Below are 144,179 nucleotides of genomic sequence, written 5' to 3'. Positions count from 1 at the left end.
GACCTGTTTTCGCACAAGCAGTCCCAGCATGACTATCCCCCAAGAATTCCATTTGGTGGTATAACATGTTAGTTCTCATTCCCAACATGGATTTCCCTTATATGCATTTTTTTGCTTGATATTTTATTGGATAGTATATCACCGCATCACACATATGCTGCCTGACATTGGACTTCTCTTTTTCCTCATTTCCCCAACAGCCTCCTGTCTCTGAGCTTACAGGAACCTTTTAGTCAATTAGTGTAAAGGACAGTACAGAGTTCTTAAAAGAGCAGATATTACATGCCATCTTTCACCAATCCAAAAACATAGAGGAGTTTATTCCTTGTTTTAAGATTATGGGTGGAACTAACTTATTTTTGCCCCTAGACTGTGCACCCAGAATGGTTGGTTTATAAACAGATGCAGGCTTATATCATACAGCCATTAATTCCAAACTAAGACAGACAGAGGCGCCTCTAAAGCCCCGTACACACGTACCGATTGTCGGCCGTAAATATTCGGCCGCCGAACGATCGGTCGATTGTAGGCTTGTTAGTATGATGCTTCCGACAACCAACAGCGACTTTTCGGCCGAGCAGAATCGGGTGTGCAGGCTATAAAATTTTTGTTGGCCGTCACCAGAACGGCCGATTGTTCGCCAGTCAGTACAGAATTCGGCCGACAAACAGCAGATTAGCAAGACTGGGCATGCTCAGAAAAGAAAAAACACACGGAAAGTTAACCATCACATGACATCACTTCTGCAGTCGGCTGTTGTTGGCCGACAAAATTCGTGTGCAGTCTTTAGCACTTTTCAACCGACAGGACAGCACCGGACAAAAGACAGCCGATCGTTCGGTCAACATTCGGTACGTGTGTACGGGGCTTATGTGTAGACTTTATGCAACAGGTTTAATGAATAAAATGATGCACTCACGTTGGTAAGCATATATTCATGCCCATAAAACAAGGTTCCAGTGTGGAGAAGTGTACATCATCCGGTCATGGACATCTGTCCTGCTGGAGCCGAAATCTTTTCGCCGTGGCCGGCTTGTACGGCAAGGTTAAAACCAGGAAGTAGGCTCGGTGTATTTGCTTGACAGCGAGGCTTGGTGGATAGTCGAACCTGGATGATGTCATCTGCATGTGACGCGTTTCTGAGCGTGCTTGCTGCCTGGGGGAGGGCAGCCGCGCTCCTTCTTCACGGGAAGTATAATAGCAAGTGACACGGTGTACATTTAAATAATGAAATGGGAGGAGAGATGCAAATGAACCAACAAGGGGGAATATATCTAATCAGTGGTCTATACAAATGGGCTAATAATGAAATGGGAGGAGAGATGCAAACGAAGGGGAATATGTCTAATCAGTAATCTATACAAATGGGCTAATAATCATTATGTCAATTATATCAAAAGTCACAATATAATATTGCTAGATTAAAATTCAACTTTAAAAGAGTAATTCACCAATATTTATATATATATAAAATATGTTTTGGTAGTATTAAATAATAAAAAAATATAAAAATGGGTGTATCACAATAACTATATTAAGATATACCTACTGGCTGTGTGTGGCTGACCACCGCTATCAATCGGTGGGTATTACAAGTAAACTATTTCTCAGCCTTAGGCCTAAACTGTGAAATAATCTCCGCGCTCCAGGATGCACCAGCACACAGCTGGTAAAAGGTTTAATAAAGCAGCTACTTAAACAAATATAGGATATATTTGATGGCAAGGTGAACAGAGAATGATAGTAGCGCTTGAAACAATATTTAAAAGTCTCTTAAAATAAACCATAGAGATTCCCCAAAATGCCAGTCTGGTTAGTGACAAACTCCTCACAGCATTTGGAAAATAGTCCCACAAGCTTATTAAATGATGGTAAATATGAACATCAGTCCCTTTAGATTCCAAAGCTTCAACAATTCACAAAACGCAAATCATTCGTGTAGTCCAACAGGGTCACCGCTATTCCACCACCAAGTGCAGGGGGATAGTAGGAAATGGCCACTCACCAGATCACGATGCTCACTTACTCTCATAAATGAGCACACCTCGCATGTGTATAATAGATCGGGTAGTCCCGGAAGTCCTCCGCTGCCGTGATCCACGATTGGGATGTGCCTACATATGTGGCACATTTATGTGGACCAATACAGCATGTAATCTCATAAGCATAATAAAATGTAACAGAAAACACATTGCTGAGAAATTAAAAATCAGATATTGAATCCAATAAAAAAATTTTTAAAACCAAATATCACAATCAGATATTAAAATGCCTCACTATATATTAGATATATCCTGAAGTGGTATGGTGTTATTCTAGATGATCTTGGATACAGAATGGGGAAGATGGTATATATCTCCTGAAGGTTACAGTCAAAGAATAGTCAAAAAATAATAAACTAAGAGTCACCGATGAAACAATTAATGTCCAGTTCAATGTTCAGTCCCACCGGCGCGAGGGATTGGGTCAGGTAAAACTAATATGTAGGTTGCATCTCTGTTATATTGGGGTTCATTGCAATCTACAGGATTGTGTGCTAATGATGTTGAATGACCTTCGGCGGTGCTCGATGGGACGAAAGCAACAGGTCACTGGATCAGACTGCACGCCTCTATGGGACGGCCCGGGGTGGGATTACCAATAGGATCAGTTTCAACTGTTTTGGTGTCTGCAGAGGCGGTGTAAGAGCAGCTTCCGACAGGAAGTTCCCAGTCTGTGTTTACCTTCCGGGATAATGAGGTGAGATGTCCTTCCTGGTGACCTGGCTGCTTCACCATTGGTTGCGACGCCGTGCGGCGAAGCATAAATAGATCGGGAGCGCTTGTCTGGCCGTGCCCCCAGTTGAAGTCAGGAAGTGACGAAACGCGTCGGGGCGTGGCCAGACGACGCACCCAATCGTGGATCACGGCAGCGGAGGACTTCCGGGACTACCCGATCTGGCGTGGAGCCACATCAGAGTAGGTGTGGAGGACCCGAACCTGCCATATATACGAGATAAGCTTTTACTATTTTTATCACAAGTGAGTGCGATGTATGCTGTGCTTTTATTTCAATAAATTTGTATCAGACGTATTGCACTAGTGGAGAATGTTTTTTGTGTTTTCCACATACATGGGAGTTTGAGAGGAAGAGAGTCACTGAACCGATCTTGGAATTTACCCTTGCTGATATCTACTTTACGTGGGCATCTATTATACACATGCGAGGTGTGCTCATTTATGAGAGTAAGTGAGCATTGTGATCTGGTGAGTGGCCATTTCCTACTATCCCCCTGCACTTGGTGGTGGAATAGCGTTGACCCTGTTGGACTACACGAATGATTTGCGTTTTGTGAATTGTTGAAGCTTTGGAGTCTAAAGGGACTGATGTTCATATTTACCATCATTTAATAAGCTTGTGGGACTATTTTCCAAATGCTGTGAGGAGTTTGTCACTAACCAGACTGGCATTTTGGGGGATCTCTATGGTTTATTTTAACAGACTTTTAAATATTGTTTCAAGCGCTACTATCAATCGGTGGGTATTGTTTATAAAATTATTAAACAAAGACAAAGAGAAAAATAAATAAAAAAATATACAAAAATTAATAAAATAAATATAAGTAAATGTGAAAATAAGAAATAGAAATAATATGAGAAAAAAAGGATTCAAAAATATATAAAAATATATATATATTTTTATATACAAATATATAAAAAATTAGAAGATATATAGAAGAAATATATACATACAGTATATGTGTATGTATTTTAAATGAGAGATCTTGCTAATGGATGTCAGAAATTCATAAATAAAAATAATAATGGTAAACATCAGAGATTTTATGAAAAAAATTAATAGATTCATTATAAATAGGATTAAGATAATGTGGCAATCCACTCCTGTATATCAATATGCATCCATATAGGCATGTGAATCTATATACAGTCATGTATGTCTGAAACAAATATAGCCTGTAGGTATTCATAATATGGTGGCAATCTCGATACCCTCATTGAGGCCACCAGGTGAAAGAGAATCCAAGGAGTAAATCCAATATGTCTCTCTGGCACATAGTTTCTTATAACGTTCAGCTGCTGTAAGGGTTTTTGTTATCTGTTCAATAACCCATACAGTTAGACCTATAGTAGATCCCTGGTGAGCCTCAGCAAAGTGTCGAGGAACACTCTGCTTGTCTTTGCCAAGTTCTATAGAACGTCTATGTTCTCCAAAACGTTGGCGAATTGGACGAATGGTGCGGCCCACATAGACCAGCCCACACGGACAGGACAGGCCATATATAACAAAATCTGATGAGCAGTTAAAAAATTCACCCAGATTTAACTTTTTGGTTCGATATGTGATCAAGCGCCTGTTAACATTGTGTATTAATTCCAAACTGCTTACCTGTTTTAGACTTGTTGTCCATCATCAGTTTAGTGTATGAAAACCATGGCTTCTATGGAGTAGTGCTTAGAGCCACCAAGAAAGTAACTCAACAGGTTGTAGAAAGATGGATAAAAGAAAATGTGAAGCACAGTTGAGCCTTCTTAAGATACATCAAAGCACATGATGAAATATGTAGTATGTTTTTAATGTACCAGTTCTTTGACGTAGTGACTCGTTTTTCAGGTTGTTTCCCCCTTTTTTTCACCTAATGACCCTGCCAGCATGGCATGTCCTACACTAGAGTGACAATGCTCACTGTAGCTATGGACGAGCTGTATTTCGACTCTAGGACAGGGCTACATAACTCTTCCTCCTCTACTTTTTATCAAAACATGGGAAGAAGGTGTTCTGTAGTAAACTGGGCAGAGCTAATAATACTGTTTGAGATGACACTGAAAATTGCATAGGACACAGGACATCATTGGATTTCCCCCAGAATCAACAGGTAGTTTTTGGTACTTATCAAACAGATATACCAAAACTCTTTCAGTGAAATATTTAACAGACCCAAAAGTGAGCAAATAAGAGAAGGTTTTTCTTTTTTTTTTTTAGAATTTACAAACACTTTAATTCCAAAGGTATTTACGTGTCATCACTTCTGCACCAATAACAGAATGGAAGGGTACAGCCAAGTTTGTATCCTGTGTGCATATGTAGAGATTGAGACAGGAGGACCAGTATGTTTTTAACACAAATATGATCATTTCAAGCAAAAAAATCAATAAAACCATAAAGGCTTCCTGTAATGCAGAAGAATGGAGGATGTCATTGCTGACCTCTGCTTCTTAGGATGTGTCAGGATCTGGATCACCTGCTGGTGGCACTGTGGTTCTCTGGGTGGAGGGTTGTAGTTCTAGTGTTCACCAATGGGTGGCTCTCAGATGGGAGGCTAGTTAGGTTCTCCCTTTAAGTGTTTTTTTGCTCAAGTATTCTGCTTTACTGCTGCCAGATCCTGTTACCATATATCCTGATTGTGCTCCTGCCCTGTACCTTGCTGCCTTGTACCTGCTACCCCTTGTTCTTGATTTCAGTTTTGCTTCCCCTTCTCATCTGCTCCCTGTACCTCCTCTGCTCTTTGATACTCCCCAATGTGTATAGATTGTATATATTGAATTATTATTTAGGCTTCTGTTTGTTAGTTATTAGCAGGGCTGCGGATAAGGGGGTACCACTGGGCCTCCTGTATGGGGCCCAGGCAGCTGGGTGAATTGGATGTGAGCATGGTGGGGGACAATTAAGGAAACCAATCCCTCTGACTCTCTGCATCAGCTGAAAGCTGGCTTTTTTCCCTCTCCCTTCCATCAGGCTTTCAGCCACTGCAGGGAGAGCCATACAAGTGATTGGTTCTAGTAATTGCCCCCCTACTATACCAATCACCCTCCCTGAGTACCTGAGTACCATATGTTTCCTCATGCTGCTTAGACCCCTGTATGCATCCCCCCCCCTTCCGCCTTGCTGCTGGCTTCCCTCCTCTCCTTCCCATTGGCAGCTGAAAGGACACAATAGGATCCAGAGTGGGTGAAGGGTTCAATAAATATGTCACATTTACCAGCCCCTTTCCTTTCCTGAATAAACACAATGCGTGAACAGCACCGGTCACTCACTGAGTTCATTCATAACTGAAGCATAGTAAATTGTGTTTATTTTTGGGGGGGGGGTCTGGAAGGTTGGCTAGATGGGGCCCCCGTGGTTTCTAACCCTGATTATTAGTCAGGTATTCTTTCACTGAGTTTTTGGTTCACTTTTATTTTTCATGTTTGGTGTGTGCTGGTATTTGGATGAATTTTATTGCACTGTAAATAAATCTCACTCAGTGCCGGTTCACACTATTGTGATGTCAGACATTGCATGTGATTCCCACCGCACTGCTTTGCAAAGCACATGCAATGTCTGTGCGATGCGAATTCAGCCATAAAGATTGTATGCCTGAATTTGCATTGCATTCCGACCAAAGTCATGCAGGACCCTTTTTTTGGTCCGCATCAGAATCGGATCGCATGAGTGTTCACACCAATGCGATCCGATTCCTGTCCAAATTGACAGTTCTCACTGCGATATGCAAACTAATCTGGGGGTGTCATTAACTTTGTATTGACACTCCCAGCAGTTCGCATATGGCAGTGTGAGCTGCCTGCGAATCGGGTGCGGTGCAGGAACCCACAGTGGATTCGAAGGGTTCCCACATCGCACCAGTGTGCACCGACAGTTTCTACAGTTTCTACTGTAAGTGTAGCCATTCAGATCTGGCCATCCCTGCTGCAGATTCCTGACAGGATGTTTGTTCTCTGCCTGTCCTGCTAAAAGAAATGTATTCACTCACTCGCCTCGGACAGGTATGCAGATTAGGATTTCTGATTTTCCTGATCTGTATGCTTGTTTCAGGCCACTGGCTCAAAGTATTGAAACTAGAGACAGCCAAGTAATTAGCATTTTTAGTAGACAGTTAGCAATAGCGAGCTCCGTATGTTTCTCAGCACAGCTTCCTTTTAGTATCTTCTTCCTCGAAAATTGGCAAAATTGTAAGAGTTACACAGCAATGCTGGAAAAATAATCAAAATCATAACAAAACCGGTATATATTTTACAAAATGTTTATTGCACATGTCCTATATGCAAAATTGCAAGCAATGTACCCTGCCAGGTCCTTACTGGACACTCTTTTTGGATATTATATAATTTTTATCATTTCCTGATCTTATAAAACAGATGCTACAAAAATCAGATGTTTTTCTATTAAAAAAAAAAAGAAACTGACTTATTTACTGCAAAACTCACAAGGATGACCTTTGCTTGGCTCTGCAACTGTAATGAATAGATTATTTCAGTGGGATATGAGAACAATCTTGGATTAATCAAGACAAAATTCTTGGGGAAGGCTCCTTGTAAGGAGACTTGGGGTCAGATAAGGGTTTTTTTTGCTGGCAGACACTTGTAATTCTAATGGCATACCCTTCACATGTTCAGTTTTTTTTTTTACAGGTATATATTTTTCAGAGACCATTGTGGGGACGGAGTTTCTGTTGCCTAGAGATCTACAGTATGTGTAAAACTACTATCTACTGTGACCAGTGGAAAACATGAATTGGTATTCACATCAGTTACTGCCTTTAATAAAATCTACTCTGCATTGTCCTGTAGCAATCACACATAACCAGGATCAATTTTTAGTAGAAGCTGACTACCTGCCAGTATTTTTATGTCCCCTTTATGCCTCTTCAGTGCATTGTGTTATTACATCTGAAATTTCATGTGTTAACCACTTCTGGACCGGAAGATTTTCCCCCTTAATGACCAGGCCATATTTTGCGATTCGGCACTGCGTTACTTTAACCACTTTACCACCGGAGGATTTTGCTGTCTTTCGTCTAGGCCACTTTTTGCGATTCGGCGCTGTGCGACTTCAACTGACAATTGCGCGGTCGTGCGACGCCGTACCCAAACGAAATTTACGTCCTTTTTTTCCCACAAACAGAGCTTTCTTTTGGTGGTATTTGATCACCTGTGCGATTTTTACTTTTTGCGCTATAAACAAAAAAAGAGCGTTTATTTTGAAAAAATATTTTTAACATTTTTTTATAAGAAATTCCCCCCAAAAAAGATGTAAAAACCAATTTTTTAAAAAATTTTTGGCCAATTTGTTTTATGCTACATATGTTTGGTAAAAAAAATCACAATAAGCGTATTTTGATTGGTTTGCGCAAAAGTTATTGCGTTTACTAACAAAGGGAAAGATTTCTGTCATTTTTGGTGTTTTTTTTTTTAACGCGTAATGGCGGCGATCTGCGATTTTTTTTGCGGGACTGCGACATTGCGGCGGACAAATCGGACCCTTGACTGACATTTTTGACACTTTTGGGGGTACCAGTGACATTACTGCAGTAATCAGTGCTATATATATGCACTGTTACTGTAAAAATGACACTGGCAGGGAAGGGGTTAATTTTATTGGAGAGGGAGGGGTTAATGTATGCCTGGTGCTTACTGACGTGTAGGGGGGGAGGTGACTGAGTGAGTCATGGACAGATCGGATGTCCAGCTATGCTGAACAGTCCGATCTGTCACTCCCTGTCACTATGGAGATCCACATGGTAAGAGGCTCATCTAGCTGGTGATGGTTCTACACCTATCTCTCATTATTGTTTTTTTCACTTTGGCACATTTATCATTGTCGTCTGGTAAGAGGCAACTTCAGCTGGAATTTATTAATTGATTTATATATATCTACCCTTATTTATATTTGGTAAGGGGTATTTAACACATACCAATTTCTTTAATTTACACTTGTTCACTGATAACAGTGATCTTTGGTGGTGGTTTAATTTATACACATGATATCCTCAAGTCACATTGGTGATATTTACCTAGTTGTTGGGTTTTACGCTATTGCGTATTTTACATTTCTTTCATAATCCAATGACCATTGAGTCTATCGCTCACGTGGGCCTGGATCTTCTATCAAGGTGACAAGATTTATAGAGCATCTGCTTTTCTCTTACCTGAATCTGGTAAGCCTATACCCTTAAGGGAGTCTGGTCCAGGATTACATCTAGGATTTTGTCATCATCATTTATTATTGGGACTTTATGGACTTTACATCTCCATTTATCATACTTAGCGCAACTTAATTTACAAATATTCTACAGGGTGTGGTCACACTTGAAGTTGCTGCTGTTCAAAATTATTTTCTTTAAGCGTGGTTAATCCCCCTCTATATATTACACTATGGAGATCCGCCCGCTGTGTTTACACACAGCGGGCGGATCTCCAGACTCGATCCCCGACGATCGGGTAAGAGCAGCGGCGATCGCCGCTGCTCCTCCCCTGGCCCGACTCCCGCTGTGAATGAAAACAGCGGGAGCGAGCCTCCGGGGGCGCGCAAGCGCCGCCCAGAAGGGGGAGTGTCTGACGACGTAGTACTACGTCGTCAGACGATAACGAGCCACTCTGCCGCAGTAATATTACTGTGAGCAGAGGTAAAGTGGTTAACGGACAATTGCACGGTCGTGCGACGTTGTACCCAAATAAAATTGATGTCCTTTTTTCCCCACAAATAGTGCTTTCTTTTGGTGGTATTTGATCACCTGTGCGATTTTTATTTTTTTGCGCTATAAACAAAAAAGAGTGACAATTCTGAAAAAAAAACTGTATTTTTCACATTTTGCTGTATGACAATCCCAAAAAAAAAAATTAAAAAGTCAAAATTTCTTAACATTTTAGGTCAATTTGTTTTCTGCTACATATTTTTGCAGTAAGCGTATTTTGATTGGTTTGCGCAAAAGTTATCGCGTCTACTAGCTACGGGAAAGATTTATGTCATTTTTATTGGGTTTTTTTTATTTTTTGCGTGACTGCGGCATTGCGGCAGACAGATTGGACCCCTGACTGACATTTTTGACCATTTTGGGGGGACCAGTGACATTACTATAGTAATCAGTCCTAAAAATATGCACTGTTACTGTAATAATGACACTGGCAGGGAAGGGGTTAACACAGTAAGTGATCATGGGGTTAAATGTGTACCTAGGGGCGTGTTTCTAACTGTGGGGGGACGTGGCTTGTGAAATGATTACAGAGACCTGTGTTCCTACTTAGAAGGATCACAGTCGATCTGTGATCATTGAAGAGAGAAGAACGGCCAGCTGTGTTTATAATATATATAAGTGGGGAGCGATTGCGGGTGTCAGGACACAATCAGAGCCACCTGCCCCGTGCATCGGCATCCCAGCTGCCGAGTGGGGGCGGGAGCTCACCTCCTAGCTGCCAGCGCAACCAGCGTATATCTGCGTCGGTTCGCACAGGAGGGCTGCAGTATAGTTGCGGCGGGTGGTCGGGAAGTGGTTAAAGTCCCACTCAATTAAAATATTTAAAAAAAAAGTGCTGACTATGCCTAGTAGAGCTTTCCTGTCATCACGTATAATACAGGGCAGTGGCGTAGCGTGGGGGGTGCAGGGGGGGCCGGCCGCACCGGGCGCAACATCTGGGGGGGGGCGCGCTCGCACTCGCAGCTCTGCCCTGCCTGGCTCACTCATTCTCTCACTGCAGTGCTGGCTGTGGCGGCGGCGCTGTGCGAATCCGATCCGAGCCGCCGGGTCGCCGCCCACTGTGGGGGGGGGGGGGTGGTGCCAGGCGTGCGGAGAGCGAGGGACCATCTGGGGGAGGGACAATGCACTGCAGCGGCCGCCCAGCGCAGCGCTGAGCGCGGGAGCCACACCAGACCAGCCCAGGCACGCAGCAGCAAGAAATAGCTGGCAGCGGCGGCAGGTGACACAGGCCAGAGAGGAGAGAGCCAGTGGTGACAGACGCAGGAGGAAAACCTAGGAGCCGGAGGACCTGGAGGAGAAGACATAGCCTGCTGTGATCGGGTACACCTGCAAAAAAAAGGTAGGAGTCATGAGTGACACAGGACAGGAGTCAGGACTGACTGGACTGTGACTGGAGTTGTACTGGGCTAAGTGGGCTGGCTGTGTACAGTGCTAGTAGTAGTGACTAGACTGAGTCTGACTGACTGAGTGTCTGTGTCTGTGAGAACTGAAGAAGAACACTGAATAACTGTATGCATATGGGGGGGGGGGGTCAGTGTAGAGGAGGGTGTGTCAGTGTAGGGGGGTCAGCATAGGTGTCAGTGTAGGTGTCAGTGTATGGGGGGATCAGTGTAGGGGGGTCAGTGTATGTGGAAATGTAGGGGGGTCAGTATAGGTGTCAGTGTATGTGGCGGGAAGTGTAGGGGGTCAGTATAGGTGTCAGTGTATAGGGGGGTCAGTATAGCTATTAGTGTAGGGGTCAGTGTAGTGGGAGTCAGTGTATGTGGAAATGTAGGGGGGAGTCAGTGTAGGGGTCAGTGTATGGGGGGGGGTCAGTGTATGTGGGAATGTAAGGGGGTCAGTATAGGTGTCAGTGTAGCTGTCAGTGTACGGGGGGGTTCAGTGTAGGTGTCAGTGTATGGGGGGGGTCAGTGTAGAGGAGGGTGTGTCAGTGTAGGGGGGTCAGCATAGGTGTCAGTGTAGGGGTCAGAGTAGGTGTCAGTGTATGTAGGGGGATCAGTGTAGGGGGGTCAGTGTATGTGGAAATGTAGGGGTGTCAATGTATGTGGCGGTCAGTGTAGGGGGGTCAGTATAGGTGTCAGTGTATGGGGGAGGTCAGTATAGGTGTCAGTGTATGGGGGGGTCAGTATAGCTATTAGCGTATGGGTCAATGTAGTGGGGGTCAGTGTATGTGGAAATGTAGGGGGGAGTCAGTGTAGGGGTCAGTGTATGGGGGGGGTCAGTGTATGTGGGAATGTAAGGGGGTCAGTATAGGTGTCAGTGTAGCTGTGAGTGTACGGGGGGGTCAGTGTAGGTGTCAGTGTATGGGGGGGTTCAGTGTAGAGGAGGGTGTGTCAGTGTAGGGGGGTCAGCATAGGTGTCAGTGTAGGTGTCAGTGTATGGGGGGGGATCAGTGTAGGGGGGGTCAGTGTATGTAGAAATGTAGGGGGGTCAGTATAGGTGTCAGTGTATGTGGCGGTCAGTGTAGGGGGTCAGTATAGGTGTCAGTGTATGGGGGAGGTTAGTGTAGGGGGGGTCAGTATAGCTATTAGTGTAGGGGTCAGTGTAGGGGGTCAGTGTATGTGGAAATGTAGGGGGGAGTCAGTGTAGGGGTCAGTGTATTGGGGGTCAGTGTGTGTGGGAATGTAAGGGGGTCAGTATAGGTGTCAGTGTAGCTGTCAGTGTATGGGGGGGGGGTCAGTGTAGGGGGTGTCAGTATAGGTGTTAGTGTAGGGGTCAGTGTATGGGGGGGTCAGTGTAGGGGGGTCTGTATAGGTGTCAGTGTAGGGGGTGTTAGTGTATGGGGGGGGGGGTCAGTGTATAGAAATGTAAGGGGGAGTCAGTGTAGGGGTCAGTGTATGGGGGGTCAGTGTATGTGTCAGTGTAGTGGGGGTAAGTGAAGGGGGGGGTCAGTGTAGGTGTCAGTGTATGGGGGGGTAGGTCTGTGTAGTGGTCTAGTAGGTTTGTGTAGGGGGCGCAAATTACTTGCCTTGCCCCGGGTGCTGACAACCCACGCTACGCCACTGATACAGGGACAATAAAGAAGTATATATTCCAAAACCAAAAGTGTAATATATTGCAGCCTACCAATCTTTAGCTGTAGTGGATGCATTATTTTTTTCTTTGGCTTTTTTGCCTGTTTTCACCTGGTGATCTGGCCAGTAACATACCTCCTGTATTACTAAGGCACAACTTTGGATGAATGAGCTCAGGAGGCACAGCAGACAGCAGAGGTTGGCCAATCTGGGGAGGAGGGCTGTAGTGTTAAATGTATTAATAGATTTATATACACTAACAAATTGAAGCCAAACTCCAGCTCCCACTTTCTAATCAGTTACAGCAAAAGTTTTTTTTTTCTTTTGGGATAAAAGTTTTGCACAAATAAATATAAGCTGATCATTTTAATCACCCCTTGCCAGTGTTAAAGTGATACTAAAGTCTTGTTTTAAAAATAATAAACCTATTATACTTACCTCCTCTGTACAGTGGTTTTTCACAGAGCAGCCCCGATCCTCCTTTTCTCGGGTCCCTGGCCGACGCTCCTGGCTCCTCCCTCCTGCCAAATGCCCCCACAGCAAGCAGCTTGCTATGGGCGCACCAGAGCTGAGCCGCTGCTCTGTGTGTCCATTCAGCCCTGCCCCCTCTCTCCTCTAATTGGCTCACTGACTTTGATTGACAGAAGCGGGAGCCAATGGCACCCGCTGTGTGTCTCAGCCAATCAGGAGAGAGAGTCCCAGACAGCCAAGTCTCCCATGCAACATTGCTGGATCCGGAAGGAGCTCAGGTAAGTATTAGGGGGGCTGCTGCACACAGAAGTTTTTTTTTATCTTAATGCATAGAATGCATTAAGATGAAAAAAACAAAAACAAAACTTCTGCCTTTACAACCACTTTAACCACTTGCCGACCAGTCACGTTGACCGTACTGCGGCAAAGTGGCTCGATTCCGTAGAACTACGTCGCTGGACTCCTCCCCCTGTAGGCGGCGCTCACGCGCCGCCGGAGGTGCGCTCCCGCTTTTTTCAGTCACAGCGGGAGTCGGGCCAGGGGAGGAGCCGCTGCTCTTCCCCGATTGCCGGGGTATCGAGTTTGGAGATCCGCCCGCTTGTGTAAACAGAGCGGGCGGATCTCCTAAGTGACAAGGAGTGACAGATTGCAGGATTCAGCATAGCTGAACCTGCGATCTGTCCCTGTGTCACACAGTCACCTCCCCCCACACACGTTAGTAAGCACCAGGCATACATTAACCCCTCCCTCTCCAATAAAATTAACCCCTTCCCTGCCAGGGTCATTTTTACAGTAACAGTGCATATTTATAGCACTGATTACTATAGAAATGTCACTGGTACCTCCAAAAGTGTCAAAAATGTCAGTCAAGGGTCCGATCTGTCTGCCGCAATGTCGCAGTCCCGCAAACAAATTCGCAGATCGCCGCCATTACGTGTTAAAAAAAAACCCACCAAAAATGACAGAAATCTTTCCCTTAGTTAGTAAACGCAATAACTTTTGCGCAAACCAATCAAAATACGCTTATTGTGATTTTTTTTTACCAAACATAGGTAGCAGAAAACAAATTGGCCAAAAATTTAAAAAAATTTAGATTTTTACATTTTTTGGGGGAATTTCATATAAAAAAGTTAAAAATATTGTTATTTTTTCAAAATAAACGCTCTTTTTTTGTTTATAGCGCAAAAAATTTAAAAATTGCACAGGTGATCAAATACCACCAAAAGAAAGTTCTGTTTGGGTACAGCGTCGCACGACCGCGCAATTGTCAGTTAAAGTCGCACAGCGCCGAATCGCAAAAAGTGGCATGGACGTAAGACAGCAAAATCCTCCGGTGGTAAAGTGGTTAAGTGCTTTATCTCATCCATGTAAACTGAAACATTCTGCTGGATAGCTTGTGTTTTTGAAAAACAACAGATTTACAGGCTGGATCACCAGATGAAAATGATGAAGAAAGAAGAAAAAAAAAGAATAAAAAAAGGAAACTAATACAGGCAACACATCTAAGAATTGGTAATCTGCAATATAATACAGGATTGCTTTTGGGTTTGATATTGTATTCGGTTTAACCCTGTATTGTACATTTTGTAAACAGAGTGCAGTGTGGAGTTGGGTTGTAAAATAATAAAACAAAAATTGTAGTACATCTCTGCAATACATGCACATTTATCCCTTTAAAGACACTGCATATACAGTAAAATACTAGTTGATTACCCTTAAATGCACTCAGCTCCTAATAACTGTTCTGGGCTAACAATACACAGCAATTTTGTGGGCTGAATGTTGTCAGCTCTGCCCAGTGTCTTTTGTTAACTACTGAACAACTCCCTCTCTCAGATCTCCCATGGTACTGTGTGAGCTATTTGCTCTTGCAGTGTATGTTTACTTGCATATCTACCACACAAACCTGCATTGCTGACTGATCAGTTGTGAATGAACAGTCAGTGCTGGCGAGGCACCGTGATAGATCTACTGGCTGCTAATAAACATACTTGGAACCAGCAGATATATCACACAGCCCAGACAGTGTGTACCGTTCATTCACAATGCTAAACCATCAGTCAGCACTTTAGGGCTGTATGATAGATCTGCTGGCTGATAGAAAACTATCACTCCAACAGAAAAAATAGCATAGAGCCTTGCAGCACTGACTGATCCCTTACTATTGCAATTCAACAGTCAGCACTATCATGACTGTGTGATGTATTTTCCAGTGTCATGAATGTTTTTTAGGAACAAAAATAACCCCTGAGGATTGGGACTTTCAACGGCAAGAACCAGGACTTGAGTATGTAAATATATAAATTTTATTACACGTATTACAAAGATGAAACATACATAATCACACATAAAGTATATGATAAAAACAAGGTCATAGATACGTCTTGGAACCAAGAGGGTCTGAGGTGTCTGGATCGGACTAGACGCGTTTCGGTCCAATTGCCTTTTTCGATAGTCCAGAAAACACCAGAGCTCAGACTAGGAGCATAAAAGGTAACAATGAGTATGATACAAATGGTAAGTATAGAATTAGATTTCACATGTATTAAACAATGTTAGAAACAATATATCACATAGTTCATTATACACAGTGTTTGTCGTATTTAGATGTGAAAAGGGGGGGCAAAAATGCCTCTATGATTACATACCAGATATGTAAGACCTCTGTGGAATCCAGGACGTGAGACCAAAGGGATGGGCCTTGGTGGATGAGAAAAAGGCCTTCGATTGTCTATAGCCGCAAGGAGTATACGCTAGTTGGACTGGGTCTATGCAAGATAGGCTCAGAACAAATTGTTAATATTGTATGGGCTTCCAAGGGAGATTTAAATGATTATAAGCCAAGTACGCAGTGGTTTGGCAAATGACAGTGAGAAGAGAGCTCCATGAACAGAAAATCCCACGAGGATCTCCAAAGTGAGGTCAAAAACACACAGGTCATCTAGATGGTTGTGAAAAGAAAAAATAGAGGGAAAATTAAATAGAGTATGTCCATAATGAAAATTAAAAGGGGAAATAAGGAGAGATATTATTGGTAGTGACTACCTGTAAATTAGTAGTAGAATGAACGTGTCCCCCGATGGATTTATAGTGCTGGGACGTATCCAGCACTGCATCCCTGTTGACATAAAATATGTCAAACATGAAATTGTATGGAGTATCAGAGGGTAAGTAGGTAAAAAGTAAAAGTAAGGATAGAAAAGGCCTCATTTCCCAACGTGAGTCCTACAGTTCATAAGGAAAAAGGAAGAAAAAGAAAAGAAAAACTAGGTGGTGGGGAGGAATGTAGAAGCAGTATATATCCAGGGATAAGAGTCACCAAGTGAGGGGAAGATGGTATTAGTAAACGTCTCAAAAGGTGCCCAGGTGCCAGAATAAATGTTAGCAAGAGTTCTATGGCAAGTGCAGGTATCATAGAGGTAGTTCGAGATGTCCAAAGGGAGAAAAACTTACCTGTACGGGTCTGTATGTGTGAGTAATGGCGGCGCGCTCTGAATAGAGCGCGGTCCGTCATTAAGTACGCCGGCGCATGCGCCGGAGCCTGCGTCTAACACTCCTCCCAGGGCGTGTGTGGACCAATGGAGGTCCCCCGTGTCCGGAACGCACAGACGCCGCCCACACATGGTTGGCCGCGGCGTGCGTTCCGGGCACGCCGACGCACAATATCCGGGTCTGAATCTCCGCCCACGGCGGGATCAGGTGACCGGTGATGGGGCGAAAGAACGCCCCTGTGTGCGCCGGGGGGAGGATCTGTCCGGTGAGCATCACTGTCACTAACATAGAGCTGCGGCTGAGGGGACAGGACCAAAAATAAAGACATAAAAACAAGGCAAACTCTGTGTTTACACAAGGAGGCAAATGCAGAAAATAGGATATAAATTGATATTGGATGTTTTGAAGTGGCATTCAATTAAAACAGGAGCAAAGACCACCGCAAACAGGGTGTATTAGATAGCCACACAGTGGTACTTATATGCTGTGGTATGTGATATAAGATAAAGGATAATAATGGTTAGAAAAAAGGGGGCAGCTAATCCCGAAGGACTGAAGGAAAAATGTATGTAAACAATGAAGTTCACAGATATTGGGACTGAAATAGAATAAGGACGTGCAGACTGAATACATCCATTAACGAAACCGATCTATGTTTTATTGTCAGGCAAGATCTATGTAGAAATGGATCTATATAATGTAGAGAAATTTTTTGTTCTATATATATGGAAGAGAGGGAAGGAAGAGATCATGTCCCATATATTATGGGTATATAGATATATTTAGTGATTTTGAAGTGAAACAAAGATTGCATTTAAAGACATTACCCCATGGTGTTGTCATTGGATCATGTCCTCAAGGGAGGGAAGGAAGAGATCATGTCCAATATGTGAATGTTTTTTAGCAGCTGGCACCTTTATTATACAGATTGACAGTGCCAATTGTTCATTATTAATAGTAGGAAAACAGTAAGCTTTGATAGGGAGGGCAGTGACACAGTTCCGACTGAAACTAAATAAATTGGGCTTCAGTCTGGGGTGGAGTTCAGTGCTGTATTTTGGCCTAGGCCAACAAGGCCCAGGCCTAGGGCGGCACTATGCAGGGGGGCAGCAGAAAAGCCACCCCCCCTCCACCTGAGACTCTATTGGCCACTGGTTGCTCTCTCACCCCCCCTCTCTCTCTCTCTCTCTCTCTCTCACTCACCACCTCTCACCCACCCCCTCTCTCTCTCCCTCTCTCACCTCTCTATTTCTCTCTCACCCCCCCTCTCTCTCTCACCCCCTCTCTCTCATCCCCCCTCTCTCTCTCATCCCCCACTCTCTCACTCTCTCTCTCACCCCCCTCTCTCTCTCATCCCCTTCTCACCCCCTCTCTCTCTCACCCCTCCTCTATCTCTCTCCCCCTCTCTCCCCCCCTCTCTCCCCCCCTCTCTCTCTCTCTCTCTCATCCCCCTCTGTCACCCCCACTCCTCTCTCTCTCATTCCCCCTCTCTCTCTCTCGCTCTCTATCTCACCCCCCTCTCTCATCCCCCCTCTCTTTCTCTCTCATCCCCCCTCTCTCTCTTACCCCCCTCTCTCTCTCTCACCGTCTCTCTCTTTTATCCCCCTCTCTCTCTCTCCCCCCTCTCTCTCTCATCCTCTCTCTCTCTCTCTCTCTCTCATCCCTCCCTCTCTCTCTCACCCCCTCTCTCTTTCATCCCCCCTCTCTCCCTCCCTCACCCACCCCCTCTCTCTTTCTCTCTCTCTCTCCCACCCCCTCTCACATCCCCCCCTCTCGTGAGATCTCAGGGGTTCATGCTGGGACTTGTAGTCCTTCAATTTTGAAGGGAGTCCAATCCGTTAAAAAGGAGTGGGGCAAATTTACATAGGAGGGGGTGCCCAATTTTAGTCTTGCCTAGGGCAGCATAAAAACAAAATACACCACTGGTGGAGTTACAGCACAAAAAGAAGACTAATTTTATTTTTCAACCACTGCATGAATCTTAAAAGGACAAAGTACTATGAGCACTGGGTCTTCTACAAAGTTTTTTACCTTCTGTTATGATTATTATTTAAGGCTAAGTATTCTGTAGTCCATAATAAGAACTAAGAGGGTTCTCTGAGATAACATAGGAAATCTGCAAAGGACATAGGAAAGCTCTGAATTTCTGGCAATATTAACATGTATTTTTGAACTTATCAAACAGAGATAACAAAATGATTATGGTATATTTACAGATTCAAAGAGAGCAAGTAAGAGAAGTTCATTCTTGGGTTTTACATACACTTTGAGTTAAGGCTTTGGAAGGAGTAAACTCATATGAACAGTGGATCTATCATACAGGACCATGGAGCTATTTCATTGAAATAGATATTTTGTCAGTTCACTTTCTGGCTAAGGATGCAGCAAAGGTTTGTGCACATTTTCCATTACATTAACCTTCTATACTACTTGTATTTGGGACCTCATCACACTCACCTTTGATCAGAAATGGAGTTCTATTTTACTTTCAATCACCTATAATCAATGATGTTTGTGATTGCAGTTCTTGTGAGTTACATTTCAAGAAATACATTACATGTCCATTTTTTAAAAGGTACCAGTGTCTGGAATGATATCACTGTGACATGTATGCATACATTTTTAGAAAATGTACATCGTTGTATTTAATTTCTACTACCAGCCATGCAATTTTGTAAACAAATGAGATGGAGCACTATAATTTAATATCTAATTATATAGCGAGCATGTTTGGAACCATTAAAATGTAATGGACTGTGAAGGCGAGGTGAATTTACAGAGCGTTAATGGATTTAATGACACGCAACATTAGGTAATGAAATGTTTCTGATTATTGGGAAAAAAAGGAACTTTCAAAATAATCTGCTTTCATATCGCCAAATATGGATTCATTTTAAAGTTTTTTTTGTTTGAAAAAAAAGTTGGAAAATTTATGTTTTTATAAACTGAGCAATATTGGAGACTCCACCTAGAGACAGGTGAAGAACAGTTATAGGTGGAGGCAGTGACTACTTTTTGCATTATCGTTGATATCTACATTGAGCCAGGCAACGCACTGACACCTTTGCCGCCATTGTGCGATGTGCTGGGTGTTCAGTGTGACCCTGTCCCTCTAGTCACCTGTCCTCCATCTATCCCATTAAATGCATGTGCTCTCATTGTAGAGACTCTTTAAATTGTAGAGTTAGGGACTGCAGATATCAGGGTGCATTGCCGTGGCCTGCAGCTTACGCATGTATTTGCAAATGTGTGCAACCAAACCCCTGTTTTTAACGCATACTGTTAGACAGTTCAATTCGGTTGGTCGCTGACTGGTTGGTAAGTTGTGACTGGAAATCTCTTCGTTTTTTTTTATCTGCGTCTGCCCTTCCAGTGCTCCTTACCATTAAGACCAGTTATAGGTGGAGGCAGTGACTACTTTTTGCATTATCGTTGATATCTACATTAAGCCAGGCAACGCACTGACACCTTTGCCGCCATTGTGCGATGTGCTGGGTGTTCAGTGTGACCCTGTGCCTTTAAGGAGGGGTGGGCTCCCTCTAGTCACCTGTCCTCCATCTATCCCATTAAATGCATGTGCTCTCATTGCAGAGACTCTTTAAATTGTAGAGTTAGGGACTGCAGATATCAGGGTGCCTTGCCGTGGCCTGCAGCTTACGCATGTATTTGCAAATGCGTGCAACCAAACCCCTGTTTTTAACGCATACTGTTAGACAGGTCAATTCGGTTGGTCGCTGGCTGGTTGGTAAGTTGTGACTGGAAATCTCTTCGTTTTTTTTTTTTTGAAGAACAAATGGGACCCTAACGAGGTAAATACAATATATGGCTAGAATTACGGGGGCACTCCTTCAATTTATTGAGCTCAGGTGTTTCCAGTGAAGGGCACTGTTGACGCTACAGCATAGAAAGCCATTTAGGAAAGTCTTGTCTTTCCAACATTGTGAAAACCGACATAACAACATGGTTTAACTAACTGCATTGTCTCCCAGTTTTCCTGCTGGTGCATGAAGATTGACACTGTGCTGCACTAAGCTGCTTTGTGGACAATCAATCACTGGGTCACCCCATGAGTTTAGTTCAAGCATGAAAAAGGTCAATATACACAGTCACACAGTAAGTATGGGCTGTGCTTCTAACTAGGGATGAGTTTTCATTTGTTCAGAAGCTGCGTTCAGGTCATCTAGCTGTCATTTTTGGTCCAATGAATTATAGGTGGGAGATTGCCTGCCCCGCAGCTGATTTTACAAAGAGTAGGTTAATGACATCATTGATCTAATATGACCACATGGACATATAAAGTCAGTTTTCATTGATCCACAGCTCATTGGACCAAGAATGACAGCTAGCATCTGGATTTGGATCTGAACAAATGCAAGCACATACCTTCTTCTAACATGTGAAACATTTCTCCAGGATTTAGAACTCAGTGTTGGATTTTTAATTTAATCTTATGCAGTAAACTACTCACATAATGGTAACAGCTATTGAAATGTCAAAACTTAGCTTCAAAGTACGTATTGTTTAATAATCTTAAATGAAACCTCAACTGAGAGAAATACATCAGCTGCTATTGCTAATCCCCTTCTGAAAAAAAAAAAAAAAGAACTGAAAAGCTGAATTTGACTTAATGTTTACCAATGGTTGTCCACAACTGGTGACTGAAGTAAGCATTTTTGTTGATTGACTATTAGTTTTAGTCCTTAGTATTGTGCCTCTCTTCCTATGGTAATGCATAGACTGATATGGGAAAGGTGGTCTGCACAGTCAAAGGCCCAAATATACCCAAAAACTAAGGCTTGCTTGAGCCCAAATTCCTTTTTTAGAAACAGTCGTGCTGAGCATTGATTAGCTGAAGTGAATGGCTGAATGTGTTGCAGAGCTTCCATGCCAGTTTTCTTTATCTTATTCAAGTCTAAAAAGCCTTAAACTTTTCCCATTAAGCAAACCAATTTTGCAATTCAAGACATAGCAAAGAGAACATTTGATATTTTTGAGGCTTAAAGAAATGCCAGTGACTGAATAAATGTGCTTAAAGCTTCTTTATTTCATCAAGGATTTGTAATGTCAGTGTAGCTTTTGCTCTTTGGCTTCTGGAAAACTAAGCTTGTCATGAATAGAAAAATTGTTATTACTCTCAACTGTAAGGCAGTAAAATAAACAATGTCCTATATTCAATAACTTTTTTTATAGACTTTGGAAGGGTCAGAAACTGTGGCAGGTATTCACTGCTGTTTTCTCTCCACCAAGGAGGTTTTTGTTAACTTAGAATATTTTAAATGTGGATGTACACAAAAACAATTTTATTTTTTGTGTCGTCCACTTCCCTGGCTAGCCATGAGGAAACCATTATGAAGACATAGTCACCAAAAAAATATCTGAGGTTCAACTTCTAACCACCTAAAGTTATGAAATCTAAAGGACACAATGCCAGAGTGGAAGAGATTATCCCAATAACTCATACAGGAATTCACTTGTTTACTTTGCATTGTGCATTATTGAAAAGGTCAGAAACAACTGGTAAAGGGTGCTCCGGACTTCATTACCCAGTATTTTGCACATCAGAGGAGATAATTGGATTTTTGACTTACCGTAAAATCCTTTTCTCTTAAGCTCATTGACAGACGCAGACTTCTTGATTAATATCAGTAGGGATATACTGCCTCCTACAGGAGTAGGACACTAGGCAGGAAAAAAGTTCTGGCCACACCTTATGGGCAGTCCCAGGGGGTATATCCTCTCTCTCCCTGCTACAGGATGTCAGTTATGTAACAAAGCAGTGTCAGAGACTCATACCAACCCAACTCAAAATAGAGGGGCGGGTACTGCGTCTGTCAATGAGCTTAAGAGAAAAGGATTTTACGGTAAGTCAAAAATCCAATTTTCTCTGTCGCTCATTGACAGACGCAGACTTCTTGATTAATATCAGTAGGTACGTCCCAAAGCAGTGCCACAAAGGGGTGGGATAATAGAAATAAAAATCCAATTCAGAAGGCCCAACCGGAGCCAACCAGAAGCATCAAGGACTCATCGAACAAAAGGATGAGACCCAACTGAAAAAAACAAAAAACCCTGAGGTAGACCAACGGTCCCCTCAAACAGCGGCCTGCAGAACCTTGCGGCCAAAAGAGGCATCCGCCGATGCCAGCACATCAACTTTATAACATTTTGTAAAGGTATGAACCGACGACCAGGTAGCCGCCTTGCAAACCTGAAGCACCGACGCCTGATGGCAGAAGGCCCAGGAAGCACTAAGAGCCCGAGTGGAGTGCGCCTTAACAGGGAACGGAGGAACCCAACCCTTAATAGAATAAGCCTGCACCACCGTCTGTCTGATCCATCTGGAGATAGTCGCGGCAGACGCAGGCAACCCCTTTCTTGGGCCATCCGTGATCACAAAAAGTGAATCAGCCTTACGAAAAGAGTCAGTAGTAGCCAAGTACACCCTAATCGCCCGAACCACATCCAAGGAGTGTAACGCAAACTCCCGAGGATGACTGGGCTTAGGACACAGGGAAGGCAATACAATATCTTCATTCAAATGAAACTCTGAAACCACCTTAGGAAGGAAGGATGGATTCGGATGAAGAACCACCTTATCCCTATGAACCACCAGATATGGGGAACGACAGGACAATGCGGCCAGTTCCGACACCCTGCGTGCAGAAGTGATAGCCACCAAAAAAGCCACCTTCTGGGATAAGGTAAGCAAGGGAATCTCCCTAATATTTTCAAAGGGAGGTTTCTGGAGAACCGACAACACCAAATTAAGATCCCAGGGCGGCAAGGGCGTGCGCACCTAAAGAGCCAGGTGCCGCACCCCCTGGATGAAATTCCGCACCAAAGAATGAGTAGCCAGTGGCCTCTGGAAGAAGATCGCCAATGCTGAAACCTGACCCTTGATAGTGCTCAAGGCCAGCTTCAGCTCAACTCCCCGTTGCAGGAAGGCCAAAATCCGAGCCACCGAGTAAGAACGTGGAGGAACCCCGAGGGACTCACACCACGCGATATAAGACTTCCATGTGCGATAATAGATCTTTCTGGAAGTCGCTTTCCTTGCTTTAATCAGAGTAGGAATAACTGAAACAGACAAACCCCTGTCATTCAGCACCTGGCCCTCAACAGCCAAGCCGTCAAAGCCAGCGATCGTAAAGCAGGATGGAAGATCGGTCCCTGAAACAGCAGATCCTCCCTGAGAGGAAGTCGCCAAGGAGCGTCTGCGACCAGCCTGACCACGACGGCATATCAGGCCCGATGAGGCCAATCCGGAGTCACAAGGATGACTGGAATTCCCTCCGCCTCTATCTTGTGAAGAAGTTTCGGTGACAACTTGAGAGGAGGAAAGGCATACAGCAGCTGGTACTGCCCCCACAGAGTATTCAGTGCGTCTGCGGCATCCGCCAGAGGATCGCGGGCACGGGCTACAACCCTCTGCACCTTTCTGTTGCGCCGAGATGCCAACAGATCCACGTCCAGGGTGCCCCAATGAAGGCACAACTGGTGAAACACCTCTGTCTGAAGAGGCCATTCCCCTTGATCCAGGGTCTGACGGCTGAGAAAGTCCGCCTGTCAATTTTCCACACCCAGAACGTAAACTGCAGAAAGAGCCGGAACAAACTGTTCCACCCAAAACCTGCCGGCCACTTCCACGGCCGCTGGAACACTTTTGGTGTCCCCTTGATGATTGACATAGGCCACGGCCGTGGCATTGTCCGACTGAATCCGAACCGAGCACCCCTGAAGATGCTCGGTCCGGTGAACCAGGCAAAACCTGATCGCTTTCAGTTCCAACACATTTATCGATAACCTGAATACTTTCGGGAAAAAGGGCTTCCCCTGACTGAGCATCGGAGACCGAGGCCCCCAAACCAGAAACTACCTGGTCCGCTCGCTCAGCCGGATCCGATTGTCCAGGGAATCGGAATTTCAGTTCCATTTGAGAAGAATCTCCTTTTGGAGAGTCCACGTATGACACTGAGCCTGCGGAGACTCCGCACAGAAGAGGAGGTCGTCCAGGTAGCCCAGGACCGATATGCCCCGCTGCCGCAACAACGCCAGGACTAGGGCCCAAACTTTTGTGAAGACCCGGAAAGCAGAGGCGAGACCAAAGGGTAACGCCACAAACTGATAATGGCCCGCTCCCACCGCAAAGCGCAGATACCGCTGGTGTCCTGCGTAAATGGGAACGTGAAGATAGGTACCCTCTATGGGCGCCCTTTGCATCCAGTGCTGCACTGCCCCCAACAGAGCCATTAGGCGATTCGGGGACAGTCGCATATTGGAAGGGAAGAACCGCACCAGTAGAAGCGATCGCAACTCGATCTTGTGTTCCGACCATATGACCTCGTGAACCCATTTGTCTTGAATACTGTAGAGCCACGGGTCTGGGAACCGGCGAAGACATCCCCCCACCCTTGATCTGGGTGGGGGCGCACCTTCAGGCTGAAGCGGTCTTATCCTCAGGTCTGGAAGGACTGGATTTTTTCTTACCATACCAGGGTCTCTTGAAACCCCCCGGGGGGGCTTTGGAGGACTTTGCCTTATCGCCCGCCCCGGAGGAGCGAAAAAATTTCTTGTGAGCTGTAAAGGAAGGTCCCTGTCTGCGACGAGGTTCCTTACCTTTATTAGCCTGTGGTAGAAAGGTGCTCTTGCCCCCAGTGAGATCCTTAATAATCTCATCCAAGGTAGCACCAAACAGGCGATCCCCCTGAAAGGGGAGATCAGTCAAGGCTTTTTTGGAAGCCTGATCCGCCGAGATCGACACACGCCCCAGCAATGGGGCAGCGTCTAGTGCGGCGTCACAAACAAACTGTAGCCCCTGCACTATTTGCTCCAACAACTCCGGCACGGCAGGAGGGAGACTTCTCCCCTCCAGGTCATGGCGTAATAGCTTGGCCCATTCCGTCAATGTCTGTGAAACCAGAGCAATGGTAAACACTGGCCTTAGGGCCGATCCTGCCAGGGAGAATATGGAACAGGACACAGATTCCGCCCTACGGTCAACTGGATCCCGAAAGGACGGGGAATCCTCCACCGGGATAACTGTGGCTTTATTTAGTCTGGAAACCGGTGGATCCACCACAGGTGGCAGCGTCAATTTTTTAAGGAGGGACTCTTCAAACGGGTAGCGCCTAGCAATCCGTTTAGGCATCCCAGGGGGTCGTTTTGGATGAGCCCACTCGTCTTTAATATTATCATCAAAGCATTTGGGAAAGGGAAACACCTTTTCCACCTTAGAGGGCTTCCGAGTGCCAAAGGCAACCGTCTGAACTGCCTCCACTGGTGCAACCTCCAGTTTTAGGGTCTCCCGGACTGACATAATCAGTGCGTCCACCAGTGCTTTGTCCTGCGCTATGGCAGAGGCAGGAAGATCATCCTCACTGTCAGAGGGACGCCGGGCATCAGCCCTAAAGGAGGAACCCGCGGCAGCAGCGACCGGCTCAGGATCAAAGTCTGAGGTATCGGACGAGACAGGGGTGGGCGGGGGTCGTTTTTTAGCCCCCTGTCCCTGACAGGCCACCTCCACCCGGGACACAAATGACTCCAGGACCGCTGAAAGTGAATCAATGGTGAGTGGAGAATCGGAGGGCCCTGCGGCCACCTCGAGGGGATCAGATGGGGACTCATGTGCAGCAGGGTCCATGGCAATGCCAGGGAAACCTGTCAGCAAAAAATGACAAAATGAAAAAAAAAAAAAAAACTTTTTTTTTTTAAAAGAATCCCCCAGTGCTAAAGCGCCCCCAGTGGTCACGTGCTCGAGACCCCCGCAGAGAGAGAGAAGAGAGACCCCCAAAAGGCTCACCACTTGATGCACCAGAGTTCAAACCAGGACTGCTCTCAGCCCTGTCTATCTGACAGGAAGTCTTTTGTGGAGTGATTTTCCCGGGTCTAGGGAGGGGCCACGCCCTTGGTGATTACTACAGCTGCTCAGCTCTCAAGCAGGATGAGCTGGGTGTACCAAGATGGCTGCCTCCATGCAGAGCACATGTATGCTACAACAAAATGGCGGCCCCGCGCGGTCTGCGGAAAAATGGCGGCCCCGTGCGGTCTGCAGTGCCAAAAAGGGGACCCCCGCGTGCCTACCCACGGATCGATCGGTGGATGGACCTGAAGGCACAGGTAGTAACCCCCCGCACGATCATTTAGGGCAACACCGGCGGCGCACCCCACCACCCCCATATGCGGTCTGTAACCCAGATTGAAGGAGGGGGCAGATAGGTGGGGGGTGCATAACAGGACAGAGGGGAACCCGGGATCATGAGGGTCCGACCATCCCAGGGAGGGGCCCGCGTCCACCCCAAAACCCGTCAGGGGGAGAGGGGGAACATTCTACTCACCATACCGGAACAGGCGGGCGCCAACTCCTGACAGAACCCCTCTCCACCGAGGTGGGGGGGCTGTCGGCCAACACGGACGCCGCGACTCAGATTCAGACTGGTCGTAGGCGACCTGGCGAGACGTTTAACTCGCGGGGCCAGTCCCCGCCAGCGGGACTATGTCGTGGCCGACCCAGCGCGGAGCTAGGGCCTGCACGTGCTCGTAGGCCGGCTGGGGTGACCACCGGATCTCAACATCCAGGCCGTCGCCCAGATCCAGCATAATTGCTTGAAGATCTCACAGGAACAAACTGGAGAAAAGAAGCTAACTAAAAAAGATTTATCTAAAAAAAGCTTGCCAGGACCAGAGATCCCAGCAAGGAACTTAGGTCCTTACTCCTGACTAGGCAGAAAAAAACTGACATCCTGTAGCAGGGAGAGAGAGGATATACCCCCTGGGACTGCCCATAAGGTGTGGCCAGAACTTTTTTCCTGCCTAGTGTCCTACTCCTGTAGGGGGCAGTATATCCCTACTGATATTAATCAAGAAGTCTGCGTCTGTCAATGAGCGACAGAGAAAAGACATTTCCCGGGCAATTCTGGAGTGATGGGGGTCTTTTTGTGGAAGGAAGCCAAGCTGTACAGATGTGTGGCCTTGGCTGGTGGGACAGTGCAGGGACCTGGGTGCCATCTCAGAGACTGGCGCAGGGGCCTGTGCATAGATCAGGTGTTCTTGCTGTGTCCATAACAGCCTGAAAACTGAGGATTGAGCCACAGAGGAATTGCTTGCTGTGCCTTGGGACCAGAGTTAGGAGACCCGTTGATGTGTGTGCCTACATCATAGAGGACTATGCCTGTGAGGACCAGAGTTGAGAGACTGAGCATTGTTAAGGAGGTCTGAGTCACTGGGTCCTAGGTACCTGAGGATGGAGCTTTATAGCCACCTCTAGGGGAACCCCTTTGTTAGGTACCCATACACCCACCTGCTATTGGGGCTTACGTGTAGTGTGCACAGGACCTTTATTTTTGGGTTTATTATTACCGATACTCTTAGCGTCGTTTGATTCCGTTTTAGTTTGGTTTAGCATCACAACAGTTTAGTTGATTGCCATCCTATGGGTCAATGTTCACATACATTATCTAGTACAGTATCTTTAAACATGTTCAAATTGCCTGTTAATGGTTTAATTCATAGTTTAACTGCACTGCCATAAAGCATCTTTTTTGTCTACCATCCAGTTGCTTGTGGATCACTGAACTTACCATTTATATGATACAGCTAAGGCAGATTTTTACTGCTGCTCTTGTGAGTGCCATGCCACTTGAGTGTTTATCATGTCTTCATTTAACTACTTGACCTCCGGAAGATTTACCCCCTTCATGACCAGGATATTTTCTGCTAAACTGCACTGCGTTACTTTAGCTGACATTTCTGCAGCTGTGCAAAGCTGTACCCAAATAAAATTGATGTCCTTTTTTCCCACAAATAGAGCTTTCTTTGGTGGTATTTGATCACCACTGCATTTTTTATTTGATTGTGCTATAAACAAACAAAGACTAACAATTTAGAAAAAAAAAAAAAAAAATACTTACTTTAATAAAATATATCCAATAAAATGTAAAAAAATCAAATTTCTTGATAAATTCAGGCTAAAATGTATTCTGCTACATGTTTTTGGTAAAAAAAAAAAAAAAATCCAAATAGGCGTATATTGATTGGTTTGCACAAACGTTATAGCATATACAAGCAATAGGATATTTACTGGAAATTTTATTTATTTATTTAATTGTTTTACTAGTAATAGCGGCAATCAGCGACTTATAGTGGGACTGCAATATTGCCGTGGACATTTGGACACTAACTGATACTTTTGACTCTTTTTGGGAACCAGTGATCAGTGCTAAACATATGAACTGTCACTGTACTAATGACACTGGCTGGGAAGGGGTTAAACATCTAGGGCAATCAAAGGGTTAAATGTGTGCCTAGCCAGTGTTTATGTGTACTTTGTGTGGTGCTTTCACTAAGAGAAGTAATAGATTTTATTCCATGCCTTGCAGTAAAAGAGAATCTATTTCTTCCCCGCTGGCAGGACAGGGCGCTGCCTGGTTTACATAGGCAGAGCTGTGTCCTGTGTAAATTCAGGATGATCGCTGAGTGCCAATGGTAATCCACTGGCCAACACCCGTGATCGACATCTGCTGTGTTTAATCACAGCACTGTTGGGTCACCAGTGGTGCACGCACACTCCCCCTACCGGAAGTGTCAGATCACGTACTAGGTACTGGTGCAGCCGAGCCGCCTTACTGCTGTATATCTAAATTATACAGTCGGCAATCGGGTTACATAGTTACACAGTTACATAGTAACTATGTAACTATGTAACTATGTAACCTGATTGCCGACTGTATAATCCAAATAGGCGTATATTGATTGGTTTGCACAAACGCTATAGCATATACATGCAATAGAATATTTACTGGAAATTTTATTTATTTATTTAATTTTTTTACTAGTAATGACGGCAATCAGCGACTTATAGTGGGACTGCAATATTGCGGTGGACAATTGGACACTAACTGGTACTTTTGACACTTTTTGGGAACCAGTGATCAGTGCTAAACATATGAACTGTCACTGTACTAATGACACTGGCTGGGAAGGGGTTAAACATCGGGTTAATACATTTTTTTTAAATAAATTACACTACGAGAGTCTCTTTACTCCACTGCTTTGCTAATATTTATAAATGTTCCCTATAACATAGCAAATCTTTACTTTTTGACTGTGCAATATAAATATACGGAAAATACTAACATTTTCACAATTAGAATCTTTATTTTGCTGCTTTTATTGTCTTTGATAGTTTTCCCTACGGTTCCTCATTTAAAGTCTGCCATTTTTTTATATAAACCTCTAACAAGTTTTTTTTTATTGAAGGCTTTCCTGTGTGGTCAGTAAACCATCTGGTGACATATCTCTGACATCTCTCCATCGTCTAGAAAGGCAAGAGTTTTCTCCTAAGTGCCACTGAGCACTCTGCACTTGAGCTACTGAAGCATATCATGTGTGGTTCGATAGCAGATTTAAACACTTGCAATGAGGCATAGGGAACATTTGTGAATAACCAGAACTGTACAGTAAAATGATTATGGTAAATATAGGATGGATAATATTAAAAAATAGATTTAAAAGGGGAGTTTATCCACTGCAGGGGATTTATTTTTTTATTAATTCACAAGAATCTGGTTGCAGTGGCTTTTTAATAGGAAAAATATCAACATGCTGACTTGACAGTACGCTGACAGATGCAATTCTTTACTGTGTCAGAGAACTTTGGACTTTGCCTCTCAATTGCATTAGTTTTGAGTGCACATCCTCTGCCATAGTTCAGAAGTAATGAATCTCAATAATGAAAACAGAATAAAAGTACACTAGTGTGTTCAACTTCTGATAAATGATCCCAGTTGCTGTTTATCCTAATCAGGTGCCTTTAACGTAAACCTCACAGAGGAACAAACAGGACGCTGGATTCAGATCTCCTAAAGGGTCACAGAAATTGTCACTGGACACACTGACTCCATTTTGACAGCACTCCACAAAATAGAGATGCCTCTGAGGAACAGGGAAAAGAGCTGAGAATCCCCATATATACAACCGAATGACAGTGCCGAACAAACATCAAAGATTTCAAGGTTTTTAATGATAAAATTGATTTATAGCTGCTATGGATCAATTTTATCATTAAAAACCTTGTACTCTTGGATTTTTGTTTGGTGCCTTCATTGGATTGTAACACTGTATAATTATTAAAACTCACCCTGGATTTTAAAGGGGGCACCAAACAGTATTAAAAGACAGCACTTGGCTTTACTACTTACAGTAAAACTGCCCATCACAGTGATCAGCAATTGTGAAGGTCTCAGAGACAGTCTGCTATAAACACTGCTAGGAATCACCTAAATTTGCATATTGGAGCTCTACAAAGCTATGTGCAAATTACCTGAAGGGCCTAATTAGGATCTCTGGTGCCAGTTTAGGTAATTGTATCTTATGCACTTCACCCTTGAGTGAAGGAAACAGGAAGTGAGGTAACATTTCTCTAACCACGTTACAGACGGCAGTAAAAACCAAAATAATTTTTACCCTTCTCCACACTATCCAAGTGACTGGTTGATAAAATGGACTTATACTGAAATGTTAACATTTTGCTGGTACAGTATGCATTGATTAAATGTTATAGAAAGGTTAACTAATGTATCTGGGAAAAATACTGCTCTGGGCCACATCCATTGCTGCTTGAAAACTTAAGAATCTGGTTGCATGATCTCTACTGAAGGTTAGTATGGGAGTTTGGATAGGCCTCACCCTCAGTAGAGATCATGTGACTAAATGCCTAGGCTTTCTGATCATTGAAACAGAGTACTGTTATTCTGGCAAGATTATTAACATAGATTTTTGTTATTATTTGAGTATAGGTCTGCTTTGTTTTTTCCTCTTTCCTCTCTTTCTCTATTAAATAACAAAATGTGGCGCTATTCTTAAAACTGTCTGCACAGAATGTCCTTATAAAATCCGGGGGAGATACAACAGTTCTTATATCATCCACATAAATGAGTATGGGGAACTCCGGATAGATGGAAGTGAAGATCCTCAGCAGAAAAGACCACCACCAGACACCCGCACACACTGATCCTTACCAAATACAGGTGACCCTCGTCACAAAGGTCATAAACGCATATGTAGTGCATAAGTCCTGGAGAGCCGGGATCCATTACTCCTCACTCCTTAGTTATACCAGTATAACAAGCGATCATCCACTCCTCATGGGGTCCCAAAAGAGGAAAACAGAACACCACCTCATAGTGTATTGGGAAAGAAAAGGGTGCGCTGATTTGGTGAAAGGCTGCAACCAGATTGGGTGAAATGTAAATGTTTAAAAGTGATGGTGTGCTTTTCAAAATGAAGAAATATATTAAACAATATATTATATATAACACATAATTTGAGTATAATGACAGTGTATACCACAGTGCTATTCAAATCTGGTGAATTATCAAACGAAAGTCCCAAACAATTCAACCTTAATATTAGTGAAACAAATAATCCATATGAACTAAAGTCCAATAATTCTGAAGTGTTCAAAAAAAATAAAAAAGGTGAAGGATCCAAATAATAAATCTTATGGGTGATTGTGATGTTCCCTCCACCTGGTGAAATGCCTCCTTACCTGGCGGAAAGAAGGTAAGTGCCTGATTGTAGCTATTCCTTATGAAAGTGAAGCCGGGATCCTGTTTCCACCTCCCACACGTGCACGCTCACACAGGTGACATAATTAATGCAAGCCTCTTACCAGATTAAAGAGACAAAACAGCCTCCAAAATGATAGATGGCACTGGGGCATTAAGATCCCTTAATGTTAAAGATGGATGGATGGCTCACGCTTTCTTCCCTCTGCACAAACCACGGTAGCCTCTTAAATCCTTAGATGATAGTATATGCTTCCCACGATGTTCCAATGCACATGTAAAGCATAAACGGGACTAATAGTGCATTACCTTAAAAAACGGTTTTATTGGTAGACAATATTGCACTTACAGTTGGTTGAGCATAAACGAGCAGAAATTCTTTGGGTTAACAGGCTGAGGATCTCTATTTGCCTCGGGTTCGGCTGCAGCACGGACCTCGAGTGACGTAATGACGGCACGCCTCCCTTCTGACGCGTTTCCTCCAATAGGGCTTCAACTGAGATGGGAGATAGTGTATACTGCTGTAACTTTATTAGCCCCAAAAGATAAAAAGCAACTTACACGATCGCCGCTAATAGAGAGCGTTGCATAGATACTCCTCCTCTGGTTAGATGCTGCCGCATCCCACCGACAAAATGGCCGCCGTGTCTCTTCCACGTGTGGCGTGCGTCGCTGTAAGCTCTAACTGACGCGTTTCGTCAGAGACTTGACGACGTCAGTCTCTGGCGAAACGCATCGGGTGGAGCTTACGGCGACGCACGCCACACGTGGAAGAGACACGGCGGCCATTTTGTTGGTGGGATGCGGCAGCATCTAACCAGAGGAGGAGTATCTATGCAACGCTCTCTATTAGCGGCGATCGTGTAAGTTGCTTTTTATCTTTTGGGGCTAATAAAGTTACAGCAGTATACACTATGAGGTGGTGTTCTGTTTTCCTCTTTTGGGACCCCATGAGGAGTGGATGATCGCTTGCTATACTGGTATAACTAAGGAGTGAGGAGTGAAGGATCCCGGCTCTCCAGGACTTATGCACTACATATGCGTTTATGACCTTTGTGACGAGGGTCACCTGTATCTGGTAAGGATCAGTGTGTGCGGGTGTCTGTTGGTGGTCTTTTCTGCTGAGGATCTTCACTTCCATCTATCCGAAGTTCCCCATACTCATTTATGTGGATGATATAAGAACTGTTGTATCTCCCCCGAATTTTATAAGGACATTCTGTGCAGACAGTTTTAAGAATAGCGCCACATTTTGTTATTTATTGTAATTTGATCTTTTTATTTCAAAGATTTGTGTTGGCTGTTTTTCGCCTTTTGTGTTACTATTTATATTTTAGCGCAGCAATATTGTGTTATATCTCTTTCTCTATTGTATACTTCACTATGTATTCTCAGTCACATCAGGTCACACTTCAGTCTGTGCACACTGGTTTTGCTATGAAGAGCTGGGTCTGAGCTGGTCTAACTCCATGATTGGTGGGCACAGAGCTCTATTTGGCTCCACTTATTCTTCATTGAGTCTTTTTATTACTTCTGTAAGTATCCACTTGTAGCACTTACCCTTGAAGGGGCCACTGGAAATTAATGGATCCCCTTTACCTGTTTAGAGGCTGCCAGCCAAAGTACCTATTCCAAAGCAGACTGACAAAAACAAGCTCAGTCGAGGGATGTCTTTTTGCAGTTTTATTGTAATACTGGAACACAAGTAGGTAGAGGCATGAGGGTGCTGAATACTCCAAAAACTCACGCAGACAGTGGAGGACAGTTTCCCAAGAAAAGTTATGTTCCATAGCAGTCTAAATTATTGCTGGAAGTAGAGGGGACAACCAGCTAATCTGAAACTCTGTATGATCAGTACTTGACACAGCCTCTGGTGTGTAACCTTCAAGGTTTTGGTACACCTCGAGTTCTGGGCAAAATTTTCTACCTACAAGGTCCAGAGGCATTCTTCAGTGAAAGGGTTCCTTCTCCAGCCCACCTTTACAGTTAGTATCCTCCAGCAAGTTTATTAAGTCTAGATTCCTCCATGCCCTCAGCTAAGCACATTCTGAGACCTGACAACAACAGCTCTAAAGTAACACAGGCAGCCTCCCAGGGGAAGAGGATCAATGAGAAAAAGAGCCCTGATCAGACCCTCCCAAGCTTTTATCTTCTCCTAGCCACACCTCCTGAGCTAGCCTCCCAGTGATTGGCTAGGGTCAGATAAATATGCATTACCTAGTGGTTAACAATAAACCATCAGGCTTAAGGATATACATTACCAGACCCGAAAATAAATTACTGCTCAACTGAGTACAGCATAGCCAAAAACAAAATGTACCAAGCCTAGGGCAGGGCGCTACACAATCAATTCACGGAGCTGCTTCTTCCAGACTTCCTGTTGCCCTGAACATCAGTACAACATGTTTGGAAATGCCTACTGTAAGGTCTTTTGCATTGAAAGGTGTCATATTTAGATTCAGTGTAAGGAAGTAGCATCACAATGTCTTTTCCAGAAAAAAGTTGCTGTCTAAGCTATGTCAGGATGTTTGAAAATGTATTTAAAATTTATTGAAAAATTATTACTTCAATGATATTAAAAGTTTAATTGATCAATGTAAAGCAGTGCCTCCAATGAAAAAAAAATGAAAAAAATTAAGTTGACCAATTATTTTACTAATAATAATGAGATTCATTGCCCTCTGCATAAATTCTTTTAATCACGATAAAACTAGGCAAAAATATGGACAGTGGAACTAGAAAAATAAATTAAGATTTATTTTACAATAAGTTAATTAACAGAAACCATTAACAGTCGAATTGATAGGGTGACACAGACACCGAAATGGTATTCGCAATGGCTTACCACAATTTACCCCGCTAAAACATACGTTATGTATATTTTAGATCATATCAAGTAATTAATTTAGTCTCGTAGATAGCATAACCACTTATAACTAAACCTGTCAGACAATAATCTGCTTTTGACAGATTCAAACCGTTATTCTCCTGAAGAAAGGCCTAAATCTGTCTGTGGGTTGCATATGGCTAAAGAAAAAAAAATAATAATAATAAAAACATTGTTCTAACCCTAGAGGTTATGTTATCATGAGTGGAATTTCAAATTACCCAGCAAAAACTATTGTAATTGGAATATTCATTAAACCAACAAGAAGCATAAAATTATAGCACACTGTTAGTTATCCTCCAAGTAGGTGGAGTTGATCACTTTGGATAAGAGGATAGGGGCTTAAGATGGCTGCTGACCAAACCCTCAAAATATTTACCAATGGGTGGAGCTGAATTGAGCAAAATGGACTCGATCTCAGATGGAAATCAATGATAAACAGGAATGGTGATGAGTCCTCAAAGATGGATGAGGTGTGTACTGTATTCAAGATGGAATATTTTTCAAGATAGAAGATGTCTTCTCAGTGATGTGTGTGTCCTGTCTCCCTCTGAGCTCCTTATTTATCTTCTCAAAAAACAACCAAACATAGGGGTCCTCTCAGTGGGTGTAGTTGTTAATATTTACCCACTCCTCATTGGCGGATCATAATATTGATTAACTTTTTGCATGCATAATCAATAACTGATTTGACCACTAGATGGCACCATGAAACTAGAATTTTCCAAATTCAGTCTATCATGAATGCTGCTTCTAGATTAACCACTTCCGGACCGCCCCGTCGGTACTTTGATGTTAAATACAGGGGTTATGGCAGCAGATAGCTGCCATAACCCCGGTATTTTTTTAAACTGCCGGCGGTCCTCTTTCTGATAAGGGTGGTCCCAGAGGCAGATTCGCTGCGGCATCACCCTTACAGTGCGTCGGAAGAGGTGCCTCTCCCTCCCGTCGTTTTCCCCGCTTACCGAACCCGCTGCCAGAGGAGAAAATGATCCGGTCTGCTCTCCTCACAGGCAGGAAGTCAAGTAAGGACAAGATGGACCCCACTCGACTCTATGGCCTTGGAGGACCGGAGCGACGTCAAACGTCATCTCCTAGCAACGCATTTAAAGAGCCCATTTTTTTTTTTTTTTTTTATCATGAAAAAAAATGACTCTTTTTTTTTTTCTTTTTTAGTGTAGATGTGAGGTCTCAGGTCTTTTTGACCCCGGATCTCACATTAAAGAGGACCTGTTATTTATATTAAAAGAGATGTTTACATTCCTTGTAATAGGAATAAAAATGATCAAGACATTTTTTTTTTAAAAACTGTGTAAAAAAAATAAAAAAAATAAAATAAATAGAAAAAAAAAAAAAAAGCACCCTGTCCTGTTAGCTCGTGCGCAGAAGCAAATGCATACGCAAGTCCCGTCCACATATGTAAACGGTGTTCAAACCACACATGTGAGGTATCGCTGCGATCGTTAAAGTGAGAGCAATAATTTCAGCCCTAGACCTCCTCTATAACTCTAAGCTGGTAACTAGTGATGTCGCGAACATAAAATTTGCCGTTCACGAACGGCGAACGCGAACATCGGCGAATGTTCGCGAACCGAACTGTTGGCGCTATATAAATCCTGTATAATAATAATAATAATATTCAGGTTTTCAGGAAGAGAATGGATTTATTGGATCCAATCTTCATAGGATAATCTAATTTAATCCCATAAAGATTAACTATGTTATTTTATTTAGCGGGTAGATAGATATCTTCATCTGAAGGTTGATAACATTATTACTGATTTTTAATCTTTTGATACTGTATATTACCATCTAAACATGAACCTTTGCTACAGGTATGGAATTATTTTCAAAGCGATCTATGTTAAAATATTAGTTAAATGTCCTAAAATATTTTGTGTACACTTTTAATTATTGCAAATTCAACTATTTAAATGATAAAACACACATATTTCTTATGATACTGCTTACAATGAGACAAAATATGGTGATATTATTACTATATCCTTTTTAGGTTATCTTGTACAGGTATATAAATTAACAAGTATCTAGATACTCTAAACTTTTCCAGTCTTTTTCTAAAATGTCCCAAAAGTATAAAAGATTGAAATATACATAATTTCTTGCTCTGGCTTTAAGATTCTTTCAGAAGATTCCGCCCTGTTAACATTTCAGATGTTCTTCACTTCAGTGAAACAATAGAGTAGCTGTCACAAGAATGTTGACTTTCCTACACCTAGACAAATAGATGGTGTCTTTTTCACAATACAACACTTGTGAGATCTTGTAAACACTGAAAAGGAGTTTAAGGCTCCATTCACACTAGCGCAACTCTAAAGTCGCATGATTTTCAGTGTGACTTTGGAGTATGACTTTGGGTGTGGCTTTGACCTGACTTTACACTCTCTAAATCAAAGTTGCATCAAAGTAGTGCAGGCACATTTACAAAGTTTAAGTCACACAGATTTAAACTGGTGCCATTGAAAAGAATTGGCTTTGACTTGTCATGCGACTTTGATGTCCAAAGTCACATGGCAAGTTGTACAAGTGTGAATAGAGCCTTTTTAACTTTCATGTCTTGTCCAAAGAAATAAAAAAAAATCCTTGTCCAGCTGTTTGAAACCATTTTAATGTACCCAGGATTATTCTTCTTTTGTAGTTGATGAACTTACTACAGTATATTGTTTTGGGACATTGTACTCAGCAGTATCTTGTTTTGACAAACAATTCCTCAATGTACTTTTATCACTAACTGGCAAACATTTCACGTGACATTGGATCTTGACCTATCTGACAAACCCTGTTTCATAGTTTAGTTCAAAATTAGATAAATAATATATCATCATTTTTATTTTATTTTATTATTTTATTTTATGGTATGTATTTACAGGGACGTTGAACACCCCAACCCCCCCCCCCCTCCCCCAGAGCATCAAATCAAAAATCAACTGCATGGCAGAGCACCGAGTCCCTGCTCCCTGCTAAGCGGCCATTAATAAATCTCTTGTGGCGCACTCCTTCTCACTGGCCCCTCTTTGCCTCCTATCCACCCCAGGTGCTTGTATTTGACATCACCTGGGACGCACAAGAAGAGAGGAGGGGACAGCGGGGAGGAGAGAACCATGAGAGATTTAATTACAGCCGCTTCCTGCGCTACTGTGCATGTAACAGACATTTCAGCCTGCTTGTATCCCACTGTGTGCCCCGTGTATCCTGCTGTGTGCTCTGCTGTGTGCCCCATGTACCCTGCTGTGTGCCCTATGTACCTTGCTGTGTGCCCCATGTGCCCCACTCTGTGTCCTGTGTACCTCGTTGCGTGCCCAGATTTGTGCCTTGTGTACCCTGCTGTGTGCCCCACAGTGTGCCCTGTGTCCTGCAGTGTGACCTGTGCCCAACTGTGTGGCCCGTGTCCCCCTGTGTGCCCCACATTCAGCTGTGTGCCCTGTGTCCTGCTGTGTGCCCTACTGTGTGCTTTGTGCCCCACTGTGTCAAATGTGCCTTGCTGTGTTCCCCGTGCCCCACTGTATCTCCCATGCCCCGCTATGTTCCCCGCATCCCGCTGTGTTACCTGCATCCCACTATGTGCCCCGTGTCCTGCTGTGTGCCCCGTGTCCCCCATGCCACACTTTTTGCCCGGTGCCCCACTGTGTGTCCCATGCCTCGCTGTGTGCCCCGTGCCCTGCTGTGTTCTCCGTGTTCTGCTGTGTTCCCCGCTGTGTCCCTCATGCCCCACTTTATGCCCTGTCTCCCACTGAGTGCCCCGCATTCCACTGTGTGCCCTGTGTTTACCTGTGTGCCCTGTGCCCCACTGTGTGCCATGCATTCCACTGTGTGCCCTGTGTCCTGCAGTGTGTGCCGCTGTGTTCTTAGTGTCCTGCTGTGTGCTCCATGTCCCGCTGTGTCCCTCATGCCCCGCTTTGTGCCCTGCTGTATGCCCCATTCCATGCTGTGTGCCCTGCATCCTGCTGTTTGTCCATCTTTGTGTGCCCTGTGTCCCGCTGTGTGTCCCGCTGTACCTCCATGCCCTGATGTGTGCCCCATGCTCTGCTGTGTGCCCAATGCGCTGCTGTGTTCCCAATGCCTAGCTGTGTGCCCTGTGGGCCTCAAGTCCTGCTATGTGCCCCATGATGTGCCCTGTGCCCTACTGTGTGCCCCATGATGCCTTCTGTGCCCTGCTGTGTGCCCCATTATGTTCCCCATGCCCTGCTGTGTGCCCCATGATGTACCCTGTGCCCTGCTGTGTGCCCCATGATGTGCCCTGTTGTATGCCCCATGATGTACCCTGTGCCCTGCTGTGTGCCCCATGGTGTGCCCTGCTGTGTGCTCTGCTGTGTTCTCCATGCCCTGCTGTGTGCCCCATTATGTGCCCTGTATCCTGCTGTGTGCCCTATGATGTGCCATGCTGTGTGCCACATGATTTGCCATGTGCCCTGCTGTGTGCTCAATGATGTGTCCCGTGCTTTGCTGTGTACCCCATTATGTGCCCTACTGTGTTCCCCATGCCCTGCTGTGTGCCCTATGATGTGCCCAGTGCCCTGCTGTGTTCCCCATGATGTGCCCTGCTTTGTACCCCATGATGTGCCCTATGCCCTACTATGTGCCCCATGATGTGCCTTATGATGTGCCCCATGCCCCATTGTGTACTCCATGATGTGCCCTGCTGTGTGCCCTGTGATGTGCCCTACTTTGTGCCCTCTGATGTGTCCTGTGCCCTACTGTGTGCCCAATGCCCTGTGTGCCCCACTGTCTGCCCTGTGATGATTTCCCCCGAGCCCTACTGTGTGCCCCATGATATGCCCTATTGTGTGCCCTGCTGTGTGCCATGTGATGTACCCTACGGTGTGCCCCCTCAGTAATGGGCTATGCTGTGCCCCATAATGTGCCATTTTGCCCCCCCCTCAATATGCTCTTCTGTGCCCCATAATGTGCCCTCATGCCCCCATGTAATATAGCCTGCTGTTGTCCCATGATGTGCTCTTCTCCCCCATGTAATGTTCTCTGCTGTGCCCCATTAGCCCCTGTAATGTGCCCCTCTGCCCCCCATGTAATGTGCCCTACTGTGCCCCATAATGTGTCCTGCTGCGCCCCATGTAATGTGTCCTACTGTGCCCCTCTGTAGTGTGCCCCATAATGTGCCCTGCTGCTCCACATGTAGTGAGCCCCCCCCCACACATGTATTGTGCCCTCTTGATCCCCTGTGATCTTCCCTGTTGCTCCTGTGTACTGTGCCTGCTTGACCCTCATGCCCTATCTTGTGGCCCCCTGTGCACTGCTTAGCTCAGGTTCAACCCAGAATTGAGCATCTGCAAAGAATGATGCAAGCACAACTTTCACACTAAATTGTTGTAGCACCCTTCTAGGTAGGTGCTAGTGAGAGAGTATCGTTTTGAGCTCTGTCTGCTTAACTGAGGGGCTGAAGGTAAATCTATATCGTTCCCTGCCTACCAGAGAGCAGGATCTGTTAGTGAGGTCTGATCATTGTGCTCAGTATGCAATTCATTCAGTCTAGAGAGTGTTTCACGCTGGTCCAATAGGGAGGCATGTTGGACAGTGGGAGGAAAACGTCCATAGGCTTTTGATACAGTCCAGATGATTGGCAGAGGGCAGGTCTCCTCGGTGCATACTGGGATACTGTATAAAAGCCAGGAGCACATGTCTTTCGTCAGAGAGCGGAGTCCCAGAGGGAGGGGGCGGCTGCCTCCTCCTTTGTAGAGGTGCCAAGCGGTCACAGGAGGTCGTCCATAGGGCCAGAGGAGCGGTTGACAGGAGCTCAACCCAGAGGTCCAGGGAAGCTGACTGAGTGGGGAGACATTGGAGGTCCTGTTTTAGCATTAACGTGAGTACAGGAAATCGTGTAAAGGGGCCTGACCTAAAGGGGGCCACCCCTGCTCATAGGATAGTCAGTGGACGAGTGTCAGCAGAGAGAGAGGATGCTAGTGAGAGTTTCCTGAAGATAAAGTACTGTTCACTAAGTCGTTTTGTGAGTGAGGATAAAGAAAGGAAGAGACTTAACTCCATTAATCTAAAGTGGCAGGATGAATTAACAGCCTGGCTGTTCCATATCTACAAGCTGAGTTGTGAAGATAGAAGTCCTCAGATATTGTGAATAGTTATATTGGAGTATCCCACTATTCCCTTCTTCTATCCCAATTACAAAATAAACAACAAAAAAAACCAATACCCCTGGACTGTTTATTGCAGTGAAGATTCAAGAGGAATACAGGAACTGTATTTACTGTGCTAGTAACCAGGGGAGCCCATAGAGTTGATATCCGGCAGTCCCTATGGGGCAGTGTTACATAGGTAAGTTTTAATATTTATTCTATTTTTTATGCTATTTGTAAAAATAATTTTTATATCAACATCTCACTGATCAAATCAATGTTCCGTAAGTTGTGAAACTGAAGATTACTTCAGGGGTTCCCTGAGATCTCAAACCTTTTGCCAAGAGTTTCTTGGTAAAAAGGTTGAGAACCCCTACTTTATTGGTAAAAAAGTGCGGGACCAGGTAAACCAGAATGCGCATAACTAATCGGACTTCATAGGCTCAACATAGGAGACAACAATGTAATAAAAAAGTCAATTTTATTATACAAAATTAATAAAAACAAAGGCATACATGTCTAAAAATGATCCAACAACTAAAATTTACATAAATGCTACTGAGATAACGGAGGAACACGAGTACATGTCAGACAACATATAACATCATTAGTAGAACTGTATGCTTCCAGTAACCCAAGATGCCAGGTCGGTCAATGTTTCACAGATAAGACGGCTTCTTCAGGACCCGATACAGCAGAAGAAAAGAATAAGTGTTCATATAATACAATAAATAAAACACAGTAAAGATAATAATTTAGTGTTAGTTTTTGATTATTAAGACATGCTTACAATTTTTGCAGTGGATCATGTGAGTACAGTCTGGGGGCGAGCACAGGGCAAACAGGTCCTAGCACACAGATGGCGAGGAAATGTCAAAGGTGGGATGTTAAAAAGCCCGTAAATCAATGTATCCCTAGTTATATGGCAATGTCCTAGTATATATATTAGCCAGAAAGATGTATTAAAAAAGGTATAATATCCAGGCAACTTACTGAGAGATTCAGATTAGGAGGTGAAGATTGCATAAGATCACTGGTAACCGTATCAATAGATCATATGCAAAGTCAAGTAAGAAGAAGTGGAACAACTCTTAACAGCAGTAGACTAGGATTTGTGACATAGTGATTCCTGCCTGTCCTCTATGTTCCATAGTGATCCTTCATGCCTTCCATGTGCCATAGTGATCCTTCTTGCCTTCCATATGCCATAGTGATCCTTCCTGCTTTCCATGTGCCATAATGATCCTTCCTTCCCTTAATGTGCCACAGTGATCCTTCCTGCCTTCTATATACCATAGTGATCCTTCCTGCCTTTCAGGTGCCATAGTGATCCTTCCTTCCTGCCTTCCATATACCATAGTGATCTTTCCTGCCTTCCATATACCATAGTGATCCTTCCTTCCTGCCCTCCATCTGCCAATAGCGATCCTTCCTTCCTGCCTTTCACATGCCTTAGTGATCCTTTTGAGGTTTATATGTATCCCTGAGTCTCCAGCTTGTGGCACAACATTTAAAGCATATTTTTTAGGTACCATATTTTTTTTTAGGTACAAGGGTACAGGGAAGCCCAGATTTTGTTTAAAAACTACACTTAGGCTCCTCCCACTATAATTTTTGGCCATGCTCACTTTTTTGCTACGCTCGCCGCAGGTCACTGCCTCCCTAACATGTCCCTCATTCTCAAATTCAAAAGTTGTGAGGCATGTTCTGTATGTATGGACTCTGCATAGTACCACTTCTCTTGCTAGGTTAACAAAAAATCAGTGGGTGTGCTGCCTTCCACAAGATTGTGCCCCTTTACACCTGCCCAGTAAGATTGGCTATTACAGTCCACCACTCTGTGATAGGCAGTTCAATGTCTGAGAGCACTGACCAGTATGTTCTGATTGGGTCAGAACACAATAGCACAGTGGAGGAGATCGATGTACTAACATCCCAGTGATCTGTCAGGTTTATTTTTTATTTAGGGCTGAACTAAAAAAAGCATACAGTGTGTACCAGGCTTTAGACTGGACAATAGCCAACCTCAATGGCCACATTCATAAAAACTGGAAGAAGGCAAAACTGGAATCAGGTTCAATTTTCAAGAGGATCTGAGAAAATAGAATAAGGGATGTGATTGCTTACTATGAGCGACACATAGTTTTTCCTTTTTTCAGTCTTTATGAACTTGGCACAATTTGTTTTATTTAAAAAGACTTTTACTTACTACCTGCTGCTGAACCCCCAAGAACAAAAAATTATCTACGCCCTGTGTATTTTTTAAAGGAGTGAAGCTGTGCAGCACCATCAATTACTGTACAAAAATATTCTGAGACATAGGCACATCTCTGTTATCTCTGTTATCTCCCTTTTACTAGCATGACCTAATTGAACCTCAAATAGCTCCAACTGTAAAACTATACAAACCAACTAGAACTTCCTATAATGAACTGAAAAGTTCCTACACACCAACAAACATATCACTCCTAAGTTGGTCTCATAGCCTTCCTATGCATAACCTCTTTTCAGTAATATTATTTGGATAATCTGTCAGTACATGGAACTCCTATGTTCACAAACCAGTGGAATCACACTATCTGACTGTAGCTGCAAATCATTTCAGTGAAGTTGCAGAAATCCCATAAAGTGTATGTATAGCCATGATTTAGTTGGGAAGAAGTTCGGTTGTAACTTTGGTATTTATAATAAAGTGCAATCTGCACCCAGACTATGGACATTAAAATATTTACATATTCTCAACAAGACATAAAAGAGGTAAAACAAGCCTTTACAGACCTCTCAATATTCACAATATTCCAAGAAACCTAAGTCAGGATTCAGTCTGTTTCTAACATCCTATAAATACCTGCTGTGTGTTTACGTTAAAGGGCTGCCAGGGCAGGCAATATTCTGTCTTCTCTCTAAAATTACCTCTATTGTGAATTTTGAGGATTCATTTCTGCACAATGCCTACATCTACACAGGTAGATGAGGACTTATTTTAAAGAGCTTTCATAGTTTGTTCAGAATATCTAATTATTTTTAATATGCATAGTCTAGGCACAGGTTCATTTTAAAAGGGAAGGAGAAAAAATACACTCATTTAGATGATTGCATTCCCTTTTTAAACAGCACCTGAAAAAATGATAGCAGTAATTTGGATGGTTAGTGGAGAATATAAAAGCCTGCATCCAAATTATTTTTATATTACAGTCTAACATACTGTAGTGATCAATAACAATGAGAAAATGTTTTCCAGCTACTAGAGAAAAGGTCACCATCAACATTTTATTTTATTTGTTGTATCTTTAAATACATATATTTTTATCAATGCTAAATTCCTCAATATGTTCATTTTTATGAACAGATGGATAACAAGCACAGACTTCTTCATCCATATGGGATTTGACATATTTTAATATATTATGTTGTGAAAGAACATTTCTGAATATTATGAAAAGAAGGTTTTATACCTCCCTTGTAGTAAATGTGACAAATGCTTTGTTTTTGTAATACCGGAAATGAATGTAGACATGTAATTATGTGAAATTGTAATATCTGAATAGAGAACATTACGCTTTGAGAGCTATGTACATTGTGGAAATAAGCATCTCTCTGTGTTTTTCTTGGGAAATTGGGTAATATCAAGTTCAGGTGATTTGACTACTCATAAAAGAGCTCTAGGCAATGTTTCATTTTTCATTTTGAAAATAATAAGAAATCTTTCTTTTTTTTTTTTTTATACGTAATCCAACAAATGCATTTTCATGGATTCTTTTCATTTATTTTACAGATAATTTACCATTCAGTCTCTTTTTTGACATTTCTTCTACATTTCAGATTTTTTTCCAAAGCAGCTCATCAGTACAGCTTTCGACTTTGCACTGCTGCAACCACAAAAAAAAATGTAGTGACAAAAAAATGACAAAGTGCAGCGAAAGATAAAATCAATTATTTAGTGACCTGTATAGACCGACCTCCCTTTTTTCACCAAGGAAATATCATTCATTGGATGACTAAGGTTAAAGTGATAGTAAACCCCCTCCTGTCTCATTTTACTGGTCAACTGCTAAGAACCATAGATAGAGAACTCAGTTATTACATAGGTACTGACCGGGGGAGGGGGGTAATGCCCCCTTTATGCCCTCCTCCCAGCCCAGTCCACGCCTGCTGTGAAAGTTTAAGCTTTGGATGTTGCCATGCACACACGGTGAGTTCTGGGACCTGCACCCCCATGTTATATAGAGACTGCTCTTACAACCCTTGCACTCCTCTCCTGCACATAATGCCTGCTTTCACAACCCTTGCACTCCTCTCCTGCACATAATGCCTGCTTTCACAACCCTTGCACTCCTCTCCTGCACATAATGCCTGCTTTCACAACCCTTGCACTCCTCTCCTGCACATAATGCCTGCTTTCACAACCCTTGCATTCCTCTCCTGCACATAATGCCTGCTTTCACAATCCTTGCACTCCTCTCCTGCACATAATGCCTGCTTTCACAACCCTTGCACTCCTCTCCTGCACATAATGCCTGCTTTCACAATCCTTGCACTCCTCTCCTGCACATAATGCCTGCTTTCACAACCCTTGCACTCCTCTCCTGCACATAATGCCTGCTTTCACAACCCTTGCGCTCCTCTCCTGCTCATAATGCCTGCTTTTTGCACACCTTTCCTGGACATACTGCCCTCTGCCATACCCTTTGCACGTCTCTACTGCATATTTTACCAGCTGTCACACCCAATGCACTCCTCCCCTGCACATACTGCCTTCAGTCATGCCCTTGCACTGCTCTTGCATATACTGGCTGCCATCACACCCCTAACACTCCTCTTCTGCTCATACTGTCTGCTATTACACCCCACACATTTATCTTCTGCTCATACTGCCTGCTGTCACATCCCACTCCCTTCTCTCTTGTACTTACTGCCTCGTTACATCCTTGCCACAATTCTCCTGCACATACTGTTTGTTTTTACAACCCTTGCACTCCATTTCCTACACATAATGCTTACTTTCACAGCCCTTACAGTCTCTCCTGCACATACGACCCTCTGTCACACCCCTTGCACTCCTTTCCTGCACATACTGCCCTCCATCTGCACTTCTCTACTGCATATTTTCCAGCCTTTCATATCCTATGCACTCCTCTCCTGCACATACTGGCCGTTATCTACACACACACACACACACACACACGCACGCACACTTCTCTCCTGCACATACTGCCCACAGTAACAACCCTTGAACCCCTCTCCTGCACATACTGGCCGTTATCTACACACACACACTCCTCTCTTGCACATACTGCCCAAAGTCACAACCCTTGCACTCCTCTCCTGCACATATTGCCCACTGTCACACCCCTTACAGTCCTCTCCTGAACATACTGCCCACTTTCACACCCCTTGCACTCCTCTCATGCACACACTGCCAGCTGTCGCACCCACTGCCAGCTGTCGAACCCCTTGCACCGCTCTTCAGCACATACTGTTCACTGTCACAGCCTTTGCACTCCTCTCTTGCATATACTTCCCTCTGTCACACCCCTTGCACTGCTCTCCTGCATATACTGCCCACTGTCCTTCCCTCCGCACTTCTCATCTGCATATACTGCCTACTAAGTCATTTCTTCAGCATTCTTTGTTACATCCCCAACCTTTCTGGTTCTGCAATTGACATGTAATAATAATAATAATAATTATAATAATGATACTAATAGTTTTCTAACAATTGCAGAAATGTTCCAAATGTTAACTGAACATTATAAGAATCATTCCAGAATATTGATATAAAAATGTAATCCGGAAATGCTGCAGAAACCAATTGTACCAATAATAAAAGACTTCTTTCAGATTATTGGAAGAATATTTTCGTAGCAAACCGCAGTCGTTCCATTTCACATATTCACGCATGGATTTCCAGAGCATTTCTTTCAATAAAAGCAGGCCCGCTTTTGTTTGTAGAATTCAGTGTGATTCATGCGTCTTTATCCTGCCTGTCTTGCTGCATATTTTATCTGTTCTTTGTGCTGCGGCTGTTGCTAAAACAAAGGGATGAGTCACCAATCCCTCTCTCCGGTGGAAAATTCATGTAGCCTGAGTGCATTGAATGAAGATACTGTGCCCTCCATTTCAGCCGCTGCAGCTTACTGTGTAGCTCTATATTATACTCCACTACTAAACATTGGACTATTTTTCTACAAAGAGTTTTTTCTATGTTAACAATATTTCTCTTTTTCTCTTGTAGAACAGAATGGTGAAAGATCAGACAAGAAGTTTTTTTGATGCCTGTCATCTATTTTTGCACTGCTGATGTAGTTGTTCCAGGTATGGGCTTTGTGGCTCTAAAAAAACAAAATAATGCTTTCCCAAAATGTCCATAACATCAAACCTATCACTAAGGGGAATATTTATGCAAACATCTGCAGGGCTATTCATTCAATGCAACTGCATGTACATTCATTCCGTTTGAATGGGGGCAAAATTGAATGCTATTTTTTTTCCAGGTTGAATGCTATTCATTTATGCAGAATAGAGTTTATCAGGAAAATAGCTCAATATGTTCACCAGATAGCTAAATACTTATTTCCTATGATCATCATCTCCGTGTAGTGGCCATAAAGCAGTATTTTCCCAAGCCACTCTATTTGTAATGAATGGATAACATTCAACCTGGAGATAAAATAGCCCAATAACATAAAATGTTGCCCTCATTTGCACAGAATGAATGTAAATGCAGTTTCACAGAACAAGAAACTCTGTATTTATTTAAATATCTACCTTAGGCCCCTTTCACACTTATGCGACGCGATTTTACTGCGATTTTGCGGCGCGATTTTGACGCGATTTTGAAAGCAATGGCTATGGCTATGGCTCAAAACGCAATCAAATCGTGGCAAAGTAGTGCAGGAACTACTTTGAAGTCGGTGTGACTTCAAAACGTACTGATATGAATCGGGCTCATTGAAAATAATGGAAAACGACTTGTCATGCGATTTTGCGGTCCAAAATCGCGGGACAAGTCGCACTAGTGTGAAAGGGGCCTTACTGTTAACCTGGCGGCACTAACAATTTGACCCTAACCCAAATGTAACGTTTAGCGTATCTAAAGCCATTTCTGTTTGTCTTCCCCCTGGGGATATTAACCACTTTACGACTGCCCACCGCAGTTATACTGCGGCAGGCAGCCATTCTTGCACGAACTGCCGTAGGTATACTAGGAGCGAGCGTGCGCCGCCGCCGCCACCGCTGCACTGCTGGAAAGCCGATGCACGGGGCAGTCGGCTCCGATTGCCGCCTGACATCCGCAATCGTTCCCCGCTGAGAGAGAAGAACGGTCAGCTGTTGTAAACACAGCTGACCGTTCTTCTCCCTGGAATGATCATAGAGCGCCTGTGATCCTTCTATATAGGAACACAGGTCTCTGTGATCATATCACAAGCCACGCCCCCACAGTTGTAAACACGCCCCTAGGTACAAATTTAACCCCTTGATCACCCACAGTGTTAACACCTTCCCTGCCAGTTTCATTATTACAGCACTGATTACTGTAGTAATGTCACTTGTCCCCCCAAAAGTGTCAAAAATGTCAGTCAGGGGTCTGATCTGTCCACCGCAATGTCGCAGTCCCATAAAATAACGCATATCGCTGTCATTAGTTACAAGTAAATAAAAAAAAAAAACAATAAAAATGACATAAATCGAGTGCGCATGCGCGTCTGCTCCGAGATGGAGGACTGATCTCGGAGCTCCGCACCGCCTCAGCCGCTGAATCAGGGACAAAGACCGATTACCGTACCACACCGCTCCCTGCGCCCATCATCGTACGGCGGAACCTCCGCTCCCACACCTCAGATGTCCGGAGTCCCCGCAAGGAGAGATCTTATGCCTCAACTCGATCCCGGCCTGCGGACGCCTGGGGCTTACAAGATGGCGGCTCCCGACCCGCACAGCGCGGACACCTCGGCGGCCCCCCTTTGGACTCCATAGCGGATCAGGACCAGCCTGCATCCCTTCTGCGCACCCCATCTGCCCTCCCTGTGAGTGTTGGGGGACAGCCCTATCCGTCCCCGGCGTCCACAGAATCGCTCCTAGAGCACACCCTGGGGGAATTCGCCCTGACACCTCTGGGAGACTACACTTACAGCCCTGAGCCACAAGCTGCAGCAGCACAGGGCCTCTCCCCATGTCCCACTGACTTTGCTTCTATGATGGCCTCCTTCTCCAAGATGTTAGACAGGGGTCTTGCATTGAATGCCACACAGATCACCACCTCTATTCACCAAGACATACTCCACTTAGGATCACGGATTGATGCAATTGAAAAGAAATCAGACCAGACCATTGCTCGGATGCATCAGAACTCGTCCCACATTCAAGTGTTACAAGACCAACTTGACTACGCCATGTCTAAAATTGACGACCTGGAAAATCGGTCTAGGCGTTATAACTTCCGTATACGGGGGCTCCCGGAAGCAGTTAAGGACACTCATTTTGCGGTTCGTACATTTCTGAAAGAACTGATGCCTGACATTCCTGAACACCGCCTAGAGCTGGATAGGGCCCATAGAGCCAGCCAGTCGCCAAGAGCTGATGGACTTCCTCGAGATATCGTTGTTAAGCCTCATTTTTATGCAATTAAAGAGGAAGTCATGAGGCTCACACGCAATATGGATCAGCTTTCCACTCAGGGGTCCCCCATTCAGGTCTTTGCGGACCTGTCTCCTTACACTATCCAGAAACGGAGGTCCTTGAAGCCGCTACTACTGATTCTCACCCAGAAGAATATCACTTATCGCTGGTCCTTTCCCTTCAGATTGACTTTTTCCTACCGCAACAAGTCCTATGGTTTTTCTTCGTTTCCGGATGGTGAGAAGGTTATGCTCCAACTGGGTCTCCTTTCCCAAGGACAGCTCTCTGCGAGTCAACATAAAGGAACTCCAGCTCCCAAACGACCATCTCCTACCAGCCCCGTGACTCCATCGTGGGTTAACCAGCAATCCAAGCGATCACGAGAAGCCAGACCGCCCTGAGGACACTTTTTTTTTTTTTTGGGGGGGCTGATATCTCCCGGTTCCACCTTTTTTTTTGCCTACATGGCACCTTGTCTCAGGCTTTTCGCCTAAGGGACTCTGGCTCTTGTTCTCTTGTTAGATCTATACCTCCCCTAGCGGGTACCATTTGGCACAGGGTTGTGCTATATTTCCCTCCCCACCCTCTGCTCCCTGCCTTTCCCCTCCTCCCTAATCCATCTCCCTTCTCCCTCTACCTCCCCTGAGACCTTTCCCACCCTGCTCTTCCTTCCCCTCCCCTCCTCATGCCCTCCCATGAGCATCGATTGGGGGGGGGGGCTCTACTCCGGTACTCACAGGGGTGCTACCTATCCCCCTACCCCCACCCCATTTTGGTGTGCTCTCTTCCTTTCCGCTCACATAGATGCTACATTATATAAAGTGTTTATATGTTTTGAATGGTCTTTGTCCATAGTTTTCTGATTAAAGGGTGTGGGGAGGAGGGATCTTCTCCCTTCTCTTTTCACTCTCGGCAAAGGTAATTTGGCTGGGGCGGCAGCCATGCGCCTCACCTTGTCTTTGAGCAGAACCCCACTTCTACTCTCGGACAACCTTTTCTTTTCCTGTCTAGGAGCCCCTATTGGGCGTCCTAGGCGAGGACTTGGAGGCGACTTCCCGGACCCGGCTGGGCCCAGGGAACTCAGTCTCCTACTTGTTTTTGGTAATTTTTCCCCTCCCTTTTTATTTTTGAGTTTGTTTTTGTTATATTAGGGTTTTGCACCTGTGCGCTTCAATCTGCATCCACGGTCTGGTGCTTTGAACCTCGCTCTCTTTGTCTAATATTTCCTTTCTCTTCTCTTCACCCCCTCTGTCTCTTCCCTCATCTACTGCAGATTTTCCAGGTTCTGAAGAGATTCCCAGACGACGCACATTCCTGGAATTCACCTATCATCACCCCTCCAGCTCGGAGATCATCCTGCTCGGACCCTCTCCGCCTTTTTCTAGGGTAAGCCCTCTGATACACCCAGGGGCAGTCCTCCTCTCTGGTCCAGTATGGCATCCACTTCTGCACCTCCTCACCTATCCATCGTCTCACATAACACGCAGGGTCTGAACTCTCCCATTAAACGTCGGAAAATCTTCCAACTCTATCACTCCCAACACGTCGATGTCGCTCTACTGCAAGAAACTCATTTCCCCAAGAGCTATCGACCTTCCTTTCTTCATCACAAGTTTGATAAATTTTTTTTGGCCAACGCAGATTCCAAGACAAAAGGGGTGGCTGTGTGTATTGCCAAAAATGTACCCTTTTCTCTGTCCAATATGGTTGCTGATCCGGAAGGCCGCTACCTCTTGGTCACTGGCGACATAGATAACATCACATACTCCTTCATTTCTTATTATTCCCCGAACAAGGGACAGGCAACGTTCTTTAAGGAAATGTTGGATACCCTATCGCCTCATTTCAAAGGACTTGTAATCTTAGGGGGAGACACGAATGTGGCCCTGGATCGTTCCATCGACCACTCTCTGAAGGGTCTTTCTAAAAATAAACACTTACCCAAACAAAGCACCAAAATCGCTCGCTCTGTCTATTCATCTGATCTCTCAGACATTTGGAGGGAACTTAACCCGCGGACCAAGGATTACACTCATTACTCGGCCCCACACCGTATTTACTCGCGAATAGATCATATTTTCATTAAGACGTCCATGATCCCTCTTGCCTTAAAAGCTAGCATTAGGGAAACTGCACTCTCGGACCATGCCATGGTTCACCTCTCACTAGCCAGGTCATCATGCTCTGGCCGACCGTCCAGGTGGCGCCTTAATGAAGCTATATTGAGCAACCCAGCACACTGTGCGCTTGTCACGGATGCCTTGAAAGCATATTTCCATGACAACGATACCGGAGACGTCTCACCCGAAATTCTATGGGCAGCACATAAACCCACGATTAGGGGCAAGCTTATTCACATAGCTTCCCAGCTGAAACGTGACCGCTTACAGGCTGTAGCTGATTTGTCAAACACATTTCTCGAAGCATCGAAATCGCATAAAGCTAATCCCTCAATAGACTCCCTCGCTAAACTCGATTCTTCTCGTTTAGCCCTGAATCTTGCCCTCACGACTGAAGCGGAAAAACATATTCGCTGGTCAGGTGCCCGCTCATACATCTCTAGAGACAAAATAGGTACAAGACTCGCAACTAAACTGAATCCCAAAGCAAAATCTACCTCCATACCTAAGATCCGTACTAAACAAGGCGACCTGACTCAACACCCCCAGAAGGTGTTGGCGGCCTTTCAAGACTTTTATTCTGAACTCTACTCTGCCCCTCCGATTTCCCCTTCCAATGCAGACGACTTTCTTAAGGAGCTGGACCTCCCCACTCTCTCCAAAGAACACTCTGCTCTTATGGAGAAACCTATTTCTGAATCCGAAGTACTCCTAGTTCTCAAGTCCCTCAAACTTAATTCGGCACCTGGCCCGGATGGGCTCCCCAATCTTTATTACAAAAAATTTGATGCCACCCTCGCGCCTTATATGGTCCGTTTCTTTAATTCTCTCAGAGACGGCCATAACCTAGCACCGGATTTGAACGCAGCCACCATCTCACTTATCCCTAAACCCGGAAAAGACCCTAGCGATGTAGCAAACTATCGCCCGATCTCGTTAATTAACAACGACCTTAAGATCCTTACCAAAGTCTTAGCAAACAGATTATCCTCTTTTATTGCTAACTATGTTCATATTGACCAAGCTGGCTTTATTCCGGGTCGACAGGGCACTGATCAGATAAGGCGAGCGATTGATATTATCTCCCTCCTCCGCTCTCGGTGGAATGGTGGTCATGCGCAAGAAGGATACCTCCTTTCGATTGATCTTAGGAAGGCCTTCGATTCCGTCTTGTGGCCCTACATATTTCAGGTTCTGCAAAGATGGGGCTTTGGTCCCAATTTCCAGGGCTTGCTTCAGTCACTCTACTCCACCCCGTCTGCCCAAATCCGCGTTGCAGGGCAATACTCCTCATCTTTCCCCATTGAAAAAGGCACTAGACAAGGCTGCCCACTCTCCCCGCTTATCTTCGCTATAGCTATTGAGACTTTAGCTATCGCGATCCGGACTCAACCTGATATCAAAGGGGTCACTTGCGGGACCCAAGAACATAAATGCGCCCTGTTTGCTGATGACCTCCTGCTATTCATCACATCTCCTCTTACATCCACACCTAACCTTCTCAAACTCTTGCACACGTTCGGCCAAATCTCGGGCCTCCACATCAACACCGCTAAATCAATGGCACTGAATATCTCCATCCCTGCTAGTTCATTAGACAATCTTCGGACTTTTTTTCCATTCACCTGGAGCTCTCATCTCATACCCTATCTAGGGATCAACCTACCTAACTCGATTGATAAACTTTATGATGTAAACTATCCCAGCACCCTTAGAAAATTGGAAGAAGATATTAAGTCTTGGTCCAAACTTGAGCTTTCCTGGATAGGGAGGATCAATACGGTCAAAATGACCCTGCTGCCACGTATCCTTTACCTATTTAGGTCGCTCCCCATCCGCCTTAAAAAATCGCAACTGGCACCATTACAATCCAAAATTATTCACTACATTTGGGGCAACAAAGGCCACCGCTGCCCGCAATCCACTCTTTTTCGTAGGAGAGATGACGGGGGCTTGGGTCTCCCCTCATTATGGTGGTACTACCAGGCGGCTCAACTCGCCCAATTCTCAATCATATACTCCAGGGGCCAGAAACCCGATTGGGTGCGTATTGAGAGACAAGCGGCCCCTCATCACACGCTTGATTTCCTCCTATGGTGTAAACCTAAGACCCGACCCCCTATCCTTTCTCCTACCCTATCTCACTCCATATCTCTATGCGATAAACTGTACAAACTCTCAGCCCTCACGTCCGACCTGAAACCCTTGACCCATCTATTTAACAACCCCGACTTCCCACCGGGACTGGATATTGGGGCCTTTAAATGGTGGCTCAACAAAGGCCTCTTTAGAATAGGTCATTTTTTTAATCGAATGGGCCCTCTTTCTCACGGCCACTGCACGAAACTCCTTAAGATGCCCCCCACTGAAACCTTTCGTCACACACAGATTTCTCACTTCCTTCATTCTATTTGGTCCAATACACACGAACCCCCTCGACTCACTCCGTATGAGAATTGGTGCTCTAACATTCTGGATCAGAGAGGGGGTATTTCCACTATCTATGCCTCCCTAACGGGTGCCGGGGACAAACCATCTTATGCTGCCTCATGGGAATCAGACCTGAATGAATCGTTCTCGCATGAAATATGGACCCGATGCTTCCTCCGCTCCTACAGGGGTATTCTGAATGTTGCTCTGATAGAAGCTAACGTGAAAATCTTTACCAGGTGGTACAGGGTCCCGACCAGATTGGCCTCGATGTTTCCCAACGCTTCTCCCTTATGTTTCCGCAATTGTGGAATGACTGGTTCGATGTTCCACACTTGGTGGTCTTGTCCGCGCATTAGATCCTATTGGAACAAAATTTTTCACCTAATGCGGAGAGTATCAGGCCTCGCTATCCCACAAAATCCCAAAATAGCCCTCCTAAACTTTCCCATCGAACGTGCTTCTAAACACTTATCCAGACTTCTTTTTTTCATACTGCTGGGTGCTAAAATGACTCTGGCTAGGTCATGGAAGCGGGATACAGTCTCCTTCAATGCAGCTAAGAGGAAAATTTCCTGGCTCATGACCCAGGAGAAATTGGCTAGTATACTACTTGATAAAAAGGACGCGTTCGAGAAAGTTTGGGAACCTTGGGCAGTATATACAAACACGCCCCTTTATCCGGGTCATTTATCGTCAGATGCTGGGAATCTCTGATCTGCCTGCACTATCATAGCCCCTCCTTCCTTTTTCTCTTCTTCCCTGCCTTGTTTAGGATGAGCCTTCCTATCCCACCTTTTCTTCTTGCCCCTTTCTCGCTTTTCCCCCTTTTTTTTGTTTTCTTGTTTTCAGTATCCTGAGAACCCTTCAAGCATAGACCGCTGTTCTTGGCTGATTGATTGTTAGCCGCACTCTTTTCGATTTTTCACTACTGCATATATGTCGAATGTTATCCATGAGGTCGCTTTAGCTTGTTTTTCCCCTGGAACCGCTTACACTTCACGTTACGGCACTCATATTTTCAGATGTCTTGTGTTCCCCCCCATCCCCCCCCCTTTTTTTTTTTTTTTTCTCTCCCCTGCCTCACGGCATCTTTATGGTTGAAAACTGGTGGTAGGGGTTCCCCCCTCTCTCTGGAGACAGTTAGTGATCCCAATGGGGGTCTCCTGGGATTGGGGAGGGCCTTCCCCGCCCCCCTATATGATAAAGAATTTCTCCCTTCCCCCCCCCCTTTTTTTTTTTTTTTTTTTTTTTTTTCTCCCCTTCTGCGGTCCAACATGTCTGTTTTTTTCTAATCTCTGCCTCATGATACCGTTCTGGTTAAGTTACTATCTGATTGTATTAGTGTTCTCTTGTGATACCCTCATGATATGTACTGTTCTTGAAAATTGAGCATGTTTTGGTTCACTGATTAATGAAAAATAAAAACTTTTTGCAAGAAAAAAATGACATAAATCTTTCCCGTAGTTAGTAGACGTGATAACTTTTGCGCAAACCAATCAAAATACGCTTATTGCGATTTTTTTTTTACCAAAAATATGTAGCAGAAAACAAATTGGCCTAAAATGTTAAAAAATTTAGATTTTCAATATTTTTTTTTCTTTTTGGGAATGTTATATAGCAGAATGTGAAAAATATATATTTTTTTTTTCCAGAATTGTCGCTCTTTTTTTGTTTATAGCGCAAAAAATTAAAATCGCAGAGGCGATCAAATACCACCAAAAGAAAGCTCTATTTGTGGGAAAAAAAGGAAATCTATTTTATTTAGGTGCAGCATCGCATGACCGCACAATTTTCCGTTAAAGTAATGCAGTGCCGAATCGCAAAATATGGCCTGGTCATTAAGGGGGCAAATCCTTCCAGTCCAGAAGTGGTTATTCCTTTTCTTTTTTTTTTTCTCTGTTAACTGTTGTTATTGCATCAGAAAATGATGGAGAATAAGGATGATCAAACTTTTGAAAAGTTCGGTTCGGCCAGAACATCCGAACTTCCCGAAAGTTCGGCCCGGATTTCAGAACCCCATTAAAATCAATGGGACCCGAACTTCGGTAATCAAAAAACACAATTTTTAAGCCCTAAAACCCAATAAACGCCCCTAAAAAGTGCTCAGGGTTCTGGGTCATGCCCCATTAACTACTAATCACACAAAAAAAAGTCCTTAAAAAATGTCATTTTTGATAAAAAAGCCAATTATTGAAAAAATTAAAAAAAAAAAAAAAAAGAAAAAGAGATTTGCATTTAGTATCTGGGGGGTCTAAAAGGTGTGCATGTGAAGTTTCAGCTCTGTAGCATGTCCAGAACCATGAAAAAAAAAAAAGATAATTTTTCAGTAGAACAGGGATGTGGGTCAGGACCCTCCTTTAACTTTAACACCTATATGATCTTTTTTTCTGGTTCTGGACATGCTACAGAGCTGAAACTTCACAGGTACACCTTTTAGACCCCCCAGACACAAAATCACACAAAAAAAGTTCTTAAAAATTGTCATTTTTGATAAAAAAGCCAATTATTGAAAAAATTAAAAAAAAAAAAGAGAGATTTTTTAATTTTTACTTTGGATTTCAGATCTGGGGAGTCTAAAAGGTGTACATGTGAAGTTTCAGCTCTGTAGCATGTCCAGAACCAGAAAAAAAAAAGATCGTTTGTATTAGAACACTTTCTTTCAGGACAGGTAGTTAGCTTCTCTCCCGGTTTAATAGCAGGCATTTTTTGGGGTTCTTTGCAGTCAGGTAAAACATCTGAACTTGTGTATAGTGGTACTGTCCACAAGTTCTGATGTTTTGCCTGCCTCCAAAACCCCCCCAAAAATGCCAGCAAAAACACACCTGGGCATTTTTTTTTTTGACGCTAGCGTTTTTTTGGCATTTTTTTGGGTTCTTTTGAGGCAGGCAAAACATCTGAACATGTGTATAGGGGGTATATATAGACATATATGTCTGAATATATACCCCTAGACATATATAGGTGTGATAGTAGCAGAAATATATTCCTGTAAATGATTTCATTAGCGCAAGCATTTATTTTTGCTACTATCACACCTATATATGTCTAGGGGTATATATTCAGACATATATGTCTATATATACCCCCTATACACATGTTCAGATGTTTTGCCTGCCTCCAAAACCCCCCAAAAAATGCCAGCAAAAACACACCTGGGCATTTTTTTTTTGATGCTAGCGTTTTTTTTGGCATTTTTTTGGGTTCTTTTGAGGCAGGCAAAACATCTGAACATGTGTATAGGGGGTATATATACACATATATGTCTGTATATACCCCCTATACACATGTTCAGATGTCATGTCTGACATCAAACATGTCCTCAAAAAAGCACTGGCAGTGGCAGCCCCTGCAGCATAAAAAATGCTTGGCTGGTGAGAAGCCATATTCCAGTTACGAAGCTATTCAGAGAAATGATCATTTCTCTATAGCGGTCACCCTGCTATGGAAGGGTTTTGTCACCCTGCCATAGCAGTCACTGCCAGTTAACCCTACACTACACTACGGTCCCCTTACACTTAACACTTTCCCTACAGAAACTCAATTTTTGACGCTAACAAGTGTAAAGGAGCACTCTAACTACACTAGATATCCCTTTCCTCACACTAAAAATAGCTAAATGACACTTTTAAAGTAAAACTAACAGAACTGCTTCCATTCTCTTCCATGTCCAGTATAACAATGCTAGGAATATGGCGGGGGCGATCTTATATACTGGGGGGCGTATTCACTAATGATTGGTCTAGGGACCCCCTAGTCACTCCAATCACATTCCTAGCATTCTCCTGCCCCCTCAATTGGCTTTTGCTAATGGTTCTGGTCCAATCACGGGCTTTTAAAGCCCATTTCCTGAAGCATTGCATTTTGGGCGGTTCTGGTTGCCGAATTCCGAACTTTTTGGGCAAAAAGTTCTAAATTCGGCCGAACCTCGAACACCCAATGTTCGGGTCGAACCGATGGTGGACCCGAACCGTTCGATCATCCCTAATGGAGAATCCAAACTCTTACAGTTACATCATAACAATAGTTGAGTGGAAAACTTCCAATGGGGACACTTCTTATGGTGGAAGCTCTTTTCCTTCAGTGAGAAAAAAAAACTGATGTAACTTCTTACTGTTCCGTACTATCCAAAGCAAGAAAAAAAAATGTTTTGACTTTAGATACACTTTAAAGTTTTACTATATACAATAATCTGAATAATAAGTTTTAAATTAAGACAGAATTTAAAGTTTCAGAAAGTATGCAGTACATACGACATGCTTACATAAGTCCCTCCTCAGAGGAACTGACAAACTGACAACTCTCTCAAGAACACAGAATGTGTTCTGTTATGACACTTTGCTACTTAGTTGCCAAAGATGTCACTTAGGGTTTATCTAACAATTAACCGCCGTGTACTTACGTTGCTCATTTGACGTTAAATACCGGAATTATGGCAGCAAATAGCTGCCATAACCCCGGTATTTTCTTACACGGACAGAAGTCCTCTTTCACATAAAAGTGGTTCCAGTGGTGGATTCGCCACTGGATCACTTTTATGGGTGGCGGGAGAGGTGCCCAACCCCCTCCCGCCTCTTCCCGGTTGTTTTCTCCGCTTACTGGAGCTGTTGGTAGCGGAAAAAACGATCTCATCACCTGTGCAGACAGGCAGGAAGTCGAGTGAGAGCAAGATGGCACCCACTCAACTCTATGCCCTTGGAGGACTGGAGTCAGGCGGGCCCTACCATGGGACCCGGTGGGACCATGGGACCCAGGCGGCACTTAGAGAGGGGCGGCCCCCGGCCACCTCTTCTCTTCTCTTCTTCGGCTCATACTTGAGTAAAAAAAAAAAGGTCCGCGGCCGGCCTGACATGCACTCTGCGCATGCGCTGCCGCCGCTGCTTGGGAAAGCCCGTAAACGTTTGGCTATTTCCGGGCTTTCCCGAGCGGCGGCGGCGCATGCCCGGTAAAGTGTTGGCGCCGGGCGGTGCCATTTTTAAATCCTAAAGCACCTTTAGGAACAGGTAAGTGAGACTGCTTCACAGCCACACTACCTGCCATTATGCGGGGCTGCGGGCATACTACAGAAGATGCAGTGCTGCGGGCATAGTACTATCTCCTGTAGTATGCCCGCAGCCCCACATTCTCCTGTACCATTCCCGCAGCCCCGCATTCTCCTCTACCATTCCCGCAGCACTGCATTCTCTTGCACCATGCCCGCAGCCCCGCATTCTCCTGCACCATGCCCACAGCCCCGCATTCTCCTGTACTATGCCCACAGCCCTGCATTCTTCTGTACCATGCCCGCAGCCCTGCATTCCCCTGTACCATGCCCTCAGCCCTGCATTCTCCTGTACCATGCCTACAGCCCTGCATTCTTCTGTATTATGCCCGCAGCACTGCATTCTCCTGTACCATGCCCACATCACTGCAGGGCACTGTGGCACTATAGACAGAAGAAAGCCTGGTGCACTCATCTGCCCAGTGTCTACTGCTCTGTCCTGCTCCTGCTGTCACTCCATACATACTCACACCCCTCTGACTGCTTTCATAGTCCTATAGAATGTGGGGGCCTTTTGGAGGGCGTGAAATTTTTGGGGGGGGGAGGGCGGGGGGGCAGCATTTGGACCCAGGCAGCACAATGTCTTGGGCCAGCCCTGACTGGAGTGACGTCAAACACCCAACGGAATTAAAAAAGTGACTTTTTTTAGTGAAAATTTGAGATCCGAGGTCTTTTTGACCGCAGATCTCACATTACAGAAGACCTGTCATGCTTTTTTCTATTACAAGGGATGTTTACATTCCTTGTAATAGGTAATAGGAATAAAAAGTGATAAAAAAATGTTTTTAAAGGGACAGTGTAAAAATAAAAAGTTAAAAAAATAAGAAACGCATACGCAAGTCGCGTCCACATATGTAAATGGTATTCAAAGCACACATGTGAGGTATTGCTGTGATCGTTAGAGTGAGAGCAATATATCTTGCTCTAGACCTTCTCTGTAGCTCTAAACTGGTAACCTGTAGAAATGTTTAAATCGTTGCCTATGGAGATTTTTAAGTACCAATGTTTGTCGCCATTCCAAGAGTGTGTTCCATTTTTGAAGCATGACAGGTTAGGTATCAATTTACTCGGTGTAACATTATCTTTTGCTTTATAGAAAACAATTGGGCTAACGTTACTGTTTTCTTATTTTTTGATTCATAAAAGTGTATTTTATACAAAAAAAATGTTGTTTATAAGACCGCCGCACAAATACGGTGTGACATAAAGTATTGAAACGATCTCTATTTTATTCTCTAAGGGTCTCTGCTAAAAAAAAATACATATAATGTTTGGGGATTCTAAGTAATTTCCTAGCAAAAAATACTATCTTGTAAACAACAATAACTTCAACTTTAACTTTAACTTAAACAACAATAACTTTAACTTGTAAACAACAAATGTCAGAAATAGACATGGTCATTAAGTGGTAAAACGCTAATTATTACTCCCTTTAACTTTGTTAAATATACCATTGAAATAGTTTTCTTTTTAGAAAGCAAAATATACACTTTTTTCCTGCAAAAACGAATAGAGCAGATAACTTGCTGAGGTCTCTGCCTGTATTGCACTTTTATCAGTCAGCGTTCTTACCACTTACTGTATCTCGGTGAACTACGTAACACCATTCCCCCTATGTAATGGCGATAAGGAGAGGGGGAGGAGTTCTAACATCCCTCCCTACGATGACAACAAAGCTTATCTATAAATACAGTACTTTGAGTAAGGGCCCACTCACACCAGAAACTGCCCTTAACTGAGCGTTTTTGACTGCAGGTTTGCATGCATTTGAAGCCTGCTTGACTCACACTTGATATGCGCTTGAATGCATTTTGCATGCATTTTGAATGAGTTTTGCGCTGCATTTAGCACTGCCTTTGCAGTGCATTTTTGGGCCTGGCTTTCTTGGCCTAAGGGCCCTTTCTCACCGAACACAGTTGGATGCAGTTGGCTGCTGTTGGATGCATTTTTTTTTTTTTGAACTGCACTCCAACTGCATACACAGCCCAAAATCAAGCCAATCCTATGGGTATAGTTCACATCACTGCAGTGTAGCTCAGCACAGTTAAAAAAAAAAGTAAAGCATTGTGCATTTTTCCACGCTGCAAATGCAGGAAACGCATTTCAATTGGGCCGCACTCCTTTAAGCCAAGAAAGCCAAGGCCAAAACATATAGAAAAATGCATTGCAAATGCAGTGCTAAACGCAGCGCAACACGCATGCAAAATGCATTTAAGTGCGCTTCAAATGAGATTCAAATGCATGTAAACAAGCAGTCAAAAATTTGCTGTTATGTGCAGTTTCTGGTGTGACTGGGTCCTAAGTACCCTTTCAGAAAAAGGAATTCCCCTAGGAGCAGGACTTTTGAGGCAATGACCCATCAAACAAGTAAATTCAAAGTAGAAAATGTATTGAAAAACAATCATGACAAAAGGTATATAATGAAAAATGTGATTAAAAGCAAAAACAATTGCAGTTGATATACATGTGGCTATACAGTTATATCACTTGAAGGAGCGAAAGAGGGGTACACGGAACCCATACAATGACCTGACGGGTTTCGGGCATAGCCTTTCTCAGAGGTCAGTAGGAGTTCATCTCGCTGATAGCGCTCATAAGGATGTACATAGCCACTTCTAAAAAGTTGTCACACAGCCAAAAAGGGGGAGGTGCAACTAGAAATGTAAGGACAGTTGCCGAAAACAAGGGGAAGGGGAGAGAAAATGGACTTCTCAATATAATAATGATCTTTTGATGTTATGTGGAATACATGTGTATGGTGACACAAATCCACTCGTGAATGTCTCCCAAAGGTTACCACGAGGATCCCGGATGATCCTATGTAAATTTCAGTGATGTTCATAAAGGGAAGAAATTCTCTTCAGTGGAATAGAAAAAAGGTTTCTCATGGATCCCTGTGTGTGGAGATAGACACTCATTAGTACCCTTTCACACCAAACACAGTTGGATGCAGTTGGCTGCAATTTGAACTGCACTCAAACTGCATAGACAGCCCCAATTCAAGGTACTCCTATAGGCATAGATCACATCATTGCAGTGCAGTTCAGCGCAGTTAAAAATAAGTAGAGGTTGATACATTTTCTAGCACTACGAATTAACGGAAACGCCCTTCAAATGCGCTACAAACATGCCACACCCGCAGTGCACCATGACTCTTTAAGTGTTGCCACACTAAGGGCCCTTTCACACCGAACGCAGATGGATGCAGTTGGCTGCATTTTGAACTGCACTAAGACTGCATGGACAGCCTAAAACTAAGCAAACAAAAATATGATCTGACACATAGCTCCTATAAATACCTTCATCCCTGAATAATTATATACAAAGGCAATTGGTTGTTGGGACTTTGAATGAGGTTATGGATTGTCAGTCACAAAAAAATATATATATATATATTTATTATTGTTTATATCCAATGATATTTTTATTTCTTGATTTTAAAAATAAATATAAAATACAATTGTAATACATATACATGTGCGGAAACTGACACACGATATCTTAAACTTCACAATGTATCATTTATACTTTATCAAGAACCTGTAAAGCAATGAATAAAAAACATTTGACAATATATTTTTCATTTCTATAATATCATAGCAAAAAACTAAAATCTCTCAATAATATATCCAATATATTAGACATCTTGATTTCTAGTTGGCTCGACGCGTTTTGTGGACCCTCGTCCACTCATCGGGAGCTTGGATAAAACTTTTTATATATATCTGAAAGTAGGAATTTGGATTAGAATGCATGAATCTCAAAAAATATCTATTTGAGAATAGGTGTTAATTATTAAATACCTTAAAAATGATGATCGGATTATTATTTGCTGATATTGAACATCTAAAAGACCCCACATTGAAGAGGAAGAGCGGAAACGCTCTGAGCACATGCCTGATCCGGGGCTGTGGCATGGACCCCCAACTCAAGAAGGTAATTGTCCCAGCAGAGGCAAACATCAAATACCACAAATAGAATCGGAGAAAAGTTGGTGGGGACACAAATTAACCAAAGAAATCTAAAAAAGAGAATATATACATATATATATATATGTATATTATAATATATTGATAAAAAATGATATTTTTTGATGATTGATAATTTTGGAAAAAATGTGTCACCCAGGAACCCAAGAATAGAGGACCGAAAATTTGAATAAAAGGTAGATAGGTAAACCAAGTCTACAATGCCCATGATATTGAACATCTGAAAGACCCCACATTGAAGAGGAAGAGCGGAAACGCTCTGAGCAAATGCCTGATCCGGGGCTTTGGCATGGACCCCCAACTCAAGAAGGGAATTGTCCTAGCAGAGGCAAACATCAAATACCATCCCAACGAGCAATGGCGAGTTTATACCAACGCCATGCAGACACTGAATAGCAGGGCGGAAATGCCCGTACCCGATATCCGGTCATATGGCCGGAACCAGGTCAGGCAGGACCGCCCCTCAGCATCAGATTGAAACCTAACAGCATAGATTCCCACGGATGATCTGTTCACTAACAACTAGGTATATCTTTATTTCTCACTATCCACTCCTGTATTTCTTGATTCGAGCACTTCCCTATATTTGCATGTTTACTAGTTTGGTATACACAGGTGTCTTTTCTATTCCTATATATGCCTTCTACTCACGATATTTTTATTAATATCATGGGCATTGTAGACTTGGTTCACCTATCTACCTTTAATTCAAATTTTTGGTCCTCTATTCTTGGGTTCCTGGGTGACACTAAATTTTTCCAAAATTATCAATCATCAAAAAATATCATTTTTTATCAATATATTATAATATATATATGTATATATTCTCTTTTTTAGATTTCTTTGGTTAATTTGTGTCCCCTCCAACTTTTCTCCGATTCTATTTGTGGTATTTGATGTTTGCCTCTGCTGGGACAATTCCCTTCTTGAGTTGGGGGTCCATGCCACAGCCCCGGATGAGGCATTTGCTCAGAGCGTTTCCGCTCTTCCTCTTCAATGTGGGGTCTTTTAGATGTTCAATATCAGCAACTAATAATCCGATCATCATTTTTAAGGTAGATAATAATTAACACCTATTCTCAAATAGATATTTTTTGAGATTCATGCATTCTAATCCAAATTCCTACTTTCAGATATACAGTGCCTTGCGAAAGTATTCGGCCCCCTTGAACTTTGCCACCTTTTGCCACATTTCAGGCTTCAAATATAAAGATATAAAACTGTAATTTTTTGTGAAGAATCAACAACAAGTGGGACACAATCATGAAGTGGAACGAAATTTATTGGATATTTCTAACTTTTTTAACAAATAAAAAACTGAAAACTTTGGCGTGCAAAATTATTCAGCCCCTTTACTTTCAGTGCAGCAAACTCTCTCCAGAAGTTCAGTGAGGATCTCTGAATGATCCAATGTTGACCTAAATGACTAATGATGATAAATAGAATCCACCTATGTGTAATCAAGTCTCTGTATAAATGCACCTGCACTGAGATAGTCTCAGAGGTCTGTTTAAAGCGCAGAGAGCATCATGAAGAACAAGGAACACACCAGGCAGGACCGAGATACTGTTGTGGAGAAGTTTAAAGCCGGATTTGGATACAAAAAGATTTCCCAAGCTTTAAACATCCCAAGGAGCACTGTGCAAGCGATAATATTGAAATGGAAAGAGTATCAGACCACTGCAAATCTACGAAGACCTGGCCGTCCCTCAAAACTTTCAGCTCATACAAGGAGAAGACTGATCAGAGCTGTAGCCAAGAGGCCCATGATAACTCTGGATGAACTGCAGAGATCTACAGCTGAGGTGGGAGACTCTGTCCATAGGACAACAATCAGTCGTATACTGCACAAATCTGGCCTTTATGGAAGAGTGGCAAGAAGAAAGCCATTTCTTAAAGATATCCATAAAAAGTGTAATTTAAAGTTTGCCATAAGCCACCTGGGAGACACACCAAACATGTGGAAGAAGGTGCTCTGGTCAGATGAAACCAAAATCGAACTTTTTGGCAACAATGCAAAACGTTATGTTTGGCGTAAAAACACAGCTCATAACCTTGAACACACCATCCCCACTGTCAAACACGGTGGTGGCAGCAAGGCACTGTATATAAAAAGTTTTATCCAAGCTCCTGATGAGTGGACGAGGGTCCATGAAACCCGTCGAGTATACTAGAAATCAAGATGTCTAATATATTGGATATATTATTGAGAGATTTTAGTTTTTTGCTATGATATTATAGAAATGAAAAAAATATATTGTCAAATGTTTTTTATACTGTACATTGTTTTACAGGTTCTTGATAAAGTATAAATGAAAATGATACATTGTGAAGTTTAAGATATCGTGTGTCAGTTTCCGCACATGTATATGTATTACAATTGTATTTTATATTTATTTTTAAAATCAAGAAATAAAAATATCATTGGATATAAACAATAATAAATATATATATATATATATATATATTTTTTTTTTGTGACAATCCATAACCTCATTCAAAGTCCCAGCAACCAATTGCCTTTGTAGCCTAGAACTAAGATAATCCTACGAACATAGGTCACATCATTGCAGTGCATTTCAGCCTAATTAAAAAAAGTAGAGCATGCTGCATTTTTCTGTACTGCAAATGCAGGGAATGCACTATAAACATGCTAAAAACACGCTTTAAATGTGCCACACTGCACCCCTTTAAGCCAAAAAGCTTGGCCCAAAAACATATAGAAAAATGCACTGCAAACGCATTCAAGCGTGCATCAAGCGCACATTAAGCGTGCTTCAAACATGATTCAAATGTATGTAAACATGCAGTAAAAAATATGCAGTTATGTGCAGTTTCTGGTGTGAATAGGCCCTCAAGCCAAGAAAGCCAAGCCCAAAAATGTATGGCAAAATGCACTGCAAATGCAGTATTAATCGCAGAGCAGGGCCCGTTCACACCAGAAACTGCACATAACTGCACATTTTTGACTGCATGTTTACATGCATTTGAACTCTATTTGAAGCACGCTTCATGCGTGCTTGACGTAGGCTTGACATGTACTTGAATGCATTTTGCATGAGTTTTGCACTGCATTTAATACTGCAATTGCAGTGCATTTTGCTAACAATTTTTGGGCTTGGCTTTCTTGGCTCAAAGGGGTGCGTTGCACTTGTAAGAAAAAACAAACTTTACCAATCCATGCGCAGATCCTGGATATCAATTTTCAGGCTGGGGAAACCTTGTGGTGTGGCCAACGGTGAAACAAACATCGTGGGGCGTGGCAGCTCTCCTAGCCCTCCATTGGGATGTGAGGCAGAGAAACTGTACAAAAAACAACAGGACAGAGAGCACAAATGCGCTAGTGTAACACCGTTTATTGAAAGATTATGAAGCCATATATGAAGCCAGATCTGATTCAGATCCCATTTCTGAATTCTTATCTTAGATTCAGTGTGACAAAGCTTTTATCATTGATATGTATAGTTTTTATATATCACTTGCAATTTTATTTATTATGTTGCAATTTTGTTTCTGATATGATAATCTATGTCTTTATGGTTGCATATACTTGCTTTCTTTTAATTGCCCCTGATAATGGACTATTTGCGGCCATTTCTCTTTAAGAATTTTTGAGGGGAGGAGCCGCTACATTGCTATATAAATGTAAGGGCAATTTTTAGGGGGTTGAGACCTGAAGAAGGAGGCCACGCCTCCGAAACGCGTAGTCCTTAGCAACCTCAGTGGTGTCATGTTTAGGGACCTGATCGGGGATCTCCCCTCTGTGCATCCACATGGCTATCTCCACTGAGCGGCTACTCGATCCAGCCCTGCAGAGTGTGTGCGGCAACGGCTGGACCGTGCACAGTCGCACTACACACAGTCTTTCCGAGGCGGAAGGCTCAATCCGGATGTTACGGTCCGACAGTGCAGGACAAGCAGCCGAGCCGGCGGTACGGGGAGGAGAGCGCTCTGCCCATGTTATATCGGGGATAACATCTTTGTGCATGATGTCTTCTCTGCTTGTGAGTACCTGTTTTTATGGCTTCATAATCTTTCAATAAACGGTGTTACACTAGGGCGTTTGTGCTCTCTGTCCTGTTGTTTTTTGTACAGTGCACTTGTAAGGCATTTGTAGTGCATTCCCTGTATTTGCGGTGCAGAAAAATGCAGCATACTCTACTTTTTTAAACTACACTGAACTGCAGTGCAATGATATGAACTATGCTTATAGGATTACCTTGATTTTGGGCTTTCTATGCAGTTGGAGTGCAGTTCAAAATGCATTCAACCACAGCCAAATGCATTCAACTGTGTTCAGTGTGAAAGGGCCCTAAGACAGGAAGTATGTTACTGAATTATCCAGCATTGCTGATTATTTGGCAATGACAGCATGGATTTAATTTAGAAAGTAAATGTGATTTGTACTTGGTTCTCTGATCTCATTTTATATATGCCAGATTTGCTGTAATCTTTTTTTTTTTTTTTTAAATAAGGACATGCTCTCTAGGCATAAAGGTCCTGTAACAAACTAAGTGAAATACAATGCAAGACACTGATTGTATAGGTGTGAGGGTACACTTTGATCTCCAGGAATTGTCAGTATCCCAGTGGAGGAAGACGTTAGGAAGCCGCTGGCACTGACATGGAATGTGTGCACTGTACTCTTTCATGTCTTCCTCTACTCAGTCCATGATTACTGAGGAAATGTCAGATTTACCTGCTTCAAAGAAACCTGTATTGGTAACATACATTGCAGGGGCTACCTGTGTAGAGGAGGGTTCATAGAACATGATTAAAGTTCAGGTGTTTAATCAAGACCTAAATGTAGTAAATTGGAGCCAAATATTAAAAAACAGTAAGGCCTCATGTACTGCTGATAATTGACATTTACGAGAAGTTGGGCATTTCTTTCAGCAGCCCCTGAACTCTCCTCCATGTTATCTTATCTGTACACTGAGACGTTTATAGTCATTTAGAGGCAGTTGAGTTTAGTGGCATTCTTTTTAAAGCAAAAAAAATGCATTCAGACAGAAGGTTTTCGGCATTTGAAACGGTAAATGCTTGTAACAGCGTGTAAACACGTCTAAATGCGTTTATAAGTGTTTCGTTGATAGGTGTTTTCAAAAGGGATACATTTCGGAAATGCTTCTAATCGCAAACACCGCTAAATGCGCATAAATGCAGCATGTAAACGTGCTAAAGCGGACATTTTTCACAATCGGTTACTAGCTGTCAAGTTCCAGTGTTCAGGAAAGGTTTCAAACATCTCGTGTACCTGAAGCCTAACTGTCATTTTCTCAGGCAAGGAATTGTGAAACAAACGCTATGGATGGGGGAAGGGGGCTGGACACTGCCCTTGAGGACGTGTATTAAATGTTAATGGAGTTCATAAAAATACATGACAGACCCTTATCCCTGACTGACCCCATGCAAAAAAAAAAAATCAATACAAAATACTCATTAGTCCACAGAAGCATTCTCATATAACTATATAAGGTACCTGAGGCAAACTCCAAACAAACGTATTATACATACCCTCCGCTGTCCCTGATGGTGGACACAAAAATGTGTCACGTAACTGTATCTGTACTAAGAAAGCCAAGAAAAGTGGGTGTTCCATAGACATGTGCATGACGAAAAAATTAATTTTGTTTCATTTAGATTCCTTAACCACTTTACCACCGGAGGATTTTCCTGCTTTATGTCCAGGCCACTTTTTGCAAATCGGCACTGTGCGACTTTAACTGACAATTGCGCGGACATGCAATGCCATACCCAAAAGAAATTTACGTCCTTTTTTTTTTCCATAAACAGAGCTTTCTTTTGGTGGTATTTGATCACCTCGGTGCTTTTCATTTTTTGCGATATTAATAAAAAAAAGCGACAATTTTGAAAAAATAACAATATTTTTCTACTTTGACAGTTAAAAAATATCCAATATATTCAATTTTTGTCATATATTTAGGCCAAAATGTATTTAGCTACATGTCTTTGACAAAAAAATTCTCAATGAGCGTATTTTTAACCGTTTTAAGACCGGAAGATTTTACCCCATTCCTGACGAGGCCATATTTTGCAATTCGGCACTGCGTTACTTTAACGGACAATTGCGCGGTCGTGCGATGCTTTACCCAAATTAAATTGATGTCCTTTTTCCCCCACAAATAGAGCTTTCTTTTGGTGGTATTTGATCACCTGTGCGATTTTTACTTTTTGCGCTATAAACAAAATAATAGCGACAATTTTGAAAACATAACAATATTTTCAATTTTTTTTATATGAAATTCCCCCCCAAAAAAATGTAAAAATCAAATTTTTTTACCATTTTAGGCCAATTTGTTTTCTGCTACGTATTTCTGGTAAAAAAAAATTGCAATAAGTGTATTTTGATTGGTTTGCGCAAAAATTAATTAACTAACTACGGCAAATTTATGTCATTTTTATTGTTTTTTTTTAACGAGTAATGGCGGCGATCTGCAATTTTTTTGCGGGACTGCGTCATTGTGGCGGACAGATCGGACCCTTGACTGACATTTTTGACACTTTTGGGGGTACCAGTGACATTACTACAGTAATCAGTGCTATAAATATGCACTGTTACTGTAAAAATTACACTGGCAGGGAAGGGGTTAACTTTTATTGGTGATCAAGGGGTTAATGTATGCCTGGTGCTTACTGACGTGTGTGGGGGAGGGGATTGTGTGACACAGGCACAGATCGCAGGTTCTATGCAGCTATGCTGAATCCTGCAATCTGTCCCTGCCTGTCACTTAGGAGATCCGCCCGCTTTGATTACACAAGTGGGCGGATCTCCACACTCGATTCCCGACGATCGGGGAAGAGCGGCGGTGATCTCCCCTGGCCCGACTCCCGCTGTGACTGAATACAGTGGGAGCGAGCTTCCGGCGGCACGTGTGCGTCGCCCACAAGGGGAGGAGTCCAGCTATGTAGGTCTATGTTGCTGTGCGATAACGAACCACTTTGCAGCAGTAGGATCAACGTGAGCAGTCGGCAAGTGGTTAATCTAGTTATTTAGGTTTGTTAAATTCAGTTGATTCGCTCAATTCATATTCAGGATTCGTATTTGGAATTCGTTCTATGTATTTTTGGAATTTTCTTCAAATTTACCAATTTTTTCTTGATTCAAAACGTTCAAATTAGTAAATTTCGAATCAGAAAAATTTAGAATTTTCTTTGATTTGAATGCAGCAGCTGAGTAACAAAACATCTGATTGGTATTCATACACATTGATCTTGTTTGTATTAATCATACGTTTATTCAAAATATGTGAAGTGTTCTAATTAATAAAAGTAGTATCTTACTTTCAGCATTTTACTATGTATAATACTGTGCAGAAGTTTCACCCAGCTAAGAAAAAATAATGTCAAGAACAAATGCTTTTAAATATTTATATTTTGCTGGTTTCTTTTTATCAATTTTTACACTTGTAAAGTGAACGAACAAAAGAAAAATCTTCATCAAATGATTACAATGACTCTTTAAATCACCTTTGCTTAACAAAAACAGCATTAGTTTGAAATGGTACACTATTAAGGGTCCATTCACACTAGCGCGACTTGTCAGGCGACTTGGTCGCCTGACAAGTCGCGGTCGGTCGCTCGCCATTGAATAGTACAGGACCCGTTCTAATAGGAGCGACACAAGTCGCTCCGATTTAGAAAAAGGGTCCTGTACTACTTTGGGGCGACCTGGAGGCGACTTGCATTGACTTCAATTATATGAAGTCCCTGCAAGTCGCGCCGAGGTCGCGGTGCACGCTGTTCACAGGTCGTCCCAGCAAGTTGTGTCGCGCCAGTCTGAATGGGCTCTAAGTCTTTGATTTCAACAATATGTTTACAGCTCGAATTCAAACAGAATTCAATGTAAAATTTGAATCGAATTTGAATTTGAATTTTGCAAATTCGGACTAATTACTTTTTGTTATTCAGAGAATTCAGTATAATTCGTCAGTACTGTAATTCGGAATATATACGGATCTCCGAATAATAAAAAATTAGTCCAAATATTTATTCAGGAACGAAATGAACCGCACATATCTGGTGTTCCACCAATTATTGCTCAACCCCAACCCCAAATGCAAAAATAGTACCACCATATATGAAGTATCAATCATATATATATATATATATATATATATATATATTCATGCAGCCATCAACAAACCACCGCCATTATAAAATGCATGTACCTGACATACAGAGTAGACATTAAGGTACATTGTCTGCATTTCTCTCTTGTTTAAAGTCCATTTTGCCTTGGTTCTTACCCCTTCTTCCCAACTTTCCCGGGCAACATTTTTCACTTATACTTTATAAAAAAAATAGGGTTAGCAGAACTTCCTCAGCAGATTTTCTTTAAAATTTATTTTTGGTAAAAATAACTTTACCGTGTTTCCCCAAAAATAAGACCTACCCTAAAATAAGACCTACTGTGATTTTCCAGGATGGCTGCAATATAAGCCCTACTCTGAAAATAAGCCCTAGTTTAAAGTGGTTGTCAAATTCTATAATCCACTCTTTTACAGTATTATATAATGTACAATGTGTGTGTTTCTGTAATATTATTGTGCCAAATACCTTCGCTACAACGTCGCTCAGCACTCAGCTGACCTCCTGGTGCTCTCCTTCTCTTCTCCCGGCTGTCAGCAGAGGATCTCGGGCTTTCCTTCTGCAGTGCTTGGACCGGGGAAGAGAGCTCTGGAGGGTCACGTAAGTGCCCAGCGGCGCTGTAACAAAGGTATTTGGCACAATTATATTATAGAAACACACACATTGTACATTATATAATACTATAATAGAGTGGATTATAGGATTTTACAACCACTTTAACTCATAATGCTAAATGCTAATGACTCCTGAGCTGACGAGCAAGGAAGGAGATGGGGAGAGAAGACAGGGGGCGCAGGAACTGGCAAATACACATTACATGATAAGACCTACCCTGAAAATAAGGCCTACTGTGTCTTATGTTGCCAAAATTAATATAAGACCCGGTCTTATTTTCAGGGAAATAAGGTATTATTATGCACAGTCTTATCATGTAAAGAGTGGGTCTCATAACATTGTACAAGTATTGTTAATGATCATTATTCTTCCCATGCTGCTTTAATAGATATGAGTATACGTACATACATGTCCTGGCAGGATGCCCTGGCTTGCTTGCCATCTTTTTACATATGTAATATGTTGTGTGTCATGCATTTACATTTACAGTATGTTTATATTATACATTTTTTATTATGATTTTCTTTTCTTCATTTTTTTACAATCTAGAACACCCCTTTCCTGTGGAAGCATACATGTGAATCACATTGAGAGATTGTAGTCCCTCCACAGTTCACTACTGCAATCATTTTTATGATTCAGAAACAAAAGAAAATTCTAAATAAAATCAATATTTGGTGTAACTACCCTTAGGCTTCAAACCAGCATCAGTTCTTACACTTGCACAAGGTCAGGGATTTTAGAGAATTAGAGTCAGGTGTATGAGTAATGAATTATACCAAGCAGGTGCTAACGATCATCAATTTCATATGTAGGTTGGAACACAGTCAATAACTGAGCCATAAACAGCTGTGTAGGAGGCTTTAAACTGGGTGAGAAACAGCCAAACTCTGCTACTAAGGGGAGGTTGTGGAAGACAGTTTAATGACACAAGTCATACACTATGGCAAGGCTGAGCACAGCAGCAAGACACAAGGTAGTTATACTGCATCAGCAAGGTCTCTCCCAGGCAAAGTTTTTAAAGCAGACTGGAGTTTCAGGAAATATCTGTACTGTCATTTAGGTGCACGGAAACAAATTGTTTGGAAAAGACACTTTACTGAGATTACAGAATCAAGACTCTTTGGTTACTAGTGGCACAGGGACACTTTAAACATGAACACTACGAATATCTTATGCGGTGAATTGCATAATTGTTTTCACTATTGTTTGTTAAGTTTGCAGTTATTGTTAGGACTACACATAGCACTGTACATAATTTATTGGTGAAATACTGAGGTTTTTTTTTTTTACACTTTGAGTACAGCAGTACATGTTTTGTTTGTTTTTTCCTAGCACTGGTGTATAGTCTATAAAAACTGATAAACCCAGAGATTTATTTATATATTTTATTGTATGTAACTTGTCAATAAACCAATTATATTTGTATTTTCTTTTTTCATTATTGACTAGGGTTGAGCGGACACCTAGATGTCCGTGTTCGACGGGTTCGGCCGAACTTTAAAAAAAAGTCCGGGTCCGTGTCCCGGACTTTTACCGAACTTTTCCCGGACACCGAACCCCATTGAAGTCAATGGGGACCCGAACTTTAAGGCACTAAAATGGCTCTAAAACACCAAAGGAAAGGGCTAGAGTGCTGCAAATGGCAGCAAAACGTAATTAAGAGCATGGCAAGTGCTCTGCAAACAAATGTGGATAGGGAAATAACTTAAAACAACAAAAAAAAACAGAAAAATAAAACAATGTTCTTCTTCATCTCTGAAGGACGAGGCCCATATGGAGTAGGAGGGAGGTTGAGGTGGTGGTGGATGTGGCGGTGACATAGGCGTGCGCACAGGGTGTGCTGGGTGTGCCTGGGCACACCCTAATCACCTAGGGCACATAGCATTGCCAGTGAGGAGATGGGAAAGATCTCCCTGGGACCTGCTCTGCTCTATTTCTCCTTGCCTACAGGTACATGGCCCCGATACATTACTCTCCCTGCTGGCAAACACATGCATGTGTATTTCAACTTTGGGGTGCACACCTTAATGCAATAGGCTGCGCACACCTATGGGCGGTGTAGGTGGAAGCGGCGGTGGAGGAGGACCAGGGCCGGATTAACAGCATCATGGGCTTGGTGCTGAGGATTTTGAAGGGCCTTAAGGGCCGTGCCTTGCCATGCACCCAGAGGAGGAAGGGTGCAGCCATGCATGCCTAATTCAACATGGGATGCTGTCTCTGAAGCCCATAAACACATCCATGCATCGCCAACTGTCCCTCCTTGTCCGGCCTTCACGCTGTGTGGGGAGGTTCTGAGGGTGCTGCCTGGGGAAGCGAGCATAGAAGCCAGACTTCTGTGTTTACAAGTGACAGAAGAGCGGTAACAGTGAATATGGCCAACCCGGGGCCTATATAAAAGGTAGGGGCCTGGAGCTGCAGCTCCAATAGCCCCTACATTAATCTGGCCCTGAGGAGGAGGACGAGGTAGCCAACACTGCTTCTTTTCAAAAATTTTAAATGAGGGTACACCCCAAAAGAGTGAGAAAGAGCAAAAATGGAACAATGGGTGGGTAAGGTCGGTATCCATTGCTATTCTGCATAAGGTACGGAAAAGTCCCGTGGGATCCATGCCTGGTTCATTTTAATGAACGTGAGCTTGTCCACATTGTCTCTGGACAGGCGGCTGCGCTTGTCTGTTATAACGCCCCCAGCCGTGCTAAATACCCGTTCAGATAATACACTGGCTGCAGGGCACGCCAGCACCTCCAAGGCGTAAAGGGCAAGCTCAGGCCATGTGCCCAATTTGGAGACCCAGAAGTTGAAGGGGGCAGACCCGTCATTCACTACATGTAGGCGTGTGCACACATACTGCTCCACCATGTTGGTAAAATGCTGCCTCCTGCTAAGACGTTCCATCTGAGCTGCTGGTGCTGCTGTTTGTTGTGGCGTGCTGACAAAGCTTTTCCACATTTCGGCCATGCTAACCCTGCCTTCTGAGGTGCTGGCGGTGCCCTGGTTGCGTTGGCGACCTCCTCCTCCTCCTCCTCTGCCTTGTGCTTCCACTGTGGCCCCGCTGTCAGATGGGAATGCCAGCAGCATGGCGTCTACCAGCGTGCGCTTGTACTCGCGCATCTTGCGATCGCGCTCCAGTGAGTGAATTAAGGACGGTACGTTGTCCTTGTAACGGGGATCCAGCAGCGTGGCCACCCAGTAATCAGCACAAGTTAGAATGTGGGCAACTCGGCGGTCGTTGTGGAGACACTGCAGCATGTAATCGCTCATGTGTGCCAGGCTGCCCAGAGGCAACGAAAGGCTGTCCTCTGTGGGAGGTGTATCGTCCGTGTCCTCTGTATCCCCCCAGCCACGCACCAGTGATGGCCATGAGCTGGCCTGGGTGCCACCCTGCTGTGAACATGGTTCCATCTCCTCCTCCAGCTCCTCCTCCTCCTCATCCTCCTCATCCTCCAGAACTGTGCCCCTGCTGGACAATTGCGTCCCTGGCGTTTGCGTGTGCAGGAACCCACCCTCGGAGCCCCTTGCGAATGACTGCCCTGAAAGCCTTGGAAATGTTACCTCTTCATCCTCCTCCTCCTCCTCATCCTGTGCCACATCCTCTTCCATCATCGCCCGAATTGTTTTTTCAAGGAGGCATAGAAGTGGGATAGTTAAGCTGAGAACGGCGTCATTGCCACTGGCCATGTTGGTGGAGTACTCAAAACAGCGCAACAAGGCACACAGGTCTCGCATGGAGGCCCAGTTATTGGTGGTGAAGTGGTGCTGTTCCGCAGAGCGACTCACGCGTGCGTGCTGCAGCTGAAACTCCACTATGGCCTGCTGCTGCTCGCACAGTCTTTCCAGCATGTGCAAGGTGGAGTTCCACCTTGTGGGCACGTCACATATGAGGCGGTGAGCGGGAAGGCCGAAGTTACGCTGCAGCGCTGCCAGGCGAGCAGCAGCAGGGTGAGAACGCCGAAAGTGCGCACAAACGGCCCGCACTTTCTGCAGCAGCTCTGACATATCGGGGTAGTTTTTAAGGAACCTCTGCACCACCAAATTCAGCACATGCGCCAGGCAAGGGATGTGCGTCAAACCGGCTAGGCCCAGAGCTGCTATGAGATTTCGCCCGTTATCGCACACCACCAGGCCGGGCTTGAGGCTCGCTGGCAGCAACCACTCATTTGTCTGCTGTTCCATGCTCCTCCACAACTCCTGCGCGGTGTGTGGTTTGTCCCCCAAACAGGCAAGTTGTAAAACTGCCTGCTGTCGTTTACCCCTGGCCGTGCTGAAGTTGGTGGTGAAGGTGTTACGCTGTCCGGATGAGGAGGCGGTAGAGGATGAGGAAGCGGAGTAGGAGGAGTTAGGAACAGGAGGCAAACTGAAGCGCCCTGCAATCCTCGGTGGTGGAAGGACATGCGCCAAATTGCTATCCGCCTCAGGCCCATCCGCCACTGCATTTACCCAGTGTGCCGTTAGGGAGATATAACGCCCCTGACCGTGCTTACTGGTCCACGTATCCGTAGTTAGGTGGACCTTGGCACAGATGGCGTTGCGCAGTGCACACCTGATATTTTCCCCCACTTGGTTGTGCAGGGAAGGGATGGCTTGCCTGGAAAAGTAGTGGCGGCTGGGCACGACGTACTGTGGGACAGCCACCGACATAAGGTTTTTAAAACTGTGCGTCTCCACCAGACGGAATGACAGCATTTCAAAGGCCAATAATTTTGAAATGCTGGCATTCAGGGCCAGGGATCGCGGGTGGGTAGGGGGGTACTTCCTCTTCCTCTCAAGTGTTTGGGAGATGGAAAGCTGAACGCTTCCACGGGACATTGTGGAGATGGTTGTTGGTGACCCAGGTGGTGGTGTTGCTGACAGATCGTCTGTTTGCGGGGTGGCAGGTGCCGGTATCACTACAGATGTGGCTGGAGCGGCCGAGACTGCAGCAGAAGAGGAAGCAGGATGAGCCAGAGACGTTTCTTGGTTTTGAAGGTGTGTACTCCACTGCAGCTCGTGCTTTGCACTTAGATGCCTGATCATGCAGGTTGTGCTCAGGTTGAGAAGGTTTATGCCTCGCTTCAAGCTCTGATTGCACAGGGTGCAAACCACTCGTGTCCTGTCATCAGCACATTTTCTAAAGAACTTCCACGCTAGAGAACTCCTTTGAGCTGACTTTGGTGCGCTCGTTCCCTTGCTGCGTTGGGCAGTAGCGGGCGTAGTGTCTAGGGCACGGCCGCTCCGCTTCTGCACCCTGCTCCCTCTTCTGCTGTGCTGGTGGCTCTGTGCGACCACCGCCTCTTCCTCCAAACTACTCAGGTCACCTGCATGACGTTCATTCCATGTGGGGTCGAGGACCTCATCGTCCTCCACATCATCTTCCACCCAGTCTTCACCCCTGCCCTCCTTGTCGGTCTCCACAATGCTGAACGCCGCAGCAGTTGGCACCTGCGTTTCGTCATCATCGGAGACGTGCTGCGATGATCCTTGCATGTACTCATCTTGAGAAATAAGTGGTTGGGCATCGCTGCACTCAATCTCTTCCACTTCTGGGGCAGGGCTAGGTGGATGGCCCTGGGAAACCCTGCTGACAGAGTCCTCAAAAAGAATAAGAGACTGCTGTATGGCTTGGGGCTCAGACTGCTGGCCTGATTTGCAAGGGGGTGAGGTGAAAGACGGTTGGACATTGGCTGCAGGTGCCAACTCTGACCTTTCTGCAGTAGACTGGGTGGGAGACAATGTGAAGGAACTGGAGGCACTGTCAGCAGCAAACCAATCTACTATCGCCTCAACTTGTTCTGGCCTCATCACTTCTAGGGGCGTTTGATGCCCTACCAAATACTGATGCAGGTTCTGTCGCCTACTCACACTTGAGGAAGGTGTTTCACTTGTGCGTGTAGCTGGCACAGATCGACCACGTCCTCTCCTTGCAACAGGAGCTCTACCAGCAGCACCACGACCCAGGCCACGGCCCTTATTTGACGGTCTCCTCATATTTCTGTAATTTAAGATCTTGCCCTAGAAAGGTTTTTATTGAATAGCGGAATAGGAAATATGATCCAAAAAAGTGTATGTATCTCGCACGTACAAAACCACACTAGGCCCCAATTACTATTGTTTCTACCCCTAAAAGGATGGATGAGGAGTAGGAGGAGTATGGAACAGACAGCACCCTCAAATCTTCAGAAGTATGAGATGAACCCCAAAAACTTGGAAAGGTGGATCTCACACGTACCGACACAGACTATCCCGCAATTCAATTGATCCTCAAAGGTTTTTATTGAATAGCGGAATAGGAAATATGATCAAAAAAAGTGTATGTATCTCGCACGTACACAACCACACTAGGCCCCAATTACTATTGTTTGTACCCCTAAAAGGATGGATGAGGAGTAGGAGGAGGAGTATGGAACAGGCAGCACCCTCAAATCTTCAGAAGTATGAGATGAACCCCAAAAACTTGGAAAGGTGGATCTCACACGTACCGACACAGACTATCCCGCAATTCAATTGATCCTCAAAGGTTTTTATTGAATAGCGGAATAGGAAATATGATCAAAAAAAGTGTATGTATCTCGCACGTACACAACCACACTAGGCCCCAATTACTATTGTTTGTACCCCTAAAAGGATGGTTGAGCAGTAGGAGCAGGAGTATGGAACAGGCAGCACCCTCAAATCTTCAGAAGTATGAGATGAACCCCAACAACTTGGAAAGGTGGATCTCACACGTACCGACACAGACTATCTCGCAATTGAATTGATCCCCAAAGGTTTTAATTGAATAGCGGAATAGAAAATATGATCAAAAAGAAAGTGTATGTATCTCGCACGTACACCACCACACTAGGCCCCAACTACTATTGTTTGTACCCCTAAAAGGATGGTTGAGCAGTAGGAGGAGGAGTATGGAACAGGCAGCACCCTCAAATCTTCAGAAGTATGAGATGAACCCCAAAAACTTGGAAAGGTGGATCTCTCTCACACGTACCAACACAGACTATCCCCCAATTTAACTGATCCCCAAAGGTTTTTGATTAAATAGCGGAATAGAAAATATGATCCAAAAAAAGTGTATGTATATCACACGTACACAACCACACTAGGCCCCAATTACTATTGTTTGTACCCCTAAAAGGCTAGATGAGGAGTAGGGGGGGTATGGAACAGGCAGCACCCTCAAATCTTCAGAAGTATGAGATGAACCCCAAAAACTTGGAAAGGTGGATCTCTCTCACACGTACCAACACAGACTATCCCCCAATTTAACTGATCCCCAAAGGTTTTTGATTAAATAGCGGAATAGAAAATATGATCCAAAAAAAGTGTATGTATATCACACGTACACAACCACACTAGGCCCCAATTACTATTGTTTGTACCCCTAAAAGGCTAGATGAGGAGTAGGGGGGGTATGGAACAGGCAGCACCCTCAAACCTTCAGAAGTATGAGATGAACCCCAACAACTTGGAAAGGTGGATCTCTCTCACACGTACCAACACAGACTATCCCCCAATTTAACTGATCCCCAAAGGTTTTTGATTAAATAGCGGAATAGAAAATATGATCCAAAAAAAGTGTATGTATATCACACGTACACAACCACACTAGGCCCCAATTACTATTGTTTGTACCCCTAAAAGGCTAGATGAGGAGTAGGGGGGGTATGGAACAGGCAGCACCCTCAAACCTTCAGAAGTATGAGATGAACCCCAACAACTTGGAAAGGTGGATCTCTCTCACACGTACCAACACAGACTATCCCCCAATTTAACTGATCCCCAAAGGTTTTTGATTAAATAGCGGAATAGAAAATATGATCCAAAAAAAGTGTATGTATATCACACGTACACAACCACACTAGGCCCCAATTACTATTGTTTGTACCCCTAAAAGGCTAGATGAGGAGTAGGGGGAGTATGGAACAGGCAGCACCCTCAAATCTTCAGAAGTATGAGATTGTGTTCACTGTACCCCACAAAGATTGAGTTCACTGCACCCCACAATGATTGTGTTCACTGCACCCCACAAAGATTGTGTTCACTGCACCTCACAAAGATTGTGTTCACTGTACCCCCCAAAGATTGTGTTCACTGCACCCCACAAAGATTCTGTTCACTGTACCCCACAAAGATTGTGTTCACTGCACCCTAAAAGGATGTTGTTCACTGCACCCCACAAAGATTGTGTTCACTGCACCCTAAAAGGATGTTGTTCACTGCACCCCAAAAAGATTGTGTTCACTGTACCCCCCCAAAGATTGTGTTCACTGCACCCCACAAAGATTGTGTTCACTGCACCCCAAAAAGATTGTGTTCACTGTACCCCCAAAGATTGTGTTCACTGCACCCCAAAAAGATTGTGTTCACTGTACCCCCCAAAGATTGTGTTCACTGCACCCCACAAAGATTCTGTTCACTGTACCCCACAAAGATTGTGTTCACTGCACCCCAAAAAGATTGTGTTCACTGTACCCCCCCAAAGATTGTGTTCACTGCACCCCACAAAGATTCTGTTCACTGCACCCCACAAAGGATTTTGTTCACTGCACCCCAAAAAGATTGTGTTCACTGCACCCCAAAAAGGATTTTGATCACTGCACCCCAAAAAGGATGTTGTTCACTGCACCCCAAAAATGATTTTGTTCACTCCACCCCAAAAAGATTGTGTTCACTGCACCCCACAAAGATTGTGTTCACTGCACCCCAAAAAGATTGTGTTCACTGTACCCCCCAAAGATTGTGTTCACTGCACCCCACAAAGATTCTGTTCACTGTACCCCACAAAGATTGTGTTCACTGCACCCCAAAAAGATTGTGTTCACTGCACCCCAAAAAGGATGTTGTTCACTGCACCCCAAAAAGGATGTTGTTCACTCCACCCCAAAAAGATTGTGTTCACTGCACCCCACAAAGATTGTGTTCACTGCACCCCAAAAAGATTGTGTTCACTGCACCCCAAAAATGATTTTGTTCACTGCACCCCAAAAAGGATTTTGTTCACTGCACCCCAAAAAGGATGTTGTTCACTCCACCCCAAAAAGATTGTGTTCACTGCACCCCAAAAAGATTGTGTTCACTGCACCCCACAAAGGATTTTGTTCACTGCACCCCAAAAAGATTGTGTTCACTGCACCCCAAAAAGGATGTTGTTCACTGCACCCCAAAAAGGATTTTGTTCACTGCACCCCAAAAAGATTGTGTTCACTGCACCCCACAAAGGATTTTGTTCACTGCACCCCACAAAGATTGTGTTCACTGCACACCAAAAAGGATTGTGTTCACTGCACCCCAAAAAGATTTTGTTCACTGCACCCCAAAAAGATTGTGTTCACTGCAGCCCAAAAAGATTGTGTTCACTGCAGCCCAAAAAGATTGTGTTCACTGCAGCCCAAAAAGATTGTGTTCACTGCAGCTCACACACAGAAAAATGGATGTGGATCACTGACACCTGCCTATCTCCAATCCCACACCACACAGCAATATCGATTGTAGTTTGTAGAACACAGTTTCCCTAAAATTCAGCAGACTCTGTCCCTAACAGGATTGAGAAGAGATCGTAGATCAGGATTGAGTGCAGATTCACCCCACCCCCCACACAGCAATATCGATTGTAGTTTGTAGAAGACACTGACCCTATAATTCAGCAGACTCTATCCCTAAAATGCCTACAACTCGCCCTGCCTAAACACTCCGACCTGTCCCTCAATTCTATCCGGACACAAATGGTTTTTTCCTGCCTATCTTTCCCTAATCAGCAGCCAGCACATGTGTGCTGATGTGTGCTCTGTCCCTTAGCTGATGTGTGCTCTGTCCCTTAGCTAAGCAGCAGAATGACGCTGCTGCGGCGGCTGCCTCGAACTTATAAAGACTTGGTCACATGCTTCAGACGGCCAATCACAGCTACTAAGACATTTGCAGGCATGGCTGGGATGGCTTAAGGCACACCAGTTAAACGATTGTTGATTGGCTGTTGAAAGCCCGCCATGAAAAGAGCGCCAAAGCATGCAAAACCCGGAAATAAAACGACCGAACACGGATTTTTACCCGAACATACAGTAAAGTGTCCGTGTCCGTGTTCGGGTAAAAAAAATCCAATTATTCGGTACGAACACGAATAATACAGTCCGTGTTCGCTCAACACTATTATTGACTCTTACCCCTTAAATATATGCACATTTAAATCCCCATTTCCAGGGTTTGGTAGATTAATTTCCTTTTTGTCTTTTTCCCCTCCCCCTCCCTCCCTATCCCCATTAGTCGCCTACCAACCTGGTAATCTATACTATTTCAAATTTATTCCGGGGACGGTGCCAGTTCATCTGTAGACCTTTTCTCTCCAAACACATCTCAGTTTTTAATTTTTGGGGATTACGGTCCCAACCTCCCCCCCTTTTTGGAGAGTTTGGTCTGGTTAAGTTTACTTTTGTAGATGATATCCACCTATTTTTATTACAGAGTGGAGGGATTAATATGCTTGTGTAAAGTGTTGATACCATACACGCGCATTTAGATATGCATTTTTTGGTTTGCTTGTCTTCCTTTCCCTCCTTTCCCCTTTCTTTTGTCTCCTTGTCCCTCCCTTTTTCCTCATTCCCCTTCCCCTTCCCCTTTTCTACCTGTTTTTTTTTGGGGGGGCTTTGTGTGGCTTTGGCTGTACCGGACCATTGTCCTATCTCTTTCGGTATCTGGCGGCTGTTGATGTGATTGATTTGGATATATATCCTTATCAATTCACTGCCTTTTTAGCAGTATTCACAAAAATTGTGAGGCAAATAGTGTGTGTGCATTGATTATTAGGTGATTATTCTCATTATCCAGTCTCCTATGGCAGAAGGTTTCTGCATCTGTGCCCCCTCTCCCTTATTTTATGTGATTAGGTGGGGGCGGCCTGTCTTTGTCCCTTGTGGTGATCTTTGGGTATGCAATACTGCTTGCTATCGGGATTTTGGGCTGGGATGGAGAGGAGTTTGTTAAACGTGCTCCTCTCTTCCGGCCTCTGCCACTTCTCATTATGCTTCAGCCACTGGGGAATTTCTCCAGCCGTATTGTGGGCCGCCAGCTACGTCATTTCCGGGTACGGTCATACTGGAACTGATGTGGAAGATCATAGGAACATCTCCCCGCACGCACGCATCTAGCAGCGTTTTGGCGTGGGGATGGGAGGCGAGCGGAAGGGGAGGATATTTCCCCTCCATATAAACCATGGGAATTTTTCAGTGTCTCTTTATTCCACATCCGGGTAACGCATGTTGCATAAGTTGAGTTTAGATTATGTGAATTTGTTTGTGAAGGTAAGCTTTGTTATGTAATAGGTGTAACAGGCTGCTGTTCCCTGACGTATCTTGTTGAGCATTGGTTATATTTATAGAATTCCCTACGGTTTTTCCTTTTGCTTTTGGCAACTTTTTGAGTGAGCTCGTGTCTTTGACAACTATCTGGGCATCCCCCATTCAACTATTTTATTTGAGAGTTGAGACTTTTGATCCATCTCCCGTCTTCCGCTCTCGGGCTCTGGATCGGATGTTTTTTTCCCTCTTTTAGACTTTGCTGCATTTATCTTAGGACCATTTCTCATCTAAGTGGATTGTTTCAGTTGGTGAGTCTGTTTAATGTTTGTTTGCTGGCTATAGCGCGGTATCTGCGGTATTCTCCTTTTGTTCACTGGCTTGGGTGCTCTCTCCCTTTCTCTTTTTCTCACATTTTTTGGTATTTTACATTTTAGGTGTTAGGTGCATACCCTCTTATCGCCTTCTCTTATTTTGTTAATTTTGGGCATTTTTTTATGGTCACTTTTTCCTGATACACACGTATACATGACACCTATCATCTCTATTACCCGATTTTGGGTTCTTCAGCACATTGTTGATTTGACACTTTCATTCTATATGTATCACCTTTTTATATATATATTCCTTGCACACTATCACTTGTCTTTCTTGTGGCATATTTTGTTTTATGTAGCATCATATATAATTCTAGCTATTTTATATATACAGGCACTAAATTTAAATCACTCACCACACTACCATGTTTGAAGGTCGTCCTTTGTTTTTATTGACTGGTAAGAAAAGACATATACGTTTTATCTCATGGTATAGGTTATTTGATCTTTCCCCCTCCCCCATCCTTCAACCTGTTTGAAGTCCTCCCCCCCTTTGATCTGCTGCAGCCTGACTCCTCACATCCCCAGTGTTATCATTCACGTATTATTTATTAATTTTTAATATTTTTTTTTAATGATGTATTGATACATTTATTATGGTTACGATCAGTGTTGATCTGAAATATTGTATATGCTGTATATTAAATTGTATTGTTTTATTTTAGATACCATGATATTCTGAAAGTCTGTTTAATGGTTAAATACAGTTTGGATCCTGAGGAAGCTGTTATAGCGAAACGCATTGATCCATAAGCAGTTCATGTGATGCAATTCAGATATATATTGTTATTCTTACATGATTATCAAAGAAAATATTTATATATTTTATTGTATGTAACTTATCAATGTGCAAATTAAGCATTTAGTATTTATTAGATATATGAATAAAATATTAAAATAATTCCAATAATGTAAAATTATTTAAATTACTTCTCTACACAAATAATTATCTACCTATATTTATAGTTACATATAAATTTTTTATTTCTATTTTTATTGATATTTTACCATTTATCAGTGTGCAAATTAAGCATTTAGTATTTATTAGATATATGAATAAAATATTAAAATAATTTAAACAATGCAAAATAATTTATATTACTTCTCTACACAAATAATTATTCATACTTCTCACAATTGTGCACTTATAATATTTATTTAACATGTAAATGATTTATTTATTAATTTCCACCAATTTATTATGCACCAATATCATTTATTTAGTGAAAGTAATTTATCCAAATTTTCACTAATTATTAGTTTAGGATTTAAATTAAGTATAAAAAAAATTTGATCCGGTTCTCCATTTTTATTTAATATTTTTATAGCACCATACAGTTTATATTATTGAATTCCCTATAATCGCTTTTTTCACTATAATATTTCTCTATTCACTTCACCAATAAGATGCCATTTATTAATCATCTTTCACATCTGTGCACTTTACTAAAAAACCTAATTTGTTTAACCCATATAATTAGAAAATACAGCGTCACAATATCATATATGTTTCTTTGTACCATTTATATGTGACAATAAAGTTTGTTTGTAAACAGGAAGTGATGCCGATGTACCATACGTCATTAGATTACTATAATTAAATTGTTTTCACGAGTAATAATAATAATAAACAAAAAATCAATTCCAATGCTCTGGAAAGATTCTACCAGCTAAGGTGTAATATGTTGTTAGCACCGGAATAATCTTTAATGTCAATATGCACAGGATATGATGTCTGTTCGTGATATGATGTCTTTGAAAACGCCCAATAGGCGGGCGAAATGCGTTGACGCACTTCCGGTACGGCTCTGACGCATCGTCATTTCCGGCTACACTTCCTGGATCGGCAGTGGAACGCACGCTACCAGTGGCATGCACCACCATCTGTTTCGTATACACTGCGATCTATTTACTTTTGTTTGTGAGTATGTTTTTTATCCTTTTGGGGCAATAAATCTGTATAAACATACTATACTATATGCGGTCCTTTGTAACGCTCCTGCGTTTTTATTGTAAGCTGGATTTGCAGCTGCAGAATCTCCACTCAGTAGTCATGTAGAGATGTGTTGGAATACCAGATCCAACTCTCCAGACTCATCACTGTGGGCCTGTCTGCTTCAGCATACAGATATACACACACTCAATAAGATGTTCCTGGAGTGATAGGATGTATATGATAGTATGGAGGTGACGTGCTGAAGGGACAGGTGTGAGCAGTGACAGTAATGGTAAGCACTTGATAGTAATGTTCAGGAGAGTAGTAGATGGTAATAGGTAGAATGCAGATAGGTTAGTAATCATGTATAGTAACAGGTGGTAAGGACAGCAGATGACATAGACAGGATAGACTAACCCAGTGCAAGGATAGATGGTAGTAGTCTCAAGAGCTAGCAATCTATGTAACAGTGCAGATGGTAGAATTAGTATGCATAGATAGTAACAGTCCTTAATGTGCAGAAGATGATAGTGTAAGTTAGTTATGGAGGATTCCCCTGTGGGGTACTTATCACTAGTAAGGTTTAGTAAGTAGAGGGGTCCAGTAGTGAGGGAGTGATCCGGTAGCGAGATACGGGATCAGATGCGAGGTTCCGGTCTGTTCCAGGTAAAGGCAAATAGCTGGAGGTTCCGACAGCAAGACAAGGCTTGTGAGCATGTAGACACACATTGAACGAACAACGTGAGAGAGAATGCTGGCGATTGAAATAGCCGCTCAGCGGCGCTCAGCGATGACGTCATCCGTCTTAAAGGTGTATGCGTTCCACCTAACTAGAAAGGTGGGACACAATGTTTTGAAAGGAAAATGGTAAATAAGGGTACCAAAGGTACCAGAATCTTACAGTACCCCCCCCTTAAGGCCGGCTCCGGAAGGCCTATAGCACTGGTTTCTCCGGGTATTTCGAGTGAAACCTTCGTATAAGCCTAGGTGCGTGAACATCAGAGGTATCCAACCAGGTGTCGTCTTGGGGTCCATAGTTCTTCCATCTTATGAGATATTGGAGTCTTCCTCTGTGGATACGAGAATCCAAAATCTCCTTAATCTCATATTCTTCTCCGCCTTCAACTTGTACTGGAGGTGGAGGCAAGATGGTAGGCCTTATTCCTTGATTAGGAACATGTGGCTTCAGTAGCGACACATGAAAGATGGGATGTATTTTGAGATCTGCCGGTAAGGTGAGTTGCACTGCAGCTTTTCCAATGAGTTTCTTAATTGGGAAGGGTCCCAGAAATAAAGGTCCAAGCTTTTTGCTAGGGATCTTTAATCTTAAATTTTTTGTCGATAGCCAAACGAGGTCCCCAATAGCATATTGCAGAGAAGGTCTTCTACGAAGGTCGTAGTACCTTTTTTGTTGACTATGAGCGTGTGTGATGGTGGTATTAAGTAAACCCAGAGAGTCTTTTATTTGGGTAAGATAATCCGAGGCTACTGGGTTACTTGATGGTAGGATGCATGGTGGAAGAAGTGTGGGATGAAACCCATAGTTCAAGTAGAACGGACTTGGCTTAGTAGTACTATGGGTTGCGTTGTTATAAGCAAATTCCGCCAGAGGGAGGAGGTCCACCCAATCATCCTGTAGATATGATGTGTAGCAAGCAGATATTGTTCTATACACTGGTTGACTCTTTCAGTCTGTCCGTTGGTCTGAGGGTGGTAGGGAGAAGTGAGCTTTCGCTCAATCCGTAGTATTTGACATAGAGCTTGCCAAAATTTGGAGATGAACTGTGAACCAAGAGTCTTTGGAATTCCATGTAATTTGAACACATGTTTCATTAGTTGTTCCGCTGTTTGTTTAGATGAAGGTAGTCTGCGAATAGCAATGAAATGTGCCATCTTTGTCAGATGGTCCACTGACACTAGAATGGTATTAAATCCTTTGGAAGGTGGTAGTTCTACTATAAAGTCTAAGGACACAACTTCCCATGGGACCTGGGGTATTGGTAGACTGCAGAGTAGACCAGATGGTTTTGTAGTGGGGGTATTACTTTACTACTAAAACGATTTCCTCTATGTTTCTCTTCTCTTCCTTGACATATATTCTACTGTTTCGTTTTCCAATACTTCTATTTAAACCTATTACTCTAACCAATATACTTGTTTGTGCTTTATAATCTTTCACAAGTTCACAATTTCTGCAAACCACTAATGTTCAAACCGTAGGAATATTGCTATCCATCTTAAATGATGGCCGCTTAAACTGGGCTAAAAAATATTCCTATCAGTTCCCCCAAAACAGTATTAAAGCCTAGATGTATAAGAAATCCTCTGACCCCCCCCCCCCCAAACCTACTGCCATAATATTTTGCTGAAGCAGGGATTTATGGAACTGAGGGAGCTGTGACAGACACAGGACCACCCGGTGTGCACAAAAATGCTTACCAGAATGAATGGACCCCTATATTATAGGTTATTATAGGGGGTCAGTTCAGGTTGTGATTCACAAATTGTAAACAGGGTAATTAGCGGACGAGAACCAGTTGTTCAATCTCCAGTGAGTAACTCCAACCAATTTGCACGATCCACCTTAGAGCATCCTCTGGGATGTTGGCAGAGGCGTAACTAGAACCTTCAGGGCCCTGATTCAAGAAACCATGAAGGGCCCCCCAGACCCCTGGCCGGGGCCCTTACCTTCAAGCCCAGGGCTCTTCCCACTAATCCTGGGGCTCTTTACACTTGTTGCATGGCCTTTTATTACGGTCCCGCAGCAGGATTCTTTCACAAGTTCTGCAGTGGGCCCCCTTCCTGCAATCTTGTGGGCCCCCTTCCTGCAATCTTGGGGCCTCCCCACAGTGGTGCAATGCCAGGGTCCGGTTTCAAGTGTGACCTTTGCGATCCTGGAAGTTCACCCACTGGTTTGCTACCGGGCCCCCTGGAGCATGGGGCCCGGTAGCGATTGCAACCCCTGCAACCCCTGTAGTTACGCCCCTGAATGTTGGCCTTCTTTTGTCTGCCTGGGCCCTAAGATCGACTGGGCTGAGGGCTCCCTCCCTCTCTCTTGCTGGCTGGCTGCCCTCTCTCCTCTGAATCGATCCATCCGTCCAGTCCACTCCTCCTCACTCTCACTGAGTCAGCGTCTTCCTGTGTCTGTGTAGCAGTAGGAGCAGAGAGAGACTGGAAGACCGACCTTCCATTATAGGACGTTATTAGTGTTATTGGACTGAATATTTTTGTTTTTATGGTCCCGTTTACCATTATCTGATTGTTATCCTAATCTGCACACTGCACTTTATTCATTTACCTTGCACTTCAGGACCATATACCTATTGACACTTTATTGATTGAATAATTTTGTTTATTTACTGCACCTGATTATACCAGTTTACCTGTGTAACATATATATATATATATATATATATATATATATATTCCTTTGAGATTTATTTATATTTATATCTAACTAAACTTATTTACTTATACACTTTTGCACATACCATCAAGTGTATGCGCATATCCATACGTTCACCTGGCAACTAGTTTGCATTGATTTATCATATGTTTGTATCTGTTATTTATTTGAGAGTTAAATTTGTTATTTGCACATAACACTAAAGTGTATTAGATTGGTCGAGCGCAGCCATTATATATCACTATATCATTTTCTTCACTTTTCACGTTTTCACGTTTACATTGCGGCTCCCAATTAGGATATATTTCCGTACACTTTACACCTTTGTATTCATTTATATCTACACATTGTTTCCCACTGCGCGGGTACTGTTGGTGCTTAACACCAATATCTTTCCTTCACATTATATGGAGCTGAAGTACATAGGAAATCATATCATTAGAGAAAATACAAGGGGTAATGAATGCGGCTTGGGCAAATGCTTCTGATATTCATCCAACAATGATGTTGCAGCGCAGTCGTATTCACCTCACCACCAGTATTCATTCATCTGAAATTTCAGCAAAATTTTAAAAAATAGGATATTACAGTGAAATGTCTTCATTTCACAAAAATATATAGAAGTCAGTAGGGAAGGCAAAATAAAGGTGATTTTTGAATAGTTTTATTATTATTATATATTATAATATGTATATATTATACAGGATTTATATAGAGCCGACAGTTTATGCAGCGCTTTACAACTTGAGGGTAGACAACTACGATACACTTTAATGCAGTAGTTGCAGTAGGAATCAGAGAGCCCTGCTCATTAGAGCTTACAATCTAAGAGGGAGGGTCAAGAGATACACGAAGTAATAACCGTGGGAGATGTGCTGATGGAGAAAATAAATGTACAGTTGTTAGGTGGGGGTCATATAGGTTTCTTTGAGGAGATGAGTTTTCAGGGATCGTCTGAAAGTGGATAAAGTAGGAGATAGTCTGACAGATTGGAGTAGAGCATTCCAGGGGATGGAGGAGGCTCGGGAGAAGTCCTGGAGGCGAGCATGGGATGAGGTGACAAGAGAGCTAGAGAGCAGGAGGTCTTGGGAGGAACACAGCAAACAATTTGACTGGTATTTTGAGACCAGGTTAGTGATGTAGCTGGGGGCCAAGTTGTAAATGGCATTCTAAGTTATATGTAAGGTATCTTGAATTTAATTTGTTGGTTGAGTAGAAGCCAATGGATGGACTGGCAGAGAGGGGTAGCAGACGCAGAGTGGTTTGTAAGGTAGATGAGCATGGCAGCAGCGTTCATTATGTATTGAAGGGGAATAGCCCTGTTTAAAGGTAAGCCAATGAGGAGGGAGTTGCAATAGCCAAGGCAAGAGATCACCAGGGAGTTGATTATAAGCTTTGTGGAGTTATTGGCTAGGGATTAGTGTAGGAAAATTTGGTTCAAGCCAGTGTAATTTATCTTGCAGGACTTCCCTCTCCCCCTCCCCCCACCCCCTATTTTTTTTTCTCCTGCCTTGGAACCAAATATGAATAATGTTTCTAACTTGCAAAACCTGTTATTAATCACATTCCTTTGACTACAGTGAACTACAGTAATGATCTTGACTGTTGCGCTATGTGCTTTTCACATGTCACTATCTAATCCCCTCAGGCGAAATGGTTATGTGCACTAACTATGATACGGTATAGTTATTTTGTAACCAGAATATGCCGATTTTGACAATTTCCACTGTAACACCATTGATTAATATGTTTTTGTACAATTTTGTACCTCATTGTTTGCTTGAAAACTTTTTTTTCAATAAAAATTATTGGAACAGGAAGGGCGTATCTTGGAGATGTTGCAGAAGTTGAGACGGCATGCTTTGGACAGCGATTGGATGTGGGGCCAAAAGGATAGTTAGGAGTCCAGGATTACACCTAGGACCTTGGCATGGGGGGATGGGTGGATAGCTGAGTCATTGATTTTGACAGAGAAATCAAGGGAAGAGGCATGTGGGGGAGGACATATCATGAGCTCAGTTTTGGATATGTTGAGTTTGAGAAAGTAATGTGACATCCAAGCTGATATGTATGTTAGTAAGTAAGTTGGTGATGTGGTGTTGTGTGAAGAGACTGATTGAGTGAGCTGGGGGGTAGAGAGATAGATTTGGATGTCATCCGCATAGAAATAGTATTGAAAGCCAAGGGAGGCAATCAACCGACCCAGAGAGGAGGTGTACATTGAGAAAAGGAGAGGTCCAAGAACAGAACCTTGGGGGACCCCGACAGATGAGAGGAGGAAGTAGAGTTATGACAATGAAGGAGCGGTGGGATGATAGAATGAGAACCAATGAAGAGTACAGTCATGGAGACCAAAGGAGTGGAGTTTTTTGAGGAGGAGGGGGTGGTCCATTGTGTCAAGGGCAGCATAGAGGTCCAGAATGAGTAGTACAGAATAATGTCCGTTAGTTTTAGCCGTTAGTAGGTTGTTTGTGAGTTCAAGAAGAGCAGTATCCGTGGAGTGTTGAGGGTGAAATCCACACTGAAATTAGATCAAGAAGTTTGTTCTTAGTCAGATGGTCACTCAGTCAGTTGTAGACAAGTCATTTAACCACTTTAATACAGGGCACTTCCCTCCCTTCCCGCCCAGGCCAATTTTCCCCTTTTAAAATGGAACTAAACTCAATCCACATTGACTATTAGTAATCCTTATGCTGTTGCTGGCATTAATATTATTATTATTCCATGATTTATAGAGCGCCAATAGTTTGCACAGCCCTTTACAATATAAAGGAAGACAACACAGCAACAATAAACTTTAATACAAGAGGGTTATAATAAATAAAAACAACAAATGAACAAATCAACAAAAAAAGCAAGGAGACATGGATGGATGTGTGAGTTTGTTTTAACCGCTTAAGGACCGCCCCACATACATATACTTGCGATGGGTGGCCCTTAAGCGCAAAATCATGTACCTGTACGTGATTTCTTCTTCCTGGCCTGGGGCGTGTGATCATGCTGCCAGAGACCCTCTCCCACTGTGATTGGACACAGCGGAAGCCTATCAGCGGGTCCCGTGGACCTGATGTCCGCTGGGAACCAGTCAATTGTTCGGAGAGAGGTAGAACATTGGTCTTCCTATGTAAACAAGGCAGATTGCTGTTCTGCTAGTAAGAGAGACAGATATCTTGTGTTTCTGCTAAGCAGGAAGACAAATCTATGTCTTCCCACAGTGCAACCATCCCCCACACAGTAAGGAAGCAGTCACAGGGAACACATTTAACCCTTTGATCATCCCTGATGTTATGTTTTCCCTGCCAGTGTCATTAGTACAGTGACATTGCCTTTTTTTTTTCGCAAAGATCACTGTATTGGTGCCGCTGGTCATCTCAGAAATTGTAGGGTACAATGGCCTAAACGGCTCCTGAGGATTGTGGAAGCTCCTTTCACCAATTCTGGACTTGTTCTTCTACGAAAACACATTAGCCAATATTTTCATATGTACAGGTAAAAAAAAAATATTTTTGGAATGGTTACATTACATTACATTACAGATTTTTACTGAGTTTTACTGATATAATTACAGATTTTTACCATTACAGATTTTTATTGCTATCAGGGGTTTCGTTAGAGAATACCCCTCTTTTTCTGTCATGCCAGCAAAAATTGGGGGGATCTTTCCAACAACTTAGTAGAGTAGTGGAAAGCTAAAACTCCTGTCAGATTTGTATTACTGTTTATATACCATTGCAAATTTTCTCTCACTTCCCATTTTGTGAAACTTGTCAGCAGGACATACGTTTTAATCCATCCTTACTCTGTCCAAAAAAACCCCTACAATTTCTAAATACATTTTTTTCCAGCAAATTTCACCTAAGCAGCCAAATAAGCAAAAAATAAAAAATAAATCTCCCAGCTCCCTAATTACTAATCCCTGTTCCTCTGTATACTCACAATGTCTTGTGTCAGTGATGGTAAGCACCATCGCGTCATTATCCTGAAACTATTTATCCCAGAGTCAGAAGAACCTGATCCGTCTAAAGCTGCCTCTCTTTGCAAATAATGTCTCCATGCCCATTCTTTTCCTTACTCTGGTCACACTAAGTGCACTACAAATGTAGCAGGTTCTCAGTTCAGAACACTGAAGCACATACTTACCAGGACATCTTCCACTGTGCTAGTATACCACTAAAACATAGGGCTTTGACCTGAAGTTTTCCCTAGACTTTACTGTATAGGGCAAGAAACAGAAACTTTTCTGGATGGCCCCATTAGAAGGAAATGATCGATAGTTAGACAAAAGATCTTTTTGAGGTCTTTTCCAGCTAAGTCAATCAATACCAATTTTGCCAGTGCATTACAAATTTTCAAGTACAGACTTGTTGTTTTAATATTGCAGTTATCGGCAAAGTAGAAAGTGAAGTTTCAGGCTTTTTAGGAAACAAAGGCCAGGCACAAAATAATGTTTTAGCAGAAAACAGGGAAAAAAAATATACATTTTTATTCCATTATTTAACAGACAAACTAAAGTGACTGTTGCTTCCCCTAAAATGTAAAAAATAAAAAATGTTGCCCTTCAAAGAAGAAACTAAAAGCATAACTCAACTGTATTGCATCAGCACAAAGCAAAAAAGTTATTTGATTAATTTTCAATATTATTTATTAAAAAAAGGTTTTATGCTCTTCCTGACAAGGCCATTTTTTGCAATACGGCCCTTTGTTACTTTAACTGACAGTTACATGATCAGGCAACGCTGTACCCAAATAAAATTGATGTACTTTTGATGACATTTATTTACCTCTGCGGTTTTATTTTTTGTGCTATAAAAAAAATAAATACTTACAATTTTTGAAAAAAAAAAAACTATATTTTTTTACTTTCTTCTAAAAAAAAACCACAGCCAATAAATTTAAAAAAAAAATCTAATTTCTACATCAATTTAGGCCAATATGTATATTGCTACATTTTTTTGGTAAAAAAAAAAATCCCATAAGTGTATATTGATTGGTTTGTGCAAAAGTTATTCCGTCTACAAACTATGGGATAGATTTATGGACTTTTTATTTTTTTAATATTTTTTACTAGTAATGGCGGCGATCAGCGTTTTTTAGCGGGAATGCGACATTGCGGCAGATAAATCTGACAATAAATGACACTTTTCGGAGACCAGCGGCACCAATACAGTGATCTTTGCGAAAAAAAAAGGCAATGTCACTGTACTAATGATACTGGCAGGGAAAACATAACATCAGGGATGATCAAAGGGTTAAATGTGTTCCCTGTGACTGCTTTCTTACTGTGTGGGGAATGGTTGCACTGTGGGAAGACATAGATTTGTCTTCCTGCTTAGCAGAAACACAAGATATCTGTCTCTCTTACTAGCAGAACAGCAATCTGCCTTGTTTACATAGGAAGACCAATGTTCTACCTCTCTCCGAACAATTGACTGGTTCCCAGCGGACATCAGGTCCACGGGACCCGCTGATAGGCTTCCGCTGTGTCCAATCACAGTGGGAGAGGGTCTCTGGCAGCATGATCACACGCCCCAGGCCAGGAAGAAGAAATCACGTACAGGTACATGATTTTGCGCTTAAGGGCCACCCATCGCAAGTATATGTATGTGGGGCGGTCCTTAAGCGGTTAAAACAAACTCACACATCCATCCATGTCTCCTTGCTTTTTTTGTTGATTTGTTCATTTGTTGTTTTTATTTATTATAACCCTCTTGTATTAAAGTTTATTGTTGCTGTGTTGTCTCCCTTTATATTGTAAAGGGCTGTGCAAACTATTGGCGCTCTATAAATCATGTATAGTAATAATAATATTAATGCCAGCAACAGCATAAGGATTACTAATAGTCAATGTGGATTGAGTTTAGTTCCATTTTAAAGTATAAAATATATATAAATATAAAGGCAAAACCTTTTTGGTTTTAAATATAGTAGGGAAGGGTTTTACTCTTTGTCAAGTTTTTACTGCTGGGTATACTTGGTAAATATGAAAATATTGCATTTGCAAATATAAATGTTGTATTTTTCTGTTGAGCCAGTAGAATAAGCTCTTTTCAAATATTTTCCTGTATCCTCTTTCCTTCATTATGGTAAAAAAAATGTTGTTGTTTATAGAGCTCACCAGCTCAAGCTAAAATTTATACTCACTTTACACTCACTCAAGTTAAAAATAATGAATACAGAATATCAATTTGAAAACGTGAATATAAAGTAGATGTAAAGACTTAGAGCCGGTTCACACTACCACTACCAGAAAGTCGCCCTGTGACTTGAAGAGACTTGTTTAGAGACTTGGAAGAGACTTGGAAGAGACTTGGAAGAGACTTGGAAGAGACTTGGAAGAGACTTGTGCACTACTTTGAAGAGACAGGCGACTTTGTCTGTGGGGAATGCCTGGCTAATCTCTTTCTTCTTCCCGGAAAGTCTGATAACAAGTCGCTTCAATTAAGATAAGGAGGTGACTCCCATTGAAGTATATGGGACAGTCGGATCACTGGTCGCCTCAAAGTAGTACAGGACCCTTTTCTGAAGTCGGAGCAACTTCAGTAGTGCCAATTAAGACGGCACTGATTGATTAACATTGCTTTTGTTATGTCAAGCTACCTGGGACAAGTTGCCTCACAAGTCGCGCTAGTGTGAAGGGGCTCTTACTGGGTGACATTTAGTTTGCTAAATAACTGTGTGTTACAAACAATTCCCATATCCCTCTATTTCATCCTTTTTTTGCAGCTGATCTCCTCCTGCCTCTTTCAACCTTTTGCTGTCTACATGCATGCACTGCACTATACATCATAGTTCTGGACCAACTTCTTTATAGTGACAATGGCAGAACAATGGGTATCAAAATGATCACTTTTAAGCTAGCTTACACCCACACAAATGTGAGGTAGATGGAGGAATCCCCCCCATTTTGGAACATTGTATTTAAACAGTGCCCCCCCCCCCCCCACCCCCGCTGCTATCAGACTACAGTGATTAGTGGCTGTAGCCAATTTTCAACATCTATAGTCACTCGACTGTCAGCAGCCACAAAAACTTTTCCAAATTTCTCCTTCGACAGAAGTTGATCAAACGATCCACACGCTAATTAAAATTCCTCCTGTCCCTGCTGAACCAGCCAAATTTCAATCTGTCTAATCTGGCCAGCTTTAGTCTTCAACATGGGAGCACAGTGACAGCACAGGATCCCAACTGGGAGACAGTTGTCACCCCATAATAAGAAGTGCTTGAACAAGAAACTAGAAACTGCATGGTCGGATCACCGGGTATTCATTTAAAAAAAACTATAGCTTTAAAATTTTTTAATTCAACTTTTGAACGTACATTCACATACCAATACTTATATGAGAATTTAGCGTTTGGGGTTACATCTACTTTAAACTATAAATTATCAAACAGAACTGACATTAAACTATTATAGTTCATCTTTAATTAGGCAACTATGGTACTATTGGTGTTCTTAGGTGTTAAAGTAGGTTCTAATATATATAAGATAAAAGCAGCACTTTTTTTAACATCTACAGTCACACATTTCATTAAGTCCACCCAAGTTAATGTCATACGAAGAGTAATATTGAACAGAACAGTAAGTATGCTCTCATCCCTGCTACCTAGATAAATTGCTTATTGTTGTGCAGTATCTATTTCCCTTGTTGGCACCAGACAGTCTGTATCTATGATGTTTTATAATTGATCACTTCTTTAGTAGCAGTTGCCTGGCAACCAATGCTCTTATGCTTCCTGTCATCTTGCTAGGGATTTCCCTGCATCGCCTCTTATGAGGATCTAAATATAAACATCTGCGGCTGGGAAAGGGGGCAGATGTGACAGGGTTCAGTTAACCTACAGCAGCCATGATGCAACTGGAGCAAAGAGCATTCATCCATTACAGATACATTGACAACAGCAAGCAAGGTCAAGCAGCAATGCAGACAAAGAAGGGAGTGCATTACATTGTTTCTAGTTTCTGTTATTCTACATAGATGCTGTCATTTATAATTGAATGAAAAAAAGATGAACTGGAATAGTTTTATCTCATAGTAAATATTAGTATACAGTATATTTCTAAACATGACCAGACCTACTCATTACAAATAAATGCTGTAGGGTATTCTTTTCTTTGCTGTAGATCATCCTTTTGAACTTCATCACTTGCCGACCAGCCTCCATAGTTTTACTGTAGCAGGTCGGCTCTATTAGGCGAAACAATGTACCTGTACGTCGCTTCGTGTACAGATAGTGGGGGTCAGTGGCGGCTGGTGCTTCATGGGCCGGGGGGGGGGGGCAGACAGACTGCACCATGCATCCCCCCTGGACCACACCAGGCCGCACACCCCCGGACCCCCAGGACAGGATCACTCACCCTGCCTGGACATCAGCGACGGCGACAGCAACAGCGACGGCGGCTTCTTCCCCCTGTCTTCTGCATCTCCTCCCTCCTCCTCCATGCCCAATGGCATGGCTTCTCCTTATGGCCAATCGGGAAACGGGTCTCAGAACCTGCTTCCTGATTGACCAGGAGGAGGATCCGTGTGACAATAGCGAATTTTCATTCGCTATTGTCACACAACTGGGTGGGTTCAGGGAGCAGTGCTCTGCGCCACGAGCCCATCCTTTTTTTAGCCTGTGAAAGTGTAATGTTCCGGTACCTTTGGTACCCTAAATTACACTTTCCACAAGTGTATGCGCCCTACCATTTACTTTTGGAAAGGTGCGCATACACCTTTAAGACTGGAGCTGTCATCACTCAGCGCCGGACTAGATGGCTATTTAAGGCGTCGGTTCTCACTCACATGTGTTCGTTCAAACACCCTTATCTGGATGCTAACCTTGCTTGAAGCTTCCATGCTTGCAAGCTTACTTCGCTGACGGAACCTCGCTGCGCTGATCCCTGTATCCCGCTACTGGATCATCCGCCTCTCCTGAACCCCCCTTCGGCTGTATCGCTAATAGTGCTAAGTACCCCGCAGGGGAATTCTCTATAAACTTATACTAAGCTTACACTATCTAGCTCTGCATAGTAGAGACTGTTTATCACATCTGCATAAACTAGATTGCTAGCTCTTGAGACTACTGCTACTTTTCTGCACTGGGTTGATCTCTTTTGTATGTCCACCTGCTATTCTATCATCTGCTATCATACAACATTGCTAAACCTTCCTGCATCCATCTGCTACTGTCTCACCTTCAAGTGTCTATCACCTACCACCTCCACTCAACCTATCCCTCAACCTTCATCATTGTGTTACCACATGCATAAAGTCACTCTAAGAACCAGCTTGCTAATTGTGTGTATTTACTGGCTGAAATAAGACCTTCCACACATGATGAGTCATTGAGGTTGGGAATGGTATCTCAGCATATCTCTTACATGACTGCTGACGTGGAACTATTTCTGCAGCTGAAAATCCACACCATATAAAAACGCAGGAGCGTTACAGAAAGCCCCATTGAACCCGATGCGTCCGGTGCCCCGCATGTAGATTAGGGGGCTGGATGTATGTATAGGGGGGTGGTGCCCCTGCGCCCCATATGCACCAGCCACCACTGGAGGGGGTGCGTGCCCCGCCGGAGGTGAACACGCGAGCCGACTGGCCTTAGGGGAGCCAATCAGCGGGTCCCACGGACGTGATGTCCTCCGGCCATCCATGATCTCTCCCCATTGAGACAACAGCTTTGTAAAATGTTTATTCATTTTATTGTCATACCTGTAGGGCATTTTGCAAATTCCCAGTTAGCAATCTCATAGAAACATACATAGAAACATAGAAAAATTACGACAGAAAAAAGACTGAGTAGTCTAACGAGTTTGCCCGTGTTTTTTTTTTTTTTAAACTTTTTTGTCTGAGTATAGAACTACTGTATGTTTGTGGCAAGCATGTTTGAAGCCATTTACTGTCGACTGGCTCACTACCTCTGCTGGAAGTTTATTCCAAGCATCAACTACCCTTTCAGTAAAATAATACTTTATAAGATTAGTTTTGAACTTTACTCCAGGTAGTTTGAGGTCATGTCCCCATGTTCTTAATTTTGGTTGCATATTGAAAAAACTGCCCCCTGAACCGTATTCACCCCCTTGATATATTTAAAAAGTTTCAGTCTAGTCTCCCCTTTCCCTTCTTTCCTCCAGACTGTACATATTAAGTTCCTGATCCTGAAATCACTCTTGATATGTTTTATCACCATTTTTGTTACCAGTCTTTGGACTTGTTCTATCTTATCAATATCTTTGTGTAAGTGAGGTCCCCAGAACTGGACACATTATTCTAAATTAGGTCTCACTAAAAATCTATATTGGGGAATTAGGACCTCCTTTCTCCTGCTAGTGATCCCACTAGTGAAGCATCCAATAATTCTATTCCCTTTTCCCCCTGCCTGGTCACATTGCTTACTCATTTTGCAATCTGAAATAAGTACCCCCAATTTTTTATTCTCTGTAGTGCTGGCCAACACTTCCAATGTTGTACTCTCTCAAGGGATTATTTTCCCCTAGGTACATTATTTTCCATTTAGAAACATTGAACTGAATATGTGCTCCACCTTGTGAAGTCTAAAATGTAAGTTTACTATATGCCAATGACCAATAACCTTGTAGCAAACTATATCCTCCAGAGATGTGATAAAGGGTCTTCAACATTCTATTAGTACCCAGGCATCAGAAACCTTTGTAAATGATAGTGACAGATACCAGGTACAGGAGGGGACTCCGATTCTAGAACTGTGTACAGACAGTGTTAAGCCCACCCTCTCCTCCTCAATAGATAGGCACACAGTATGTGGACTTCAAGGATTGTGGAAAGTGTAGTTCTGACAAACTGAGCTGACTTGATAGACTGGAAAGGGGAAAGAACTGATTCCACGACCACGAGGCTCTGGGGCACAGAGGAGAGGTGTTTTTCTTGCTGCTTTTCCCAGGATGAGGAGGAGAAGTGTGGAGGTTACTCTATAGATTGAATGCACGTAAGGCTGCTAACAGACTGCTCACCACAACACCTGAGGGGGAAAGAGGAACAGTAACAGAAATTCTGGTACATTGGAGGCCTCACAGATGCTGATAGAGTCTGCTGCCTGATTAAGAGGGAAGGATGTTGTGGACATAGACCAACTGCATTTCACCCAGTATACAAAGGGAGAACACCGGCTGGCCAAGGAAGTTGGTGAGAGACTGCTGGCCAGATCCATTCTACACTTTGACAAAGGATGGACAGAGTTGTCTATGAGTATCTCAAAGCCAATGACAATATCGGTATTTAAAGGGACCAGATCCAGTGTCATCATCAATGCTTATATGAACATCCAAAGCACTCCAACATAACAGCTGGGCCCCAGTAAGCTGGCCAGCAGAACAGAGTATAGTAAAGACTGCTGAACTGTTGGAGTGGCATGATTCTCCTTATTTAGTATTTCCACAGTATAGGGTTTTGGAAAAGCTGCTCTCTCCACCTATTGCTTCTTTTTACAGTATATATTTCTGTCTACTATTCACCTGTTTGAATTATATACCTTGCTATAACTTAACTGTTTGCTGTATCAGTGCTGTTGTTTCATTTCTCTTTTTATTATTGAGGTACTGCATATACATCAGAAATAAATATTCCAGCCAAGTGTGTCAGAGTGCGTGGTGTTATTTTCAGAGTTGTGGGCATAGGAACAGTGGCACTTTTGTCTGTAACCACTACAGTATAGTCTCTATAGTCTCTAAGGAGCTGATTTACTAAAACTAATAGTGTAAATCTGGTGAAGCTCTGTGTTGGAACCAATCAGCTTCCAGTTTTTTTTTGTCAAAGCTTAATTGAACAAGCTGAAGTTAGAAGCTGATTGGCTACCACGCATAGCTGCACCAGATTTTGCACTCTCCAGTTTTAGTAAATCAATGCCTAAATGTCAACATAGGAGGGTCTAGTTGCAATACAATATCTAATGTTATCACATTTTGCATATTGCATTTCATCTGTTTCAACCTTTAACGATCTTGGACATGGTCGATGGAGAGTGATTTAGTATTCAGATATTGCTACTTTGCCTCTATGCAACCCAACTTTGTTCTTTGGTCACAATTTCTTTGCTTCCTGTCTTTCTCTGCCCCCACCCTCCTTCCTATTCCTCCCTCTATCTTTTGCTTTAAAAAAAAAAAAAATACAATGAAAATGAAAAATCTGATTGAGGAAAAAAATATCCTCTCCATCTGCTGACAAACAATTAATAATATCCCAACAGGTCATCTTTTTTTCATCAGAGGAAAAAAGGATTCATAGTGTATTTTGCTGCCTTCAAATAAAACATCTGCTGTTATGAGTCACATATAAATGCTTCCAGGTACATTGATAACTTACATTATCCAGTGTAAAAAGCCCAGCGGAGAGAGATGAAGGAATATGTGGAGACATGCGCTGCAGTAAAAGGGATATTAGAGACATCAGCCTCAGGAAATTCTAAGGAATAATGAGTGTTACATTGCGTATGACTCAACATCTTGATTGGAGACATGGCCCAGACTGACATCGTTTGTACAGGATAAAATAGTGAAAGAGGATTAAATTATTGATCTTGCTATTTGTAGGTTATCTTATATTTCCATTTACATTTTTTATAAGTAGCAGAGATAGCCACATTTTTCGGAACACATCTGTAACTTTTATGAGACATACACACATACAGGCTGCACATCCATGATGCACATTCTCCCATTCCACCACATCCCAAAGGTGCTTTATTGTATCAAGATCTGGTGATTGTGGAGGCTATTGGAGTACAGTGAAAGTAAAGGGATGAACATGGTTAGCAACAATACCCAGGTAGGCCGTGGCATTTAATCAATGCTCAATTGGTACTAAGGGGCCCAAAGTGTGCCAGGAACATATCCCCCACACCATTATACCACCACCAGCAGCCTAAACCATTGATACAAGGCAGGATGCAGGATGGATCCATGCTTTCATGCTGTTTATGCCAAATTCTGACCCTACCATCTGAATGTCACAGCTGAAATTAGATGACATTCAATGTGGTCTTCTGTTGCTTCAAAGTTTGATGTGTTGTGTATTCGGAGATGGTATTCTGCATACTTTGGTTGTAACAAGTGGCTATTTGAGTTACTGTTGCCTTTCTATCCTCTCGAACCAGTCTGCCCTTTCTCGTCTGGCCTCTGACATCAACAAGGCATTTTCGTCCACACAACTGTCGCTCACTGGATATTTTCTCTTTTTCAGAACATTCTCTGTAAACCCTAGAGATGGTTGTGTGTGAAAATCCCAGGAGATCAGCAGTTTTTGAAATACTCAAACCAGCCCGTCTAGCACCAACAACCATGCCACGTTCAAAGTCAATTTAATCCCCTTTCTTTCCCATTCTGATGCTCAGTTTTAACTTCAGCAAGTCGACTTTACCAGATCTAGATGCCTAAATGCATTGAGTTGCTGCCATGTGATTGGCTGATTATCAATGTGTGTTACCAAACAATTGAACAGGTGTACCAAATAAAGTGGCCAGTGAGTGTATATGGATTATACAGTATAAGTATCATTTTAATATTGTGTATTTACCATCAAATATTTTTTACATGTGTAGTAATGACTTCCTAGGAAGCTGCTGGGATTAATTGGGTTATCTTACCTGTCCTGTGGCTACCTGACATTTATCAGGACCCAGTAGCTCACCGTCAGACCTCTGACTATAATCAGGATCCAATAACCATTTATTGCAGTTCTCAAACTAGAGCGAAGATTTAGGGGTGTGGGATATCCAAAAGAAGTGTAAAATGAGAGCACAGATATACTCCTAGAAACCTCTAAAACAGATACTGATAGATAGAGGACAGTCAATAAATCTGTTACCCTGTGAGAACAGTCACAGTGTTTAATTGCACCTGAATCTGAATTCTTTCCCTCTGAAAGTAGAACAAAATGGGCAAAGATCCTTCTTCTAATGTTGGTACTGTCAGCAGCTTCTACCCAACTCCTCTGCGATCCTCTACAGGCAAGAGTATCTCTGTTCAGCCCAGCTCCCCTTAGGACTTCAGTGAGTGGCTTGGTATCCAGGGCCCCCAGCACATGGCTCCTTCTGGGACCAGTCCCTGACAGCAGTTCTTCATATAGGTCTCCTCCAAGGGAGAAGCTCCAGGGGAGAGAGTACAAGAAATGCTGAGATTGTTAATCTGCAGAGGAACTGTGGCTGCATACAGATCCAGTGAGAGATTGCCTTATTGCAACCTAAGGACCCTTTCACACATGCGGATCGTTTGTCCGTTTTGTGTCCATCCATTAAAAGATAAAAAACAGGCATCGATGCATCTCTATGAAAAAATTGATGTAACAGCCATTTACATCCCTTTACATCCACTTCAGTTAACATCCGTTTTTCGGAATGGATCAAAACCCTATTTTACTTCCGTTAAAAGAAAAACAGATCAGATGAAAACACATGTAAACAGACAAATGGTCTGTTTTTGCATGAAAAAAATGGCTCCTGGACTCAAGTGGTTAAGGACCCTAGCTGGCTGATGTAAAAAACTGATGTATTAACAGATGTAAAACTGATGTCAACATGATGAAAAACTGATGTAAGCTTCATCCGTGTTTTTCTTTGAAAAAACGTAACTGAACTGATCAAACATGTGTGAAAGAGGCCTTAATCAAGATGGATACTTACTACTGCTGCTGCATCCAGGGTTGCTGTTGCTGTATAGAGGACTGATGTCACTACATCCCTGATGGGATCCCACCAAAGCTGTGGGACTCTGCCTGGAATTAAGTGAAAATATGTAATCAGCATGCATTGGATCTTTAAAGTCTAAAATTGCCGTCAAACATTACAGACTGGAACATTTCAGAGCCTTACCAGGGCTCCTTAATCAGGTTCATATGACATGTTGATCACAAAAGCCTAATGAAAATACCCTGCATTACTATGAACATTTTGGACTTAATTTAAAAATTCAAGATGGGCTGGCAACATATTTCCACTGATGTCAATGTAATGTTGATTTATAATTGTTACAACACCCTACCTGTAAAAAGGCGGAATCTTTTTTTAAATACGGGGGGCGTGGCGACCGCACACTAAGATGGCCGCAATCTGAGCGAGCTCCGCTCCGAGCCAGGGATAACAGCGCCTAACCGGAGACCCACCGCAGCTACGAGGCACCCGCTGCCATCCCCGTGAATAGGAAGCCTACCTGCTTCTTCCGCAATGCATAGGAATCGCCGAGACACGATCCAAGTGAAGAGATTGCCGGAGTATTTCCCGTCAATGCCCCATGCTGGTCTTCCCCAAAATGGCGGCGGGAGACCGCCTTCTCCACATCACACCGCTCCTCTGGTGTCCAGCAGCCCGCAACCGCCGGACTTAGACAATATGGATGCCTCTGCCAGCGAGGCTCACAGCTCTCCCTCTACCTACATAGACTCTGGGGCCAGCACTCCCTCTACACGGAGCCCGCTGAAATCTAAGCCACGCAGGGATATCGATATACGCAGAGAAGCGATGGAAGCTGGATCTCAGTCTCAGGTACCTCTCCCTGTCTATAATACACAAAATGACCCCATTGCACAGTTCCCAACCACAGGCCAGCTAATTTCAGACATCACCATGAAAGAGATGATGATGTCTCTGAAAGCCTCACTGCATGCAGACCTCTTTACTGCTGTCCACCAATGCAAGGCTGAAATACAAGAACTGGGTCAACGGGTGCATGTTACTGAATCTAAACTGTCAGAAGTAGCTGTTTCATACAATGTACTTGTGGACTCACATAACTCCCATAAAGATGACCTCCTCATGATCAAGAACAAATTGGCTGACCTGGAGGACAGGTCACGCCGTAACAATATAAAGATCAGAGGCATCCCTGAGACTGTCACACCACAGAAACTACCCCATTATGTCCATTCGCTGTTTAAAGAACTGGTTCCCTCCTTCACCGCGGCTGACCTGACGGTAGACAGGGTCCACAGGGTTCCTAAACCATCTTTTCTGCCCCAGGAAGTACCAAGAGACGTTATCCTAAGAGTGCATTTTTACCAAGCTAAGGAACGCATTTTCGAGGCATTCAGACGAAAGGATAATATTCCACCTCATGCTCAGTCCCTGCAGCTGCTACCGGACTACTCGAAACACACCTTGCAAAAAAGGAGGGACATGTCTACCATTAGGCCCACCTAGTAAAGCACAAGAGAGCGGGAGGAGTATGCTGGCCAGTTATAGAGGACTACTACGTATCTTCGCTTTTCTCACAGGCTAAAAAATGGTTCCTAGACAGTCTGGGTAGGGCTGGAGACCTCCCTGTCTCGGTCTGCATCCCTGCTCCTTCTGCTTCTGGCGGACTCATCGAGACAACTCAATACTCACTCACTTCCCCCCACAACACAAGCCACCATGGTGGCTTGGAGGAAATTGTTAGCATCCACCAGTCCAAAACCCACATCAACGCCTATTCGTATCCCACTCCAAACCATGGAAGTATTAATACCTTACCTAAGGATTAATTCATGGAGAGATCTTGGCATTCTATGGGTGGACGAGTTACTCTCGTCAGGCACTATTAAGACGTGGGCGGAACTCCTTGTTAAATACAAGTTGCCGAAGTCACTGTCATATTCCTACCTACAAATCCAGCGGTTTCTCCAAAAATTTCCACTGCCCGTTATTCGCTTAGATGCACCTCTGCACATCTTCTTTACGGCCCCGGAGGCACAGGAGAAAGGCATTTCCCTATTATACAACTCCCTGGGTGGTAAAATTATGTTCTCCAAAACCCCCCTATGCTCAAATGGGAGAAAGACCTTGAGGCTCAGTTCTCACCCCAGATATGGTCCAAATCCTTTCAAGCAGTGTCTGCTGCAACTCACTGCACGAACCACTGGGACCTTGCCCAAAAAATTGTAGCACGCTGGTACAAAATCCCAGTTATACTGTGAAAATTGATAACATCATACTCTTCTTTATGCTGGAGGGGATGTGGCCAACCCGCCAATATCTACCACGTATTTTGGTCATGTGTAGGCATCTCTAGCTACTGGAACCAAATTTTTACTACCATGTCCACTATCACAGGTATCCTCAGGCCCCCAGAACCAGCCTTGGCCCCACTCCACCTGGGAATCCACGAATATCCAAGGGAATACCGCACAATCCTGATCCATATCTTGCTAGCCGCAAAAAACTCATTATAGCCAGACATTGGAAGAGCAGCCTAGCGCCCAACCAAACAGAAGTATTAGCCCAAGTCAACCTTAATTACCAGTATGAACGTCTGTTGGCGTTACGGGTTAAAGATTCTATGAATGGTTTTGATTCCCAATGGGCAGCCTGGTCAGCATGGTATTCCAATCACATTGTGCCAGGTTCACTTTGATGCTGTTGATGTTACTGTTTCTACACGAGTTTATATGCCACTACTTTCATACCTGTATAAGAATGATGTATTGACATGATTTACTGTCACTGTTCAATTGTGTTTTAAGTGCAAATTGTTCGCAATTCACATTGCATTGTTCCTTTTCTTTTGTTTGGCAAAACTTCAATAAAAACTATTTTGAAAAAAAAAAAAAAGGCGGATTCTAGTAAGATGTGTGGTGGTAATTTCTTGTTTGATCTGGACCAGAGACACAACATGCCATTTCTTTTAGGGCTTTATTTATTTTATGTTTCATCTATTTTTGCTATCTATAAATAAATTACCTTAAGCTGCCACTTGATATATGAGTACTCTTTTCTTGTGTGCCGTTTTCCCTCCTTTTGAAAACACATTATATTTTGTGTTACCTAAAAAGACCCTACAAAGATCTTGTCTTTGGTTCCTTCTCTGATGGGATTTAGGGACAATTTACACCTTTTATAACTCAAAAAAATTAACTGGAATCCCCATTTACACCTTCTTAGCTGACAAGAAATAATGGCCGCAGTCCTGAAATAATCTCCTTGATTTTAAGATCTTCCTTCATAATGTCTTGCCTGGATAATTCAGCTGCAACAGTATCATGCACCTTTGGGCATGGGTGGCTTACAGTTTATGCAAGGTCTTTTAATCTGCTCCTTCATACTTCTTTAGCATGATCTTGAAGACAGTTTATTTACTATTCTGGACAGCTTTCACTGTGTATGGTCCTTCCATTTCCAAACATCCTAATAAGCATGTTTCAACTAGGGATGAGTGAAACAATTTCACCACAATTAACAAATTTGACTTTGCTGAAATTTTGTTGATATCGGCCTCTAATTTTGCCTTGTTCTAAAATTAACAATAAAAAAGGTTCCACTTTAAATAAAGAATTGTGTAGTTGACAATAGGGAAGTTAACGTAAAGTGAGTATATGCAGCTTATGGGGCCACTATTAAAGTAAACCCGTTGCTTGGCCCTTTATTGGAAATTAACAGGTTTACTTTAAATTCACATGAAAGCAATTAAGTGTAGTCGTTATTTAATCATGTGATTTGGTAATATGTACTGATATGTAAGTGTGAATATTGGTGAAAGGTCCAGCTTATCTCATATCTCATTTTAGATCTGAAAAAAAATGATCTTTGTTTTTCATATGTAATTGGGGATGTTCAGTCTCATACTAAAATGGTTAAACCAATCACTCGCTTTAACAGATGATTAAGCAACCACATAGTATTATAACTAAGCATCTGGCCCTGTGTCACCGGAAATGTTACTGAGGCGGATGGCTCTTACTGAAGTTTACCTTTAAATAGGATATCTTAGAAGTGCATGCACTTTTCAGCCAGGAAGCTAGGCTCTGAGTCAATAAATACATTTTGGTTTTCAGTATGTGTGTACGCTTCAAAATGAAAAAAGAGAATGGAAAGAGATGATTCATAATTTCCATTAAGAGGAGCACTTGCTATAACTGCCAAGCTGCCAAGTCTGGTCTTACAAAAAAAACAAAAAAAAACACTAGCATGTTTTCTGTGTATGGGACCTCAGGGTGCAAGCCATTGTCTGCACAGCTAATAGGGCTGGTTTAGAAAAAATTGGAACACAGTGGGATCTGCCAGCCATAATAACCAATACAATTGCACAAACCCAAGTTATAGCATTTCTCTCTCTTGCAAAAAAAAAAAAATATATATATATATATATATATATATATATATATATATATATATATATATATATATATATATATATATTTAAAGGAGAAGTATAGCCAAAGGTTTTTTGGTTACACTTCTCCTATGGATCACAGGAGTGCAGTTTGTTCCAGTGTAGGCTAACATCACTCAGCCAGTCCAGGCTCAGGAAAGATCTTAACTGTCCTCCCAGATGGCTGGACCAGCAGCTGGCTCAGCCTCTCAGCATAAGAGCCCAAACTAGCCCTTCCCATCCCATCCACAAGCCAGCCCTCCAGAGGCAGAGCATAGAGTTGGCAACTGACAGTCAAGAGATTGACTGTCCCTGAAGTGCCAGCCTCAAAAGTAACTACAAAAGAGAATTCCCCAACATGTGAGCAGGGTTCAGCAGCATGGGCAAAAGGAGAGATAAGTATTTGTTAGCTTCTTTTCAGATACAAAGTATTTAAATATATTTTTGGAGCTGGTTTAAAAAAGAAAACCTCCTTGGCTTTTAAGGGCAGAATGGGATCTATTGTATCTTCAAATGGATATGTAATTCTGTCTATTAACTCAAGATTCATCCCTTACAATCAGCACGCCCACGTTACTGACCTCACGTTTCCCCAGTAAAAGAAGTGCTGTATTTAGACATTATGCTGCACTGGCCACACCTCAATGAAAACACATTACATTAGTTTTTGTTAAAGTGTTGTTGGAAAGGGTGTAAGGGATTTGGATCAGGCTGTGGTTTCTGCCAAGGTGGCCCAGGTCCACTTATTCTCCATACAGTATAGGGCACCCACATACCTGTCTTTGTGAAACACTCGGCCATATTGTGTCACTCATATTCTCCTGGCCTAAGGTCCACCTCCTCATATATTCTTGGCCTGAGGCCTGTTACTCAGAATAAAATATGTCCACTCCAGATGCTTTTCAGCAGTTTACTAAAGAACGTTGGCATAGCATTACAATCCATAACCTGACATCCTGAACAGTGTCTTTACAGTACAGAACATAGTATCTCCTTTACATGACCTCCTGAACAGTAGTCTCTACAGTGCAGAGCACTTTATTGCAGATATCATAAACATATTAAGTCCAGCCACCTCTCCGCTCTTCTATGAGCCCACCAGCAGTGGGTCCTCACCTATGGAGTTTCTTCAGACTTAAGCCCCTGTAAGGCTACTCTACTTTCAGTTACAGATCTGCTGAATAAGGGTCAGGGGTAGCTACATCCTTTCTCCTTCCTATCACTTGACTCCTCCTTTAAGCCTCTCACCAGTGCAGCCCTGCAGAGGGCTCTTTCACTCTCAGACACAGGTCAAAAGCCTACATGTTGTTGGCCAGGGTTAATCTTTTGCCCTACCTAAACACACTGACCCTACCCACAGCAGCCATTAAAAAGTGACACCAACTCCACTCACTAACGAGGCACTAGACCCTTCACCTGCCAACAATCCCCCTGTTATATATGGCATGTGCCTGTGCCATCGGGTACCCATAGAAAAGAAGGATGCCAAGGACCAATATACCAAAGTGCAAACAACAATAAAATGGTACATAGAAATAGAACATTGTAACACAAGGAAGAAATGGATGCTTGACACCATTCTTGAACAGGTTTCTGTATCAACCATCAAACATGAATACATACACAGTATGCACTGAGCAGCTATAGTAAAAATATGAACCGATAGGACATCATCATGAAAGATTAACAGGGCGATACCCCAACTGGAATACGAAGTATGCATAAATACGATATGTACATAGTAAGCATTAGAGGCTCGGATTTTCACCCATAATGGCAAGAAATTGCAAGTGAATTTAGCGAAGAACCAACAAGAAAAACAACAACAAACATGCAGACAAGAGCAGCACTATACAGTGGGGATCAAAAGTTTGGGCACCCCAGGTAAAAAATTGTATTCATGTGCATAAAGATGGAAAAATCTCCAAAAGGTATCAAATTACAGATTAGACATTCTTATAATATGTCAACAAAAGTTAGAGATTGTATTTCCATCATTGACACTTTCAAAATTACAGAAAACAAAAAAATGGTGTCTGCAAAAGTTTGGGCATCCTGCAAAATTTATAGCATACACTGCCCCCTTTGCAAGGCTGAGACCTGGCAGTGTCATGGATTGTTCTCAATTATCGTCTGGGAAGACCAGGTGATGTCAATCTCAAAGGTTTTAAATGCCCACACTCATCTGACCTTGCCCCAACAATCAGCACCATGGGATCTTCTAAGCAATTGTCTAGAAAACTGAAACTGAAAATAGTTGAAGCTCACAAAGCTGGAGAAGGCTATAAGAAGATAGCAAAGCGTTTTCAGATGTCAATATCCTCTGTTCGGAATGTAATTAAGAAATGGCAGTCATCAGGAACAATGGAAGTTAAAGCAAGATCTGGAAGACCAAGAAAAATATCAGACAGAACAGCTCGCAGGATTGTGAGAAAAACAATTCAAAACCCACGTTTGACTGCAGGATCCCTCCAGAAAGATCTGGCAGACACTGGAGTTGTGGTACACTATTCCACTATAAAGAGATACTTGTATAAATATTGTCTTCATGGAAGAGTCATCAGAAGAAAACCTCTTCTACGTCCTCACCACAAAAATCCGCGTTTGAACTTTGCAAATGAACATGTAGACAAGCCTGATGCATTTTGGAAACAAGTTCTGTGGACCGATGAGGTTAAAATTGAACTTTTTGGCCGGAATGAGCAAAGGTACGTTTGGAGAAGAAGGGGCACAGAATTTAATGAAAAGAACCTCTGTCCAACTGTAAAGCATGGGGGTGGATCAATCATGCTTTGGGGTTGTATTGCAGCCAGTGGCACAGGGAACATCTCACGAGTCACGAGTAGAAGGAAAAATTGATTCAATAAAATTTCAGCAAATTTTGGATGGTAACTTGATGCTATCTGTGAAAAAGCTGAAGTTAAAGAGAGGGTGGCTTCTACAAAAAGATAATGATCCTAAATACACCTCGAAATCCACGGGGAATTACATCAAGAGGCGTAAACTGAAGGTTTTGCCATGGCCTTCACAATCTCCTGACCTCAACATAATTGAAAATCTATGGATAGACCTTAAAAGAGCAGTGCATGACAGACAACCCAGAAATCTCAAAGAACTGGAAGACTTTTGTAAGGAAGAATGGGCAAAGATACCTCAAACAAGTATTGAAAGACTCTTGGCTGGCTACAAAAAGCGTTTACAAGCTGTGATACTTGCCAAAGGGGGCAGTACAAGATATTAACTCTGCAGGGTGCCCAAACTTTTGCAGATGCCATTTTTTTGTTGTCTGTTATTTTGAAAGTGTAAATGATGGAAATAAAATCTAACTTTTGTTGACATATTATAAGAATGTCTAATCTGTAATTTGATGCCTTTTGGAGATTTTTCCATCTTTCCTTGGCTACTTTATGCACATTGATACAAATTTTTACCTGGGGTGCCCAAACTTTCGATCCCCACTGTATATAGTAGTTGGGGCCAGGTTACTCCTGACACTTCCCAGTCCCTGGATGTTGTCTTAGTATGTTCTGATTCCTAGGCCGCAACATGACCAGTTTATCCATATGGATTTGTTGGTCAACTTGAGGTTCCACTCCTGATACACTTAGTGGCATTCCTTACAGATTAAGGCGCTACCCTACAATGAATGATGTCGCTTGGGTACCTTTAAGTGTTCCCTTATAATGTTCCTGTCTATTTGTAGTCGTTGAACCCCCACCCGCTTTAACAAAGCCTCAGGTATGTACATACAGTTCAAGCCATACAATTCCAGGACATGCCGTACCAGGTACCTGTATAAGTGGGACAGCTGGGTCAATGAACAACCCCATCCCTGAACCAGAGGCAGATAAGAAACAAACCACTGTGCAACAGCTTGAGCATCACCCGAAGCCTCTCCCTTTTCTTCGACATCCTCCACCGTAGTGTAGAAGCACAATTCCTCCTAAGGATTGGGAACTTTCCTGTGTTGGCCTTTTTCATCAGCCTCTGAGCTCATTGGGGCACTTGCCAATGCACTTGGTGTTGTCTTTGTGGCCACCACAGCCACCACTGCACTGCTTGGGGCATATCATAACGTTCCTGGCCAATCCTCCCCTGCTTCTGTGTTCTGTACTGGAAACACCTCTTCCTCAACCTTTAGCTGAAGGATCCAACAACTGTGGCTCTTGCTCCTGCACTGTGGATGTTACTGGAGGGCAGCTATGTAGCACGTCGTGCCCTAAAAACGGCAATCCTCCTCACCCCTCTCACTCAACTACGGTTACCACTACTCCGCCAGCCATAGCGGCTCCCAGCCTTGAAGGTTTGAGAGCAATGGCCTCAGATATTAAAGACACTCTGTCGGTGGTCATCTCTGACCTGAGAAGAGACATCAAGGCCATTGCCATGAGGCTGGATGAAGTGAAAGGGACAACAGCTCGTCATGACATCGCCATATGTGAGGTGAGACAGAACACGGATGCTCACACTCACTACCCCAGCAACATACACAGACACCTTGAAGAATTGGACAATAGAGGGCGACGACATAGCATCAGGGTGAGGGGTCTCCCAGAGGCTGTGGAACCCTGTTGTCTCAACCAAGCTGTATCAGCCTTATTTAATGACCTACTGGGTAGACCCTTGGAAACACTGATCAAAATTGAACGTCTCCACCGAGTCCTCCGGCCAAGGGGCAGGAACACAGATCTAATCTATTGTATTGTCCATTTTAGACTTAAGGAGGACATCTTAAACAGAGCAAGACTTAGGGGACGCATACTCTACTACAGCATAGAGATAAAACTGTTACAAGATCTCTCACAAATTACACTGCAACAACGCAGAAACCTACGGCCACTGTTAAACATACTCAGAGAAAGGGAGATTCTATACAATTGGAAATTTCCATTCTGTCTTGAAGCTGGCATGCCAGGCCACATGGCCCAATTGAGAATGACAGAAGACTGTCAATATCCACCTAGTAGAGCTGCTAGGTTGGTATGATGACCTACGACTTCCTGCTCGCCCTGCAGCTGAACCTATGGACCTGCAGCAACACAGAAGTTCACCCACATATAGAAGAAGTCATCCCTCGCATCACAACTCCCCACCAACAGCAAACCGAAGATCACCTGGAGGTAAGAGCATTCCCTCATCCCCAGCTCTCTTAATGCTAAAGGACTGAATGTGGCAGAAAAAAGATTGAAACTCTTACTATGTATGAAAAAATTTAAAGCAGACATTGTCTTCTTGCAAGTGACTCATGTTAGATCAAATAACATTCCCAAATCCTTTAATCGCTACTTCCCCACTGTATAGCACACAACAAATCCGCTAGCAAAAACAAAGGGAGTCATCATCCCTATATCCAGACGTATTCCATTGGAAATCACTGATTCCTTTTCAGACATAGAAGGCTGCTATGTTTTCCTCAAAGGCTCAGTTTGGGGCCGATTACTTTAGCTAACATCTATAGTCCCAACACTGCCCAAGTGAGCTTTTTCTAAGACATTGCCAATACTCTAGCATCCTTTCAGGCATTCTTGTTCTTAGAGGAGACTTTAACTTAGCCATGAACCCCCTGGAAGACACATCTTCAGGTACATCATTCTTGACATGTCGAGCCCTTCGGCAGGTAAAAATACAGATACAAGAGCTATTACTGCACGACACCTGGCGCACTCCCCACCCTGTGAACAAAGACTTCACATTTTTTTCTCCCCCACACAAGCGATATTCCAGGATCGACTATATCTGGATCTCGCAAAAAGATCTCCCATTTCTCAAATCTGCCACTATTGAACCAATGTTTATATCAGATCACAACCCTATCACCATTTCCCTGGAATTTCCGGAACAAATCAATCCATTCAAAACTTGGAGACTTGACGCCACTCTCCTAACCGATCCCACAAATGCAAACTCCCTGAAAACGCACATTACAAACTTCTTCCTAGATAACAATACCCAGGACACAACCTCCCTCACCCAATGTAAGGCTCATCAATATTCTATTAGAGGATCTCTTCTGATGATGGCATCAGCTGGAAAGAGATCTAAACAGGAAACCAAAGACTCCAACAATTCACAAACCGTGGCCAGAAGACACACCCAATCGCGGACTACGACAGCGGAGGACTTCCGGGACTACCCGATCTGGCGTGGAGCCACATCGCAGTAGCAGTGGAGGATCCGAACCTGCCAGTACACGAGATAAGCTTTTACTACTTCTTTTACAAGTGAGTGCGATGTATGCTGTGTTGGTATTTTTTGAATAAAATCTTATCAGACATATTGCACTAGTGGGGAATGTTTTTTGTTTTCCACGCACATGGGAGCATGAGAGGAAGAGAACCACTGAACCAATCTTGGATTTAACCCTTGCTGATCTCTACTCGTGGGCATTGATTATATGCGAGGTGTGCTCACTTATGAGAGTAAGTGAGCAACGTGATCTGGTGAGTGGCCATTTCTTATTGCCCCCCTGCACTTGGTGGTGGAATACTGGTGACCCTGTTGAACTACACAAATGATTTGCGGTTTGTGAATTGTTGGAGTTTCGGATTCTCAGGGGATGGATGTTCTGTTGCACCAACATTGAATAACTTTACAGGACTATTCTCCATATGCTGGGAGGAGTTCAACACTTACCAGAGTGACATCTTGGGGGACTCTTTATGGTTTATTTTAGAGTCTTTTTTAACACTGTTTCAAGCGCTACTATTATTCTTTGTTTATTTATCACCAAATATACTGCATATTTGTTTAAGTAGCTGCTACATTGGTTTTAACTTTTACCAGCCGGTGTGCTGGTACTTCCTGGAGCGCGGAGACTAATTCACAGTATAGGCGTAAGACTGAGGAATTTTTTACATATTTAAGAAACCAAAGACGCTCTTATTACCAAAATAAAAAAACTAGAAAAGTCACACAAACTCAACCGGACACAGAGCACTTGGAACAAACTGGTTCACACTCATGTCCTACTACTGGACCAACTTGGCCGGAAAACCAGACGTAAATACATTCTCTCCCAGAAACAATTTTATGAAATTGGAAATAAAAGCAGTAGGTAAACATTTAGGTAGAGCATTACAAACCAAAAGAGCAAATACGATGATTAGACAACTATGAACATCCAGCAACCAAACTCTAGTCAATAACGATGAAAAAGCCAACCATTTTGCGCTATTTTATTCAAAATTATACAACCTCCCCCCAGAACAGAAACCACCTAATGATAAAAGACCACGCTCACAGATTATAGCAGACTTCCTTAAAAAACACAGCCCGACACTAATCCCTAGTTAACAAGCCTGTGACATTGATAAACCCTAAACAGCAGATGAATTTAATACAGCTCTCAAACATATGAAACCAGGCAAGATTCTAGGCCCAGACAGTTTTTCTGTGACCTACTACAAAACATTTTCAGACCTGTTGAAACAACCCTTTCTGCGGGCATTCAATATTCTTTCCAAGCTGCGACCCCCACAGACCAACCTACTAGATGCCCACATCATGGTGATCCCCAAACCAGGTAAAGATCAAACACAAACATCCATCTACAGACCTACTGTATATCACTGCTGAATGTCGATATCAAAATATTTGTGAACATCTTGGCCAACCACCTTTTCCTATTTCTTAAAAGTATTATCCCAAAAGACCAAGTAGGCTTTATATATGTCAGAGAAGCCAAATACAATATCTTAAAGGCAATAAATATCCATCACTGGTTTACCAAGTCAAACCAGAGAGTTTTTTTTTTCCTGTCATTGGATGCAGAGAAGGCATGTGACAGGCTGGCCTGGGACTATCTGGAAGCAGTCTCACACTCAATTGGTCTGGGCAATTGCCTTATTTGTTTTATCATGGCCCTGTATGCTAGCCCTACGGCAAGGGTTCGAGCTAATGGCCTCCTGTCAGACGCTTTCTCTATAAAAAATGGAACTCATCAGGAATGTCTTTTAAAAAAGTTAAGTCAATCAGGGATAGAGTCATCAGAAGTCATTTTGATGATAAAAGAGAAAAACTAGTCGAGGATACACCAGGTACATGGCGTTGTGGGAATTGCAAATTTTGCGAATGGATCTACGAAAACCAATCATTATACTTACCTAATGGACAACTTCATTCTATAAAACACTATGTTGACTGTCAAACAATAGGCATAGTATATATTATGTTCTGCGATTGTGGCGCATACTATATAGGAAAAACAAAACGAAATTTCTGGCGCCGTATCAAGGACCACATAGGATATGGAAAAAATAATCTTTTGTCTACACCCATCGGAAGACATCTGGGGGTGTATCACAAAAATAATACAAAAGTAGTAAAATTCGCAGCTTTAGAACGTATACTGGAAAACCCGAGAGGGGGGGAATTCGATAAAATTATATTACAGCGTGAAGCACGTTGGATTTATTTGCTAAAAGCTACAACAAGTCCAGGACTAAATGAGGCATTAAGTTTCAAACCTTTTCTTTGAGGGACCTCTTCAGAAGGACCCCCCTGAGAAATCTTAAAAAACCCCCCCTCATATGTAGAATAATCCTCCTTCACAGATAGAATAAAATAAGGACTCAAATAAAACCACTTTTCCTAAAATGATTTTTGGGGTAATAAGAGATATATTAATTATGATGCTATTAGATTTCTCTTGTTTCCTTGTTCTCTTCTTTCCTCCCATTGTTCTATTATGTGATGTATTTGTAGCAATAACCTTTTTCTTGACTTCCTGTAAAGAGTCCTAGATACAAGCCACATTCATAATGTAAAAATATCCTTTAAAGAATATTAAATCAAATGTTGATATATGATGTATATGCAGTTATAACTAAAAGTATTATATATGCCTCAGAATAAACAAATATGAAATGTCCCCTCAATAGAGTGGATATATAGATTATAATATGCAATAAAAATGCAAATAACAGAATGAAAATTTGACCCCTCTCTTCTATGCAGAAGCCGTTGTTATACTGGTCACAGTGATCTCATTTTTTGTATTCTGAGCCATTAAGGACCTATCTGCGTTTAGTGACAGGGCGGCGATGACCCACCCTCTTTACGAGGTTGTTGGTGAGCGCTCGTCACTTCCGCGGGTCATTTCTGGCTTCATTGACGCTTCCGGCGGGTTTTCTTTCCGCCGAGCGTCATGACCGGATGTAAACAAAGGACGCACTTCCGGTCGCGTCCTAAGGTAAAATACGAAGGCGGGAAAGTGACGCACATCCGGTGCGCGGAGAGCAACAAACAAACACCAGATCACAATTCATTGGGTAATGATTAGGTATATATGCGGCATGCACACACACTCAGGACATGGCGGGATACGAGCACGATGATGGAGGCTCTTGGCGCAGTAAGTTTTTTGAGCTTTTTAAAACTACTTACCCCAAATCTTGGCAATATATTCAAACTAATTTAGACATGCTTTTCTATTGAAAACGTCTTAGGTCGCCCCCTTTTGAACCAGATGACTATACCTTCTCTATCTCTGGGAATTATATTCACAAGTTATTTCAGCTGTAAATTCTATAATATCATTGCTTTACACTGGAATATACTCTACTATGTAAGTAACAAATATTTATAGGTATATATATATATATATATACGATATGTATACATTAATATAAAGGATTGAAATCGAGATATATACCCTCTTTCTGTGAATATAATTTACTATTATCTGATTACATCCTAGTGGATATACTACAAGTCTGGGGGGAATTTTTCCATCCAACGTTACAAGACACCTATATCTACTGCTATAAGGGGACTGGGTCCCAATATGGTCTAAGTTTAAACAGAAGGATACAAAGGTAATAGTGAATTAATTTGGAGATGTATTTATAAGTATAGAACCCTGTGGTTTTATATATTTGTGTTTTTGTCTCTCCATCTCCATTGAATGGATGAGATATGGGAATACTAACATAAATATATACACTACTTCTTTTATTAGACCTTCATATGATACAACCAATAGCAGCCTCCATATCATTGCTCTGATCCCGACCTGAATCCTCGATAGATTCCAGTGTGGGAATTGAGGTAAATATAACACAAACCATTACTAATATTTGAGAATACTGAGATACCCTTTTGAGATTCATATGTTTTTCTTTTGCCCTATATATATATAGGTGGCCTACTCCACCAGTTTTTTGGGCCTTGGCTCTCTCCCTCTTCACTTCCCATTTTTATTACTCTATGATCAATATGATATACTGATACTGATGACCACGGATCACATGGTTTTCTGCATTTTGAGAGGTGTGTTGTTTTTGATTAATAATCCAATACAAGATATGAAATAATAATGTAATATAAAATGCTTTGTACTAATTGCATGTTTCTGTTTTCTACTAAAAGAGATAAATTGTATATTTGCGTCTGAGGTCCAGAAGAAGCTAAGGCGAAACGCGTCGACCTCTTCAGACCACTATCCTAATACTCACAAAGTGTAACTACTACAATATCTGTATATCTAATATTTTGACCTATAGATAGGATAAATGTTCTTATTTCAAACAATACGTATGTCATTGTATAATTCTGTGTTTTTGAACTTTTGTTCTTTTTAAAAAAAAACTTTGGTTAAATAAAAGAATATATGTTTTTTATATCTATGGTAGTCTTTTGCCTACTTAATATGTGCCTTTAAAGTCCACCAAATCTCTATCTCCCTGAGCAAAATTTGTTTTGTATCATGGAGTTCCTTTTTTTTTCTCATCAGGAATGTCCCTTATCCCCCCCTCCTATTCATGTTGACCTTAGAACCATTCTAAAACTGCATTTGCATGAATGAAAACATTAAGGGTGTCAGGATAGCAAACCAACAATACAAACTTGCTGCTTTCACAGATGACATTCTACTCTTTTTAACTGAACCCTTAATCACCCTACCTAATCTTCTGAATGACTTCCAACTGTTTCACTACACAGCACACTTTAAAATTACCTTCAACAAATTCCAAGTCCTAAACATCACGCTATCTTCAGAACAAATCCAACATTGTAAACACAACTTCCCCTTTACATGACAACCAGATACTATCACCTATCTAGGGATTCACCTACCCTCTTAACTACAGGATTTATACTTGAAAAATTACATCCCAATTCTATACACAATAACTGAAGACCTCAAAAAATGGAAAAACCCTTCCTTCTCCTGGTTCGGCAGAGCTGGGATCCTTGAAATTAATGTCCTTCCACGACTCTTATACCTCCTCCAAACAATACCCATAAAACATCCAAAGTCATTCTTCCAATCATTTAGACACCTGTGCTTTACCTTTCTTTGGAACTACAGATGCCCAAGGATTAGTTACTCCCAACTTGCTTTGCCAAAATGCAAAGGAGGGATTGCACTCCCTGAACTACAGTACTATTACTGGGCATGCCAGCTGACCCGCATAGTAGATTGGAATATCCACTTTCAGACTAAAGACTGGGTTGCACTGGAGGAGTCTTTTTCGCCTTCTCCCACAAGTTCAACCCCATGGATATGCCATGCACATGTCCCCTAAGCCCTACGCGAACACCTGCTCATCCAATTTTTCAAAGACGCATGTTCACAACTCAAGGTATCTGATATACCAGGCCCAATGTCAGCTATTCAGATGAACCCAAACTTCCCGCCAGGAATGAAAGGAGGGATCCTCTTCAGAGATAACCTTGACTCTGACCTTAGATTTCATCATGTCGCCCACTCTGGTAAACTCCTCAACCTTGACCAAATTACGAATCAATGGCCCAACATGCACCTGAATGCCTGGTCCTACATGCAACTCAACCATTTTTACCATACTCTAAAATGATCGGATGCAATCACCAGACCACTGACGCCCTTCAAAAAACTGTGCTCATTGTCCAACCCTCAACAACATATATTCTCTATGGTTCATGACATATTATGGAAAAACACACCTGCTGGCATGGGGAAAGCTTGTAAAGCATGGAAGAAAGATCTTCAACTTGATCTAAATGAAGAGCAATGGGAAAATATACAACACCACACGCACAAAGCTGTATTAAGGTATCTATTCAAGAAAACAGCTATAACGTACTATTCCGTTGGTACAGAACACCCTCTCTTCTTCAAAAATTCAACCCTGCCACACCCAACCAATGTTGGCGGTGTCATCAACCAAACGGTTCATTCCTTCATATATGGTCGGATTGTCCGCTTATCCAAGTATGCTGGGAAAAGATTAATGAAAAAATAATCCACATAACCACGCTTTCCCTTGACTTTTCACCAGTCCAATATCTTCTTCACTATTCCCCATCTCTTACTCCCTCATATCTCAGGTCTCTTGCAATGATGATGTCAATGCAGCTAAAATGCGTGTCCCATTACTATAGGGTACTGCTCAAACACCCCCCCCTTCCTGTCTGCTTGTACAGACGGGTGAACAAGATTGCCAAGATTGAAGAATTGTTTGCAGTTGCAAAAGATACACCATCCAAATTCATAACCACATGGGCGAGCTGTCTCCACTTCCAGTCCTCGGAAGATTACTCAATTGAGCTAGACAACGCTCATAAATCCTCACATCTCTATAACTGGACAGGGTTTTTTTTTTTTCTCTACCTCCCCCCATCCCCTCACCTTCCTTCACACCTCCTCTTCCCCTATTTCCTTTCCTCAACATCACGCACACATTCCTTTATAGGCCCTCCTATGAATACTTCTACTCGCACACACTTCACCCTTAAACGCACACACTCTAAAGGAACTCCCCCTCAACCCTCTTAATCTCATACTATTTCAGGCCATATCAACCCACAGTAATACCCTTCTCTATAACCTACCAGTGTGGGTCACATACAGGTTTAGAGTAACATCTACCTAAGAGCTTCTTATCTTGTAGCTAATCCCGTCAAGCATAATTAACATGTTACAGCACCCATGACATTTGCATAAGATTTTCTTATTAAACCTAAACCTCTCAACTATCTGTTAACAATTAATTATATGGACACATGTGTAGCACCTTCCTAGCTTGGTGCTAGGAAAACCATAAGGGATGCCCTGTCTGCCTATCAGGTAGGCCTGATTGTTCAGCTAGGCTGTCATGTGTCTCAGGGTGTGCCTGTTGAACTTGGGGAGTCTCCCCACTATGTCCAATGAGGGCTCTTATTGGACAGTGGAGGAAACCTTACCAATAGCACATCAGGGCTTGTATCTATCCCAGAGGGCAGATTCTGCCGCAATGCATCCTGGTATGGGGTATAAGTCTGAGGGGAGCACATGACAGAGGGTCTTTTGCCGGAAGCAGAGTCCCAGGAGGAGGGTGATGGCTGTCTCTCCTCCTGTCAGCGGGAGGAAAGTGTCCTGGGCAGTCGGCCTAGAGGACGGAAGGTTGAACTGCAGAGAGGGATCATGTGTGCTTTGGACCGAGTGGAGCTGCTGGGCAGAAATTTCCAGGAAAGCAGTGTCGCGAGTACTAAAAACTGTCCAGGGGTCTGCCTAGGATAGGGAACCACTTCCGAAGGTTAAAGGGATCTGGGAGGCAGCTAACCAGTAGAGAGGGCTTAGAAAGGGGGTGCCAGTGTCTAAGCCCTGAAGATAAGTGTGTGAGAGAGGGTGCCGATGCGGGCCCTGAAGCGTACAAGTGATCCGCAGTGAAGCAGTGATAAAGTAGCTACCTCAGCAAAGAGTGCCAAAGGGAGCTTCAAAAGGACTTTGAGTCACAAGGAGGTGATCAGGAGTCAGTTCAGTGTCAACAGGCAGCAGGCCAGCGTTAACCGGCGTTGACCGGCATCAAGCTAGCATCAAGTCAGCGTCAACAGGCATTTTTTCAGTTGTCCCCAGCAAACTGTGTGTAGTCGAGCCAGAGGAGTATCCTACTCATCCCTTCTCCTATCCAAGTTATTAAATAAATATAAAAACCCAAAGATACTGGACTGGTCATTGTCTCAGTGCTCACACTTGGAGAACTTCCTCAATATGCTGTTGTTGTTAGCGGTAACCCAGTCAGACCCACATCCAGCACAATGGCTGGGAATTCTGCTACATATGTTTTCCTCTTTTAACTTAAGATAATGTCTGCATCAGGCAAAGTGATGCTCAATTCCTTGTTTACCAAATTAACACTGTATTACCTGTGGATTCTATATTTTGCTTTGTCATTCAATAAACATTATGGAAAAAGAATGAAACCTTTACAATCACTTTAACAAATAATAAAACATTTTGGGGTGAACAGATCATTTTAATGCTGTATATCTGTTTAAGTAGAGCTATAAGCAAATTTATGAAATAAAATAATAAAACAAAATACAACTATTAATTAGCATAAAATGGTACAAATAATATACACCATAGCTATGAAATTGATTTAGTATGACACTCTACATTTGATATGTTTAGGTGCAATAACTTATTCAGTTGTAAACAGAGAGATTTGACAAGACTGTGATGTTTTTTATATGATTCCAAGCCTTGTTGTACATGATAGAACAATCACATTTTCCATGGACTAATTGGAAGGGAAGGTTTAAATGTACATGCAGCGTTTTTCCAATTTGTTTGCCCACCTAAGGCTGTACATTCATTCCCATAGCTGTCCTTCAAGTAATGAAATGCGTACGCATACTAATTACTCAGGCACGAATGCCATCTTGGGACTCACTTGTAAATGATAAGAACCTTATAAAATTACAACAAGGCTGACATAATTTCTTAGTCAATGCTTTGCAGGCAAACAATTTACGAAAGCAAAGAGCATATTGTTAATAGGGGAAAAACAGAAGGAAATGGAAGATTCTTTACCTTGACACAGGAATCAATCAAGAAGAATTGTTGTGTTATTAGAAGCTACACAGGAGGCTTGCTTTAGACAGTAATGTATATTACTTGCAAATCAGTTTTTTTCTGCATTGGTGATTTTGAAATTAGTAACAATATTGTAATCCCACTGAAAAAATTGATGGATGTCATATCTCAGATCTAATGAGCTTAGCACAGTTGAAGCTTCTTAAAGCAGAAGATATTTGCATGTCTCACTTCTATCACAAAGCCAAAAAAATGATTGTAATGGAAGTGAGACATCTTTTTTTAAAGTTGCTGTCTGTTTGTTAGCAATGTTATATGCTTGGGTCCCCTGCTGCACACTGTGTGTAGAAATGCTGAAGAGCCTTATGGAGGTTGCAGCACTTCAATGGAGCAAAGTTGTGGTACTTGGATTGCTGGAGAGTATAATATCTTTTCTATTACAGGGAACTACTGAGCAATGTATGGGGGTGATGACAATGTCATTTTAAAGCGGAGTTCCGGGCACAGATGTCATTTTTTAATGAACATACCCCCGGGACAGTCAGGGCTAGCACATTCCACAATGGCTAGCCTCTGATCTGTCCCGGTTCGCACTTACCTTTTAGAAAAAAATACTTACTTATAAAATTTCGGAAATGACGAGCGGGGCCGGTGCCGTCGCATTGATTCCTGGGAGCTGTGACGTTCAGCTCCCAGGAATCATAGCGAGGCAGGAAGTGACGGGGTGAGCCGCGGCTCCGAGGGAGGAAGTACTCTGAGGTGAGTATCTTCGATCTTCAATTGCAAGGTAAGTAAACAAAAAAAAAAAAAAATAACTATCCAATTCCTTTTCAGGTGAGGCATACCTAGCGGAGGGGCACAAAAAAAAAATATTGTTTTTGTGCCCGGAACTCCGCTTTAAGAAGGCTTTACAGTAGTTTTCTGGAGGGCTTTTGGGGCATTTTTAGTCTATCCCATCATATTCTGTCTAGTTATGCTGTATTATGTACAAAGCTTATAAAGCTGATAAACACAATGGCCTCTACAATTTGAATGGCAATGCAAACTGTTAAAGTTTCAGAATACTCACCTCTGTTTTAGCAAAGTGACCGTTGGATCCCTCACTGGCCACTGAAATCTCCAAGGGCTTCTTCTGGGTGCCTCTTGTTTGGCTGATGGGGTTAACGTTATTCCTAGGCATGCACACTGGAGTCACTCATCCTGGCACACTGGCACCATGCTGAGACAGTACCAGTTTTCACTGAAAAAAAAAGAACATTTCAAACAGGCAGGTAAGCTTCCATGTGTATAACCAAAAGCTATTGAACCGAAGCCCATGGACTTTATGGGCACTATATTGCATATTAAGTGATGTGGCACTGTTGTACATTTAGGGTTAACAGGGTCCATAGTGCCATCCAATGGTTCCTCGGCATTCTGTTTCTAAGATAAGGCAGGTAAGTTTGTTTTATTGCAGAAGGGACATAGCATGTCTGTTCTGCAATATTAAACTGCCTGTTTCTGTTACTAAAGGTTTAGTTCCACTTAAACATATCTCCATTTTGAGTTGCTAAATGCTGCATTATAGTCATTAGTTAACAAGAACCAAGGCCAGGTAACCAAATATTAGTATTAATTAAAATTTTCCCTAATAGGTGTAGTACCCTCCTAGGTAGGTTCTAGAAGAGAGTATAGTTTTTGGATCTTTCTGCTTACCAGAGAGATTGCCAGGTAAATTTAGATTCTCTGCCTACCAGAGAGCAGGATCCATTGGTAGGGTCTGCTCATGGTGCTATGGGGGAGCTCAGCTTGTCTGAATGTTTCACACTGGTCCAATAGGGAGGCATATTGGACAGTGGGAGGAAACCTGACAAATGAGGGCACAGGCATTGTTACAGCCCTGGTGATTGGCAGAAGACAGTGCCTCGGTGCATGCCAAGGGTACAGGTGCTTGGGGTCTTCAGGTGGAGAGAGTGGTCCTGGAGGGAGGTAGTGGCTACTTCTCCTTTGTAGAAGCTGCCATGTGGCCTCAGGTAGTCAACCTGAGAGCCTGAAAGTCAGATAGGATCTGAACCCAGATGTCCTGCAGAGCTTACTGGAAAGGAGACATTAGAATGAATTTGATTCTGCCTACAGTGAGTACAGATCTGTGTCATGGGAACTTTCATGTGAGGGCCATCCCTACAGTGGAAGAGTAAGTGGACAGGTGTCAGTCAAGGGGATGCTAGAGAGTGTCCTGAAGATAAAGTAGTTGCATCAAGTCTGCTGCTAGAGAGAGCAAGGGTACTTAATTTTTCTATACAAGTGGCAGTATGGTTAAAGCAGTGTGTCTACTTCCACAAAAACCTGGTTAGGTCAAGTAAGATTTATCTTTATATACTGTGCCTAGTTCAGTTGGAGTATTCCACTATTCCCTTCTCCTCTCCAAGCTCCACAATAAATACAAAACCAAATGCCCTGGACTGTTTATTGAGTAATGAGCAAACGGGATTTAAGATGGATGTGTAAGAAATCCCCTAGTGACTGTCTGCAGGTAATCAGAGGGAGACCCAAGAAGTCATCACACAGCAAGCCCTACAGGGATAGTGCTACATAAGGGTTAGAATATTTTATTCTATATCAGCTGTGGTATCTATTTCTACAACGCACTCTTGTTTACATTCTCTCAAAATACTGACTCTGAACAAATTAACCTATAGCATTATTGCACGCTGTTCTTCACATTACAGGCACATTGAAAATGTCCTCCAAACACCCTATGCACATTTGGCATGCTTAACCCCTTCAGCTCCAGAAAGGTTTACCTCCCTTCATGACCAGATCATTTTTTGCCATATGGCATTGTGTTACTTTAACTGACAACTGCATGTTCATGCAACGCTGTAATCAAATATAATTTATAATTTTTTTTTTTTTCCCATGAATAGAGCTTTCTTTTGGTGGTACTTAATCACATAAGTGGTTTTTATTTTCTGTGCTATAAACAAAAAAAGACCAACAACTATGAAAAAAAACAATATTTTTTACTTTCTGCTATAAAAAATATCCAATAAAAATATCAAAAATCTAATTGATTAATTATTTAGGCCAATATGTATTCTGTTTTATGTTTTTGGTAAAAAAAAATCCCTATAAGCGTATAGGTTATAGCGTCTACAAACAATGGGATATTTTTATGGAATTTTTATTCATTTTTTTATTTTTACTAGTAATGGCAGTGATAAATGACTGCTATGATGACTGCAACATTGCGGTGGACAAGTCAGACACTAAGTGACACGTTTGGCATTTTTTTTGGAGACCAGTGACACGAAAATATGCAAGGTCACTATACTAATGACACTGGCAGGGAAAGGGTTAACATCAGGGGCGATGAAAGGGTTAAATGTTTTTCTAGTGAGTGCCAGCTAACTGTGTGGGGGGTGCTTTAACTGTGGGAAGACAGAGATCTGTGTTCCTGCTTAGCAGAAACACAAGATCTTTATCTTCCCTTGTCACGGAGCAGCTATCTGCCTTGTTTACATACTGTAGGCAGACGGCCATTCTGCCTCTCTGCCTCTGTGCCTCACAGAACGATTGACATGTCCCAGCGGACATCGGGCCTGCTGGACCTGCTGATTGGTCCCCGCTGTGTCCAATCACAGTAAAAACGGGTTGCATGCAGCGCACATGCACGCCCCAGACCTAGAAGTGCAGAATCATGTACCTGTACAGGAGCCGCCTTTCCGCAGTAAATATACATTGGGCGATTGGCAAGGGGATAAAGGCACATTAAAAACATACCCCATGGGCACCTTTTTTTTTTTTTTCTCTGTTGTGAACAAGGCCTAATGCGCCATTACCATAGACTTGATGGAAGGAGCTGAGATGCTTCAACTCCTTCCCAACTCGACATGTAGCTTCATTTTTGAAGTGCAGCCATGAGATACAATACCAACACTTCATGTTTTGATAATGTGAACATCTCTGTGTGCTGTCTATATTACCAATTGCAGACTGCTTTACGAAGTGTTTGAAGCGTATTCCAAAAGCGCTTCAAACACCTGCTTTTGATACCAATGTAAAAAGAAACTAAATTTGTGGATTTTTGCAGACTTGGTATTAAACATTTTGAATCCATCAGCAGAAGATATGAGCCCCGGTTCACACTTATGCGAGTGCGGGAAGGCTGCGAATCCGCAGCCTGTTCCCGCATCGCAAACGCACCCCCGGCAGTTCACACTGCCATATGCGATACGCTGGGGGTGTCAATGTAATCTTAACGACACCCCCAGTTTGATCGCATATCGCAGTGCGATCTTGCAGTTCGCACAGGATCGGATCGCACAAGTGTGAACCGCTGTGTGATCCGATCCTGATGCGGCTGCAAAAAAGGATCCTGTGCGTGTTTGCTGCGGGTGCAGTGCGAATTTAGCCATACAAAGTGTATGGCTAAACTCGCACCGCACAGCCGATCGCATGTAATGAAGGAGCAGTGCGCTCCGACATTACATGCGAACGCCGCAGCCGCACAAGTGTGAACCGGCACTGAAAGAATAAAGCTGAATTAATGGGACATGGCGAAATTAATGGCAATACTAAATATGAACTTATCATGTAAAATATTTTACTCTTTATACTCATTTTTAATTGTTTTCAAATAGTAGCTGCTTTGTCACATTTATCGCACTACCACAAGACAGATATCTAATCTTTGAATCTCTTTATGAATTCTAGGCAATATGATTTCTCTGTGTGCAGAGTTGAGCTTTAAGTATCTTTGAGTCTACACAGAGAATGATTTAGTTTATGGGCATAAGGGTGTTGACATTTAATTTAACCACATTAAAACCACCTGCCACACATTTACTTAGCCCCTAAGTCGGTCACGCACGTGGTGCTGGGGGGTAGTGGTGATCGCTCCCCGCTGAGAGAGAAGAACGGTCGGCTGTTGTAAACACAGCTGGCCGTTCTTCTCTCTGTAAAGATCACAGACTGCATGTGATCCTTCTATATAGAATTACAGGTCTCTGTGATCATTTCACAAGCCCATTCCCCCATACAGTTAGAAAACACTCCCCTAGGCTCACACTTAACCCTTTGATCACCCTAGGTTAACCCCTTCCCTTCCAATGTCATTATTACAGTAACAGTGTATATTTTTAGCACCGATTACTGTAGTAATGTCACTGGTCCCCAGGAAAGTGTCAAAAATGTCAGTTAAGGGTCTGATCTGTCCGCCACAGTCCCACTAAAAATCGCAGATCGCCGCCATTACTAGTAAAAAAAAACAAAAAAAATTACATAGATCTTTGCCCTAGTTTGTAGACCCGATAACTTTTGCGCAAACTAGAGAATGACCAATTATCGGCAAAGCCGAAATATCGAGGGCCGATCTGCACTTTCCCCGATATATCAGAATCGGCCACCAAGGTGGCCGATATTACCGATATTTTGGAAAGTGCTGTACCGGAGTGATGCCTGCAGCTAGAGGCATCACCCCGGTACCGGCGTCCATAGCCGGTGGTCAGCTGTCTTATAATGACAACCGATGCGGCTGAGCAGCCGCTCGGCTGTCCCCCCCTCCTGCCGCCCTTCGCGGCTCGCCCGGGTTTCCCGTCCCATCGGGAGACCCGGGCAACCAGCCTGAAAATTCGGCTCTGATCGGGTCTCCATGCAAAAACACGGAAGTGATCTCATGACATTACTTCCGGGTACTGGTGACAGAGGTATCGGTCAATCCTTAGCGCAAACCAATCAAAATACACTTTTTTTTTTAACAAAAAATATGTAGCAGAATACAAATTGGCCTAAAAGAATGAAACATTTTGATTTTTAATTTTTTTTTGGGAATGTTATATAGCAGAATGTGAAAAATATTGTTTTTTTTTTTTTTTTTTCAGAAATGTCGCTCTTTTTTTGTTTATAGCGCAAAAAATAAAAATCACACAGGTGATCAAATTCCACTAAAAGAAAGCTCTATTTGTGGGGGGAAAAAAACACCAATGTTATTTTCGTGCAGCCTTGTACGACCGTGCGATTTTCCGTTAAATTGACCCAGTGCCGAATCACAAAAAATGGCCTGGTCATTAAGGGGGCAAATCCTTCCAGTCCAGAACTGGTTAATGTACATGCATTGTATTAACGTATGTGCATTAATGCATTTTGTTTTCCCGCGTCAAGGTGCGCTGCTGTCAGAAGCTAGAACACCTTTTGGTGGCCCCAAAATTGTGTAATTCCAGTGCCCACCAGTGTCATTAGTTATTCCTTGATGCTGGCCACTGGGAGGCTATTTAGCTCCACCACAGGAGTTACAGAGTTTGTCATTATTTTATGAGCCTGCAACCTCTGGAACTGTTAATACCCGAACCTGCTACCTATTCAGGCCCTTGTTCCCGACCGGTCTTTCTCCCTGTTACTTTGTTCCTCTGCCTGACCCAGTCCTACCAGGTTTCCCTGATTCAACTTATACACTGGTTTGTGTATAGATTCCTGTATATGTTTTATGTAACTTGTTTTATTGTGTTTATAATACATTTAGAGCTGCCACTAGAAATCCCAGGGCCCCATACAGCATATACCCCCCTCCCCCCGCCAAAAAAAACCCCCATAAAAAATGGAATCCATATTATAACTTAAAATATAAAAATACATAAAAATCATTATTAGCGGACACAAACATAACATAACTTACACATTTCCTGCTAAATCTAAAAGATAAAACTGTACTGAGATAATACATAAAGCTCTCTGTGGGTAAATGAGTTATTGAGGTCTTGGGTCTCATTCACATGGGCACTGTGACCTTTACAGAGGTGAATCAGTGTCTATTTTTAATCGTTATTACTCCCAGCATCCTGTGTCGTCATAAATCCCTCCCTTCAACAAATAAAAAAAAAAAAACTGCACTAATCAGCATATTCACCCCTTAAGCATAAATTCTGTCTGAAAGCCAAAATTCTCCCCAAACGAAAATGCAAGTATTCCCCTCCCAACACAAATCTTTGCCCCCCCCCCCTCCCAATACTGCCTCCAAGCTCAAATCCATTCCGAATTCCCCCTCCAATCGGAAATCTTCCTCACTCCAAAAAAATAAAAAAAAGTGGCCTAGCATGTATTCTCTTCTCAAATTCTTTATCCTAGTACAAATCCCCCCTCCCAGCAAAAAGCCCCCCATATCCCCACTCCCAGCACAAATCCCCCTCAATCCCCACTACCAGCACAAAGCCCCCTCTATCCCTTCTCCCAGCACAAATCCCCCTCAATCCTAACGCCCAGCACAAATCTCCCTCTATCCCCACTCTCAGCACAAATCCCTCTCAACTCCCACTCCCAGCACAAATCCCTCTCAACTCCCACTCCCAGCACAAATCCCTCTCAATCCTAACTCCTAGCACAAATCCACCTCAATCCCCACTCCCAGCCCAAATCCCCCTCAATCCCCACTCCCAGCACAAATCCCCCTCAATCCTAACTCCCAGCACAAATCCCCCTCAATCCCCACTCCCAGCACAAATCCCCTAAATCTTCACTCCCCGCACAAATCCCCCTTCATCCCCCTCCCAGCACAAATCCCCCTCAATCCCCCCTCCCAGCACAAATCCCCCTTAATCCTATAATTCCCAGCACAAAGCTGCCTCAATCCCCACTCCAAGCACAAATCCCCTTCTATCCCAACTCCTAGCACAAATCCCCCTCAATCTCTACTCCCAGCACAAATCCCCCTGAATCCTAACTCCCCGCACAAATCCACCTCAATCCCCACTCCCAGCACATATTCCCCTCAATCCCCACTCCCAGCACAAATCCCCCTCAATCCTAACTCCCAGCACAAATCCCCCTCAATCCCCACTCTCAGCACAAATCCCTCTCAACTCCCACTCCCAGCACAAATCTCTCTCAACTCCCACTCCCAGCACAAATCCCTCTCAACCCCCACTCCCAGCACAAATCCCCCTCAATCCTAACTCCTAGCACAAATCCACCTAAATCCCCACTCCCAGCACAAATCCCCCTCAATCCCCACTCCCAGCACAAATCCCCCTCAATCCTAACTCCCAGCACAAATCCCCCTCAATCCCCACTCCCAGCACAAATCCCCCTCAATCCGAACTCCCAGCACAAATCCCCCTCAATCCCCACTCCCAGCACAAATCCCCTAAATCTTCACTCCCCGCACAAATCCCCCTTTATCCCCCTCCCAGCACAAATCCCCCTCAATGCCCCCTCCCAGCACAAATCCCCCTCAATCCTAATTCCCAGCACAAATCCGCCTCAATCCCCATTCCCAGCAAAAATCCCCCTCAATCCCTACTTCCAGCACAAATTACCCCTCAATCCCCACTTCCCAGCACAAATGACCCCCCAATCCCCACTTCCAGCACAAATCCCCCTCAATCCCTACTCTCAGCACAAGTCCCTCTTAATCCCCACTCCCAGTTTAAATCCCCCAATCCCTCCTCCCAGCACAAATCCACCTCAATCCCCACTCCCAGCACAAATCCCACTCCAATCCCACCTCCCAGCACAAATCTTTCCTATCCAAATGCCCCTCAGCACATACATTCCCCCCAATCCCCCCTCCTGGCTCAAATACCCCAAACCCTCCTATTAGCACATATCCCCCCTTATTCCTCCTTCTAGCAAATATCCCCCCCCCCAATTCCCATTACACTTCCCAGCACAGATTGCTGCCAATCCCCCCTCCTGCACAAACATCCCAGGGTACAATTTTCTTGTAAGCTGGACATCCCCCCAACCTACAGGGGGGAAATCACTACAAAGTCAGGAGGATGTGCACTGTGTTGTGCTCTCCCCTCTTGTCAGAACAATACTGGTCCATGCAGCACATAGACAGGGTCACTCTTAAATTGCATTGGACTGTACACAGACAGTTTGATTACTGTCCCCTACCTGCAGGCTGCTCATCTCCCAGCCACATGAAATGTGGGTAGTGGGTGGTAATCAAACTGTGTGTGTGTGTGCGTGTGTGTGCGTGTGTGTCCAGTGTAAGAGTGATCCTGTCTCATGTGCTGCTTGAATGTGCATTGTTCTGATAGGAGGGAGAGCCTGGAGAGCATAACACAGTCACAGTGCACCTCCTCCGGCACTCTACTCTCCACCACTTCACCTCTCACTGCTCTAGGAGTCTGGGTGGGCAGCACCTATACCCCTCCCCCAGAATGTGACCATGTCTGTATCTATCCCTCCAGCAGTTGAAATCCAGTGGGAGGGAGAGGGGCAGAAACCGTCTTTTAGCTGCTGGAGGGAAAGATACACAGGGCATCCTTCTGCAATTGCCCTCCCCCGCCCCACCAATCCTCCTGTTGTTCGGGCCCCCCTTGTGCCTGGGCCCCCTACAGGAGTACTGTAGTGCCCCCGATGGTGGCCATGCATACATTGTATTTTTTTCACTTTGGCTTTTTTGTACTGAAATGCACATGCATTGAAGCAGGTTGGTAAAGAGTGTTGGGGGGCCATTTGAAGTGATGGTAATGCACAGTAAAGTGCATATCACTGCAATAAATATGTGTTAATGTTGTATCTTACAAATATAATATACTTGAAATTTGAACTTTCTCTTTGTCATAACAACAAAACACTCCTAAGGCTTCATCCTTTACAGCCAAATCCTCTCTAATCCCCTTGGACTTGTCTACCAAAACAGTTTGTATGAAAATTAAATCAGCAGGTTTATAGATGAGAAGGTGTGTCTTGTGAATCAAGGCACACCCTAACCTTATCTATGCTATCCGCTATAAATATGATTGTGTATAAACTACTGTTTGGGATTACCTGTGTAAGCTTCTCTTGTGGGTTGAGTGAAACTATCATGCCAACACTGCAATCGCTCTTGTCTCAAATATAATAGTCCATAAGGATTGGTTATGAGACCCTTGCTACTTTTGTCAATTCCTTACAGTTTTCTGCTGCTATAGTAGAGATAAACTTACATTAATCCAATTTTTCTGAGAAAAAGCTATAACTTTTACTAAGATGTAAGGAAAGAACACACCCAAGTTTTGCAGATCAAGAAGAATGAATACCCATAAACTGATTAGGTAAGACCACAAATGCTTTTTTCACTACTACATTTTCTTTATACTAGCTTGTACATGTAGAAAATGCAATAATTTAGAGCTGGGGCCTCCAAACCTTTCAAACAAAGGGCCTGTTTTCTGTCCTTCAGAATTTAGGGGGGGGGGGGGGGTGGCTGGATTATGGCCATTGGGGGTAGAATATGTCCTGGGCTCAGCATCAGTGAGGGTAGACTTGGCTTCAGGGTTGGTGGTCAGTAGAATGAGTAGTGCCCCATCATTAGTATTAGTAGAAGTAATAGTGCCCCATTGTTGGTGTCAGTGGGAGGAATATTTCCTCAAATCGATTGGAAGAATAGTGCCCCAAGGACCAAATAAAGATTAGCATGGGCCGCATCCGGCCCTCGGGCTACAGTTTGGAGACCCCTGATTTAGAAGATGCATAAAGTCTAGTATAGTAAAACACTTTGTGTAGGCAAGCAGTACCATTTTAGAAAGGTCTATACATCAGACCACAAAGGAGGAAGAAAAGAAAGAGGATTTGGTTCAAAAACAACCCCTGCACATAAAAATATTTTAGAGACTCCCAAATGAACTCTATGTTAAAACACATTGGCGAAGATTTACTAAAACTAGTGCACACAGAATCTGATGCAGCTGTGCAGAGTAACCAATCAGTTTCTAGGTTTTATTGTCAAAGCTTAACTGAACAAGCTGAAGTTAGAAGCTGATAGGTTACTATGCACGCCTGCACCATATTCTATGTGCACAATTTTTAGTAAATACCTCCATTGTGTTACTGTGTGATGACATGCAGATGTGTCAAATCTTTGAACCTTTCGATTTTAAATTACTTGAATGGCAAATTTCAGGCGAGCCCAAGATGCAGCCTGCAGGACTGTTTTTAAGGTACTACAAGAAACACAATGCTGTGAACAGACTCTACTGAAAAATGTACTTTCTCATGACCAGCCATTTAGCCTATGCTGTGTAGCAAGGTTTCCAGGCCTGTGGCCTGATGTGGGTCTGCCATTGTTACTGGTTACCTCTCCAGCCCATGTGAGCTGCGACCCTGGGTGTGAGAACTGAGACATTTACAACTTCAGCATCTTTGTTTTGTGGTTTTCTTGTAGATTAGGAGATGGGAGAAGAGAATAAGTGGGATACTCCTTAGGCTCAACTAAATACACTTGGGACTTTATCCAGGAAAAATGACTGTTAACGCTGCCTTGACGCCAGGTGACGCTGGCCAATGCTCACTGACTCTCACACTGTAACTTGATAGAAGCGCTGAATCCTCAACTTTAAGTCAAGAAGATCCAGGACTGTGGATTATAGAACTACTGACACTGCGGTACTGCAAAGTCACTGGCTACTTCCCCCCCAGCCTTGCACTGGCTTGAGGTAGTTTGTTGTAGGTTCCTGTATGGCTACAACTCTCTACTGACACTCTGTACAATTCAGGGCCCAAACCGCAGGTGCCCTATTTAACCTTGAACTCTTTGGGGTTCACTGACTATGTACCCCCTCAGTAACTTCAGGGTCCTCAACCTAGGTAACCCCTTTAACCTTGCTAGCTGGCACTGGATCCTAGAACCTCTCCTGGAGTGGTCCCCTTTGACTCTAGGCAGATCCCCAGGGGCAATCCTCAGTACTCACGACCTGTGTAGGCTTTCCTGGGACTGGACCCCTCTCACTCTCCGCAGGTTCTCAGCACATCGGATCCCCTCAGGTTAACTCAGCACACTCTGGATTCCCAGGCAACACCCTGAGAAATCCGCTTTCTCAGACAGGAGGGGAGACAGCCGTCCTCTCCCTCCTGGAACTCTGCTCCCGCCAAAGACACTGTGTCACGCACTTCCCCCAAACTTATATCCACTCCCAGAATCCTTTGCGGCATAATCTGCCTCCTGGGGTAGTTACAAGCTTCAATGTGTCCCCTGATTGGGCTTCCTCCACTACCTTATGAGAAGTCTCTCACAGGAGCCAGTGGGGAGACTTCCCCTTCAACAAACACATCTGGAACCCATGACACCCTAACTAACAGAAATCATGGCCCTGCTGTTAAGCAGACAAGGCCCACTATACATTTACATAGCACTTACCTGTAGGGTGCTACAGCTGAAAAATGCAACAAAATACATTACAATATAACTGGTGTGAATGGTCTCTGTCTACACTGCCAGTGGTCAATACAACCCAATGCTCTGCTACTATGGTAGGTGAAAAATGAATCCAAGAGTCCTCCTTGGACAAACATAGAGTAAGTACATCACTCTGCTAATGACAAGCATCAACTATATTATTAATGCAAAATTTGCTTCTGAGGAAAAATTCAGAACATGACTTTCCTGATCTTAATTATACAAGCAAGTAAAAGTCCAGAGGTTTTACCATCTCAATCTTACATAAAGCTATTGAGAAAATAATGAAGGAGTTCCTGGAGAGAAACGGAACAACCCATGCTAATGGAAATCATTTTTTAATGATAATTTTTCTTTAATGGGTTCCACAGTAACCAGTGGATCGGTGGCTTCTTATTGAGCATTGTGACGGATGCTCCTTCTAGCTACAATTAATAATTCATTTAGGAGTTCCACTCATTTATATAGAACTGTAGACAATCTAAGGTAACAATAATGTTTGTTAAAGCTTTCCATCCTGTTTTCTTAAAAAAAAAAAAAACAATTATATTACATCGGCATGATGTTATTTTGAAAACCTTGCAGCATTTATTAATGATGTTCATTAAAAAAAGAAACCACCTAATGGGAAGTATACTTCACAGGGTAGAATGGTTTGCTCTATTTTTACTTTGCATTGATTTTCACATCATTTGTTTCCATTGGCTATTCTGTTGAAAATCATAACATTTTCAAGTGCTTGTTTTTAAGTTACATATACACCATTATTGGCTGGTGGGACCTGTAAAAATATTCGCCCCCTGAAAAATGAAGAGAAGTAGCTCTGCTTGAAAACATTGAAGCTCGAACATAAAAAGCAGCCATAGGAAATTCCCTTTGTACCAGGAAATTATGCTTAATGGCTATGTTTAAATATGTCATACAAATGCTATTCATTATATGCATCTAATAGCATTTATTACTGTGTTCTCCAGGGAAAAAGGGACAGAATACTATAGTCACTCTGAAGTGATTGGTTCATGCTGTGATCAGTGAAATGGGTAATTTTATATATTTATACAGGAGAAAAGAAGTATGTTTTGATCCCTTTTATTTGCTATGCTTTCAGCAAGAGCCATTGCGTGGCCTAGTTATATTTGAAATCCTGTTATTTTTGAAGAAGGTGTCTGAATCGTATTTTGTAACAGACCCGTCATATCTGAGCTATGTATTGCAAGATTTATTACTGAACAATTGATTTATAAAATCTAGAGGCCATGAATCTGAGTTTTGTTACTTTACCATCTAAAAGTGCCTATAGATATGCATAGCTCCCAACTGTCCCTGATTTTCAAAGCACTGTTCCTCTTTTGTATATAAAATGCACTACTTATCTATTCAAAAGTGTTTTACAGTTATAAAACTTTCATTCAATTTCTAAATGGCTACATTTGTAAATTTCAAAAGCTAATATAAATAAATAGTAGTGGTAAAAAGTTGTGGGTTTAACCAATTTTTTTTGTACAATTCTCCTAGGGGGCGTAGCAGGGTGTGTATCCTATGCCTACATACTTTTGCTAATAGGTGTCCCTCGTTCCCATCTCATAAAGTTGAGAGATATGAGATATTTGTCACATGGACTGGTCAGCTGGTGTCCTGTGTAGACACCAACTGGCTGACTGTCTTGGGTCTTGGGTCACGATTTCACGGACTGTCACCAATATATATATATTGTTCTGTATTTATTTATTTATTTATTTTTACCAGCTAATACGCTACTATAGCACTTTATACTGTCACAATTGTTCATACACATATGCACGTGCACTGTTGAATATTTTTTGAATTTTTGAATTTGATATATGTTTGAATTATTGCTCGCCTTCTGGCATGCGTGACAATATGTAACGTTTATTGCATTCAAAATTTTGGTGCGTAGTTGCCCCTGACGCATGCGTTTACGTTCGTTTGTGCATATTAAGTGGGTGGGAGGGCCTCAAAAATGTTTTGATTCTATGTGCTTGGGTGTAACATTATTGTTTTCATTACATAGGGGACAAAAAGTCTCCTATGTATTGATTTTTAGGTGACAGGTTCTCTTTTATGAGACATGTAGGGTCTAAAAGACTCTGCATGTTTCCTTTGGGCTGCACTGAATGTTTTGCATTGGAGATCGCATTGCAAAACATCTTTTCCTGGATAAACTAGCGGGGGACACCGAGAGCTTGACCCGGAAGTGACGTCAGAGATGTTGCTTTCCGGGTCACGACAGAAAGGGGAGGAGAGCAGACGGCAGATAGGCAAGTGCAGTCTGGAAAGCAGTCTGCCTGTCAGTTTCACACACTATCCTGGTGGCTGCAGCCACCAGATTATGTGTGAAACTCCTGAATATCAGGTCCGTATAATGTACAGATCCTGGCAGCGAAAGGTTTAAAGTGTATGTAAACCCTAACACTGAACTTCTCTTATTTGCTCCATTTTGGCATGTAAAATATATCATTAATATAATTTTGTTATATCTGTTTCATCTGCCGGAAATAAAGCAAGCTCACATTTCCTCCTTATGACCTTCACAAAAAAGAAATGAAATGTCATTGGTTGCTAAGTGCAACATAGATACTTTCTTCTCCTCCAATTTTTATATAAAAAGACTTGGCAGGAAAGTTTAGGATATTGTTCCTAGGGGTAACTCATATAGCTCAAGTGATTAGGGTTAAATATATTATAATGTGCATGCACTAAAATGCCAAAATCCCATGCTTCAATATTCATTGTGGGAATTTAATTTATCAAATTACTTTTGTGCTGCTTTTGTGTATGTCCCATCATTTGCACATATTGCACTTTGTATACCAGCTCCTACTAGAGTTATTGCTAAATTCCTTGATTTAAAGGGTAAATACTAAAAATCAAGCTTTATACACTTGAAAGATATCCCAACAATTTATATTCCTAAAATGTGCTTGTTATACCATGTACATGTTTTAAAACATATCCTGTTTTCTTTGTATTGCTTCCTCTGTGTGAAATACCTGGTCACCCTGCCAGTTCCCCTTTTTCCTATTTCAAACTTAAAGGCATTAAAGTACATTCATCCCAGTGTGGTCAGTTTTATGGCTGTGCTAGGAGAACAGCCTGCCTGTATTTTAATGATCAGATTTGCTGACACATCCCCCCCCCCCCCCACACACACACACAGCCATTCACTGGGAAGATTAATGTGCTGTTGTTTCTCCACCCCAACTCTCTAAGTCCCTTAAGCAGCTAAGTACAGAGGTCATATGATCACTCAAAAAAAAAAAAGAAAAAAAGGATATTTATAATGTGTATATATATATATATATATATATATATATATATATATATATATATATATATATATATATATATATATATATATATATATATATATATATATATATATATATATATATATATATATATATATATATGTGTGTATATATTTATATACATATATATACATACATACAGTATCTCACAAAAGTGAGCACACCCCTCACATTTTTGTAAATATTTAATTATATCTTTTCATGTGACAACACTGAGGAAATGACACTTTGCTACAATATAAAGTAGTGAGTGTACAGCTTGTATAACAGTGTAAATTCAATATAATTTAATATAATATAACTCAACACACAGCAATTATTGTCTAAACCACTGGCAACAAAAGTGAGTACACCCCTAAGACAAAATGTCCATATTGGGCCCAATTAGCCACCCCCCCCCCCAGTCTCATGTGTCTCGTTAGTGTTACAAGGTCTCAGGTGTGAATGGGGTGCAGGTGGGTTAAATTTGCTGCTATTGCTCTCACTCTCTCTTACCGGTCACTGGAAGTTCAACATGGCACCTCATGGCTAAGAGCACTCTGAGGATCTGAAAAAAGAATTGTTGCTCTACATAAAGATGACCCAGGCTATAAGAAGATTGCCAATATCCTGAAACTGAGCTGCAGCATGGTGGCCAAGACCATGCAGCCCTTTAACAGGACGGCTTCTCCTTAGAACAAGCCTCACCACGGTCGACCAAAGAAGTTGGGTGCACATGCTCAGCATCATATCCAGAGGTTGTCTTTTGGAAATAGACCTATGTATGCTGCCAACACTGCTGCAGAGGTTGAAGGGGGGGGTCAGCCTGTCAGTGCTCAGACCATATGCCGCACACTGCATCAAATTGGTCTGCATGGCTGTCATCCCAGAAGGAAGCCTCTTCTAAAGATGATGCACAAGAAAGCCTGCAAACAGTTTGCTGAAGAGAAGCAGACTAAGGACATGAATTACTGGAACCATGTCCTGTGGTCTGATGAGTCGAAGATAAACTTATTTGGTTCAGATGGTGTCAAAGGTGTGTGGCGGCAACTAGTTGAGGAGTACAAAGACAAGTGTGTTTTGCCTACAGTCAAGCATGGTGGTGGGGGTGTCATGGTCTGGGGCTGCATGAGTGCTGCTGGCACTGGGGAGCTACAGTTCATTGAGGGAGCCATGAATGCCAACATGTACTGGGACATACTAAAGAGCATGATCCCCTCCTGTCAGAGACTGGGCCACAGGGGCAGTATTCCAACATAATATTGACCCCAAACACACCTCCAAGATGACCACTGCCTTGCTAAAGAAGCTGAGGGTAAAAGTGATGGACTGGTCAAGCATGTCTCCAGACCTAAACCCTATTGAGCATCTGTGGGGCATCCTCAAACAGAAGGTGGAGGAGCACAAGGTCTCTAACATCCACCAGCTCTGTGATGTCGTCATGGAGGAGTGGAAGAAGGTCTGGTGAACTCCATGCCCAAGAGGGTAAAGGCAGTGCTGGAAAATAATGGTGGCCACAAAAAATATTGACACTTTGGGCCCAAATTGGACATTTTCACTTAGGGGTGTACCCACCTTTGTTGCCAGTGGTTTAGACATTAGTGGCTGTTTATTGGGTTATTTTGAGGGTACAGCAAATTTACACTGTTATACAAGCTGCACACTCACTACTTTACATTGTAGCAAAGTGTCATTTCTTCAGTGTTGTCACATGAAAAGATATAATAAAATATTTACAAAAATGTGAAGGGTGTACTCACTTTTGTGAGATTCTGTATATATATATATATATATATATATATATATATATACATATATATATATACACACACACACACATTTATCATTTAATTTCTGTTTGAAACTGAATGAGCTGTTTTAGGTAAGGTAATGGTCCACATTTCCTTTTTATTCTGCTGTGTAAATTCTAATTAAAATATCATTAGGTAATGTTTCTTAAGGCCTTGATGTTGGCCGTACGTATATATATGCGGCAGCTCAGGGGGTGGGCCTTAACACTGAGGGGCCACATGGTATATGGCCCCCATTAAAACAACTTACCGTACAGAGAGCGTGCTCCTTGCAGACTCCCAGCATGGTAGGCGTCAGGTACAGGAAAACCCCGAATGCATACTTGCAATTGGGAGGCTTCCAGTCAAGTAACCACTGTGACAGCCAAACACAGAACTCACAGCACTCAATTGCCTGTCTCTGCTTCCCAGTTTTTAGAACTCTTAATGGTCCAGGAGGCAGTCGGTATGAAGAGGTTAATGATAAGTTTTGCACTTCGCTGCTAGTTACACTCTATGCCATGGGTGAAGTCAAGCCAGACTGGGCTGCCCAAGCTCTCAACTGCTAATATTCCTCTTGCATAAGGTACTTTCTTTTGACTAGGAGCTGATGAAGGCCAAACTTACACATGGCTTTGGCTTATAAATTCCAGGAAGTGTTCTTCCTAATTTGAAAATGAAGTAGGGAACCAATGTAGAATAAAAGACAAATCTTTTCAGCATGCAAGGCTAGCATTGTAGTGTGCTTTAATCCTTCACTGCCATCCCTCTTCATGGACAGCTTATAAAAGATGGCAACTGAAGAAAATGGAATTCAACGTAAAAAAACTGAAGAAAAAATAGAGTTGTCAAAACAGAAACACTTTTCACAATTACTGTTCTTTAAGGTGCTCTTTACAGTGTGACAACTTTCATGGACACATAGACTGCTTTTGTTAACCATGGGGGAAATACTAATCCATTCCATGTTTGCTCATCTTTTCTTCCCTAATTGGCTATCTCTCCCAGAAATCTTCATGGCTCCTGAGGTCAAATATAGGCACCCAAGCAATTATCCTAAGGCAGCAGGACAGGCTTTGTCTTTTGTAGGATGGATGCAAAGAGAGCTGCAATGTCTAAGGTTATGCTGATTTTGCAAAGTGCCTTATTACAGCATTGGGGCCAATAATAGGATTATAAATAAAATCTCTCACTTTAAACTCATTTTGAAAAGATTCAGCAATCACAACCTCTCAAAACGTACAAAAAGGTAAGGATCTGCAATTATATTTCCTAAAATACGTGCAATGTTTGATTTCCTCGTAACTCTGAATAAAGTAAAATAATTATGATGGCAAGTTGCTTTAATTCTGCACAGGCATTAAAATAAAGCAACTCCCAATGAGTGTGGTAACAGCAGGAATAACTATACCGTATCAGTGTAAATAGAATCTGTAATGTGTGAGATCACGACAAACTCATATGTTGAAACTTATGTTTAGACGTCCTCTGACCAGTCACTGGAAATAAGTTGCCCAATCTTATGTGACCCTCCGTATGCCAAGCATGGCCCTGATTACCGTGCATGTCCTTATTACAGCTCATTCTTACTCACCCTTGGCGGAACATGTTTTCACCGCATGTAATTACAGCTTCTAATTATGATCCTAGCAAGGTTCTATTATTTCTCAGCTCTAAGGGAAACTTATCTATATTCCCTCCATTAACCTTGAGACTGTGGATAAAAGTGAATCTCCATATACATTTTCTTTTAATGTTCCAGTTACTTACAGTTACTATTAATAAATTACAGGGCTTTATTGTCATTCAACATCTACCTAGGAAGGCCTTTAAAGAGGTTTTTATCCTATCCAAATCATATCTATTTGCCTTCTCAGCTCTTTGACAGTTTGACAATATTAACCACTTGCCGACCGCCGCACGACTATTCACTGCGGCGGTCAGCCCCTCACAGGCAATGTGACGTAGGACTATGTCGCTAGCCTGTGAGGCTCTAGGGAGCGAGCGCGCGTGTGCCCGGTGGACCAGATGTCCGCCGGGCACTCGCGATTGTCCGTTAGAGCGGGAGAAAGCCGCCTGTCATTCTTCCATGTGTAAGAATGGAGATCATACGGTTCTGCTATGTAGGACCGTTGATCTCTGTTCTTACACCTCAAGCCACATCCAATCACAGTTAGAAGCACTCCCCTAGGGACACATTTAACCCCTCCTTCTCTAATAAAGTTAACTCCTTCCCTGCCAGTGTCATTTTTACAGTACCAATGCATATGTATAGCACTGATTACTATAGTAATGTCACTGGTAACCCCAAAAGTGTCAAAAAGGTCAGTCAAGGGTCCGATCTGTCCGCCGCAATGTCGCAGTCCCGCAAAAAAAAACGCAGATCGCCGCCATTACTCGTTAAAAAAAAACAACAAAATGACAAAAAACTTTTGCGCAAACCAATCAAATACGCTTTTTGCGATTTTTTTTTTACCAAACATATGTAGCATAAAACAAATTGGCCTAAAATGTTAAAAAATTTTGATTTTTACATTTTTTTGGGGGAATTTTATATAAAAAAATGTGAAAAATATTGTTATTTTTGCAAAATTGATGCTCTTTTTTTGTTTATAGCGCATGATCAAAAAATTGCACAGGTGATCAATTACCACCAAAAGAAAGCTCTGTTTGTGGGAATAAAAGGACGTCAAATTCGTTTAGGTACAGCGTCGCACGACCGAGCAGTTGTCCATTAAAATCACGCAGTGCCGAATCGCAAAATAGGGCCTGGTCAGGAAGGGGGTACAATCTTCCGGGGCTTAAGTGGTTAAAGGTATTATTTTCTGTTTTGGGTGAGGACTGGTTGGGAACTGTGATTGAAAATCATAGCTATCATTGCATCTCCTATAGGAAGATCTAATATAGTATAGTTCCTCCAGTGAACTCTCCACAGTGAAACCCTGCTGTAGACTGAGAACAACAATGGAATCTTTGACACAGTGTTTTTTTTTATATTTTATTTAATCACAATAACTAATTTACAGAGAAAGTAGACTAGTGATGGCGAACCTTGGCACCCCAGATGTTTTGGAACTACATTTCCCATGATGCTCGTGAAGTGTTGTTGAGAATCATGGGAAATGTGGTTCCAAAACATCTGGGGTGCCAAGGTTCGCCATCACTGAAGTAGACCCATAGGTTCATAGTAGAATGTAACAGACATTTTGTTTTTTGTAAGAGAGTGTGAAAGAGCTAGAACCTCATCTAGAACCCTAGATTTCCTCATCACTTTCTGTCTTGGTGACACAACCAGAAGCAAGAAAATCTTGTCAATGACAACACAAATAGCAACAAAAAAACTTACTTGCTGTCCTTAGGACACACTCAGGAGTGAAAGAATATCTCTCTAGTATGGAGGCAAACAGCAATAAAAACCTGACAGAGATTTAGCTTTTTATCATTCTATCCAAAAAAAAAAAAACTTTAGTAGCCCACATGTCAGCCTTAGTAAACCACTGTATTATTTTGACTAAAGTAACTCTTTCTTGCTTTGAATAAATAACTGCTGTTCTCCAACTTCCTGCTTTGGCAGTATGGGTCACGTGATCTTTGAGTATGGGTCAATAGGTAGTGCAGAGTTTTTAATAAGCAGGGGCAAAAGAGATTTAGCGATGGCTTTCCAAACTGTTTATGAATAGAGTTTTAATACATTACCTAACATTGACATAAATGTTTAACCCCTTGCTTACTGGGCACTTATACCCCCTTCCTAAATAGGCCAATTTTCAGCTTTCAGTGCTGTCACACTTTGAATGACAATTGCGTGTTCTTGTAACATTGTAACCAGATGACATTTTTATAATTCTTTTTGCACGAATAGAGCTTTCTTTTGGTTTTTGTATTTAATCACCGCTGGGTTTTTTATTTTTTGATAAACAAACAAAAAAATGACCGAAAATTTTGAAAAGAATAAACAAAATATTTTTCTCATTTTGTTATAAAATTTTGCAAACAGGTAATTTTTCTCCTTCACTGATGGGCACTGATCAGAAGGCACTGATGAGGCTGCACTGATGGGCACTGATAGGTGGCACTGGTGGGCACTGATGGGTGACACAGAGAGGTGGGACTGATAGGTGGCACTGATGGGCACTAATAGGTGGCACTCAAGGGCACTAATAGGTGGCACTGATG

This window comes from Pelophylax lessonae, assembly GCF_965119305.1.
Source record: "Pelophylax lessonae genome assembly, chromosome: 3".
NCBI classification, from domain to species: domain Eukaryota; kingdom Metazoa; phylum Chordata; class Amphibia; order Anura; family Ranidae; genus Pelophylax; species Pelophylax lessonae.
Note: the sequence above shows the minus strand (reverse complement) of the source record.